At 46.5% G+C, this 120,831-nt stretch overlaps 1 protein-coding gene across 2 annotated transcripts; it reads right to left on the minus strand.

Annotated features, from left to right (window-relative positions):
- Positions 1-14,759: 14,759 nt before the first annotated feature.
- Positions 14,760-73,482, minus strand: LOC146042162 (dual specificity tyrosine-phosphorylation-regulated kinase 1B-like). 2 transcript variants are annotated; one of them, XM_083162084.1, is made up of 11 exons: positions 73,212-73,482; positions 33,378-33,520; positions 33,012-33,131; positions 32,412-32,600; positions 24,958-25,105; positions 23,704-23,990; positions 23,135-23,281; positions 22,801-22,941; positions 21,995-22,298; positions 19,928-20,031; positions 14,760-18,103 (listed from the first exon to the last, which is right to left on the minus strand). In XM_083162084.1, the coding sequence occupies exons 2-11, from the start codon at positions 33,438-33,440 to the stop codon at positions 17,591-17,593; spliced, it is 2,016 nt and encodes a 671-aa protein (XP_083018210.1). In that variant the 5' UTR covers positions 33,441-33,520; positions 73,212-73,482; the 3' UTR covers positions 14,760-17,590. The 2 variants fall into 2 exon arrangements, with proteins under 2 accessions (XP_083018210.1, XP_083018209.1); XM_083162083.1 differs by lacking the exon at positions 73,212-73,482 and adding an exon at positions 53,992-54,910.
- Between the last annotated feature and the right edge of the window lie 47,349 nt (positions 73,483-120,831).

Genomic DNA, 120,831 nt, shown 5'->3' on the forward strand with positions numbered 1-120,831 from the left:
TGATTCGCCGGTAACACAGGAAAACGCTGTGAATGGCTGTTCACACTGAACAGCCAATCACAGCGATCGCCGACGGGGGGGCGGCATCGCAGCCCCCCCTGGGCATGCAGGGACATGTCTGCTGTCAGGGACAGCAGACATCGTCCCTCTGTCCCCGCTTCTATAGACGCGGGGACAGTTTAAAGTCATGACGTATATATACGTCATGTGTCGGGAAGTACATCCCGGCCATGACGTATATATACGTCAAATGTCGGGAAGGGGTTAATAAAGCCCTCCCCAAATCCAAAGGCCCTGAGTACCGCCCATAGGTATTCCCACTCTATTACGTCGAAGGCTTTTTGAGCGTCAAAGGAAGCCAACGCAGCGTTGTTAGCCCGACTATTTATTATCTGAATATAGGAGTGGACTCGCCTTAGGTTTAACGCGGTGGATTTACCGGCCCTAAAGCCCGTTTGGTCAGGATGAACAATGTGATCTAACACTTTACTTAACCGATTGGAAAAAATTTTTGCAAATATTTTTGCATCTGTGGCCAGAACCGATATCGGACGATAAGAGTCCATTTCGAGGGGGTTTTTCCCTACTTTCGGGATCATTGAGATCACGGCCGCTGACATAGACGAGGGGAAAGTACCACTTTCCATCATGGCTCGAAACAAATTAAACAGGGCTGGGGCCAGAATTTTAATATACTTTTGGTAAAACTCAGCGGGCAGCCCATCCAACCCTGGGGCTTTATTTTTAGGTAACCCCTGAATCACCGCCACTATCTCATCTAAACTTATGGGAGCGTCCAGGAGAACTCTTTCATCCTCGGGTAAAATTGGCAAACCTACTGAGCTCAGAAAACCTTCAATGGCGTCTTTGCCCTTCTCCAACCGAGATTGGTAAATATCACTATGGTACGCAGCAAAGGCCGACGCAATTGAAGGGGTATCAGAAACCAATTCCCCGGATAATCCCCTAATACTGGGAATAGTCCTGGAAGGTGAGTCCTGTTTCGCTAATAGCGCCAACCACTTCCCAGAGCGGTCCATGTTGGCACATCTCCGGTGATCCCCCACATTTAGTCTTCGAGACTCGATATTTTGTTTATAGTCCAGCCACTCCTGCTGGGCTGCAAGCCAAGCCGATCTATCCACGTCCAGACCTGTTGTAACATATTTAGCCTCAAGTTCAGAAACACGATTTTCTAGTTCTAGGGACCTAAGCCTGTGAGATCTCTTCAAATGCGCTATTTTGTTGATCAGTAAGCCCCTGGCGTAAGCCTTAAAGGCTTCCCAGACCACAATACCGCTTGAGGTCCCAGTATTTATTTAAAAAAACTCCTCCATCCTGGATACTAAATCCTCCTGTTCATCCATCTGAGCTAACCAGAAGGGTTGCAGCTTCCAATAACTAAACCCCCTGTCAACATCCAGATCAAGCTGTATGACTAACGGGGAATGGTCTGAGATTCCACGGGGCTTGTAGCCAACCTGCCGAATTTTGTTTAGCAGTCCGGGGGAAACCAGCACCAAATCAATTCTTGAGAATACTTTGTACGATGCTGAATAGCACGAGAACTGCTTCTGTTCTGGATTCCTGATTCGCCAGGGGTCACACCATCCTAAATCCCCAATAAAGTCCCTGAATTTACTGTCTTCATTCTTCAAACTCTGGCAGGGTTTCCATCTATCTATCTATCCGGGAGTCAAGGACCTTGTTAAAATCCCCTAAGCACATTATTTGAGCATCGGCAAAGTCTGCCGCAAACTCCGCGGCCTCTCTAATAACCTCATATGAGAAGGGTGGAGGGATATAAACAGAAAGAATACAAAGCCTAGTCTGGTTAATCCGCCCCTCTAGGAAAATATACCTGCCCCCAGGATCTACTCTAATTGTTCCAGGTACAAAGGCGCATGTCTTCCTAATCAAAATGGAAACCCCGCGGGAGGTACTAGTGAAAGGAGCATGAAACAGGGAACCAATCCATGGCCGCCTTAAAGATAACAATTTGTCCCCCACAAGGTGGGTTTCCTGGAGGCAAATAATATCGGCCTCATAGTTCTTGCACTGGTTCAAGACCAAGGCCCTCTTGATTCTCTCGTTCAATCCCCTCACATTCCAACTTAAGCAGCGGATCCCCATCGCGGCCTAGGCATTAACCATGTTTTACTGAGTTGCGTGGATAGCAACCTAAACGAGGTGCGGCCCGCAATCCAATACATACATAAAAAACAACAAACGTCACACATACCCCCGACCTCCCCCCACCCTGTATTGCCTATCCAAGGCATACCTTGAGCCCTCGCCCAGTTAGCCCTCTCTTCTTCTTTTGGGGCTACCAAAACCTAGCCACCTCCCTCCCCCCCTCCCACATCTCCCGGCCTGCTTATACAATTACAGTTAAATACACACCCACTCCTAGTCCCCCACCCCCACTAAAACGTATTAACTCATATGGCAGCAAAAAGAGAAGAATGAACAACAGTATTGGCAAACAATAAATCATTCTGGCATCTTTGCCAAAACTTGACGCTTGCCGGGATACGAATTGTCCAGCCAACTGGCTGCTTCCCCTGGGGACGGGAAAAATTTAGTGGCACCATCTACGACAACCCTCAAGTTGGCTGGATACAGCATCGTGTACTTCAAACCCAGATCACAAAGACGAGTTTTAACTTCCTTAAATCTCGCTCTATCCCGTTGAACCTCTATGGGAAAATCTGGATAAACAGCAATTTTTCTGCTACCATGAAGCAAGTCCCCTTTTTCCCTAGCGAGGCGCAGCAAAGTGTCCCGATCCCTAAAGTTCAGGAATTTAGCAATGAGAGTTCGCGGCATAGCCCCAGGGACAGGTGGACGGGAAGGAATACGATGAGCACGTTCCACCGAAAACTGATCCGAGAAGAACTCTCTTCCGAAAACCTGAGTTACCCAGACCTCCAGAAATTTCTCGGCTTCTTTGCCCTCCACCCGCTCCTCGAACCCCAAAAAACGCACATTATTGCGCCTTAACCTCCCCTCCATATCTGTGAGCTTATGACGCAGTTCCTGTACTTGAGAGGATATAACTTTCACTTGAGTACTGAGGGGAGCAACACTGTCCTCTAAATGGGAAACTCTAGTCTCCACTTCTGTAACTCGTTCCCTTGTTTTTTCAATATCATTCTTGATCGACAAAATGTCAGTCTGTACAATGCCCAACTGTTCGAGTAAACGGGATTCACACTTGTTTACTGCCTCCAACACCTGCTGTAAGGTGACATCTGAGGGCGGCTGTGTATTGCTGCCTTTTGCGGGTGAGGTCGCTGGTGTAGAGGATTGTGAAGTACTGCCAAGCTGGGATTGGTTACGAGCAAATTTCTCCAGCCTAGCTGAGGCTGTATTCTGCCCAGTTTTACCCATACTGATGCGGTCAAAGAGCTATATGTCCGTCTACTGATCCCCCAGAGACTGAGTATGAGGCCCTTCTGGTCGTCAAGCAATAGGTAGAATTTAGGTAGTTAGGTAGGCAGGGTTAGTAACGCTGTATTATCCCTGCAGAACGCAGGTTAACTTGCGAGCTGATTTAATAGCTGATCCAGATGGAGCAGTTCCAGTTAAATGTACCTTACAGTCACGGGGTGGTTGTTAGAAAAGCTGTTCAACTGTCTCAGTCCACTCAAGCCAACAATCCGTTTTACCAGGGTTACAGGGTTTACTCACGCTTACTGGTTGGCATCGGCGTCAGAACCCCTCTTGTCCGGAAAAGAACGCTTAGCAAAGCACCAGCGAATGTTGTCCACCCTTGTACTGCCTTGGTAGGTAGAGTACTTCATCCACAGCGGAGCCCCGCTTGTCCCCGTGAACACTCGACTGCCGCCAGAATCAAACAGAGCGCCTACAGTCTTTACGCGGCAGAGTGACGTCAGACGCCAGGGGGAAGCAGGCAGCAACTGATGAGCCACGAAGCATTCAGCGCGGCGGCGGAGGAAAACCCAGGAATGCCAGCCGGCTACAGTAACACGCCGTCCGCAGGAACGTGAGTGCGCTCCGGGCAGGTCAAGGTAGCGGGGGAGCCGGGAGGGAACAATTTCAGCAGCTCATGCCGGGAGACATGGAGGGGGGAGGGGAGCACGCCACGTTCACGTCCGTGCTGCCGTGGCCCACCCCTTCCTCGTCACACTGGAATAGAATACACAGCTTAGTAAACTTCCCCCATTCTGTTGCAAAGTGGATAATTGAGGCCATAACAATTATCCTGGTGTTAGACATGCATCTAGTATCCACCGTTAGTGCAGTGGGATTTAGACAGTTGATGGACATACTGTGTTCTCGGTACCAAATGCCGACTAGATTCAACTTCACTAGACAATTAAGAAAAGTGTTGTCAGTGTCCTAAAAAAAAAAAAAAAAAAAAGGCACTCAATTTAACCACATACATGTGTACATGTATAAGTGGAACAGGGCATACTAAGGCTTACATGATTACGACAGCCCACTGGGTAGAAGTATTACCTTCCGCAGCAGCAACAGCAGCAGCAGCGACATCTCACAAATGCAAACTTATTCCTAGAGACTGTGGGGGAAATTTACTAAGAATACGAAAATTCGTATTCTTAATACGAAAAATTGTATTCTTAATACGAATGAATACGACTGGTGTAGTCGTATTTTACTTTGTATTCCGGAGGATAATTTACTAATCAGTCGTATTATCCAATGGCGTACTGATTCATATTTTTTCCGATATGAATTTGTATCTTAAATACAAATTTGTATTTTAAAACTCAAATTCATATTGGCAGCCTGCACGGTCAGTCAGATCTGTGCAAGCTTCAGTGCGTGGGGTCACCCCCCACGGCTATATCCAGCACCAGGCTCAAAGAGCCGGGGCTGGTTTTAAAAAATCAGGGAAAATTTTGAGTAGGGCTCCCCTCCAGAACTTACTTGCCCATGTTGAAGCCTGGTGTTGTACCCGGTACCCCTGGGCATCTCCTAAATTTGAGAACTTCTGCTTTATCCTAATGGTCTTTGTGTTCTATCATATGCAGTCATGACTTCTTCTGGCAACTTGACCATGCAGCCTATTTTTCAAATGCCTCCTTATTGTGCATCTTGAAACAACCACACCACTTTTTTTCAGTGTCCTTTATTTCAGCTGAAGTTATTTGTGGATTTTTCTTTGCATCCCAAACAATTTTCCGGGCAGTTGTGGCTGAAATTTTTGTTGGTGTACCTGAACGTGATTTGGTTTCCACAGAATCCCTCATTTTCCACTTCTTAATTAGCGTTTGATCACTGCTGATTGGCATTGCTTGGATATCTTTTTATATCCCTTTCCTGTTTTATACAGTTCAATTACCTTTTCCTGCAGATCCTTTGACAATTATTTTGCTTTCACCATGACTCAGAATCCAGACACGTCAGTGCAGCACTGGATGAAAGATGCAAGAGTCTTTCAGGAGTCCAAAAACTCACTGACCTTTTATATACACACACACACACACACTGATTACAGGCGAACAGATCACAGGTGAGGATGGTTACCTTTAGTAGCCATTCAAACCCACTTGCGTCAACTTGTGTGCATGTTACCAGGCCAAAATCTCCATGGGATGTAAACTTTTGATCATTTGGATAGTTTCTGTTGTCATTTTGATTTAAAAAGAGTAAACACAGTTGTTTGACAATAAATAGCTTCACCCAACCACTAACCATGAGTGACAGAAAAGTGTGTGAGTTATTATTCATATTGTCTGACAAATGGCCAGAAAATCACAAATTCTGCTAGGGTATGTAAACTTATGAGCGCGCGCGTGTGTGTGTGTGTGTGTGTGTGTGTATCTATACACACTCACACACAAAATATTTTTTATTTATTTAAGGTTTTCAATTCCAACATATAGTAATGTGCTCATTAATAAAACTTCAAAGTAACCCATTGGCAAGTGGAAGTGGAAGTAACTTCTGTGTTGATTGGCTTATGGATATAAACTTGTTAGCAATACTTTCTTCTCAGAAGAGATTCCAACGATTTTCAACATGGGTCACATTTATGATATACGGAGATGATGCCATGTTACAGAAACCGGTTTAGATTCGGCACTGCATTTGATGATGACAGGACAGACATTCATGATGAGCAGTGATCCGGACTGCCAAGCACATCCACCACAGGTGACGATTTGTGCTGTACCGAAGGTCTGATTCCGAGGGACAGAAACATTCCATTTAGTGATACTGCAGAGAAGCTGAACAGGACAGTGGAGGACCATGCACACCATTGTGTGCAACTGGAGGGGCAGGTACGTGACAGTCATTTCTTCTATGCAGTTATATACCATGGTGTACAGTTGCAGCAAATAAGGGATGATGTAGATATTTAATCTGTACCAACAACAGCCTACTAGTTATATTTATGCAAGTTACTGTAAATACACTTGAGCAATCAGAGCTCTTGTCCCTTATTAACTGCACTGCCCCTGTAGATTTCACACGACTATAGATGGGAGACGTAACAATGGGGTAGATATACTAACTAATGTGCCCATAACGAAAAAATAACAGGTCCCGCTTCTCCTGCATAAAGAGAAGCTTGCCACCCGTTACAGCCTAATAGAAACATAGAATTTGACGGCAGATAAGAACCACTTAGCCTATCTAGTCTGCCACCTTTTTTTTTTTTTTTTTATGTTTTTATTAAAACACCATTCAGTACCGAAAAACGTAGACGTACAATTCTGAATTCTCAGACAGCACATGACAAGTGAGTACTGAAATATCGGCCATGAGAATGTACAAGGCACCTTGGATCAGTAAAGATGTTGTGTGCTAAATCCTGGGTGTAACTGTTTACATTTGTTCGAACAGTCTGCCCCTTTTTTAAACACGTTACCTCAAACCATATTTGATCCTTATTTTTTTGTAAGGATACCAATATGCCTATCCCAAGCATGTTTAAATTGTACTACTGTATTTGCCTCTACCACCTCTGATGGGAGGATATTCCACTTATCTAGTACTCTTTCTGTGAAGTAATTCTTCCTCACATTTCCCCTGAATCTTTCTCCCTCTAGTGTCAGTGCATGTCCTCGTGTTCTGTTGCTCCTCTTCCTGTGAAGAACGTCTCCCACTTGTACCTTGTTAAAACACTTGATCTATTTGAAATTTTCTATCATGTGCCCCCCCCCCCCCTTCTCTAAAGTATACATATTAAGATCTTCTAGTCTTTCCTGGTACGTTTTGTGATGTAGGCCATGCACCATTTTACTTGCCCTTCTTTGTACAGTCTCTAATGTATTTATATCCTTCTGGAGATATGGCCTCCAGAATTGAACACAGTACTCTAGATGAGGCCGTACCAATGACCTATACAGTGGCATTATTACTTCTTTCTTTCTACTGCTGATACCTCTCCCTATGCAACCAAGCACCTGACTTGCCTTCTTCATTGCTTTGTTATATTGCCTACCTGCCTTTAAGTCTCCTGAAATAGTGACCCCTAGATCCCTCTCTTCCTCAGTAGTTTCCATTATAGTGCCATTTATACTATATTTAGTCTTTGGGTTTTTGCAACCCAATTGCATGATTTTGCATTTTTGGGCATTAAACTGTAGGTGCCATGCTCTTGACCATTCCTCTTATCTACCTAGATCATCCATCATTTGTTTTACCCCTCCTGGTGGGTCTACCCTGTTGCATACCTTTGTGTCATCTGCAAAAAGGCACATTTTACCCTCAATTCTATTTGCAATATCACCAATAAAGATATTAATAATGTATTAATCTCCCCCATAGAGAGAGCAGTTATGTCCTGTGTTGCCGGCTCTTCTTATTAATGAGCCCCGGCAGCACTGCCTATTTAAAAAATAAATAAATAGTACCCCTCTCTCCCCCAACCCCACCCGAGACATGCGCGAGATTTCCCTATTATCGCGAGATCTCAAGCACAGCCCGTAGCAGGGCTAGCATTGTCCCTGCAGTGGAAATGGGGCAGATTAACACTTAGGCTGTTAATACATCGACTCGCACCACTAGTTACTGGGACGAATGAAGGGTTAATCGGAAGGCAGTCCCTAGTGCACGTTAGGTGTGCCAGTAATATTTATTCCACCAGTTAAAGAACATTAAGTGCAGCATATGCCCCAATACGTCTTGTTTTATATCAGTGACAAAGAACACACCTAATTTTCATAACAGGTCACCTTCCTGCTAAAGAAACAAAAAGGATATCAGATTAGTAAACTTTAGGCCAGACATATCCAACCTACGGCCCTACAGCTGTTGTGAGACTACACATCCCAGCATAACCCCCCAGAACCAAAACTCTTTGAGGTAAACATACAGGAGGTCATTCTGATTTATCCTCACCATTGCGAATTGGCAACGGTGAGCAATGTTGATGGACTACTTATCTGCATGTGCAGCCCATCTGTGCGAGCGGATGAGGCAACGCATATAGTTGCCAGCCAGTTCGCACAGATCAGTGCGGGCGGGGGCGTGTGGCCGCAGACTGGAGTCACACCCATTGGTTTCATTGGTGTCTCCATGAACCCCCCCCCCCCCCCCCCCCCTCATCAACTGCAGGACGCTTCCGAGATCCAAGATTGGAAAGCATTGCCTGTCCAACCAATCTTCTCTTAGTCAACGGAAGTGGTGCCCGGTATAATTTTCCGCTGCTGTAATCCATCCACTCTAACTGGTTGGCGAGCTGTGTGTTCAAACATTAGTTACTTTCAAGCTTGAACCTCTAGCAAGTGACCGCTTCCACTATTTTGCTAACATACCTGCCAGCCAATGGATGTTTGCTTTGCTTATTCTACATACACTTGAGTGAAATTTCCATGTAAATAAACAGCTTCACTACTCAAACCACCCCAAATAATCACCAACAATCATTCCATGGACAGAAGGCACTTAAATCACATTTCTTCCCAATTGTGGTATTTCAATTGGAGCAACTGAATCCCTGGACCATGTATGTGAGCCAATATGCTTTTTGCTGCCACAATTGGCTGACTTGGTTTATGTATTAACGGACAAGCCTGCCCTTTCCAGTTGACCCTGGTTGCATATGGAAAAAGTGGTTAATGCCAAGAATAGTGACCTCTGCATACAAAACAAACCATAGGCAGCTCTGCGGTTCATTCTGTTAGGAACCGTTCGGACCAGAGCGGTACTCCTGCAGTTTACCACAGTTCCTAAAACTCAGCCCGTTAGGCTACGAAAATTATTTAAACCCGCCTCATTCTTCCACAGTTGCAATTATACATCCCCATTAAATATGCTCCTAGGAAAAATGCACATACTGGAAAGTTAATAGGTTACTTCAAAATCCAACATGCGACCACTTTACAACCACTACCATAGTTGTTTGCAAGGATGCTATTTTCGCTCTATTTAAATCTCTCCAAAACTAATGTTTGTTAAAATATGCGTTGTTTTCTGTAAGGAACACGCACTATCTCCCCCCTCCCAGGATCTGCCAATACCCTCTTTGGTTGGTTCAAAACATCCATATCACCACACTACACCTATAAAAACTTTCCTGTTCTGACAACACATTTTATTATATTCTAGAAATTTCTTCTTCTGTATCATGGACCTTGAAGCGATAAATGTTGCCAACTTCTATTGGACAAAGCCATGTAGCTAGTAGACCCATCACTCCTGTCATGTAACAGACACACAGGCGGCCAAAGTCTGGCACAGTACAAGTCATTCATATCATCTAGGGTCATTCAGATGAGAGGATATTCTCCATAAAACTTGATTGATCTCAGAATTTTAAAACTTGAAAAACGGTCCAGAAGTTGTGTTTAAGCTTCAGCCAATGCACAAAATGCAGAGAAATGCTCATTCACACCAACAAGTGTCGGTAACGCATAAGGAATAGGTTGCTGCTGCATCACAGACTTTTTACGGTACTTGTTTCCTAGCACGGCCACAAACGCGGGCATCGTGTGCCTTAACTTTAAGGCACACGATGCCCGCGATTTCCCCATAGGCTTCAATGTTAAAATATTTTAACATTGAAGCCTATGCGCATCCGACGCGATGCCCCCGATTTGTCCATAGGCTTCAATGTTAAAATATTTTAACATTGAAGCCTATGCGATGGACCCGATTTGTCCATAGGCTTCAATGTTTAAATATTTTAACATTGAAAATGAGTGCATTTAACATAGGTAAAAATGGGAAATGGCCCAATATGGGCCATTTCTCATTGGGTATGGCCCCGGCATATGTGTGTAAAAAATAATGGCCCCCCATTGTGACCGCCACCCCCACGATTGACACGAACCCGAAGCGTGGCGAGCGGCGGCGGTGCGCATCCTCCAACCTTTTCATTCCCCTACTATCCACGTCGGCGTGGAGTTGAGAATATAAAGTGTGGCGAGCGTAGCGAGCCCGAAGCGTGGCGAGGGGACGCGGATACCTGTCAAGCCCACGAGGGGCGTCTCTCGCGGGCTTGACAGGTATCCTCGTGGGCTTGACAGGTATCCGCTACGCTCGCACACTTTATATTCTCAACTCCACGCCGACGTGGATAGTAGGGGAATGAAAAGGTCGGAGGACGCGCACCGCCACCCCTCGCGGGCTCGCCACGCTTCGGGTTTGCGTCAATCGTGGGGGTGGCCATTATTTTTTGGCCACAATGGGGGGGCCATTATTTTTTCCACACATGCCGGGGCCATAGCCAATGAGAAATGGCCCATATTGGGCCATTTACCTTTTTTTTCTATGTTAAATGTACTCAGTTTCAATGTTAAAATAATTTAACATTGAAGCCTATGGAGACGCGATGGACCCGATTTCTCCATAGGCTTCAATGTTAAATTATTTTAACATTGAAGCCTATGGAGAAATCGGGTACATCGCGTCGGTCGCGTCGTGTGCGTTTTGGTATGCACCCGACGCGACCGACGCGATTTTTTCCGACACGACCACCACGATAGAAATCGTGGTGGCCGTGCTAGGAAACAAGTACCCTTTTTACAAGCCAGGTAACTGAAAGAACATATACTCATGAGATACCAAAATCTTTACAAAGTAAAAAAAGAACTAATTACTCTTAATCCAGCGAAGTCAACGAGTTTCTCAGTCTGGAGTAGCAAACAATACATCTTGCACCCAAGCTGCTTAGCAGATGTCAGTCAGCCACAACAGGCAAATGCGGAAAACAAGAAAGAGAACGTGGAGCGCTTAGTTATATGGTTAGATACTGTAATTATTGAATCAATACTTAGATCAATTGGGTATTACAAGAATAAAAATAAAATTTATTATAAGAATATAAAATATTAAATAAAAGAAAATATACGACATGTAATTGGTGCCTAGGCATTCAATATATATAAAATCACAAAAGCTGTATCACCATTGGTGAATTTTATGAGTTTAGGGAAATAAAGGCAATAAAATGTTGGAATACTTATACCAGTCCCGCTTGTTCTTATAGTGCCTCCATTTGAAGATATATAATCCCCATACGCTTGAGTCCAAGATTAGAAATGCTGGATTTTAAGGGTGTCCATATACCTTACTGGGCGAGGTAGCTTGAATAATTGTAATCTGTTTGTGGAAGAAGGCTGTCCTCTTGAGTATAATCCCAGATGATTGTAGATGGTGGTTTCCCTTACACGTTTGACAAAGTTGTCAGATGACAACGAAACAAGTTAGGAGCACTCCTGCTGACTAGTTTTTGGGAATCTTTGCACCTTGACCCATCTTGAACCAGCCTCCATCTCAACACCAACCCCCAGTCCATTGGCTATCTGGATCAAACCAACCGGGAAACCACCACCTACAATTATCTGGGATTAAACTCAAGAGGACAGTCTTCTTCCCCAAGCGGATTACAATTATTCAAGCTACCTCACCCAGTAAGGTATATGGACACCCTTAAAATCCAGCATTTCTAATCTTGGACTCAAGTGTATGGGGATTATATATCTTCAAATGGAGGCACTATAGGAACAAGCGGGACTGGTTTAAGTATACCAACATTTTATTGCCTTTATTTCCCTAAACTCATAAAATTCACCAATGGTGATACAGCTTTTGTGATTTTATATATATATTGAATGCCTAGGCACCAATTACATGTGTCGTATATTTTTTATTTATTATTTTATATTATGATAATAAAATTTATTTTTATTCTTGTAATACCCAATTGATTAAAGTATTGATTCAATAATTATCTAACCATATAACCAAGCGCTCCACGTTGTCTTTCTTGTTTTTCCTGTGCTCAAGCAAGGTTACTGCTTATATCCTAGACCAGGCATGTCCAAACTATGGACATCCAGCGGTTGTGAAACTACAAGTGCCATCATGCCTTGCCACAATTTTGCTATTAGGGAATGCTAAAACTATGGCAAGACATACTGAGATGTGTAGTTTCACAACAGCTGGAGGGCCACAGCTTGGACATGCCTGTCCTAAACTGTAATTGTAGTTTGTTAAACTGCTGTGTTTATGATGGAGTGAAGACCAGGGGCTCTATGCACGTCCATCAAGTTTTTTCACACTGAAACCTGCAACCCATAGTTTAAATGTCAGGAAAGTAACTCAGCCAAAAATTTGGAAGCACAAAATTGCCAGAAATACAATTGTACGTTGTAGTATTGAGTTTTGTCATATGGCAAAATCAGTGTCCGCTGCTTGGAAGTCCAACGGCAGTGGGATCTGAGGCTTGTAAGTGGCTACTCCACCACTGAAACCTGATCTGCAAAGCCGCTTCCACAGGCAGACAGAATGGTTTCATTTTGTGTTAACTACATCAGTTTCTATGACATCCTACCTTTTTAGCAGAGCTGTTCTCATACGTTTCCAATGAAGATCTTGCTAGGCAAATGGAGTAGTCAAGATTGGAAAGGTGGCATCCTAGGATCTAGCTTCAGGCTGATCCTGTCAAATGCTAATGTTCCAGTATGATGCTGTATGCTTGTTATGCATTCATTAGCTGAGGGGTGGGGTAGTCAAACACTAATTACAAAGGATGTCCACATTCTTTTGTCCATTAAATATTTACAAAGCCATCTCACAAATAAAATCAATTTATGGTATCACAAATTAAATTTTTTTCTCTCCAAACAAGAAATTTGATGACAAATAACTTCTTGGCTCGTCCATTCTGCCCTTTTTTTAACCCCATTTGTTTCTTATAGGTTTTTGTAAGGATATTCTTCTGACTATCCCAAGCATGTTGAAATTGCTCTACTGTCGTAGCCTTTACCACCTCTGATGGGAAGATAATCCACTTGACAAATACCTTCTTTGTGAAGTTATTGTTCCTCAACTTTCCAATGAACCTCCCTCATGTTCTAGCACATTTACTGAGGAGAGTTTCCCTCCTGGACTTTGTTAAAACCAGTGGTACATTTTGAAAGATTCTATGATGACCCCTGCCCCTTTCCTTCTTGCTTTAAACTTACATCTTAAGCTCTTTTCGGGTAAGTTTTGAGACGTAGGCCATGCCCCATTTTTGTTGCCCTTCTTTGTACAGCTCTAATGTATTTATATAATTCTGGAGATATGGCCTCCAGGACTGGACACATTATTCTAGGTAAGGCCATACCAATGATTTATACAGTAGCATTACTAGATATTTCTGCTGCCAATTCCTCTCCCTATGCACCCAACTTGCCTTCCTCATTGCTTTGTTGCATTAAGTTACTGCCTTAAAGTCATCCGAAATCGTGACTCCCAAATTATTTTCATCCTCTGTAGTTACCATTTCGTGCCATTGATATTAAATGTAGCCTTTGGGTTTTGGTGGAGACCCCCAGTGCATGATTTTGCATTGAACTGTAGTTGCCATGCTCTTGTGTATTCTTCTAGTCTACCTTGACCCTCAATCCTTTATTTTACCCCTCCTGGAGTATCTACCTTGTTTCATACTTGTGTCATCTGCACTTTTCCTTCTATACCATTCCACGTGTCACCAAGATAGATATTATAGAGTACTAGTCCAAGTAGAGATGCCTGGGATACCCCACTGGTCCCAACAAGCCCCTGCCGGTATATCCATTCTGTTTGAGATCCTGTAAATTAATGCTTTTGAATAGATTATACATCTTGAACAGTGTTTCCACTATTTTCCCTACAACTGATCTAAGGCTCACTGGTCTTGTCTCTTTTCCAGTCCTTTTGAATGATCCTGTAGCTAGGTAAAAAATTATGTTAAGGGATTTACAAGGACCCCGTTAAGCTTTCAGGATTCTTGGATGTATTAGATTTAAGGCATGGATTTCTCCACTTTGTTTTTAGAGTTAAGTTAGATAAAAATAGGTTAACTGAGGTCCCAAATCATTTTTTGAGTTGACTCCTCCCTTCTCCTGCACCTAGTCTCTATAAAAGTGTCATATCAAATGAATCGAAACAGACTCCAGGACCTGGTGTGCCAAGAGGACACTGTGCCATTTTTCACTTATAAAACATGTAGCATGAAGAAATTACTAAAATGAACATTTCATCTAAGTATTATCAGTCGCTATAAAAGTAGAAACTTAACCTAAGTTATTTTACATATGAAATACTTTAGAAAAGATGTGTTAGTAAATAAGGTCACAAAATCAGTCTTTGTTCTAATATATCTGCTAGCAAGGCATGCTGGGATTTGTAGTTTCAAAACAGCTGGAGGGCCATAGTGTGGACATGCCTGCGGCCTACTGTGTGGCTAAGTGAAGATTGACATTACAGAGAAGGGGGAAACAAAAACATTAGATAACTAGTTCTACACTGAAAACTATAGAAAAAAATAAAAAGGTAACGTGCAAAACTTTGATAGAAAAGATAACTTTATAAGCCTTAAATTTATGTTTAAACATACATTATATACAAATCTGAATACAGTGTCCTTTTAAAACAATCATAGACAAATCCTTACTTGATATTTTATAGTCAGCAGTGTAGTTTTAAGCGGGGAGGAGAGTCCACGTTAATGGTATGCCACTGTGGATAAAAACAGCATCCCTCTACATGGCCAGTTTAGTCGCTGTTAAACGATCTGAATTTCAACATTATTACCATTAAAAATTGCTTTCAAATTAAGCTCAATTCTGCGGCTCAGGGAAAAAATTTGCAGCCTCCGGTAAGGTTCCCATCTACGCAATTTGTACAAAATGGTAATGCCATGACACACTAAAAACTCTTATCAGATATCGGTTTTACAAGCAAAATTCATTTTTGAACACACACCACTAGAATAAGCGTAGCTGCAGAGCGTAAAGTCCAAAGTAGAGCCTCATTTATTGATCTCTTGTGCAGTACAAACCTGCTCTGTACTTTAACAGTAGGGACTTGAGTCACACAGTTGACAGAAAAATAAAAATTAAATAAAAAGCTAAATAAGCAACCAATAGTTTCATACTTTTCACTATGATTTAAGTTCCATACAGCAATTTTCTGACTTTTTTTGTGGCAAACCATAAGAGTTAAATATTTCCATAAAAAGTTACACATCAGTGAAAGTCCTCAGGTGCGTTAAGTTCTACGTCCTTTTACAATCGTAAAAAAACCCTGTTAGAATCGCTGCGTTGTGAACACTCTCCAGGCCTGTCCAAAAGAAACAAAGAGAAAAATGGAGCGCACAAAGGAAATGAAAGGAAAAACTTAAAGCCTACAAAATGCCACTGTTATACATTTTAAATAGGAGGCTTTAAGAAAATTTTTCTTTACTAGAGTAAATGTGCATTTACATTAGTTAACTCTGATATACAAAAAGCAGGAAATAAAACAGCATAGCAAAATGTATGTATAACAAGCATGCCAGACGGTAGTACATAGAATTCCTTGAAGTTTGGCATACATAGGTTTGGAAATGTCAATGTGACATTTAGGATTCTCTACTTGTATAGTTACACCCCAAAAATATGTTAATAAACCATTTTGCTGCCACCGAGGCCTCGAACGCGTTTCGCTGAAAGCACAGCTGGCAGCAAATTGTACTTATAGTTATTAACAGACATGTCTAATTTCTTTTTATTTACCAAAACATTTTTGCATGGTGAAGATATTTTACAGCATGGGTAATGTGATCCTCTTGATGCTTTTTAGAGAGTTTCGAGTTTTTAAGACACAATCAGACTGACCCTGTCGATCTTCTGTAGCTGTCTATTACTTTATTTTTAGGATTCCTCCATATCACCCACAATACTTGAAACAAACATGAATGTGCAAGGCCTTGGAGTCCAACAGCAACTACACATGATTCAGAATTGTAAGCCCAATTAAACACGCAAGAACAGAAAGGAAACATTTAAAAAGACAATCATCTTACATGTCTGATATTTTTTTTGTTTTTTTTAAAGTGATGCCTCAATACCATCTTTGGTACAATAAATAAAAAAAGAATAAAAATAAAAAATAAAATAAAAACAGTACATTACTATCCACAGAGATATGAAAAAAAGGACAGGTTAAAATCTTTACATTTTGATAGCTTTTTTGGAAAAAAAATATATATGAAAAATATAAACCCTACTGTTACAGCACATAGCACTGTAACATTTTAATACTGAAGCAAGGGCTTAGAGTCTTACAATAACCCATGACGGTGTGCCATTACTGGTCACGTTTAAACTTAGAGGCCGAAAAATACTAAGAGGCGGAAAAATGCCGTCAATAAAAAGGTTTTTTTTTTTTTTTTAGTGTTGAAACCGAAATAAAAAGTGTAAAAGCCTATTAAAAAAAAAAAAAAATAATAAAAACTTTAACTCAATTTTAAGATGGTAAACCAAAAATGAAAATAGAAAAAAAAAAAAATGAACACAAGGAAAGGAACCCTCACACATCACTGTACTTATGCATTAATCTGAAAAAAAAAAAAAAAATAAATTTTTGAAAATGGCTCCTAAAAATATCTTTCCTGAAACACCTAAAACCGACCAAGTAAGAAGTCATAAATAAAAGACATGGGAACCTTTAGGTTTTAGAAAGCAAACTGTTAAAAGAGTTTTAGCAGCAATTCCAGTTGAGAGAGTGGAGTTAGCAGCCAAGATTATTCCAGTGAAGTGCATTCTTTTTCTTTTTCATCCTAACAAAGGTTGGTACAAAGTGGGGGGAGGGGGGGGGGCAACAGACTAAACTGTATGAATGGTAAAATGGCAGCGTAGGGCAACTGGCACAGACAGTGTTTTGCAGAGTGACGTTTGGCCTGTAAACGAGTTCACTGACGTGCAAAGTAAGTCTGGATAATCCTGCTTCTTCTGAAGAGGAAATTTATGATAGAAATGGAAGCATTGGAAATGTCTTGAAGTCTTTGCACAGGTTAAAACTTCTACCAGTGTGTCAAAAAGCAATAAAAAAAATAAAATAAAAAAAAATAAAATTAAAAATAAAAGTAGCAGTCCGATTGAAGTCTGTTAAAACTGCTTCTTAATGGGTCAACACACACTTCACACTCCTCTCGTAGTGATTTCTTTTTTTTTTTTCTTTTTTTTTAATAAATAAACAATTCACATTAACAGCTACACCTTGACATTTTTTTTGATGGTTGTGATAAAAGCCAGCTCACCCCTTTTTCCACAACCCCACCCTGCAGCCTGTCAGCCCTCCTCCGAATTCAGTATTTCTATTATTGGTATGGCTTTAATTTTACATGAAAGAATCATCAAGAGCTTGCGGCCGTACTCTGAGGGACACACACGCCTAACATTGCACTCTCTTCAGTTTCCGTCCTGTTTCGGATATGAGGTGGTCCAACCATGCTGGATGTGTTGCTAGAGTAGGGGTAATTCAGAGGCACGCCGGAATCGTTATGCCCGCTGACTGTTCTAGTCCGAAAAGCAGAAACCCCTAAGTGTAAGTTTGAGGAGCCAAACGGAGTGCAGTCTAAGCTAGTGTGGTGTGGGTGCAATGAAGAGGAAGACTGGGGGTGTCTGTGTCCCAAGCTGAGCTCCATGGACTCTGGGATTTGCGGAGAGGAGGAGGTGATGAGCTGCCGGTGGTAGTGTGGTCGGTTGACATGATGATACAGCGGGTGAGGGTGATGTGGTTCGTTTCCATGAAAGTGTTGCGGCTGACTGGGTGTGGGCTTGTGAGGTAAGATCTGAGGGTAGGAATCGCTGTTTGTGATTGGAACATCTCCGCCAGCCCACAGTCTTATCTGCTGCTGAGAATGAGCCTGCATAAAAAGGAACATATATAAAAAATAAATAAAAAAACCCATTACAAATAAAGCAAGGGAGAAAGAAAGGGCTGGATTTGCGCCTCCATGAAGAGACTAAAGATCAGACTAGTACATATTAAACTCGACTAAACACTAATGTGCGTCTGATCAAAGTAACAATTGAATTGCTCCGAATGACGGCCAAGCAGCGGCATACAAAAATCGAATTTGTGCAATGATGCTGCAGAAGTGTTCCTATCATTTATCAGCCACAGATTAGTGTCAATGACTGATGTGGCTTTAAGGACATAAAAAAAAAACAAAAAAAAATCGTTTCCACAGTAAATTATGCTTACCATACTATCCCTTCACACCGGGACACCCAGGCTTGAATTAGGCAGTCCGCAAGAACCGGTGTAATTAGTGTGTAACGGTTTAAAGGGGATAGTATGGCAAGCCTCCAATAAATGGTCACCAATAAGGAAACATTATACTGGGTAATTTGCCGACGTCAATCTCATTACTAGAATTCAGTTTCATACACAATCTACAGCTGCTGCAGAACAGTTACTATATCGGCGGCTTTTAGTGCCGTGTTGATGTCAGGGTTCGCAAATACTCGCTATAGCGAGTATTTTACCCACTTTGGAGCACCAGGGACTCATTTTTTATGAATGGCTGGGTCCCCTGGGACCCGCTCCGCCCATTTTGGCATGCATGCCATGTTAATATGTGTGACAAGGGCGGAGGGATCTGTTTCCCCCTCAGTTGTGATGCGACCATGGAGAAGACACAGCGTGACTTACGGCCGCTTCACACATCTGCTGGGCAAAAAAAAAAAGGGTCCCTGTCACCGCAGAGTCATAGGCAGCAGTACACGGAAGCCGCGTAAGCTGGCTCCTGCACTGTGCCTCAACAACAGATGGCTGGAGCCAACACCAGAAGCAGCTGCTCAGCAGGGGAACAGCACTGCGGCTGGTGTGAGGACGGAGCACGAGGAACTGAAACCAGCATTGGGGGCCAGAACCAGGGAGGTGTGACAGTGAGGACAGAGCAGACCCGGGCATGAAGTAGAGGTAAGAGGGGTGCGTGGTCCATTTAGCAGGCTGCTTGGCTGTGTCATGTAAGGGGATTTATTGCTAGCAGGACTCGGGCTGCAGACTTCCCTCCTCCTCCTCTCCTACCTCGCGGTGCTGCTCTCTTGTGTGTCACTGTCTCCTCCTCCAGGCTCTGAGTGCTGGCTGTTAATGGCCCACTTGTCCTTCCTCCCCTCACTGCACGGCTGGCAGAGAGGCTGCAGCTCACCAATTAACTCTCAACAGGAAGAGCTGCCTGTAGGAGAGGAGCCTATAGACTCTGCTGGGATATCACTAACCCTATCCCTCCTGTTCCTGCTGCCATTACTTTTAATTTTGTTCTAGAAACAATGGACAGGGGCAGAATCCTGATTGGTGCAGCACAGGTGTCTCTATTCATTATGCCTTTTTCTAGTATATGTGTATCTTGCTTTATGTGAGTGCCAATTGATAAACCCCCCCCCACCCACAATAGCCACAGTTTTGGGGTGCCCAAATCTGTTGGCTTACCCCCCAAAAAAATAGTCTCAGGCTGGCCCTTGGCTCAGGGTATATGCCATATGGAAGAGAGGAGGAGGCTTCTGTATGTGCCATGCTGGGGGAGGGGAGGAGGAGGCTTTATTCAGTTGGGACCCAGAAAAGGTCAAGTAGGACCCCGATTTTTGTAAGTGAGGGGTCCCAGGGACCCATAATTTTGGGGGATTTTCGCGATCACTGGATGTCACCAGATGGTGACACAAACTATAAGAAAACGAACACATACCTGTGGACTCTGCATCTCATAATCTGTGTGAGCAACAGCACTGTTGTAGTATCTGTTGCTGTACCGGTAATTGCGGTTATCATTAGAAGAGCCACTTGATCCTCCTGAAGTTAAGCAGAAAACACATTAAAGCAAATATGAAATAACAAACATAGAATGTGACAGCAGATAAGAACCACTTGGCCCATCTAGTCTGCCCCTTTTTTAAACAGGCTAACCATATATGATCCTTATCGCTTTGTAAGGCTACCAATATGTCTATCCCAAGCATGTTTAAATTGCTCTACTGTATTTGACTCTACCGCCTATGATGGCAGGAAATACAGCATAAAGAAGAGTGTTGCAGTGACCTTCCCCTAGTGCAGGAGTAGCCAACTCCAGTCCTCGAGCACTACCAACCGTTAACGTTTTCCAGGTCTCCTCACAGAATCACAAGTGAGGAATTTAGCTCCGCTTGTGGATCTTTTTAGTCAGTAATGAGAGCAACTGTGAGGTGAGCTGGAAAACGTGAACTGAAGATCTAACGGTTGGGCAGTAAAGCAGTTTGTGCCATTTAACAAATCAGACATTCTGCGGTGCACCATAAACTCTTTAGAAGTATCAATGCAGCCCCCAAGTAATGAATAGTTTTAAAACTACACAAACAAACGCTAAAAGTGACAGTTTATTCAAAACTATTTTAGAACATCCCTATTAGCTGCATTATACACACACATTCCACTGGGGCCTGATTCTCCATCAGAAACGCATCTGTAAACAAATCTTCCTTTTTCGAGCCAAAAGCACATTTGTATAACTGCAAAAAAGTGTTTGGGCGTGGCTTAGGCCACGGGAGGGCACATGTGCGCGACAGCTTCTATCAGAGACCCGCATGAAGGTGGTGTTTCTGGGCAGTGATAACGCAGAATCGCTGAGTGGCTATTTCTAATAGGAGGTTCAAGGTAATGCCATGGGCAAGTATGCACATCTCTGCGCTAGAATGGGGCTGGTGTAAGCATCATTACTAATGACCGGTGCATCTGACTCTAGAACAGCAGGTGGGAAAGGATTGAACTTTCATATGCTAAAGCAACAGTCACCCAACAAAGCCACAATCTGTACTTCTGAAAGTACCAAGCCGCAGACAACAGCGATTCAGTGCCATGCCCGTCAGGTACATACAATCCAGGAAGGAACCTATGCTAAGGGGAAAGAACACTAAAGATGGGTAATCACCCGATAAATACACGCTTACCAATTTGACCGTCCGTGTGGTAGCGTAAGTCATAACTGTGCCCGCTTAGTTTATTTACAGTTCCTTACATAGCGCAGCATATTCCATTACACTTTACAATTGAACAGTGATTAAACAAACTGTGTAGAAACAAACCAACAGAGGTAGGAGGGCCCTGCTCACAATCCCACAGTCATAGGCAGAAATAAACAGAGAAGAAAGAAAAGATCCCTTAAAGTGAAATAACCCCACGTGGTGGTGTCTCGCGTCAGTAAATTTACGCCTAAGGGAATGGATTCTTTGTTCTGATCAAGCACTTCTCTTTTATGCAGTGTCCCTCCTGAGGTGGTGATCAGACACGCGGGAAGAGCCAGGCCGTCCCCAGTACTTTAGACAGCGTTAGCTGCTTGATGCCGATAAACTGGGTTCATTCGGGAATCCAAAACCAATTGTATTGTTCTGGCGGGCGGCCACTACTTACAGCACACAAAACACAATTGAATTGCCCCATCGGCATGGAATTGCTACTTCTAATAAAAATTTAAGCTGGCACATTTTTGGATTTTGTGTGACTGCAGAAGAGCCAAATCCACCTGGATGTCCACAACCCAGTATCGCTTTTGAAGAAGGCAGATGCCCTGCATTCCATCTACACTGCCCCATTGAAAAGCCACACGGAACGGTCAAATCAGGAAGCATTCATTACAGATGCCAAGAGCCGCTCTCTGAAGTCTTTAGAGCCCCCCCCCCCAAATTGTTTACTATTCACGGTAAACCCAACCACGTCTGTGTCAAAGTTCACGCCACGATAACTGAACACCTGGACATGTTCTAAAACGTATGTAATCTCTCACCTGAGCTGGACACAGAACTAGTTGTACTGGTTGAGTGACTATGGTCCATTGCGGGGCTAGTAGAATTACTGTTACTTGTATTTGTCCCTTCATCTGTTGTTTTCTTGAAGAAATTGTGCTGGAGAGCATAAAAAGGGGTAATCCTAGTTTTTGGGTCATAATCCAACATTCGTAAAATTAAATCTTTAAATTTGAGATAATCTGATGGTGAATGTCCCTGTTCTCCCGCTCTGCGTCCGCCAGGACCACCAGTTTCCACACCCAGAACTTCATGGAGTCTACGAGTCCCCGGAACTTTGTAATCCTGAAGCAAAACATAGAAAATTTAACTCAAACACCGTGAGACATATCATACTTTCCCTTCTTCTACCACATAAGCTAATGACCTCCACATTCTAACCCCCAAATTATACAAAGGTTTATCTTTAGGGTGGAGTTCACAAATCTAAATCTCCACTAATGGGGCACAAATTCCGACAGGGGAAAAAGCGCCCGCCGCCTATTCAATGCCGCTGTTTCTGAGAACATTGAAGGCGGATTTCGACAAAACAGATTCGACTTTAAAAAGAAGTCGGATTGGTTTTGTTGGAAACACCATTGGGTTATCAAATCCACGGACGTTTCTCGACAATCCACAGTGGGTTTCCGCGACACGCTCCCCCTTTTTGACACTTGCCAGGTGGAGCGTTGAATTCCGCCTGGTGAGAAATGTCAAGGCAGGCGAAAACGGGCCAGGATTCAGACTGTAGGAATCCAAGATCCCCTCCCCAATGTCTTTTTAAGTAGCTTCTGCAACACTAACCAACCTTTTTGATATCTTTATTTTTCTTTACAGTCCATGTTCCTTCAGGAAGCTTGTCAAAGTATTTCCGTGCTTTCGGGGCCTGATCCAACATGTGGTTTGGGGGAGTCCCCAGGACCTCCACTATTTTGTTCATCTGATCCACCTGCGTACAGAGACCGGTGTTAATATGATACACTCAATTTCAGGTCATTAGAGAAAATGCCACACAGCAACAAACCAACGCTGAAGCCGTATGTTGTATAAGCAAAAATGACTGCTACATGAATACATGTTCTAATGAGCACAATTAAGTGATTCACTTGGAGGATTAATGAAGTGACTTGGCATTTTCTTACCTCATTGGATCCACTGAATAAAGGCTCCCCAGTGTGCATTTCCACCAAAATACACCCTAAAGACCACATGTCTATTGCCAGGTCGTACGGCATTCCCAACAACACCTCAGGCGACCGGTAGAATCGGCTTTGAATATACTGGTAGATCTTTAAGACAAGAATAAAATATTATATTTCGGCAGACTACTGAATGATAACTAAGATGCATGTGTGTTATATGATTGTCTCACGATTCCTTAGGACGGGTCGCCAGCAATCATGCCACTGATCAGGGAGATTTCCCTTGGCCCCGGACCAGCGGAGATTGCTAGTACCCACTACACAATGTAAGAAACTTCTTGCTCTGTTCATCAATACACAATATCTCCTGGTTGGAAATGCATCGCAAATCGCATGGATCTCGGAAAAGGCCTTAAATCACACTAGTGCAACAATCATACCAATCATGGGGTCGATTCAATTCAGTGTTCCCTTCAAATTTGATCAAGAACAGTGACATGGTAAAACTGCCGGGTAGGTGCAAATAACTTGAATTACACCTCAACGCAACGTTATTGGGTTAGACTTACCCTTTGTCCAAGTTGACAGGAGCTGCCGAAGTCCACGATTTTGATGGCACTGCGCTTTGGGTTACACAGGAGAATGTTTTCTGGTTTCAGGTCGCAATGAATAATGCTGAGCTCCGGGGTGGCCAGAAAGAGAAGAGCCGTGCAGAGTTGTTGAGCAAACTTTCGGGTCAAGTTCAGAGAAACACCACGGAAGTTCGTGTTCCTTAAAAGGTCGTATAAGTTGTAGGAGAGTAGCTCAAACACCAGGCAAAGATGGTTCCGAAACATGAAGTGCCGCTTTAAATGCACTGCAAGGTAAATAAAAGGAAAACTTCTAGCAGAATATACAGCAAAGCATCTATACATCTGTACATGATGATAACCGGTGATTACCTCCCATGGATGATAGATAAGCAAGAACCATATATTGTTCCTTTCTGGGCACATATAAATAACATGACGAGAGAAATCTTTTAATTAAGTATTCATTTTTAATTAAGTTAAAATTTAACTTTCACCTAAATTAATTTAAAACATAGAATGACTCTGCAATTGTATCATATTTCTACATGGGGGATTCAATTATTTCCCCCAGCATCCATCACTAGTGGGTGCCTGACGGAGCAATTCAATACAACTGTTGCTCCATTCAGGGCACAAGTGTCAGGGAAGAACACATTTCCGCTAGTACAGTACCTGGGGGGGTGGAATGGAGAAATGTTTGATAAGTAAATGTGCGATTCAATGTTTCCATTCACCACCACTAAGGGTACAAAACATCATTTGACTGCTGCCACTTTAGACACCAGTTACCCATGGGAGTGAATTTATTTTCACAGTCCCTGAGGTGCAAGAAGAAATTTTGCAAAGCCGATGGGTTTGGTCGAAAAACTACTATTTTAAATCGGACTTAGCGGCTCTGCACAGCTAAACTTGGAGCTTTTAAGCGCGGTCATTACCAACGGTAGCTCCAAACTGAGAAAGAACTGACTTTCTCTGTTGGACGCCCCTTTGTATAGAGGCTTAGTAGGTGGTGCACGGAACAACTGAATCACCCCTTGAGAGTTTGGGCGACATAACCAGGAGTTTAAACTGGTTTAGCTGCTCATTTGTATTTGGGGGCGACAAGAGCGATTATTCGTGGAAGCCCGGAACAACTGAATTGATTTGTTGGGTCGCCCATTCATTAGCGCTGCCCATAAAACAATCATTCACCCTCCCTTCACAGTTCTACGAGTCATTTGCTTTCTTGTACACAGCTGGCTCGATACCTACCTATATAATACTTCATTTCTGTGTCATGTTTGTTCATAAGCTCAAGTAGTCTCAGCTCTATCTGGGCCTGGTTCAAAAACGCTTTCTTATTTTTAATGATTTTAATGGCTACCCATTCTTGATCATGGTGATCGTACGCCTTCACCACCTGAAACAGAGCAAAAACTGGTTAATAAAAAGGCACAAACATACAATAGCAGCAAAAAAACAATGTGCAATAGGTTCAATTCATCCCACTCGGAAATACCGACCCACTTTCAGCAAGCTATTACTACCCACTCTAGTCCATAAAGAAAAATGAACATTTACAAACTTGAGTTATTAACCATTAGAATCAGATCTATGCATACAAACAAACACAAGGGGTTATATCCGATTAGGTGCGGATAATTATCAAATGTGAATAATCGTGGTATTGGGCATTACAGCGGACAGAATTCGCCTAATAGCACTCACACCTCCATACCTCCATAGGGCTGCGAGCAATTGTAAGCGAATTCAGCCCAGAAAAGGGCGAGAGATCGGCTTAATTCAAGTGCCTTTGCCAGTGTTTCACTGCATTGGAACGGCACCTCGCACCCGTCGGCGCTAAATCAACCCCGATGAGAACATAAAGTTATACAACACCTGCACTCATAGTTTTGATCACTATTTCAAGGCTCCTATTTTAGAGGTTTCAGTTACAAGCTAGTTGGTGATGTAGGATTTTTACATAAAGCCTTCCCTGCTACCAAGCTTACATTGGGAATTGTAGCTTCCCAGCACATCAAGAGAAAACACCCAGTATAGGGTACCATGCTTTGGGTCGGTAACCCTGACAATGCATGTTCTACAGATCTCCTTAATACCACATGGGAAGTACTCACCAGTGGATACACATAACAGGTATATCTGGTCAGTATGGAAGTGCTGTTAAACCTTCAATAGATCGCACTGAAAATAGGATTTTGGGTACCTACCGGTAAATCCTTTTCTCGTAGTCCATATGGGATACTGGGCTTCACTACTATGGGGATTGAGACCTCCGCAGGAGAGACAGGCACATAAAAGAACTTTCAGTGTGGGTGCACTGGCTCCTCCCCTCAATCTCCCTCCACTAGTCAGTTAATGCAAAAACTGTGCCGAAGGAGAGCATGTGAGGAGTATGTGATAATGTATTGTGGTGAGATTCATCCAGCACACCCCACCGAACAACAACATATAAAAGAGGTGAATCCTAACAACTTAAGAGGACACCTGTAACTAGAAACAAGTCTATAGACATATCTATCCTATAGAAAACAAGGCAATAAGCCTAACAATGAAATCTGACAGCAGTAAAAGCCGCACCGAGGTGGGCTCCCAGTATCCCATATGGACTACGAGAAAAGGATTTACCGGTAGGTACCCAAAATCCTATTTTCTCTACCGTCCAATGGGATACTGGGCTTCACTACTATGGGGAGGTCCCAAAGCTACCAGAACGGGTGGGAACGTGCGGATTCTGCTGTAGAACCGCATTCCCGAACTGGGAATCCTCCCTGGCCAGGGTGTCAAACTTGTAGAACTTCACAAATGTGTGTTGCCCTGACCAAGTTGCGGCCCTGCAGAGCTGCATTGCCGACACCCCTCGAGCAGCCGCCCAAGAGGTACCTACAGACCTGGTTGAATGAGCCTTTACTGAAAAAGGAAGCGATAAACCAGCTGATGCATAGGCCTGTTGGATAGTACATCTTATCCACCTGGCAATGGTACGCGTTGAAGCAGGTAACCCCTTCTTCTGCGCATCATAGAGCACAAAAAGGCTGTCCGTCTTCCGGATCCTCGCTGTGCGCTTGACATACCCTTTAAGGGTTAGGACCACATCTAAGGACTCAGGTATATCCGGATGTGCCGCGCTAGAAGGGACCACAATAGGTTGGTTTAGGTGGAACCCTGACACCACCTTTGGAAGGAATTGTGGTCTGGTCCTGAGCTCCGCCCTATCGTTGTGGAACACAAGGTAAGGGCTCCGACATGATAAAGCCCCAAGCTCGGATACCCTCCTGGCCGAAGCCAGAGCCAGCAGAACCACAGTCTTCCAAGTGAGGTGTCGCAGTTCAGACTCCTCCAGTGGAACAAACCGGGCAGATTTTAAGAAAGTGAGAACCACTTCCAAATCCCATGGTGCAGTGGGAGGCACAAAGGGGGGCTGGATCCTCAGAACCCCCTGTAAGAAGGTTTGCACTTCCGGCAAGGCCGCAATCTTTCTCTGGTAAAACACCGACAGCGCGGAGATTTGGACCTTTAAGGAACCCAATCTGAGCCCCTTATCCAAACCAGCCTGTAGGAAGCGTAGCAGGTTGTTTAGACGAAAGCTGGCCGGAGGCAAGTCATTCTTCTCACACCAGGCAATATATCTTCGCCATATGACGTGATAGTGGGAAGCCGTCACCGGTTTCCTGGCCTTGATCATTGTATTGACGACAGAGGGATGTAGACCCTTGTGGACTAGGATCTGCCGCTCAACCTCCAGGCCGTTAAACGTAGCCGCTGTAAGTCCTGAAAGACGAACGGGCCCTGGAGGAGCAGATCTTTTCTTATGGGCAGACGCCACGGGTCTTCCACTAGCATGGCCTGAATGTCCCCGTACCAGGCCCTTCTTGGCCAATCTGGTGCCACCAGAATGGCCTCCGTCCCCTGATGCCGGAGCCGCTTAAGCACCCGAGCTAACAATGGGAGAGGTGGGAACAGGTACACCAATTGGAAATCCCAGGTCCAGGTGAGAGCGTCCACCGCTATCGCCCCTGGGTCCCTGCACAGTACATCGCTACCTTGTGGTTCAGTCGTGAAGCCATCAGGTCGATCTGAGGGAGCCCCCACAGATCCACTATGGCATCGAACACTTGAGTGTGAAGGCCCCACTCTCCCGGGTGAAGGTTGTGACGACTCAGGAAGTCCGCCTCCCAATTGTCGATCCCCGGGATGAAAATGGCAGACAGGGCCTGGACATTCAGTTCCGCCCAAGACAGAATCTTTGATGCTTCTCTCATGCAGGGCATGCTCTTGGTACCACCCTGCCGGTTTATATAGGCCACAGTGGTAGCATTGTCCGACTGGACCTGGATCGCCTTGCCCTGTAACAATGGAGCTGCCTGTACCAGGGCATAGTAGACCGCCCGCAACTCCAGCTTGTTGATGTGCAGGCCTGACTCCAGTGGAGTCCATCGACCCTGGAGGCGGACTCAGTGTGTCACCGCCCCCCAGCCCCTTAGGCTGGCGTCCGTGGTAACCAGAGTCCAGTCCTGGATCTGGAACCGTCTGCCTGCTAACAGATTGGATGAATCTAGCCACCACTGTAGCGAGATCCTGGTCTTTGGTGCAAGTCCAATCCTTCTGCGCATCTGCAGGGGGGAGCCGGACCATTTTGTCAGAATGTCCAATTGAAAAATCCTGGAATGGAAACGGCCAAATTGTATTGCTTCGAATGAAGCCACCATCTTGCCTAGAAGTCGGAGGCAAAGATGGATCTGTACCAGAGGAGACTCTAGAACCTCCCTGACCAGCTGCTGAAGTGCACTGACCTTTTCCATCGGCAGAAAGACTCTTTGTTCCGATGTATCCAGTATCATGCCCAAGAAAACCATCCTCTGGGTCGGAACCAGCGATGATTTGGACATGTTCAGAATCCACCCGTGGTCTCTTAGGACTCGTATGGACAGATTGAGAGCACTCCTCAAAGCCTCTGCCGACCCTGCCTTTATTAGCAGGTCGTCCAGGTATGGCACGACATTCACCCTTTGGAGTCTGAGTAGTGACATCATTTCCGCCATTATCTTTGTAAAAGCCCTCGGGGCAGTCGACAGGCCGAAAGGCAGGGCCCGGAATTGGTAATGGTCGTTCCCCAAGGCAAATCTGAGATAGATTTGGTTAGATTTGGTGTGGGGGCCAGATAGGGATGTGTAAATAGGCGTCCCTGACGTCTATGGAGGCCAAGAACTCCCCTCTCTCTAGGCTGGCGATCACTGAGCGCAAGGACTCCATCCTGAACTTGAACACACGCAGGAAGGGGTTCAGTGATTTTAAGTTCAGGATGGGCCTTACTGAGCCGTCTTGCTTCGGTACCAGGAATAGGTTGGAATAATATCCCTGGCCCCGCTCCGTGCTTGGGACCGGTACAATTACCTGAGACTGAAGCAGCCTGGTAATGGTCCCCTGGAGGCGAACCTGGTCCTCCTGTGATGCTGGAAGAGCCGACCTGAAGTATCTTCTGGGAGGGGGCTTGTCGAATTCCAGCCTGTATCCTAGTGAAATGAGACCCCTGGCCCAGGAATCCAGACCCGAGGCGTCCCACACGTGACTGAAATGCAACAATCGCGCTCCCACCGCGAGAGAGTCTCGTGGCGGGAAAACCCCGTCATGCTGCAGGCTTAGAGGACGCTGCGGCATTTGGACGGTCCTGGGTGCTGGAGGAGTTAGGCTTCCTAAACTTGCCTCTTGTGCCTCTGTTGGCATTAGAGGCGCCCCTGGCCTTGGGGCGAAACCTGTTCCCACGAAAGGACTGCTGGGAAGCACCTGTGAAGGTACGCTTTGCCACCGTGGGAGCTGATGGGAGGAAGGTAGATTTTCCTGCCGTGGCCTTGGAAATCCAACCGTCTAATTCACTCCCAAAAAGCCATTCTCCTGTAAAGGGAATACCCTCCACACTCTTCTTTGAATCTACGTCAGCAGACCACTGACGTAGCCACAAAGCCCGTCTGGCTGAAACCGCCATGGCTGAATTACGCGCGTTTATTGCGCCCAATTCCTTTTGCGCCTCACACAGGATCTTAGCGGTATCCTGAATGTGCCTCAGGCTGTCGCCTATCTGGGCCACAATCATGTCACCCAACAACCCTTCTTGAATCTGGGTTGACCAGGTATGAATGGCCTTAGCATCCAGCAGCTGGCTAAAACTGGGCGTTGGGATGCCCCACTAGCCGTATATATGGACTTGAGGGTAGCTTCCAGCCTCCTGTCCGCCCCGTCTTTAAGGGTGGATACACCTGGGACCGGTAGCAACACCTTCTTAGAAAGGCGGGAGACAGATGAGTCCACTACCGGTGGCTCCTCCCACTTCTTCCTGCCTAAAGGTTCAAAAGGATAGGCATTTGTGAACCTTTTTGAAAGAGTAAACCTTTTATCAGGGTTTTGCCAAGCAGCCCTGAACACAGTTTCTAACTCCGCCTGCTCAGGAAAGTACACTGGCTGTTTCCTCTGAGTCATGAAGAAAGGATCTCCTTCTGCGGATGCCTCCACTGGGAGATCTAAAACATCCCTGATGGCCCTGATAAGCGGTTCAGGCCCATGCACTGCTGCCTCAGGGACTGGTTCCTGCAGAACCTGCTCCTCACCCTCCTCTAGTATGTCCTCATCCTCATCGTCTGAATCAGGGGCCATCGCAGCAGCCGGCCTCTTTTGAGGCTGTGCGGGAGGAGGTACACTAAGAGTATGAAGAATATCCACCCTGGCAGCTAACATGGACAATTCTCTCTGAACCCTCTGCATTTGCTGAGTGTTATTGGAAAGCTGTGAAGCCACAGAATCCAACAGGGTCTTTATGTTGGAGGCCCAAACAGGCTCCTGCTCGTCAGCCTGAGACGGCCCCACAAGCTGTGGGGGCACCCCACTGATCTGAGTGTCAGCACTACTGGGCTGTGGTGACATACAAGCCTCACAAGTAACCTGGGACTGTGATTTTGGCACAAACTTGGTGCTACACACCATACAAGTGAACTTTTTCACCATGATGAGACAGTACTACAATGTCTGCAGTACAACACAACCCCCACGCAGTCACACACGTGCACACCCCACACAGCTGGATGTGAAAAACAGACTATGTGCTTGTTTTATGCTGTGTTAAGTAACTAATCAGTGGGGAAAAAACAGAGCAATTGGGGAGCCAAGTGCACCCTTAACCTGAACTCACAGATCTGGGTGAGCTGGTAACGCTAAACACAGTGATATGAACAAACACAGTGTCTGAGTAAGCCAGATAGCGCAGCAGCGCTAAATCGCTATAAAAAACCTGCTGTCTCTGCCGTGCTGCAAGTACCCGGATCCACCACGCCAGTGAGGAGCCCTCTGTAATGGAGTCTGGCAGCGTGTGAAGAAGCAGGAAGTGACAGCGCGCGCCCAGCAGAGCTTGGTCCCGCTCTGAGTGAAGCCTCGCCCCCTGTACACGGAGCTGGCGCTTCTATATATTTATACTGACATATAATAAAGGTGTAAAATATATATATATATAATACATTATAACCTGAGGGGTGTCCCTGGTGGTCCAGCGGCAGCACCCCTATGCCAGTTACCAGACGCGGTGTTCACGCAGTCCCTGCTGGAGAGCCGCCATTACTAGCCGTCGTCTTGCCGCATCAGAAATGGCTGCGGGGACCCCTTGTGGGACCCCCAGCCTGTACTCACCACTGAAGTCTTCTGACCTGTCAGGGGTGTGCGGCGGCTAGGGAACTTGCTCGCCACAGCGCAATGCTGTGCGGTGACAAGTCCCACGCAGGACCGAATTGTCCTGTAGCAGGGTCAGCTCTGCACCTGAAGAGGTCGGGGACTGACCCTATCCTTGACACCCACGAAGCAGGACAGCTGTGTGGTCACCACAGCGCCCCAAAATAACAAACTTTGAAAATAAATGTAGAAAAACTCTGGAGCATCCAGAAGCACTGCCTCTCCTGAGGCACATTTTTCAAAACTGACTAGTGGAGGGAGATTGAGGGGAGGAGCCAGTGCACCCACACTGAAAGTTCTTTTATGTGCCTGTCTCTCCTGCGGAGGTCTTAATCCCCATAGTAGTGAAGCCCAGTATCCCATTGGACGGTAGAGAAAAAATGTAATATTGCTAAACAGTTGGACTCCCAGATTGGTTCCGATGAGAAAGGTTTTGTGATCACAAGCAAATCACCAAAGCAGAACAACATTTTTACTGCGCAATCAAGTCACAATTTGAACATTTTCTTCCAATACCATCTCTAACAGCAGTCTAAGGGGGCGATTCAATTAACATTACAGTGATGTAAGCTTCAGAGTTAAGTGCCCAGTCCTACTCAATGACTCACTTGGTAAACCCAAAACTAGTGGTTATCTGTGTGAGCAGAAGATTACAGTAACGAATGCTTTGCGGCTAGTTGCAGTGTCACCACATACGGCAACAGCATCTTGCCCAACGTTTAACCTGGAAGATGATGCGACTAAGCCTGGGCATATATGTCCCAACAAGTAATTATTACTAAGACACACATGCGGGAGAGCTGCTAGCGAGGGGCTTTTGGATTTGAGACCACTTTCTTTATAAAGCAATAAAACCTAACTGGGCTCCGGCAGCAGTGCAGGGCTCCTGTATACTATAGGATACATGTGCAATGCATTCACTAGTTTCCTGTGTCAGATAGAACCACATCAGAATAGAAACACACAATTTCTAGATTATTCTACCAACCACTCACCTGCCCAAATGACCCTTTTCCAATAAGAGAATCAATTTCATATCGGTCCATCCACTTCTCTCCATTTTTAACTATATAATCATAGTTGTCATCATCGAAGCCATCGTTGAACACTTTCCTCTCTTTCTTCGTGCTGGAGTCTTCAGGTGGTACTTGCTGAGCACGGCGCTTCTTCTTAGCATAATAAACCTGGGGGATAAAGCCGTTACTTTCCATTTCAGCTCTTTCTACTGTGTATTTCTATCAACATACATTGGTTACCATCCCGTGAAAATGACAGGCCATCATGCCAGTAATGTCTGCTCCAGCGGCTATGTGCTCCTGAATAGCGGCTATGTGCTCCTGAATGGCGCAACACTTTAATTGCTCCAGTTGCCCTCTAATGGCAAAACACTTGATCCCCCCCCCCTCCATCCCATACAGAGCAGTTAGCCTTTTTATTATATAGGCTCTTTGTTGTCTCTACAAAATTACAATGTGGTATGGTCACAACAGGAGCTGGCAGTAACAGGACACATATGTACATATCGCACTTTGTCATCCAATCATCATACTTCATGTCAGCGGCAATCACTGACGTCACACTGAAGGTGAACGAACCTCATTTATGTGCTTGTAAGTCTTTATCAAGTCCACTGAAAGCTTCCGTAGAGGTGCAGCTGCCGAGTCTCGGAAGGTTAACGGAATCCGCCGTTGCAGAATGGTCATATCAGGCAGAACCTGGGGGATCAGGGGGAAAGTTACGGGAAAAGTTATCAATAAGAATCCTCCACACACACACACAACCCTGGCAGCTGCTCTACATCTCTTAACTTAAAGAGCCCCGGCAATAGGAGGCAAGCCCCCAACACTGCCCCCCCCCCTTCATGCTGTCCAAGTACCACAGCACCCTGCCCCAATACTAGGCGGATCACTACGATCCATTCATCTGCTCCCCAGAGCACATGTATATCCAGTAATAGTTACCTGCTGATGATCAGCCATTGATTGGAGGCTGGAGAAGGGAGCGTGGCTGTGCTGGCTCGACATGCTTGCCTCAGTGGGGACAAAGGCAAAAGGGGCAGCCAGACAGAAAGAAGAGGAGGACTTGCATCCTGTACTGCTGCCACCTGTAAGACACAAACAATGATTGAATAATATGAACAACATTAAAAAATGTACTAATCAGATTAACACATTCTGAAAAATGTCCCATCAATAGGGCTCTACTGCTTAAGTCTACACTGCTTTACCTGGCTAAACCCGGTGCTTTAGGGCGGCCAAAACACAATTAAACTGCTCGAAAGCACATTATTGCAGTGCCCAAAACAATTTCATCACCCCTCATTCTTTACAAGTTGCATATGCATAGCAATGGAATAGACGTGGGGACAAACTGCAGCTTCCAAAGCAATCTATACAAGCCCTTTAACATAATACATTAGACAGCGTAGAAATATTTATAGCAAACTATTGTAGAGGGAAAAATGGGTGCAGGGAGTTTGAATCCGCACACAATTGTGGTATCACCCTTTTCATTTCTTTGATCTCTTAGGTTTATTTTTTTTCATATAGGAACAAAGAGCCACCTTTTATCTCAATAATTCGGCGGGGGTGCTATCTGGGCAAATGGGTACAACAGTTGATTAGGGAAAGAGGAAGAGTTTGCGCCATTGTGAAAATTTTCACAATGGCGGAGTGGACCATGACCTGTGATTGCATACAATAGAAAGGAACACAGACACCAACGTCCCCTCTATCTTTTTATTAAAATAAACAAATAAAAGTTCTTTTTTAGAAAAATTCTGAAAACCATCTCTTTTTGGTGTGCATCCATAGTGCAAACTCTTCCTCTTTCCCTAAATCAAATAGAAATATTTATATACTGAGCATGTGATAGCTTAAATAGGGTTCAATTCAAGTCACAGCGCGGTCATGTCGTATACAAAAGATACTTTGCGGGTGTTTAGTCGATGGAACCAATATTTCCAAACTTAAGTGTGTGTAGTCGTCGCCGTCCCCCCCCCCCCCCTTTAATGGTGTCTGCCCGCGCTGACCTAGTTCTGCAGGATTTCTGCTCACACCCCAGGAGGGGTGCGGGCAGAAATCCACTAGGCAGACCTAGCAGCCTGGTGATTACAATAGCTTAGGGGGTTCCCTCTAGGCGCTATTCACAGAGCCTTGCAAATTGTATTAACACCGTAGTATGCATATATCAAATATTAAAACTACCAATAGACGTGCTCTCAAAAAATAGGAACGTTTACACAAAAACAAAGTCTGGAGCATTCAATAAACCAGGGGTTCTCAAACTCAGTCCTCAGGACCCCACACCGTTCATGGTTTCCACGTCACCCGGCCGGTGCATCCATGCAAAACATGCACCGTGTAAGGACCGAGTTTGGGAACCTGTGCAATAAACCATTTTTTTCAAAACCTTAGGCTGGTATGACCTGTGTTTTCTGCTATTAAATAGACAAAAAAAAGGGGGGGGGGGGGGGTGTTAGGACTTTATTACATTGCATTTTGCAAGACTAAAGCACTGCTGTTGCCTGTCAGACTGACCATAGTTGAATTGGTCCCGGACCACCAAACCAAGGCACCCCTGCAAGTGGCTAAAGCACACAATTTGGGAACTCCAGTTCTAAGTAAAGACCAAACTTTCTCGGATCACCCCAGCATTAACTTGATCTAAGTTACAACAGTAAAACGTGACAAATGCTGTAATATCTGAAATTCTGCAAGGAGCAAAAAAAATAATAATAAAAAACACACAAAAAAACCGAACTGTATATTCCAGGAAAATTATTGCAACGTCAAAATAAACATAAGAGTGGATGGAAGAAGCCCTTTATCAGGAGGAGAACAAGCCCAGCAGAGGCTCAGCTGGCACTCCAAATGGCCGGATATCATTAAAGAGTTCCACCTGCAGGATTAGTCCATGTCGGATTAGTATGACAATCATTCACAATTATTTTAACCCAACATTCACAATCTGCCTAATTTGTGCACGTGTTTATCGAGGGCGTTTGAATCTAAGAACACGAGGCAATCCGTAAGTAGACTACATTTGTACAAGCATTAAGAATGGAGAATCCAGATTGTTCTCATTGCTTTTCTGAAATCATATAAACACTGTTATGTTATTAGCAGCTACACGAGCAGGAAGAAAATCTCCCATACGGAATGACAAGGACGGCAGACCTAACGCGCTGCAGTTATTACAGGCAAACCATTCACTATGCATCATTTGTCAATTACGTGTGCGCTTCTAACAATCTTAGCCACACACAAAACACATTGTACAAATGGTTAATAAAGCATGCAATTGTTCACTTCAGCCGCTGGAAGATTGTACTAATTTCCAGCAAGAGCAGCCTTCTCTGCCTTACATAACGCACTCAGCACTCAGGAATGTATGCCTTCTCACCAGGGACTCAGACATGCAGGCCTCTGGTCCAAAAGTAGTCACCGTTTCCTCATCTAATTGGTTCAACTAGCTGTACAGGTATCCAATGAGGGACGGGTATCTATGGGCAGGGTTAGTCAGCTGTGCTGTCTCAGCAGCAGTACCCATAATGCAGCCGCCATGCACACAGCTGACTACACAGCTGCCAGCAACAGCTCATGGTTGGCAGGGAGACCAGAGAGCTGCTCTATAGCAGACGGGAGAGCTGCAGCAGCAGTGAAGGCTTACATGCCACACCGTCTTCAGATGGTTACATGCACAATGCTTCAGAAATAAGAACACAATGGCTGTCTGTTCACACCTACAGAAGCACATCCACTCCAGTCCTTGCTATACTATCAGCCTGAGCATATATACATCGCACTGTGCTATCCACGTCAGCACCCTCCCCCATCCGAACACACCCCCTAAATGCAGTACTATCCACCAAAACACATACCCCCTTGGCTTACTGTCCGCACCAAGCACATCTCCCCTGGGGCTATGCACTTCAGTAGTACAACCCCCCTTCTACTTGTCATACAATAAACCCAGACACACCGCGCCCCCTGCAGAACTCTAACATGCACCCGTACTTCCTGTCTACCATCCAGCCCTTACTGTATTATGCAACTGAACAAATACAACCACTCCCCCCAGAAACGGTATCGACACCATGTACTTCCTGTCATAATATCCACCTTATCCGTACAGTAAAAACCAAACCACATGCATCTGACTGTACTTTAATAGTGTTCCCGCTAGGCTGTTTTAGCGGGGCGCTGCGCCCTGCCCGATTTTTAAAGTGAAAAATGCGCCCTGCCCCTCTGGCAGCGCCCCGCTAAACCAGCCTGCCTTTGTCCCCGCTGTTTTGACCGGGGAAGCCCGGCGCCGCTGTACATAGCGATGCCCGGCACTTCCCCGGCAGTTTACAGCCTTCCGGGTGGCCGGGTCCGCCCCCTGTGCATCAACAGCTTTTTAGAAGATACAGGAAAGTTTACACATAGGTGACTCTGTATATTGTAGTTCCACTCTAAAGAGCCCAAGGAAGCCATTTAATGCAATTCCTAGGCTGCACTTGAGGATACCCTATAATCCACGTGAAGTGGGACTGTGGATTGAGTTCCAAGTGCCGGAAGTGCCAAAACTACAGCGCGCCTGGCACTTGGCACAGAAAAAGCTGTTTAATGCAGCTAATACTGTGCATTAGGGTGTCAGAAAGTGGCTAGCTCAGGGAATAAGATGGCAATTCTATTGGTTGCGCAGAATTGAATAGTTCTGAGAGGAGCTACAATACACAGGATAGGAATCACCTCCGTAGAGCCCTCTTACCACTTATTACAATTATGTTGCACAGTTTAAAATGCAAATCTGTTGGACCTTTATGTTAACCTTAGTACGTACTACATGGTATTTGTGTTTAGTAACTCGCCAGTTCCCCACCACCTAGATAAATCGCTCAGCTGCAAAAACCTTAGCTGCAGCCACAGGCGGCTTAGTTTTCTGCATGCGGTCCCACCTGTGGCACCAATGGGGGCCTATGGCACACACTCCACCTCCCACTAAGCATGATGTACCAGACTAATAATGTAGTAAAGAATCTAACCCATTTTTGGAAATGTGGTATCCAAGTCTTAACTTTTTCCCTTTTATTTATGAATGCTGCACCTTTGAGACACATAAAAAATAGGATTTTGGGTACCTATCCGTAAATCCTTTTCTCATAGTCCATATGGGATACTGGGATCAATACTATGGGGATAGAGGTCCTCCGCAGGAGAGACAGGCACATAAGATCTTTCACTGTAGGTGCACTGGCTCCTCCCCTCTATCACCTCCCTTTCCTCAGTTAATGAAAAACTGTGCCGAAGGATAGGCGACTGTATGAGGAGGTATGTGAATAAGTCAGTGTGGTGAGATTTGCACCAGCACACCACAGTCAAACAAGAAACAGCAGGTGAATACTTTATACAGATGTCACCTAGCAATTGAAAATGGTCAGAATTGACAACAAAACAACAAGCCAACATCACTGAAGTTACAGTATGTTAAGTTTCAGAGGTTAGACCTCACTGGTCCGACTGGACAGCAGAGAATCCGCTGGGTTGCCAGTATCCCATATGGACTACAAGAAAAGGATGTATCAGTAGGTACCCAAAATCCTATTTTCTCTACCGTCCAATGGGATACTGGGTTCAATACTATGGGGAGGTCCCAAAGCTACCAGAACGGACGGGTGGGTGTGTGCAGAGTCTGCTGTAGAACCGCTTGTCCAAACTGGGAATCCTCCCTGGTCAGAGCGTCAAACTCACGCGGTCCTTGCGTGAGGGCCGTCACTACTGCCACCACCAACTTGCCGCACATAAAAGTCGGGGTGCCCGGCAGCTGGGAGGTCTGCTCGCCCCAGCACAATGCTGTGCGGTGACAGAACCTCTCTCAGGACAAAGTCCTGCAGCAGGGCAGCTCTGCGCCTTAAGAGGCCGGCGACTGACCCTTCCCCTGGCATACTCGAAGCAGGACTGCTGCATTGGTCCAAAAGCAGCGCCCCAAAACAATAAACTAAATAAAAGTTTGAAGAAAAATCCTCTGGAGCTTCCAGAAGTGCAACCTCTCCTGAGGCACATTTTTCTAAACTGAGGAAAGAGGGAGGTGATAGAGGGGAGGAGCCAGTGCACCCACAGTGAAAGAGCGTGTGCCTGTCTCACCTGCGGAGGAACTCTATCCCCATAGTATTGATCCCAGTATCCCATTGGACGGTAGAGAAATAGGATTTTAGTTACCTACCGGTAAATCCTTTTCTCGTAGTCCATATGGGATACTGGGGTTCAATACAATGGGGATAGAGGTCCTCCGCAGGAGAGACAGGGCACAGAAGATTCTTCAGTATGGCTGCACTGGACTACGAGAAAAGGATTTACCGGTAGGTAACTAAAATCTTATTTTCTCTAGCATCCATATGGGATACTAGTGTTCAATACAATGGGGAGGTTCCAAAGCTTCCAGAACAGGCGGGAATGCGCGGAGACTACTGCAGCACCGCCTGTCCAAACTAGGAACCCTCTCTGGCCAGGGCGTCAAATTTGTAGACCCTAACAAATGTGTGTTGACCTGACCAAGTTGCAGCTCTGCAAAGCTGTAAGGCTGAGACACCCCAGGCAGCCGCCCAGGAAGTCCCCACCGACCTGGTTGAATGAGCCTTCAACGAGACTGGAATAGTCAATTCTGCCAATCCATATGCCTGTCGTATAGTGGAACAATCCATCAGGCAATGATTTGCTTGGATGCCGGACAACCCTTCTTCTGCGCATCATAAAGCATGAAAAGACCATCCATCTTTCGAAACCTAGATGTACGTCTAACATACACCCTAAGGGTATGTACAACTTCCAGGGAAGCAGGAATTTCCGGATAAGCAGCACTGGACAGAACCACAATGGACTGGTTCAGATGTAAGGATGACACAACCTTAAGCAAGAATTGCGGCTGAGTACGGAGTTCTGCCCGATCCTCATGAAAGACTAGGTACGGGCTCTTACAAGACAGGTCTCCACGTTCAGACACCCGTCTGGCTGAAGCCAGGGCCAACAGGACTACCGTCTTCCACGTAAGGTACTTTAAGTCAGACTGTTCCAAAGGGTCAAACCAGGAAGACTGCAGAAAAGACAAAACCACATCCAGGTCCCATGGTGCCATCTGCGGTACGAAGGGGGGCTGAATCCTCAACACCCTGGAGGAAAGTCTGGACGCCAGTTTCTTTTGAAAGAAGACAGACAGGGCCGAGATCTGGACCTTTAAGGAACCAAGCCTAAGACCCAATTCCAAACCAGCCTGTAAGAACAATAAACTGTCCAGTTTAAACCCGCTGGTGGTAGGTTCTTCCTTTTGCACTAGGAAGAGGATTAGAAGGAATATTTTCTCCATATGAGAGGATAGTGGGATGCAGTCACCGGCTTCCTAGCTTGGGTCATGGTGGAGATGACCGAAGAATGTAGGCTCTTGTGGCTGGCCTAAAATCTGCTGCTCAACCTCCAGGCCATTAAACGTAGCCGCTGTACTTCCTCGTAGACCAGTGGTCGGGGAACTCGGTCCTGATTACCCCACACAGTGCATGTTTTGCTGGTAACCGGTGCACAGGTGTACTAATTACTCAGTCACATTTTATAAGGTCTGCAGGTGGAGTTTATTATTTCACTTGTGATTCTGTGAGGAGACCTGCAAAACATGCACTGCGTGGGGTAATGAGGAACGAGTTCCCTGACCACTGTGGTAGACGAACAGCCCTTGGAGGAGCAGGTCATCTGAGAGGTAGGCGCCAGTGGTCTACCACCCGCATGGCCTAAAGATTCCCGTACCAGGCTCTTTGAGGCCAATCTGGTGGCACCAGTATGGCCTCTGCCTTTTGATTTCTAATAGTCTTTAGGACCCGGGCAAGTAACGGGAGAGGTGGAAACCGGTAATTCCAGGACCAAATCAAGGCATCCATCGCTTCTGCACAAGGATCCCTGGTCCGCGAACAGTACCAGTCGACCTTGTGGTTGAGTCGAGAGGCCATCTGGTTTTTGTACCAGGAAAAGGTTAGAATAAATATCCTCGCCCTTGTTCCTATCGCGGCACTGGCAGAATTACCTTTGTCAGGAGTAGCCTTTGTATTGCTCCTTGAAGTAGCATCCGGTCCTCCTGAGAGGCCAGAAGAGCCGTCCGGAAATATTTTCGGGGAGGTGGTTTGGCAAACTCCAGCTTGTAGCCCCATGAAATAAGACCCGAGACCCAGGAATCTAGGCACGAGGCATCCCAGACGTGGCTGAATTGCACCAGTAGACCGCCCACGTCGATAATTTCTTGGGGCGGGCAGACCCAGTCATGCCGAATGCTTGGGGGTAGATGTAGTGGCACTGCGATCCGGCTATACCGAAGGACCCGCCTTTCTGAATTTTCCTTGCGTGCCCCTATTGGCATTGGAGGCACCTCTGGACTAAAGGTGCCCATACACTAGTAAGATTTATCTTCAGATCTGGCTGGTTGGAACAAAAACCTGGTTATGGATGAGTGAGTTTGTCAGTTTTCCAAGCAAATGGTCAACTGTCATTTGCTCTCATAGATAACCATGTTTTTATTCCAACCAGACAGATCTGCAGATAAATCTGCGTGTGTATGGCCACCTTTAGAGCAGAATCTGGACTGCTGGGTACGACCCGTAAATGGACGCTTCACGTTTGTGGATGCCGACGGGAGGAAAGTGGATTTACCATCCGTGGCCTCCCAAAAAGCCTATCACCTGTGAAGGGAAGACTCTCTGCCTTTGGAGTCCACGTCTGCGAACAACTGACGCAGCCAAAGGGCCCTCCGGGCCTACACCGCCATGGCGGATTTACGCGCATTTATGACGCCTTATTCCTTTTGTGCCTCACAAAGCACCTTGGCCATGTCCTAATTGTGCCACAGATATGTCTTCCAGCAAGCCCTCCTGAATTTGAGAGGCCCAAGTATAAATGGCATTAGCCATCCAACAGCTGGCTAGGACAGGCCGTTAAGATGCCCCACTAGCAATGTACATGGACTGGAGCGTGGCCTCAAGTCTCCTATCGGCTCCGTCCTGAAGAGTGGAAACTCCAGGAACAGGGAGCAGCACCTTCTTTGAGAGGCGGGAGACTGGAGTCCACAACAGGAGGTTCATCCCATATTTTCCTACCTGTGTGATCGAAGGGGAAAGTGGTAACAAACCACTTGAATAACTGAAACCTCTTTTCCGGATTCTTCCACGCAGTTTTTAAAGTGTCCTCTAATTCCACCTGTCCCGGAAAATACAGTCTGTCTTTTCTGAGCCATAAAGAAGGAATCCCTTCAGCAGGTTCCTCTGGAGCAGGCATTCCCAACCACGGTCCTGAAGGCACACCAACAGTGCAGGTTTTAGTGATATCCAGGCTTGAGCACAGGCGACTTACTGTAATTAGTATCTGAGGTATTCTGATTAAACCATCTCTGCTGAAGCCTGGATATCACTAAAACCTGCACTGTTGGTGTGCCTTGAGGACCGTGGTTGGGAATGCCTGCTCTAGAGGAAGGTCTAAAACCTCTCTATTGGCCCTAATTAAAGACTCTGACCCTTGTGACAGAGGATCCTGAAGAGGCTCTAGTTCTTCCTCCTCATCAGTATCAGGAGCAAGTGCAGCAAATCGGTCTCTTCTGAGATTGCCCAGGGAGGGGAGTGAGAACATCCACCCGCGCAGACAAAATGGACAAATCCCTCTGCACTCTCTGGGTTTGCTGGGTATTAGCAGCTAGCTGTGAGGATACTGTGTCCATCAGTGATTTAATACTACTGACCCAAGCAGGCTCTTAAACATCCCCTTGTGACGTTCCACAAATTTGTGGGGGTACACCGCTGACCTGAGGGGCGCTGGGATGCAGTCACATGCACGGTTCACAGGTAACCTGTGACAGATGATGGGATGAATTTGGTGCTGCACACCATGCAGGTCAATTTCTTAACCATTGTGGAGTCTGTAACCTCCCCACAGACACACACAGGTGATCATAGTGTGAAAGGTAGTAATGTAGGCTCTATGTGAGACTATATGTATGTGTCACAATGCTATTAACTAGCAAGTGGGGTAGGACTCAGAGGTATATGAGGACCAGTACACCCTATAACCTGAGCTCCCAGATTGAGGAGCTGGTTAACAATACAGACACTGCTATAATAATATATACATATAAATGTACAGTGCAACAACAGTGAAAGGCGTTTTAACTTGCTGTCTCTGCTGCAGGGAAGCCCCGGATTCACCACACCGCTGAGGAGCTGCCTTGTACAGAGCAATGGCGTTCCACAGCACACATGGAGAAGCAGTAAGCTGTTAAAAGCACGCCCAGTAGAGCCTGGTCGCACTCTGAGTGAAGCCCCACCGCTTTCAACGTTATTTATACTTCCCAAGTTGCTGTCACTGTGTAAAAACAGTGTAATAAGCCCTGGTGGTCCAGCGGCTGCCTACAAGCCAGTCTGTGCATGGGGTTTGCGCGGTCCCTGTTTGAGGTCCGCCGCTGATGCCGTCGCCATTATGCCACACAATAAGCTGGGGTTCCCCCGGTAACACTCACCACTACATCTGCCAGGGGTGTGCGGCCGATGGGGGGTTTGCTCGCGGTGACAAACCCCACACAGGACGGTGGTCCTGCAGCAGGGTCAGCTCTGCGCCTGAAGAGGCCGGGGACTGATCCTTCCCCTGGCTCCCACAAAGTAGGAATGCGGTATTGTCCAGAAACAGCATTCCCAAAATAACAAAAGAAAATAAAACTGAAGAAAAATTCTCTAGAACTCCAGTGAAGTACAGCCTCTCCTGAGGCACATTTTTCTAAACTGACTAGTGGAAGGGAAAAGTAGAGGGGAGGAGACAGTGCCCCCATACTGAAGAATCTTCTGTGCCCTGTCTCTCCTGCGGAGGACCTCTATCCCCATCATATTGAACCCCAGTATCCCATATGGATGCTAGAGAAAATTGATTTTTTTTTTTTTGTTGGATAAAAGCACTTTGTTGCATGAATAGTACAATGTGATTGTACCTGGACAATTCGTTTCCAATACACAACACTAAAAAAGAGCAATTTAAAGCTTCCAGAACTACTGTTGAATGGCCATATTCAGTATTGCTTTTGGTTGCGACAAAGCATGTTTTTCTGGTTCTTAAGCTCAAATTTAACATTTTGAGGGCAACTCAATTGTTGCTCCAATCAGGTGACCATTACTATTGGTACAAGCTCCAAAGCAGCTTAACCAGTGAAGTCCAAGTTAGGGTGCCCAAAGAACTGATCTCACATTATCGCCAATTCCAGATGAGAGAAGAATTGTGTCTCCCACGACTAGAAGATGCTCAATTGTAACGACTAGCAGATGCTCAATCGGAACAGATTAGCTGAGGCGCCTGATAAAACAATTGAACTCTGGGGGGGGGGGGGTTCTATTTTTTTGACAAAGTGAGCTATTAAATTTTTATGCCAATGGGTGCGAGTACCTTGTTCTGCCAGACCCATATTGAGGCAGCAAGCATAAATATGCCCAAAGCAAGCCCGATGGAGCGATTTTCAATTGATGGTGAGTATTGTGCTCAAGGGGGTAACTATTCTCACATTTCAGCTTGGTGCGTCCAGAGTGTGCGAGCCGAAACGGAGGTGCCGGCAGCCATTCACGCTCCAAAAGGAGCTACAACTGAATACCGTCATTATCAAGCTACAAAAAGTGATAAAGTGGAGTGATAAACCACCAGCTCCTACCTGTCATTTTTCAAACCCAGCCTGTAATATGACCGTTAGGAGCTAATTGTCCGCTTATCACTTCACGTTATCACATTTGAAGCTGGATACATCTGGCCCTTTATGTGGCCAAACCTTATGTATTGGTTAGCAATAGGTAACGGACATCCGTAAAGGCCCATACACCCTAAAATATTATTTTTCCAATCTGGCTGGTTGGAATGAAAATTTTTGAGAGCAGATGACAATTGACCATTTGCTCCTAGACATGGAAAACAGACAAAAATTGGTCCTAAAGACAATTTGGTTAAATCAATGTATGCAGATGACTGCTTTTGTCCATTTTCCAGTGTTTGGGAGCAAACACTTTATTGTAATTTGTTCCCAGAAACTTTCAGATTTTCATTCCAACCAGCCAGATTGGAAAGAATCTTCTAGTGTGTATGGGCCTTACTTCCACACACCTAATAATTCAATTTTGCCCAAATGCAGTCCTCAAATGACCCCAATGTTCCAGGTTTTAAGTAACTGCATGCTTGGGCACAGGTGATGTAATTCGTATCTCAGCCAATTTGATTTAGCCATATGTGCTGATCCATGGATATACTTAAAACCTGGACCGTTTGTGTGAATTCAGGACTGTGTTGGGGGTTAGTCAACATGTGGGCAACTTTCTAGCTAGACTTCTGAAAGCTACAGCAGGTAGCAATTACTATGCCATTGCAGACTTTTGGATACAACACTTACGGCACCAGTATTGCCACAATGCTTGGCTGCAACCAAATTCACCAGTTACTTGACGGCTTTTCTATCCTTTTTGCTGGACTTGTGTGATAAACTAAAATGGATTTACAATGCCATATTCACATGTCTGCATTGGCCACAGCAAACTAGGATCTGGGAAAAGTCAGAAGTTTCAGCACTGCACAACATGGACTAATTTCTAGTCAAAATTTTCGTTAAGAAATTCCTATTTTCGTTATATTTTAGTCATAGGGGGAAAAAAACGGTCAAGTTGACAGGTTTACTATTCAACTAAGTTAACATCGCTCTTAAGTCTCCCGTGGGGGACCAGATAGGACTTTCCTATATAGGAATTCCAGGAAGTATTACAGTCAGGTAGTCTTTTTGCACTGCGAAACCCTTTTTAGTTGACAAAAAAAAAAAAAAAGAAGGAAAAAGGTCCGGGGCCAAAAGTAAACATGATTTTTAGTATTTGGCCTGCAAATCAAAAAAAACAAAAAAAAAACACCACACGTCCATGCCTACCTAAATACATTTGCTTTGATCGTTAATTCAATTTAAGTTATATCCCTTAAGAGGTCAAATCAATTAGGGGCAAACTGTGGAAGATGCTAGAGATTAGAGTTATGATTTTTAGGAACATAAAAATTATATAAAAAGTAAATAAGCGCCTGATATTAAAGTGGTGTTTGAATATTTGGAACACTGGCAACTACAACAAATTCCCACTCTGGTTCTAAACTACACATTACTGTTCGCAGCAAAGAGATCTACTGTTCTAATGTTAGGCTAGGAGCAAGCTAGGACATGTCAACAGACCAGAAGTCACGAGCGGCAGATTCAGATGTTCATTTAACATAATTTGCCCTCCGCTGTATCGGCGGCCCCTGTAACAAGTGTATGGGCGGTTGTTGTATTGCTCATGCACACAGCCAGATGTACCACAATATGTCTCAATGACGTCGTTCAGATGTATCGTTTGTACCCACCGATTCGCCCACAATATATCGGCTGTTCGATTGTATAACCGAAATCATTCAGGTAGTGCCCAGGTGAGGTGCCCACTGCATTGCTCCCAACTGAATTGGTCCCATATAATCTACTACATGAAGCACATATCTAAATTGGTGATCCAAAATGTGGTCCTCAGAGGAAGCAATTATTTGGTTATCTTTAAGACCACTTTGAGGTAGATTAATTTAAAAGCAGTGTAAGCCAGCGCCAGGAAGGAGGCCCTCAAGCTAATCAATGGGCTGCTCTATTTAGCCCGACTACAAGATTTCTGCTCCCGCCCTTCATGCGGTCTGAGCAGAAATTCAATCTAAACTAGCGCCGTAATGCAGTTTCAGCCTAAGGGTTTTGCAAACCGTATCAGAGATGCCGCTCCTCGTAACTTAACATCTGACTTAGGTTGTAGGAACTGGCAACCCAACTGAGGATGCGGCAAAGCGAATAGCTACGGGACTTCCGTTTAATTGAATCAACCCCAATGTTTCCACAGCAATAAATATACATAGTAACAGTGTAACGTGCCATGGGTACAGTACAATACAATTTAAAGTGCCATACTAACGCCAACACAGACTAGTGGATTTCTACGCACACCCATCATTGGGTGAGCGCATAAATCCGCCAAAACTAGGGTGCCGATGCTTGTTTTAAGGCCAAGCGCAGTGCAAACAGCATTGCCACGGGGGGCACTTAAGTTGGAAAACGACGGTACTCCCGACTAAACCATCGAGTAGTGCAAGTACCAGCATTCTCCAACTTAGCAGAGCGCTGATTTGAATTCATTGCACGCCATATTGAAAAATCGACCCCATGCATACAGATATGAAAACAAAGTACAAGGAGCACAGGTGGCATAGTTAGTGGTGAAAGGGAACAAGAGAAAAACACACCAGGCTTGTGAACTCAAGTGTGCAATGTGCTGCAGGGCATCACCACAATGCCTTGCTGCGCACATAAGGACCATATATTATTATTAATTTTATTTACAGTTTCTTATATAGTGCAGCAGATTCTGTTGTACTTTACTAATGTTGACACCACTGAAAGAACAAACTGGGTAATAGACCGACTTGGAGGTAATGCTGGCCACACATCAGACTTTCCTCCAACTAGTTGGTTGGTTGGACAGAAAATCTGGTACTGTATGGGGGCAAATGCCAATAAGCAATTTGCTCACAAACTCAGGAGAATGGACAAAAACATTTAGTGAAATTGTTTAAATCAAATAGGTCCAACTACAGTACATTGTCTGAGTGACAGTTTCCTCCTATCCAGTACCATGTTTTTTAATGCCATCCAACCAACTAGCTGGATGGTTGGAGGAAAGTTGGTCTCCATGTGTGGCCAGCATAAGAGGTCCCTGCTGCAAGCTTACAATCTATAGGGAATTAGGAGGGTAACACAAGGACAGGCACCAGTAATAGCATAGCTTGTAGGTCCAGAAGGGAAGAGATATGATACATAAGTGCCTAAGGGTTATTTGTGTGGAACTTATATATGATCGGCTTGCCTGAAGAGGTGAGTTTTCAGGGAAAACTGCAGAATAGACAAGGAGATAGTCCTGTTGTGCATGGGAGGGCATTTCATAGGGTGGGAGCAGCCGACAAAAGTCCTGTAATAGTGAATGGGAGCTAGTGATCCGTGCAGAAGAGACACAAATCTTGTGCGATACACACCCAGGCACTGCGGTAGTGCTGGCATAGCACCAGGGCGAATGCAGAGATTTTGACTATATAGCAAAAGTGGAATCATGATCGCATAGACATTGAATGGAGATTGAACACGTTTTCAAGCGCTCTATCCCGATTCGATGCCGTTCAGCTGAAGTCGAGAAGCCGATAGTGCAGCAATGACTATATAGTGTAGATTGAATGTAGATCGTATGAAATGTATGTAAATAGCACATGAGTTAGCAAAGAGTGCATAGGAATCGAATCTTATGGTGTGTACGTACTGAGATTCCTTTGCTATTCGATTGCTGCGCAATCTTTGCTAACTCTGTACTATTAAAGTACATACAATTCATGCTATCTGCATTAGATTTCCACTATACAGTTATCACTGCCCTGTCTATTTCGCTATTCAAATCTTGCTAAACAGGAGCAGGCATCGAAAGGTTAAAAAATCTGTTCGATCACCATAAAGGTGCGTACACACTGGCTATAAATCGCTGGCAATATGGTCACTGAGCGACCATACTGCCAGCGATTGGAGTGTGCACCAGCGATAAATCGCCGGGTGCGCACTCCCATTTTTAGCAAGCTCCTGCGACCAGCTGATTCCCTCTGCAGAGGTTCAATTTCATCAGTGACCTTCTCTGGTCGCTGATGAAAAGGAGACACTGAGAAATATATTGCCCCCGTGTGTACACCGCTTTAGATGTATATGTGCTCACAATGCGATTTTGACTATATAGCCAAGATCTAAATGTCAAATCTCAGTGTGTACACAGTATTAATCAAACAGAAATCTCACCATGTGTACACATACTCCCGACTGCTTGGAAATGTTGAAAGCAATTTGTTTAATGCTACAATGTTGCAGAGAGTAAAATACATTTCTACTTTTATGCCAAAGAAGGCAACTAAGGACGGAGCACATGGGGATTTAAGCGCTGCTTCACAGTGTATTTATAGCACGTGAACTAAAAATACAAGCTCAAGTTCAGCATGGGACGCACAAGTCAGAAAGACATGTAGTAACATACAAGTTTCTTTCCAATACCTACTGTCGGCAAAAACGGCTGTGACAGGATAAAAGATATACACAGAAAAATATCAAAAACGATCAAGCCACAGCCACTCACATTGCTGCATGATCATAAGGAAAACATTAGGAGACAAATATGGTTTCCTACTTTCAGACATTTGCCAACAAAGTGCATCCCAGGACACTCACATTAGACTGTACACCCCTGTTTTCGATTCTGTGACAAGTTACCCAATAGGTCATCCCCCCATGTCCTGAGACGAGTTCAAATACTAGACAGCTACAGAGAAGGAATATACCATGAGCGGCCAGCATCTGCTTCTGTATAGCAGCTGCAGGATCGCTGCACATTCAATTTTCTTTCACAACAACCTGTTTTGATGAGCCACACACACATCGGTATAGATATGAAAAATCCATACAAGCATATAAAACACACAAGGTAATAAAAGCATAGTAAAGAAAGAAGATGCATCAAGCTACACCTTACAATTACAGGCCCATAAAACTCTCAAATGAAAAAAGGTTACTATTTTCACCAAGTTTTTCTCCGATTTCAAGCAATTAAATCCGTATACCAATCACCTTACATCTCACCCGTGTTCAAATATAACCGTACAGAGTTGCTGGCATAAACACCAAGTGGTAGAACCATTGGCAACATTTATAGAGGGCAATCCCTTTGTATTGGGTGCAGACAGCTCCTGTCTTAGCTATCAGGGACCTAGGGTTTTCAATTGCTTTGAGTTCTCACTCCAAAGTTCCTGAGGTGCCAGCAGAGAACTTTGGTACTTGGGACACATTTTTTGCAGCAAGCCTGGTATTTAATAAAGGAGAAGTAGCTTCACTGAACCAGTCCTGTGCACTTTGGGCGCATGAATGTGGCTTGTGAGACCAGTACAGGGGGGGGCTCAAACAACTGAAGAGCTTGACACTGCACGCAGAGATATAGGTGCCCCCAAGCATAATACTGGATCCTCAGTGATTTCACACATACTAGTGCTGATCTAGTTTGAACCTCTACAATAAATTAGGACAATGCACTATACAATAACAGCTCATTTTGGTTATCCAACATGAGATTGGGCCATCAGTACACAACACATCCACCTCTTGCTCCAGAAACAGTTCTCCATATTGTTATGTAGAGGTGAATACAGACATTGGGTTCGCAGTGAATAGCGTCGGGAGGATCTAATCAGTGCGCTGCTTAGTTAGAGAACGCAGACACTCGCAGGTGTTTAAGTCGGAATTACTGCTTGAACTCCTAGTCTGAGACCGTGATGCGCAGAATAGAATAGCCGCGGGAGCTCCCTCTCGGAGCTGGTCACTGTGCACCATATTGAAGTCACCCCCAATATGGTCAGTAAATGCATACAAAATAAATGCAGTAAATGCATCATGTCCAACGTGTGGGTCACAAGTGCTATATATTCATACAAGTCTCATTCTAACACCATGGCTCTATGAATAACGCTGGCGGGGACAGACAGCAACAATTGAATAACGCCCATAGTGTTCAATCTCGTACCCTGCATCGGTCAAAACCCATGCAGTTCCTCTTCCCTACCTGAGGAGTCACGCTCTGCTGTAGTGCTTCTTACACACTCTGATCTGTATATCAGGGCTGAAATACAGACCAGACCTGTGCTTCTAGCACTACAGCAAAGAGCAATACCCAGCCGCCCGTCGCTGCACCCGCCAGCATTAATCGTTTCTTCCGGTGGGCAGGCAATCGTCTGAACCCACCAGTGGATAAACCCAACCATAAGGAGCGCAGGATGCACAAATAAAACCCTCAATTGAATATTGTCTGCAATCTCCCATCACTTTAGGAGGTTGGGCGCGATTAACAATTTAATATGGACCGATGTAGTATAAGCAACGGAAATAAACCTTCTAGTATCAAAGATTAGGAAACTACTTTTACATTTAAAGAGAAAAAAATAAACACAGGTAAGGAGTATTTAATACCTAGGTTGCGCCTGATCAACACTGGTGCGAACATTTTTATTTTCAGCCTCCAGATACAGTGAGCAGAAATGTGTCCTGTAGCTACTTGCGACTAAAACCTGTCTGCTTGGGTGCACGAACAGAGCAACAATTGAATTGCTCTGATGGGTGACCATAACTTGCATTGTTGGTGGTACAGTAATTCCACCCTCATGGACAGTCTTACACTGTATTATGGCCATTTAACAGTAGGCGTTCTGTGCTTTTAGTCACCCTGTAGCCATGACTCAGAGGAAAAGGCTGAAAAACATCACAAAACAATGCACAAAGTCTAAAAATATAAATGACAATATACAAGAAGCAGGACGCTGCTGTTCCCAAGATTTGCAGTTTGACCAATTAATAGGAAGGGCTCGTGTGTTTCTTAGGCTCAGAGTAGTGCGACTGTGTAAAAAGAAAGAAGTTTAGTCAGTCTCTTAAAGTTACGCCATTCTACTAGGTGACTGATTACAGATTCCGAGCCAAGTGGTCCTTAATTGCCTGGTGATACACTGGGTTCATGTAAGGTCTTAACCAGGCTTGATGCTATGAATAGCTAAAAATAAAACCATCGATAGGAGGATAGTGAAATACGGACCCTTACTGTTTTAACTCTCTGAAACAAGTTTCAGTTTAACTTACCAACTGTACTAAACAAAAAGAAAGCTGCAAAACAACGCAAGATCTGCAGCAAAGATATGGGCCAATTCTATGCGCAACTATGTGGACAGCGCTGGGACAGAACTCCCGGAAATATTCTAAATCAGCATACTGCTAATGCCGAACAATAGATTTCTGCTGGCATTCCTCCTTGTGAGCAGAAATCCAACAAAACTATGGCAGTGATGCGGTTTTGCTTCCTACAGTGGCGCTAACAGCATTGCGGGAGGCACTAAAAACAATTGCCGTCTGAAGAGAACCCTGCAGCCTACGCGATCTAAGAATCGGGCTGAAGTTCGTCTTCACCCATGAAGATTTGACCCACACATCAACTACTTGGTTGTTGCTACTACTAATGCTGCAATAGTCATCCAATCAACTCCTAAAGTTGTGGTAGGTTGGGGGAAAAAGGGTTGTGGTGTGTGTGTGTGTAGAAGATTGTGAGCTTTCTGCATAAAGCTTTATCTCTGCAGTTACAAACGAATAATGACCCATTAAAACACTATTTGGTCAAATCTAGCAAGATGGCCAGCATTAATGACCTCTAGACTGGATCATTAACCCTCTAAATACAAAACCTCCCCATCGCTCAGATTAAGTAACTTGATTGAACTCCATGCAGAGTGATATTATGCACAGGCAATTTATTTACAAAAAATGGCAACACCCTTTGATCTACCACAAAGCATGACAAGATTTACAGGTGCTTGGGAGGCAGAATCATATTGGGAAACACCATTGGTCCTCTGCAGAAGCACTATTACACAATACTGGAGAGGAAAACGTAAACAACTCAGCATCTGGGCAACACAATATTAGTCAACGCGGATATAAACAAAGTCACAGCTGACAAAGCATCTCCCAGTTTGTGCGCAAAACAATCCGACGTTTCAATGTGCGGCGTTTCCTTCCTGCACATTGTACGAGGGGGGAGAGACCCAACAAGGAAAACCACTAGCCCAAATGCACAGCTAGAAACCAAGCTGCTCCTCATTGGATGCTAACACGCAACCAATCGGCAGTCTGCTGTTACTTCCAGAAACGAGTCAAACTTCAGAATGTCATTTACAGTATGTTTCAAGGGTCTGGTGAGAACAAGGCAGAAAGTGCCACATTTCAAAACTGCTATCAGAGGCTGTTCTTTAAAAACATTACAAGTTTCAGCAAACTAATAGGAGCAAGGCGTATTTGGAGCACAAGATTCCAATATAACATCCGGCCTGACTTGTGCAAACTAATAGCTACTGGTCATGTGACCAAACAATCAAAAAGTTGTTGGACGCGTGGAATGAGAGCAGAAGTAGATGACAACCGCGCAGCAACTGTAAAGATAACCAGTTCAGTCATTACGAACACAGCCCCAGGGCGAGCGGCGCATTTTATCCAATATGGCAAATATGAAGCAAACAAAACAATTCAATATCATCTACTGCAATCTTTAATGACAAACCATTGGATGCTATTTATTTATTTTTATACACTTTGTCCTGTGCATCGTATGAAACTCCAGCGCATCTGGATGTCGATGTACTACGGGTTATTAAATAGTAGTAGGGGTGTTGTGCATAGCAACCAATCAAATTCAGTCTATCACTTTCGAGAACACAAGAGCAATGATAGGCAGAATCAGAGTGGCAGGTACACCACAATTTGTACAGAAACAGAGGGCTGGATGTTACCACGATGGCCGTTGATTGGTGTAACGAGTGTGACAGAGACCTAACACATGTTAGATAGGGAATATACTATAAATCGGGCGTATACAATAATCCATTCTACCGGTTATGTGGTGAAACATGCTACAGTGAGGACACAAAAGTATTACAGCACAACCCAGTCGGTCATTTGTACCATCTATGCACAAGTCGCCAACAGCTAGGCCCAACAACCAATGTCTAAAGGGTCCTCCTTAGAGGCTTCAACACCACTTCTAATTGGAATGAAATCATGCCACCACCCAAGTAAACTGCTATCTTAATTCCCACACAATTCATCATTGCTGCAAAGTGCTTCCTACTCATTCTTGTTACACCACCTCTGCACTGGGCATCCTAGGTCAGACTTTAGTACCCCAAAAGCCAGAGATGCCACCATATGTACACATGTAACGGAGCAGGGACCACGGCACATATAGGGTCCTAGTAATTAGTAGGAAATGCAGTATACACCATAGCCCGTTAACTGGTATGATATTAAATTGGGTGGCATGCATGACTTAAAGAAGGGTCCTTGGCATGCACAGGCAGGCCTGGTACATATATGACCTGAATCTAGAGCCATATCACAAACAGATGGAAACTGCAACCTTGGCACATACAGAGGCACCGGTAGTAGGTATGACAGAGTATGGACTATGGCCTACACAGATGGGACTCTTAACTAGTATGATGCATAGCGGGGGTCCATTGCACATCCAGAGGGGCCGGTAAACCAGTATGACAGTCGGGACCATAGAAAATACATAGGGACCTGTAACATGACACAAGGCTAGGTCACGGAGCAGGGACCATGGCACATTCAGAGATGCCTGGTAACAGGTATGACAGAGCACGGGCATGTTAACATGTATAGCACAGAGGGGCCTGGTAACAGGTAGGGCACAGGTGGCCTGGTATCAGGCAGGGCACAGAGAGGCCTGGCCCATGGCACAGAGGGGCCTGGTAAGATGAAGGGCACACACAGAGGGGCCTGGTATCAGGTAGGGCACGGATCCTGGCACACACAGAGGGGCCTGGTAACAAGTAAAGCACAGGCCATGGCACACACAGAAGGGCACGGAGGAATACCAACTTCTGGAAGGCTTCTTGCTGTAGCCCACGCCGGGATCCTTACTGCCCCATTCCGTCTGTAAGGCTGTGAGCATCCTCTGAGGGGCAGCCTCGTCAGTGCTGGATGTGATCACCATGGAGAAACGGGGGGGAGCCGCCTATAGATCCATCGCTGCTACAGGTAGAGTGGGAAGAGTACAGGGTGGAGCAGGAGGACAGAGCCTTATCTCTGGGGCAGCATGCTGCCTGCCGGGAGCGATGACACAAGGCGCGGCGCCGGGGGCCGCTCCGGAGCCCTGGGAGCCGGGTGAAGGTGAACGCGGGTCATGGAAGGTCACGTCCCAGCTAGAGCGGAGATCCCGGCAGGACAGGACGGTCAGCTGCTGCTCCTGGCGGTGGGTGTCCCGGGCAGACGCTCCCTGGCTCTGAACTCTGGGCTCTCCCAAGTCTACGGCTCCACACCCTGGGATGTACCACTGCGGTCACAGGCGGGGGGGGGGGAGGGGGTGCAATAATAACCTGCGCCTTCTTCGGGGTCCCGCCCAGCGGCCCCACACCCCCGCCTCGGCTATGTCCGTGCACCGCGGCCGCTGCTGCTGCTCAGTCCCGGCCGCCTCACCATTTATAGTAACAGAGGCGCTGTGTCAGCCAGGGGCGCGCTCCCGCCGCTATGCGCGCCACCGCCGCTTCCGCCTCAGAACGGGCGGGAAAGGAGGAGCCCCCCCGCCTCTGTGAGTGAGGATGCCGCCGCTACTGCTGGGCGGGCGGCTTATCTGTCTGTCAGGCGGCGGGTGTGAGGCGGCAGGACGCGGCTCGCCATGGTACACCGTGCAGGCTGCGGGGCCGGGATGATGCGGGGGCGGTCAGCAGCGGCTGGGGGAGGAGGGGGCGGGCTCAGCGCTGACTGACAGAGACATGTTTCATTCTGCTGAGTCACCCGCCCGTCTCTGAGGCGCTCGGCGGACGTGTCCAACTGCGGGCGGGGAGGAGGAGGGGGGGATAGCCAGCACTGCCCCAAGCTGCGCCAACGCCTTAGCAACAACACGCCGATTGGCTGGCGCTCGCAGCGGGAACGGGAGAGGGGGGCGCGCCATTGGCTGACGAGCGGGGTCAGGGACGCTGATTGGTTGCTTTCGCAGGGACTCCGTGAAGCAGCTGATAAAGCAGCAAGTGACACAGGCGCAACCATGGGGGAGAGTGACTGAGAGCACAGAGTCTGATGTGCACAGCTCCTGTATCCACTGCCCCAGCCCCTATACGCTGCTCTGTATTATATACACACAATCTTGTATATGCATAGTCACAGCATATACATACACATATGTCCTATATACTGTACACTGCCCTTTGCTAAATATATACTATCCTATATATGCACAGCCCTGTGCTATATATACTGTCTTGTATACACACAACTACTGTATGTACACTCTATACTGTCCTTACAGCTATACTGTATATACACAACCCTGTGCTATATATACTGTCCTGTATACACACACACAGCTCCTATATGCACAGCCCCACCTCATACAAAGCTCTGTGCTATATATAATGTCCTGTATACACACAACTACTGTATGTGCTCTATACTGTCCTTACAGCTATCCCATATATACTGTATGCACAGCCCCAGCTACTATATACACAGCTCTGTGCTATATATGCTGTCCTGTATACACACAGCCCTGTGCTATATATGTCCTGTATACACACACAGCTCCTCTATACACAGCCCCACCTCCTATATACACAGCTCTGTGCTATATATAATGTCCTGTATACACACACAACTACTGTATGTGCTCTCTATACTGTCCTTACAGCTATCCCATATATACTGTGTGCACAGCCCCAGCTCCTATATACACAGCCCTGTGCTATATATGATGTCCTGTATACACACAGCCCTGTGCTATATATACACAGTCCTTACAGCTATCCTGTATATACACAGCTCTGTGCTGTATATGGTGTCCTATATACACACACAGCTCCTCTATACACAGCCCCACCTCCTATATACACAGCTCTGTGCTATATATGATGTCCTGTATACACAAAACTACTGTATGTGCTCTATACTGTCCTTACAGCTATCCCATATATACTGTATGCACAGCCCCAGCTCCTATATACACAGCTCTGTGCTATATATGGTGTCCTGTATACACACAGCTCCTCTATACACAGCCCCACCTCCTATATACACAGCTCTGTGCTATATATACTGTCCTGTATACACACACACACAGCTCCTCTATACACAGCCCCACCTCCTATATACACAGCTCTGTGCTATATATGATGTCCTGTATACACACAACTACTGTATGTGCTCTATACTGTCCTTACAGCTATCCCATATATACTGTATGCACAGCCCCAGCTCCTATATACACAGCCCTGTGCTATATATGATGTCCTGTATACACACAGCCCTGTGCTATATATACACAGTCCTTACAGCTATCCTGTATATACACAGCCCTGTGCTATATATACTGTCCTGTATACACACACAGCTCCTATATACACTGCTCTGTGCTATATATGATGTCCTGTATACACACACACACAACTACTGTATGTGCTCTCTATACTGTCCTTACAGCTATCCTGTATGCACAGCCCCACCTCCTATATCCACAACCCAGTGCTATATATACTGTCCTGTATATATATACACACACACACACACACAACTACTGTATGTGCTCTATACTGTACTTACAGCTATCCTGTATATACACTGTATGCACAGCCCCAGCTACTATATACACAGCTCTGTGCTATATATGATGTCCTGTATACACACAGCTTTGTGCTATATATGATGTCCTGTATACACACACAGCTCCTCTAAACACAGCCCCACCTCCTATATACACAGCTCTGTGCTATATATGATGTCCTGTATACACACAGCTTTGTGCTATATATGATGTCCTGTATATGCACAGCCCTGTGCTATAATATATACTGTCCTGTATACACACACACACAAACTACTGTCCTGTATACATACAAAACTACTAAAGTGAAAAACCCCATGTCAACCTTTTGACTGTCGACCTAAACATTGTCGAACTAACAACCTTTCGACCAGAACCATGTCAACCTTTTCCCATATCAACTTAATGGTGTAGACCAAATGACCGTATACCGAACTTGATGGACCAAAGTCTTTTTTCAACCCTGTACTGTATACTGTCCTGTATGTGCACAGCTCCTATACATACTTCCCCTACAGCTGTCCTATATATACACACAGCCCTGTACTATATACTGTCCTGTATGTGCACAGCTCCTATATACACAGCCCTGTGCTATACATACCGCCCCTACAGCTGTCCCATATATACACAGCCATGTACTATATACTGTCCTGTATGTGCACAGCTCCTATATACACAGCCCTGTGCTATACATACTGCCCCTATAGCTGTTCCATAAATACACATCCCTGTACTATATACTGTCCTGTATGTTCACAGCTCCTATATATACACAGCCCTGTGTTATACATACCGCCCCTACAGCTGTCCCATATATACACATCCATGTACTATATACTGTCCTGTATGTGCACAGCTCCTGTATACTCAACCCTGTGCTATACATACTGCCCCTACAGCTGTCCCATATATACACAGCCATGTACTATATACTGTCCTGTATAGTAGTCCCTATATATACACTGTCCTCTACATGCACAGCTCCTATATACGCAGCCATGTGCTATACATGCGGTCCTGTATATACAGCCCTGAGAGAGAGAGACACACACACACTGTCCAGTATAAGCACAACTCCATTATATGCAGCCTTGTGCTATATATATGCTGTCCGGTGTAAGCACAGCCCCTATATACGCAGCCTTGTGCTATATATGCTGTCCTCTACACGCACAGCTCCTATATACGCAGCCATGTGCTATATATGCGGTCCTGTATACGCAGCCCCGTGATCTAGATAGATATATATGCTGTCCAGTATAAGCACAACTCCATTATACACAGCCTTGTGCTATATATGCTGTCCGGTGTAAGCACAGCCACTATATAAATGCAGCCTTGTGCTATATATGCTGTCCTGTGTACGCACAGCTCCTATATATGCAGCCATGTGCTATATATACTGTTCTGTGTACACATAGCCCCTATATACGCAGCCTTGTGCCATATATGCGGTCCTGTATACGCAGCCCTGTGCTATAGATAGATAGATTATATATATATATATATTATAGGTACTCTTTACCTAGAAGGGCGCCCGTCGCGGGCATCGCGGGTACATTTATGTATGGCCGCGACGCGACCGACGCGATGCCCGCGATTTCCCATTGAAACCAATGTTAAACATGGAAATCGTGTCGGTCGCGTCGCGGCCGGCCAGAAATGTACCCGCGATGCCCGCGACGCGATGCTCCCGATTTCCCATAGGAATCAATGTTAAAAGGCGCGATGGACCCGATTTTACTGTTAAATGGCTCAATCCTCCCGATTTGGCCATAGGAATCAATGTTAAATGGGCCACAGAGCCCATTAACCCTTAAATGTCCCCCCAAATTTTTAACGCCACCCCACGATCCACGCCAACCCGAAGCGTGGCGAGCGCAGCGAGCCCGCGAGGGGCGGCGGTACGCGTCCTCCGACCTTTTCATGCCCTACTATCCACTAGGGCGTGGTGTGAGAATATAATAGTGTGGCGAGCGCAGCGAGCCACCGAGCCCGAAGCGTGCCCCGCGAGGGGACGCGGATACCTTCACAGGTAGACGCGTCCCCTCGCGGGCTTCACAGGTGTCCGCCTCGCCACGGACACCTGTGAAGCCCGCGAGGGGACGCGCATAACTGTGAAGGTATCCGCGTCCGCTCGCCTCGCTGCGCTCGCCACACTATTATATTCTCACACCACGCCCTAGTGGATAGTAGGGCATGAAAAGGTCGGAGGACGCGTACCGCCGCCCCTCGCGGGCTCGCTGCGCTCGCCACGCTTCGGGTTGGCGTGGATCGTGGGGTGGCGTTAAAAATTTGGGGGGACATTTAAGGGTTAATTTGGCCTATTTGGCCCCAAATCGGGTCCATTGAGGCATTTAACAGTAAAATCGCGGTCAATCAGCCGTTTTAACATTGTTCCCTATGGGAAAATCGCGGGCATCGCGGCCATCCCGATTTGCCCGCGATCACCGCGATTTTTACCCCCGACGCCCGCGATTTCAATCGCTGGCGCCGTTCTAGGTAAAGAGTACCATAATATATATATATATATATATATATATATATATATACACACACACACACGCTGTCCAGTATATGCATGGCTCCTATATACGCAGCCCTGTGCGATATATATGCAATCCAGTACACGCACGGCTCCTGTATATGCAGCCATGTGCTATATATACTGTCCAGTACATGCACGGCTCCTATACACACAGCCCTGTGCTATATACAGTATATGCTGTCCAGTATAGTCACAGCTCCTATATACAAAACCCTGTGCTATATGCTGTCCAGTATACGCATGGCTCCTATATACGCAGCCATGTGCTATATAGATATATAGATATCTATATACTGTCCAGTATATGCAGCCCTGTGCACATATATATTTACTGTCCAGTACATGCATGGCTCCTATATATGCTGTCCAGTACACACGCGGCTCATATACATATCCCTGTGCTATATATGCTGTCCAGTACAAACATGGCTCCTATATATGCAGCCCTGTGCTATATATGCTGTCCTGTAGAAGCATGGCTCCTATATATGCAGCCCTGTGCTATATATGCTGTCCAGTACACACATGGCTCCTATATATGCTGCCTCTGTGCTATATATGCTGTCCTGTAGAAGCATGGCTCCTATATATGCAGCCCTGTTCTATATGCTGTCCTGTATACACACCCCTGTGCTAAAAGCTGTCATGTATACGCACAGCTCCTATATACACAGCGTTGTGCGCTGTATATATACTCACCTTACAGCATTCCTGTGTAAACACAGCCACAGCTCCTATATACACATCTATGTGCCATATATGCACAGCCTTGCAGCTGTCCTATATATGCACTACTGCAGGAGTAGCCAACTCCAGTCCTTGGGAGCTACCAACAGCTAAGATTTTCCAGGTCTCCTCACAGAATCACAAGTTAAGTATTTAGCTCCACCCGTGGGTCTTTTAAAATGTACCAGTGAGTAATGAGTGCACCTGTGCGCCTGCCGGGGAATGTGAACTGTTGGTAGCTCTCGAGGACTGGAGTTGGCTACCCCTGCACTAATATATACAGCGGTCCTAAACAGAATAGGATTATACACACACCCATTCACTCTTATACATCAGTCTTACATTACAAACTGAAATTAATACTATGACAGCTTCCCAAATGCCACCATTACTGGCCAGGTTTTAACAATACTCCTGCTTGAGCACAGGTGACTGAATTAATCAGACATGTTAATTTAATGATTGGGACTCAAGCACATATATCATTAAACCCTATCCACTGGTAATAAGAAATGTAGCTGCATACATAGGAGCAGTCACAAGAACGTCAGTGCAGGTTCCACCATAATCCACTGACTTATAAATGTAACAATTCACAGCAGCAGCATCTGAAGCTGGGAACACAGACTATGGGGGTATCCAGCGCATGCCATATTTCCGACAATAGGAATGATCACCACCATTTTCAGCCGCATTGCAGCCGCGTAGATTTGACTCTTTAAAAAAGTTGACTCTGCATTTTTCTAAAACGGTTGTGGAATCCGCTGCCGGAACGTTTCATAGCGTTGGAAGATTGAATACAGACTGTCCAAAATATTCCAACAGTCAGAAACAAAATTGAATAACCCCTCATGGGAACCGGCCCTACGTGTCCCCAGCCATATCAGATCCTGGCTACACACTGGGATGATGTTATGAAGATCGGGGCAACATATTCTTCCTTCCTCAATTATACTGCGGTCGCTAGGTGTTATCATTCGGTTGGGCGTGCAGCAGGACCGACATCGCTAGCGACCATGTGAACCCACATATCGGGCAAACACGTGGCGCAATATTAGTGTTCCCGCTAGGCTGTTTTAGCGGGGCGCTGCGCCTTGCCCGATTTTTAAAGGGCAAAATGCGCCCTGCCCCTCTCGCAGCGCCCTGCTAAAACAGCCTCACGGGGAAGCCCAGCGTCGCCGTAGACGGCGATGCCCGGCAGCATAGTGGCTTCGGAGGGGCCGGTCCCACCCCCTTTGAAGACGCCGGCGGCGGCCCGGGCATGCCCCTTTGATGACGCCGGCGGCCCGGGCACGCCCACAGCTGTGGCCCGGTCCGCCCCCCGGCGCCCTGCCCGGTCTCCATCCTAGAGTGAACACTACAATATGCTGTTCCAAAACAATATATTGGGTCATCAGCCTGGGGTGTACCTGGCTTAGGACACTTCATTTCACAGCACTGTGAATAGCACAGGGAGGGAACTTCCAGAGCTATTGAATCAGTGCGCTGCTGACAGAGTATGACGGTACTCATTTTCCAAAATAAGTCCCTCCCGTGATGTTGTTTGCTCCACAATAGGGCACAAATCAGCATCACTGAGGTAGCTTTGATCTGCCTGCTCCCCCCTAGTCAGACGGAGCAGTGCTCTGGTTACCACAGATCCGGGGGCTCCATCCCAGCGCTAATCACAGCACTCGGAATTGAATCAACCTCTATAAGAGAGAGAGACAATCACTCAAAATAAATAGTATCACGATCAGAGAATAGGACAATCATATTGTAATGTGATACAGCTACATTATATAGCATAAACAAAGAGTACTGTTCTAGAACAAATACTAAACGGATAACAGGGTGCTGAATCAGCAAGAATACACTAGGCACCCTAGGAGAAGGCACAGTACGTCAGTAACACAATACACAGATGGAGGGCCAGATGTATCAAGCTTCAAAAAGTGATAAACAACCAGCTTCTACCTGTCATTGTTCAAACCCAGCCTGTAACATGGCAGGTAGGAGCTGATTGGCTGCCTGTTTATCATTCTCCATTTTATCGCTTTTTGAAGCTTGATACATCTAAACCTAAATGAGCTGCTGAACATGGGGCAAGAACACTCATATCCGGCACCTTCAAAACTAGACTAGGGGAGGGGTGGGGTACTTGTACGCTACGGCCGATGTTCTGGCAAGTGAGCGATTATAGACAGTCTACACATGTGCAGCAATCACGCTGTACATGCGTGTGAAGGTGTCGATTTAGTCCCGCTCGCAGTGAGGATATTATGGGAAAGTGACAGAAGTGACCATTTATGCTGCTTTCACACCGCAAAACCTGCTTTGTCACGGTATTTAAAACGGGTCAAAGTAATGTCCCGCTCATTCCATGCTGGGGGCGGGGACCCGCTCATTAAATATTCACTGCCCTGGATCCCGCTCACTAGATATGCACAGAGCAGGACCAGCTTGTGCTCACTGCTGGCTGGGTCCTAAATACAGTTTCAGACCGGGTCTGAAATGGGTAGGACCCCTGCTTTTTTACCGTTTCCAAATACCGTTTTTTGGAAGCGGTAAATTCACTCTGGACCTTTCAGATAGCACATATTACCATTTTGAAAGTGTAAAAAAAAAAAAAAAAAAAACGGCAAAATACCGGGTAATATGTGCGGCCTGAAAGAGGCATAAGTGGTGTAAATATAGCAATTCTGTAGCCACCCTATATACAGTCACCATGTACACAAAAGCCTAATCATTAAGTACAGCAGCCAAGCACAGCTTGCCTATATAGACCCACACACTGCATAGCAGCCTATACATTGGAAATGGTAACTATATAAGCACCCTAGGTAGAACCATATACAGCCACCCTTTACAGATGTACTGTATATACATTATGTACAGCGTATATGCATCCCACGTTAGTGGACCAACTATAGAATACTGCTGCAATGCTATGTACCCACGTCTGGGGAAGGACAGCACGTTCCCACTGCTCCAGCCTCTATACTACATGCTGCCCCTCCCCCGTAATATACATGTGGACTTTGGGGTAATCTCCTTTATTAATCTGTCACATTCCCATCTCTGAAAAGCCAATTTGGTCTCATCTTGCATCTGATAGCCATTATTTGCACACCTGTTATCTAGCAGGAAATAAAAAGTGCGTCTTCTAACAACTTGTATTGAGCAAAAAGTTATGTATGTATGTATGTATGTATGTATGTATGTATGTATGTATGTATTTTAAAAATAACTGAAACAAGCCATGGAGCAATTGGGAAATACTATTTTTCCCCAGTTTACCAATGATTCGATGACAACCCCAAACTCCAAATTAAATTCACCCCCCATTTATGTGATGATCCGCCTGTCTGAGCCGTTGTACCGACAGCTGACTTCTAACCCACAGGCTAAAGTAAGGATCAGTACCCTTTTTATTTTTAGAAGACCCCAGACATTTGTTATATGGGTGGGAGCAAGGACCACAGACCCCTTTTCTGAGGGTGTTTTTTTTTTTTTTTTTAAATCTTTGTTTTTAACTTGTGCTAAACTTTGAGGGGGGATTCAAATGTTTGTTTGTTGTTTTGATTTAAGAGCTGCTTTAATGAATGGCCAGCAAAAGCTGCAGTTCTATTGCTTTGGGCTTCCTTTATCATACAGAGTTGCCAAACAGGACTGTTAGAAATTCCAATGTGCGCCCAAATCGAGCAGCAATTGAATCTATGGATCTGTAACTTTACGATTGAATTCAATTGGGCTGCCAATGGCTTGCTGCTCATATACAAATACTCTAATGGCTGACAGATGTTTATATATTTACCAGGCAGAATGCTGGAAAGGAAACAAGGCTGTCTGGGAACCAGACTTCAAAGTATTTCTACCTACTACGTGACGCTGAAGGGATACCAGCAAGCCAAACACTCCAGTATGGCTTCAAAATATATAACGTGTCAGCCTTAGGGCTAGTGTTCACTTTCCAGAGTACACAGAAGAAATCTAAATCTAAGCCAATGTTGATTCTGTACACTTAGAAGCTCCAGTTACCTCATACTTCATAATGTTTTACGGAGGCCGATCAACCGCGTCCAGTTCGGCCATTTTGCAGGCTGCAGCGCCAATTATGAGGAGGGAACCCTAAAAAATTGGTAGAAACCAGCGTCCTGGTATCACTATTACTAGTTCCACTGAGAAATTATATATTTCATTTTTTTTGGTCAACTGAACAAATCATTCAACTTGTTTATCAGCACTACCATGAGGAAAGTAATCAATGTAAACATGTCGAATATATGTGTGCTCAACAACCTAATTGTTTGTGGACAGCCCTATTGTCTGTGTGTTTATCTGTGCTACTTGTGAGGAAATCAGTGCAGTTGCTACCACCCAGGTACTTTCTAGGAAGTAACTTCAGCAGTAGTAGTAGGATGATCCGGGAATCCCCCGCTATAAATCTATTTGATGCTCAGTGATTAGAAGCTTCCAACTACTCCTCAGCACCTGGTGTAAGCCTACGGTCCACCTATCACAGCAATTCCTTCTGGACAGGGTTCCTCCCATGCAAGACAGATGAGTTTAGGGTACAACAAACCTGGACATGTTCGCAGGGCTAACGTATCACATAAGCCACCACACTACCAATTACTCCAAACAATAAAAGCGGTTATTTACCAGCCAGAATATCAGTTTGGCTTTGGACGGGGATGCTGCCATTCACTACTCAATGTTACGGAGATTGACGTTTCTCTGTGTGGTCTAGGCCAATTTTCCAGCATTGCAGATCACACTGAGCAGGCGAGGCGTAAGCGCTGCTTTTCCACAAACACGGGTGTACACCACAGCATCAAAGGAACCCAAACCGTTCACAGATCTAGTTGGTGCAAAAGCATATCATTTACTAGCAGACGCATTTTAAAAAGATCCACACACGGTCAAGAAAACATGTACGGTTATGGATCATTCCGGACCGAGCTGGGAAGCCATTGGTGTGCACACTGCTCAATATCACATACAAGCAGAACAATAAAATAAATCACAAATGTATAAGTGAAAGTCACGCGGAACGAGTTCTGCATTTTGACAGTGCTTGTGCCTTTGTTATCTACTGCCAGGCACCCTCTATGAATGGCCCTATTCGGCTAAATTGTTTTTTGGGTGCTCTATATCGGACTGAGCAGGCTGATTCTTGTGCGAAAATGGAATGGACACCAGAAAAACACCTGAGTATCTCCCCATATAATGCGACGGGCAAGGGGGTGCAGCAAATAAGTGTACTGCCCCCAAAGTGGCACTGTGCAGCAGAGTCACACAAACTTCTGTCCGATCACCACTGCCCTTAACCAAATGATATTAGTACCGGCCATCTTGCAGTGCCCTTAGGTTTAGTGGCGCCATTAATTGTGCAACTGACAGCACAAAATTGGGTCGAACGTTTCTAATAAATTCAAGACATTTAACGATTAATGTTAATGCAACGGTCATCACATAAATATGCAATAAAATAAACAAATTCTGCAGTCACAAATGTTACCAATACCAGAAAATAGTTCAATTCAATGTAAGTCTACAAAATAAATCTAGCAACTGCCATTGTTATTCTCATGCATGTTAGTTCCCCACATGACAACAGGCAGGTTTGCCTTCCTTGTTACATAATACACATTGCATTGATTGCTCCTTTCCATACTGGGCAGAATGGAGTGACAACAGCCCGTCAATGTGCACGTATATATGCATGATGTGGTACTAAGGTAATGCACGCATAGTACAACATCCTATATTCGGCCCCTTGTGCTCCTATTTTACAGATATTTGCAGCTGCAGCCATGAATATAAAGCACACCTCTCCACACTGCAGCTATGACATTCTGCCACTGAAATCCACATGACCCGTGTACCTCTATGTCATCACAAACATGTACATGTGCAAAAAGGATGAATCCCAAGGTGTCTGCAGAGTACCTGACAGCCGCAGGACACAAGTCCACTCCGCACTAAAGGGGACAATGCATGTGCTAGGTGTTCTGGCACTGCAGTGGTTAATAACAGAAAGCATTAGCATCCCTCTCCCTGCCACAGCCCACTACCACATCTAATATCACTATAGAAGGATGCAATCTGGGGGTCTCAGTGAGCGCAGGCTACAACCCCCTTCCATTTACCGACAGTACAGAGAATTCTGCAAGTGAAGGTGCCGTGATTTAAAAACAAACACACACAACATGGCAGCCTTCATGTAGTTAGATAGAAGACTTCTATAATTAGATGTGATGAAGGGTGGGGGGGTTCACAATTTTATACATATGCCATGCTAAGTCCATAATATTTTCACATTTAAAATTTTTCCAAGAGGGCTATAATGCTTGTGAATGCAAACTGCTGATCTAAGTGTTATCAATCAGCCTTTTGTAAGTAGCACAGATTCCCCGAGCACTGAACATAAGGGCACAAATGTTCCCGTGCATGCCTCTGCAGACTCACCTCTAACATTTCCTCTGCTATGGCAACAGGCTCCCTATTGGCTCACACAAATGCTACTTCCAGCCAATCCCGGGAGCTGCTCTGCGGCGATGCATGTTGCTAGGTTATATATGATGCAGTGAATGATTATGCCCAAACAAAGAGAGAAACCGGAGCAGTTCAGGCACTCCAAAAATACCCCTCTTTTCAAAGCCACTGCTCCTTCCAGGAACATGCAGATATAAATAACGCACTGCAGTTACCAATCCCGATCCGTAACCAATATCCAAACGAATCAGATGGGCTCCGGGTGTCGGCAGCCAAAAATTTTCCACTGGCACCATGCCATCTTAAACAGACATGTAAAAAAAAAAAAAAAAATGCTTTCAGATCAAATGTCCTCCACCTCTGCCACCCCCCCCAAATTGCCTGAAACCAGGACGAGCACGTGGACTGTAACTTACTGCATGATGCACTGCAACTACATCTATTTCACGCAACAGTCTGCAGCAGCGCTCTCCTCCTTAACGCATTCACTGCCACACTGCACAACACAACGACGGCAATTCCCTAGTAACAGGGATCTAGCGGGACTTCCTCCGGAGCTTCTAACGCAACTTGACAAGTGCTCCCAGCTCCCCCCCTCGTCCGCCACACACACACACACACACACACACACACACACACTACATCCTAACCAAGCAAGTTAAATATGCAGAATTAGCACTTATTGCACCACATAACTAATACATGTATTCATTGCTCTATAGCTGTTCTAAAAGCCTCATTAGCTGCACAATCAACACAAAACACATGGATGGAAATTGGGGGATGGAGAGAGGAAGTGGGGGGTTTGGTGGTTCTAGAAAATAAACCTACAAACAACAAGATCCTATCGGAGAGGTATCTGTGAAGACATACATCCCTAGACTGTACGGCATTTACATGATCAGATGTGCTGGATCCCGGACTGCTTCTATACAAGTCATAAGCAGATGGCATGTTGCATTGCTCCCCCACCCGTTCCTGTATGCAGGGGGAGGTGGCAGTGTGTGTGTGTGTGTGGTGCTCTGATTTGGCCACACTGGCTTAGTCCTTAGGACAGCAAGGCTGGAACCGAACCTGTCTAAGGTCATAGAGGGTTCACTGTCCCCTTGCTTAATTTAATGCAGATAGAAATATTTATCGGGTTTTTATTTAGTACATAAACCGGACGCTGTAGACAGATCTCGGGGACGGTTGGAATAAAGTCTCCACCCAGACGGACAGTTTGTGTGGGAAAGTATCGGAGGAGCTTTGACGTTTCCGATAAGCCCCTAAAAAACACATGAATGGGATTACACACACGCGCAGGAAAGTCTATGAGAGTTTCTCTTAGAAACCACCGGGTACGGGACTGGGCGCCATGATCCTGGATAAGGCGTAAAGGATCAGCTTGCTATGGCATTTAAATAAAAATGCAATGTGGATGTAGCCATAGTGTGCGATAGGTACACATTAAGCAGCATCTACAGAACACTACATCACAAGGAACCGTGGTGCACCCTGGACACAAGTACATTTCAAGGACTAAGCTCACAAATTCCAAAGAAATCATCTGAGGGGAGAGCAGCAGCTCCCGGGCAAATGCCAAACATTCCCCCCAGATGGGTCCCGTGCTCACATGCCTGCATATTCCCGGGACCCTCTGCACTCCGGTCCCTTATAGCATCCTGCTAATTCTGCCATGAGACACGAGTCACAGCTATGCTCCCGGCTAATGCCGCTTTATGGCCCGGGAACAGTTAGAACTTCACATAACTCTGGAACATGAAGGTACACAGATAGGTTATACTTGGTACATCCAGTGGCTGTCATTCCCGGCTGTGGAACCATTAGCCAATTTGATGGTAGTCATTCTCTAGCTCCCAAGTATAAATACAGAGACATGAAAAGAGTGGCTCTGTATTTAATGGGTGATCTGCAAAGTCCAGGGCACCCAGCTGGACACATTCTGAATTAGACAGTAACAGTACTTAATACAGAGCGGCGTGATCATATCCATTACTACAGCAGGATGCGGCTCTAACCCAAGCAGACTAAGGAACATATTGGTGAAACTGATATAATGGCGACGTGCATTAAACTGACCTATTTATTAAGCAGATAAACTTACGGGATGTGGGAGAAGGCATGTGACATCTCACACAGGTGGGACCGCCTTGGGGGAGGGTCTGGGAAATGGCCTGTGTGTGGCACACGCAACTAAACGATAAAGACAGATCAACAGAAATATAGATAGATCGATCTAGTAATAGTTACTTATATAGCACCAACATATTCTGTTGCACTTTATAATGGGGGAACATATGAAAGTAAAAGCTATTTATCATTTTTATTATGTTATTATTTTAAGCGTCACTTTATATTATTGCCCATATGGATGGAACAGTACAATACAGGTTCCACTGTGAAGAGTGCAAATCTTCTATATATAAGGAAAACTAAAATTATATTATATAAAAATAATATCTATATCCCTTAAAATTCTTCAATGTTCTCTGCAACCCTCCCACCAGAAGCAGTGTCTGGCAATGTGTACATGGGACCAGTTGGAAGACAACATGGTCATCATTTGATGTCAGCTAAGCTAGTTGTTCTAGCGGTCACTTTGCACCCTGTGTGAATCCATCAATCTACCGTTTGCATTGTTACCTATAAGAATGCAAGCCATCAGGTTTCTGTACACAAATAATGACAACTTAATAAAAAAAAAAAAAAAAAAAGTTTTGCGGCTTTCTACCACAATGACATGTCTAACAGATTATAAGCCTCAGTCTGACAGCGATAAGTGGAAGATGTCTGTAGTACATTCACAACCAATTATTTGCCAGCTCCAATACTCCTAAATGCCCCGCCAAAACTGGCAATTACAGCATGTGCCGTAACTACACATTGGTTTCACTTGTTCCAGACAGATTATTGTTCATGGGGCATTTGAAAAAGTCAGTATGTAGGGGTTGTGCATCTGTATAGGCAAGTTACTAAAACTGTAAAAAAGAAGAAATTCAAATGGAACACCGCGGTTCTGCGCAAACTAAAAAACAACAATGATTTGAATGGCTGCTGGTTGTAAAGTCCAAACCCCTAGCCGCCTTCCCAATGGCGGTGACTTGACACGAAACAGGTAAGTATCACGAGGATACAGGTGGGGGTTGGTCCTCACTATTAGCGCTCACAATAAAAGATTCTACCACACCTCCCTTAGGACTTAGTGGCGATCCTCTTCTCCAAAATAACGACAGCTTAGAATTAGGAACTCTGGACCATTCTCATACTCCAGGTCAACACACACTCCATCCCCATGGATTTCCACATAGGAAAAGAGGAAAACAACGATTGCGCAATACCACTTTAATTATGTACACACAAATCAGACAAATCAAGGTTAAAAAAATGCACAGATCCAGTAGTAAGGAGAAGGGGTGGAGTTTACCATTTAAGATGGAGAACCAGGTGAAAGGCTCTCTGAATGGGCTTAAGCGGTGACAGATGTTGAGACCCGGGTGGTCATGGCGTCAGTCCACAGAGAGAACACTCCTCCTCCAAAGCTCCCGGTCTGTAGGTGCAGCCTGCTCCGACGCGTTTCGGACACCAATGTGTCCTTTTTCAAGGAGTATCAAGGATACTCCTTGAAAAAGGACACATTTGGAGGAGGAGTGTTCTCTCTGTGGACTGACGCCGTGACCACCCGGGTCTCAACATCTGTCACCGCTTAAGCCCATTCAGAGAGCCTTTCACCTGGTTCTCCATCTTAAATGGTAAACTCCACCCCTTCTCCTTACTACTGGATCTGTGCATTTTTTTAACCTTGATTTGTCTGATTTGTGTGTACATAATTAAAGTGGTATTGCGCAATCGTTGTTTTCCTCTTTTCCTATGTGGAAATCCATGGGGATGGAGTGTGTGTTGACCTGGAGTATGAGAATGGTCCAGAGTTCCTAATTCTAAGCTGTCGTTATTTTGGAGAAGAGGATCGCCACTAAGTCCTAAGGGAGGTGTGGTAGAATCTTTTATTGTGAGCGCTAATAGTGAGGACCGACCCCCACCTGTATCCTCGTGATACTTACCTGTTTCGTGTCAAGTTACTAAAACTATTGGTTTAGATGTCCCAAAACATAAAACTTTCCTGCCATACAGTATATAGGAGTGATAACAGCAAGCTAAAGGAAAGCCAATGTATAGTAAATGCTTCGTATGTACCATTACTTACAAGTGCGCTAACTTTAAAATGTGCCATACCAACTAATATGGCAGCTCCCAACTTTTCTCCTCTGCCTTTTAGCCTGGCTACCAGATATCACTGCGTACTGTCCAATTCTGATCAGACCTCGTCATTAGAATATAAAATGCCAAACAAGTGTATCCCGGCTTCCAAGAATAACATGAACACTTTAGGATGACACAAGAGTATCATAGTGTTCATTCTAGCACCCGCCAACTTTGAAAACCCATGCAGTTCTACTTCCCTGCCTGGGGTGTCACTATCTGCTGTGGTGTTTCTAGTACAGGTTTGGTTTGCATATCAGTGCTGATATACAGACCACACTGTGCTAGAAGCACTACAGCGACACCCCAGGTAGGGAAGAGGAACTGCATGGGTTTTCAAAGTTGGCGAGTGCTAGAATGAACACTATATCAGATATAGAGGACTTGTTCCAAAGGCAAACATTTAAGCACACTTTGTTCAATACACATTTGAAAACTCCTTACACAAGCTTATATAATATTGCATTTGTAATATAAATATCTGCATTTTACAATGACACGTCAAAAGGCTAGGTACACACTGGGCGACCACTGGCACCGCCGATTAACTGTATCTGCGGTGCCACAGGAGTCACAATAGTGCACAGACACTGTCCGATATTGGCACAATAATCGATCAACGACATCACACATCCCCATGCATGCAGTCGTTGACTACAAAGTCAAGCTTGAGCTGCATGCACAGATGACAGGAGGGGGTTTTGTTAATGATAAGTGGTAGCATGCATCGTTAACGATTTGCTCTATACATTGTTAACGATATCGCCCATATCCTTAACGATATATTGCCCAGTGTGTACTCAGCATTGTGCTTGGTTTATAAAGGAAAAAAAACAATATACAGTAGTGTACTATTTGCCTGTCGACCAGAGATAATAAAAAAATACAGATTCTCCCGCAATATATTCTAATGCCGGAACAGTCACACTACTGTCAACCAAATACAGACAAATTTTTTTTTTTTTTTTAAAAAGCAGAACATCTTTATTTATGCTGCATAGTCAGCAAACTGCACTTGTGTCGTTATAGCGTCAATATCATTTGTCAACCGCTACAATAAATTCCACCTTTCCTTCTGCTCATTCTATAAAGAAGCTTTTCCTTTCCCAGAATTTGCTAGAAATAAAGGGGACTTATGCCCTTAAATCTCCTAGTCATTAACTGCACGGTCACTGAGCTACCTATGCAGGGGCTTATCCTAACCCGGCAGGAAAAAGAATTCTTCATGCACAACTCTAGCATAGAAAACATCTTATTGCCTAAAAACACCAGCAGTTCTATCTATTCACCCCAAATGCTCAGGGCAACAGAAATATATTAATGCACTTCATTCCAGAAAGTCAGAACTGAGATGAGACACTGCAAAGTAGATGTATCCCCCCTACACCAATACATTGGGGGCATTGTACTGATACATATCGAGAGCTCTTCCTTCATGTGCCCATACTTATATAGAGACATTAATGAGATATGTGGGGATATACAGCGGGCATGTGCAGCGAGACACCAGGCAGATTGCAGCAAGGCCTTCTCTGCAGATGGGACCAGCTCCTAGCAATGAATGGGTACTGCACCACATCATACCTACACTGCCAGGGAATGGGGGAGACCTCCTGTGATATCCCCTCCTATTCATTATACATGACTCTGCCAGGGTATGGGGGAGATCTCCTGCCATATCCCCCTTCCATTCATTATACATTACAGTGCCAGAGTAGGGGAGATCCCCACCCACCCAGGGGGCACAGGACAGGGTAAAGGAAGCTCAGGAGGCACGGGGTAGGAGGTAGAGACACAGGGGACAGAAAAAGATGAGGGAGGCTGGAGTAGGGGGGAGAGGAATAGGGTAGGGTCGAGGGAAGAAATTCGTGAGGCACGGGGCAGGTGAAGAGGTGCGGGGCACGGGGGAGAGGCACTGGGCAGACAAGAAGCTCAGGGAGGCATGAGGTGAGGCACTGGGTAAATAAGGTCAGGGAGGCATGGGGTCGGGGGGAGAGGCACTGTGCAGGGGAGAAGCATGGGGTAGGCTAGAAGCTCAGGGAGGCAAGGGGTTTTGAGGGATGCACGGGGTAGGGAAGCAGCTCAGGGAGGCACGAGGTATGGAGGGAGGCACGGGGTAGGGAAGCAGCTCAGGGAGGCACGGGGTAGGGGGGGCACGGGGTAGGGAAGCAGCTCAGGGAGGCACGGGGGGCACGGGGTAGGGAAGCAGCCCAGGGAGGCACGGGGTAGGGGGGAGGCACGGGGTAGGCACGGGGTAGGGGGGCACGGTGTAAAGAAGCAGCTCAGGGAGGCAAGGGGTAAGGAAGCAGCTCAGGGAGGCACGGGTATGGGGGAGGCACGGAGCAGGGGATGCAGAGCCCCCTGATGCCGGCAGTGCGGGAGCCCCCTCCGGGCGCCGGGGACGTGTCAGGCGCTCTGGCCGGTGTCGAAGGAGACAGGCCGCACTTGGATCCCCGGCTTCTACCGTCAGCCCGCCCACCGCTCTCTCACCTCAGGCGCAGCAGCAGGCTCTCCTCGGGCGGACGCACATCCTGGCAGGCTCCGGTGCTCTGCAGAGGAGGCCGGATCGGATGGGCCGGCGCTCGCTCCCTTCTCCCCTGGGGTGCGGCCCGGCGCGGGTATCGGGGCCAGCGGGTGAGGGGCAGTGACGGCTCGGCGCCTCCGCCGCGCACTCCGGCTCCGGCTCTCGGCTTTTTTTTTCCCAGTAATGCAACACAAAATGGCTGCGAAAACAAACCGACGCAACAGCCGCTGAGGAGAAATCACGTGAGTGCGCATGCGCAGAGCCCCGCTGTGCTGCCCGAGCCCCACCGCCCCCGCTCTGGGAGCAGCTCCTGCGTCACCGCCCCGCCCCCTGACAACACGCCCCGCCCACTGCTGCTGCTGCAATGCTTGATGCTAGGGTGTAGTAGGGAATGAGGGATCCCTGGCCTGTGCCCCCAAATGCTCACACTGACCTATGCCTCCTAATGTTTACACTGACCTGTGCCCCCAACTGCTGACACTGACCTATGCCTCCTACTGCTCACACTGACATGTGCCTCCTAATGCTCACACTGACCTGTGCCGCCTACTGCTCACACTGACCTGTGCCTCCTAATGCTCACACTGACCTGTGCCTCCTAATGCTCACACTGACCTGTGCCCCCTACTGCTCACACTGACCTGTGCCCCCTACTGCTCACACTGACCTATGCCTCCAACTGCTGACACTGACCTGTGCCTCCTACTGCTCACACTGATATGTGCCTCCTAATGCTCACACTGACCTGTGCCTCCTAATGCTCCCACTGACCTGTGCCCCCTACTGCTCACACTGACCTGTGCATCCTGCTGCTCACACTGACCTATGCCTCCAACTGCTGACACTGACCTGTGCCTCCTACTCCTCAAATTGTACCTTGTATCGCAATTTATTGCATGAAAAAAATAGAACATAGAATTTGACGACAGATAAGAACCACTTTGCCCCTCTAGTCTGCCCCCGTTTTTAAAACATAATACCTCAAACCATATTTGATCCTTATTTTTTATAAGGATATCAATATGCCTACCCCAAGCATGTTTAAATTGTATTTGATTGTACCACCTCTGATGGGAGACTATTCCATTTACCCACTACCCTTTCTATGAAGTAATTCTTCCTCACATTTCCCCTGAATCTTCCTCCCTCTAGTGTCAGTGCATGTCCTCGTGTTCTGCTGCTCCTCTTCCTGTGAAGAATGTCTCCCACCTGTACCTTGTTATAACCCTTGGTATATGTGAAAGTTTCTATCCTTTCCCTTCTCCGCTCTAAACTATACATGCTAAGATCTTTTAGTCTTTCCTGGTACGTTTTGTGATGTAGGCCATGCACCATTTTAGTTGACCTTCTTTGTACAGTCTCTAATGTATTTATATCCTTCTGGAGATATGGCCTCCAGAACTGAACACAGTATTCCAGATGAGGCCATACCAATGACTCTGTTTTCTGTCCTCAGGGCCGGCGCTACCCACTCAGCAGCTCCTGCAAAGCAGGGAGGCGCCATGCTGAAAAGGCGCTTTCTCCCTCCCTGCTCTGCTAAAGCTGCCTCAGCCCTCACTGTCACTGCCTCCTGCACGCCTCCCACAGCGCCTGTCTGACAGTGGGTGGCAGTATGGAGAGGCTGAGTAGCTCCCTGCACTGCGCACACACTGTCCTCCTCCTGCGACCTGCCCCCTCTTCCTCACGGACACTTCCGCAGAGACATGTAGCGCTGTCTGTGAATGCCTCGATGACATGTCATGTCCGGATCTGCCCCCTACCCATTGCTCCCTGCGCCTGTCAGCTGTCAATCAAATGACGAACAGGCAGCAGCGCCGCCTCCCCTTCCTTCCCTCTTCTCAGTGTGCTGTGCCAGTGCCGCTGCCAGTCCTCAACACTCTGCCCCCTCTATCTCCTCCCCTCTTCTTCCATCTCCTCCTTCTCTCCCCTCCTTTCCCCCTCAGTCACAAGTGCTGCACATACTTTTTTTACTGCTTTCGGATCGCATCGCACACACATTGCATGCATGCCGTGCGATGCGATGCGATGTGATCTAGCCCATAACGTGTATGGGCTTGCAGCGTGTATGGGCACCTTTAGTGTGGACACAGCACTGAGATGGTGTATGCATACATGTACATGCACCCAAGATCCTCCATAGGATCGCATGTTGCATACACTCCCACAATCGGGCTGCAGATTGTTGCAATGGCAATGTGAAAGGGCGCAACATGTATGGTTTGCAGGAGGGCGCCGGACACCCTAGCACCGGCCCTGTCTGTCCTGCAACCAAGATCTCATCCATTCAAACCTCTTAGAATCCAATCCCAAGCTTTCAAGTTTATTTAACAGTCTGCGATGTGGGACAGTGTCAAAAGCCTTACTAAAGTCTGGATAAGCTACATCTACAGCCCCACCTTGATCTATTACTTTAGTCACCCAGTCAAAAAAGTCAATAAGATTTGTTTGACATGATCTTCCCCCAGTAAACCCATGCTGTTTTGGATCCTGTAAATTGCTGGTTTTGAGATATTCTACAACTCTTTGTTTTAAGAGTGTTTCCATCAATTTTCCTACTACTGATGTAAGGCTCACTGGTCGATAGTTGCTTACCTCTTCCTTGCTTCCACTTTTGTTCAGTAAGACTACATTCGCTGTTTTTCAGTCCTCTGGGATTACTCCAGTAGCTGGTGACTGGTTGAATAATTCTGTCAATGGTTTTAGCAGCTCCCCTTTAAGCTCTTTTAGTATCCTTGGATGTATCCCATCTGGCCCCATTGATTTATCCACTTTCAGTTTTGTTAGGACTTTCTCCTCTTCAAATGTACTAGTTTCTCCCTCATTTTTCTGACTATACTTGCAACTTAACTGTGGCCCCTTCCCCTCTCTTTCAGCAGTGAATACTGTGCCGAAATAAATATTAATATGATCTGCTATTACATTGTCCCCCTCATGAAGACTTCCACTCTCTGTCTTTGGTCTTATTACTTAACTTTTTGTTTTTCTCCTTTCACTTTTATACCTAGAAAAAAAGTTTCCCCCCTTTACCCACTGATTGGGCCATTTTCTCCTCAGCCTGTGCTTTTGAACATCTGATTACCTTCTTAGCCTCCTTCTGTCTAACAAGTTACACTTCTTTGTCCTCATTATTCTGCTTAAATTTTTTTGCTTTCACAATACTTGCTACTTCTTTGGCAAATCACAATGGCTTCCTTTTCCTTGTGTTTTTCCTAACTTTTTTGACACAAAATTCTGTTGTTTTTAGAATTGCACTTTTTATTTTTTCCCACTTATCCTGCACTCCTTCCAAGTTCCTCCACACTGCCAAAGAATTCAATACAGAGTTTTCCATCCCTACAAACTCAGCCTTCCTAAAATCTAACACCTTTGTTTTTTAGTCGGTCTCTGTCTTTATTTTGAACCATACTGCTTGATGGTCACTGGATCCCAGATTTTCACCCACATTTACATCAGATATTCTGTCACCCGTTGTAAGTATTAGGTCTAATATTGCGTCATTACGAGTGGGCTCCCTCACCAATTGCTGGAGGGATGCTCCTTGCAAGGTATTCAGCATGTCCCTACTTCTGGTGGAACTTGCAACAGGCAGCTCCCAGTTTACATCAGGTAGATTAAAGTCTCCCATGATTTTTACCTCGCATTTTAATGCCATTTTATTGATGTCCTGCAATAGGCTCTTGTGAAGTTCCTCTTCCTGACCTGGTGGTCTGTAGATTACCCCCATATAAAGAATCGCCTTCTCCCCTGTTTTTATGGTCACCCAAAGGGCCTCAGTTTTTTCTTTAAAAAACAAGCAAACTGAGGCATCAAGTGCCAAATCGCATGTAGCCCTCCCGGGAAGCTGCTGGAGAAATTGAAGGGAAATCAGTCTGCCTTGTGCCTCCGACAAGGCCTTAACATTAAGCTGGCCATACACCTAAAGATTTATTGTCCAATGATGCTGGTTAAATTAAAAATCTGGCAATATCTAAATTACCATTTTTGCCAATTTTCCAGCATTTCAAAGCAAATGGTCAACTGACATTTGCTCCCACAAGTTACTGGATCTTTGTTCCAACCAGCCAGATAGGACAATTATCATTTAGGTGTATGGCCAGCTTAAGTCTAAACAGAGTCTACAGTTGGCCATACACCAGACGAATCAGACCATTTCACCTATCGACTTCTTTCTAAATTGTGATGTCAGACGGTGGATAGTGGGGCCAATTCAGCCCTGTGCGTAACTCGTCCCCGATGGTTGGTGTTTCACACTCATCAGTCCGTTCGCTCCATAGTGGGAGGTATGGGGGCAGGCAGGGAGCTGGAGCACAGGAATGCCCAGCATTTTATGGGCATAGAGGGAGAATAGAATAGGTGGCTCGCGTAGCGAGCCACCGTGCCCGCAGCATGGCGAGGGCAGCGAGCCTGCAAAGGGCTTAGTTGCGCTCACCATGCTGTCTGGGTCTGGCCAATCGGGATCCTGATGTTGGGCTAATGACTGTCGGGATCCCAACTGTCGGATCCCTGTACCACACCTCTACTCACCATGCTGCTGACAAGCTCACTCACTGATGTATGGCATGGGTCAGTGGCGGAACTTGTGGATGGTGAGTCAGGCGCAAAAATATAATTTTACCCCAACCCAAGTTCACAATATGCAATACGGCAGTGGGTGACAGGGAGAGGCAGGGAGAGGGTGGCAGGGGGAGGCAGAGGATGTAAGGGAGAGGCAGAGGATAACAGAGGGAGACAGAGTGTGACAGGGAAAGGCAGGGAAGGGAGAGGGTGACAGGGAGAGGCAGAGTGGTGGGGGGGCAGATGATGTAAGGGGGAGGCAGAGGATAACAGGGGGAGGCAGAGTGTGACAGGGAAATGCAGGGGAGGGAGAGGGTGAGACATAGTGTGACAGGGAGAGGCAGAGGGTGATAGGGAGAGTGAGAGGGTGAGAGAAGGAGGTAGAGTGAGACAAGGAGAGGCAGTGTTTGACGGAGAAACGGGGAGGGAGAGTGTGACAAAGAGCGGCAGAGTGTGACAGGGAGAGGCAGGGGGAGGGAGAGTGTGACAAGGAGAGGCAGAGTGTGACAGGGAGAGGGTGAGGCAGAGTGTGACAGGAAGAGTCAGAGGATGACAGGGGGAGGCAGGGAGAGGATGACAGGGGGAGGCACAGTGTGACAGGGGCAGGCAGAGTATGACATGGAGAGGTAGAGGGTGACAGGGGGTCAGAGTGTGACAGGAAGAGGCAGGGGGAGGAATAGTGACACAAAGAAAAATAATGGGTGACAGGAAGAGGGTGACAAGGGCAGCAGTGGGCCCCTTAGTCCTCAGGGTCCCTAAGCACTGCACCTGCTGCACTAATGGTAGTTCCACCTCTGGCATGGGGTAACATGCAAGAAACATAAGGGTGGGATTCAGTGTGTCATACTTATGCAGGAGGAATACAGGGAAGATGGAGCAGGGCAGTTTTGTCAAGAGGTCATAGTTGCAGCATATTGGGCTGTACTGTGGTCACCTTGTATGGAAATAGACACAGCATCACTGATACTGTACTGCTTATGGGTGGTCGTTGTTGGGAGGCTTCCTGGCTGCGCTTACCAAGGGAACTCCACCAATCCCATGTTGATATTGGCAGTCCGACAGTGATGGACTGCCGCAGCCTGCTCTACCTCATCCTCTCACTCCACCACCGCTGCTGACAGCCCTGACAGTGATGGACTGTAGCAGCCTGCTCTACCTCATCGTCTCACTCCACCACCGCTGCTGACAGCCCTGACAGTGATGGATTGCCGCAGCCTGCTCTTCCTCATCCTCTCACTCCACCACCGCTGCTGGCAGCCCTGACAGTGATGGACTGCTGCAGCCTGTTCTACCTCATCCTCTCACTCCACCGCCGCTGCTGACAGCCCCGACAGTGATGCACTGCCGCAGCCTGCTCTTCATCCTCTTACTCCACCACCACTGCTGACAGGGGCAGCCCCAACAGTGATGGACTGCCGCAGCCTGCTCTTCCTCATCCTCTTACTCCACCACTGCTGCTGCTGACAGGGGTAACCCCGACAGTGATGGACTGCCGCAGCCTGCTCTTCCTCATCCTCTCACTCCACCACCGCTGCTGACAGGGGTAACCCCAACAGTGATGGACTGCCGCAGCCTGCTCTACCTCATCCTCTCACTCCATCACCACTGCTGACAGGGGTAACCCCGACAGTGATGGACTGCCGCAGCCTGCTCTACCTCATCCTCTCACTCCACCACCACTGCTGACAGGGGCAGCCCCGACAGTGATGGAGTGTAGGATGGTTGGCCAGTGTTTGTCTACATGTTGGGGGGGAGATTTACTAAGAAGGCCGATTATGGCCGATCCAGTGTACGAACGGGTACGACCGGGATCGGCTGTAATCACCCGGAAATATGAATGGAGAATACAGCTAAACTACAAAGCTGCCGTATTCTCCGCTTGCATATATTTAAGTCATTCATATTTGGCTGCCGAGTTCCCCGTCAGCCAAATACGGACGAGGCTGAAGCATTGCAAGTATCAGTCAGATCTGTGCTGGCTTCTCTGTGTAAAAAAAAAAGAAAAATAATTAAATCATTTAAAAAATCGGCATCAGGTCTCCCCCCCCCCTTGATCATAATCAGCCCTGGGCTCATTGAGCTGGTCTTGGAAGGGGGAAAACGGAATTGGGTCCTCCTGTATTTCTATAACCAGCACCAAGCTCTTAGCCCAGTCCTGGTTCCCAAAATACAGTGGACAAAAGGAATAGGGGTCCCCCATATTTCAGAAACCAGCACTGAGATTAAACAGCCAGCGGTGTCATGCCACAGCATGATCACCCTGGCTGGTCAGCCTGGGCCAGGTCCCTGGGGGAGTGGGGACCCCCCCAATAAAGAGGTCCCCCTCCAGAATTCCGCCAGCTCTGGCTGAAGCCTGGTACTGTCCCTGCCACCCCTGGGCTTTCGGTGGCAGGCTGATGCCAAACAATTGCAAAAAAAAGAATAAAAGTGTTGGGTCCCAGCAGGCCTCCCCCACATACAGGGACTTGGAGAATGACAAGTCCCAGCATACAGGGCATTAATGGGCCCACTGGTTCTTGTAGTTCCACAACAGAACCAATACGGAAATAAAACACAAACACAGAAATAAAGTTTAATACACACCACACACCTCCGTACTCCCCTATAGGGTCCCCGTAGGCCTGTTCTCCATAGGTTACCTGTGAAAAAAATATACTCACCTGCCCTCCAGTGTAGATCACATCCTCTTCCTTCCAGTAGCATCCACGGTAAAAAAAAATAAACCGATGCCAATATTCTGTGGACTGGGAGAACTGCAAGTGTGTTGCATCTTAAAATAATCTGTCCACCAACTGTTGCCTGTTTGAATCAGATAACTAGCCAATTAACGCCTGGATATATCTGAATCTACCCTCACAAGTTATCCTTTCCCCTATGGCTAGGCTGGGGGAATCAGGAATATTAAACATTAATATTAAAAATCCAATTCCCCATTCCTGACTATATTCCTGGATTTTTAAAATGCAGAATTTCCCTAATTCCCCAGCGGAATAGCGGTGTAGTCGGCTCTGGGAATCAGGGTCCTGATTTATGGAAGCCAGTGGTTTAACTGTTATAAAGGCAACAAATAGATACTTTTTCATACAGAAGATACGACTATAAACAGATACATAGAATGATACATATATGCCAACACCTGTCTCACATCTCTCATTTAAACAAAGTAGGAATAATTTTTTTTTATTTATAAATGCTTATGAAAATATATCAATCTAGTTAAAATATTAATACAGAATTAGAGACATATTAAGCCTTAGGCTGGGTACACACGAATATATTATATATATATATAATATTACTGCCCGATGTGAATAAACATCGAAACGTTGCAAACCAGCCGTTTCTCAACCTGTTTTTCATTTCCTGTGTGCCGCACATACATGCACCTATATATATATATATATATATATATATATATATATATATATATATATATATACACACACAACACAAAACTTGATGAATCCGCACACTTGGAAAGGTAGAGGTTGGGGTGCCAGTTCATCAAAAACAAAAAGGGAAGTGGCGCTTTGTTTGATAAAAAGGATAATAAATTTAATAACAATTTAAAAATTGATACATATAAATGAAAAATAAAAAACTTTACATATACATAAGAGTATAAATAAAAAACTGAACCCGTTGAAATACGGAAAGTGCACTAGGCACTGCAGGTGGTGGAATTGGACCAGACTAGGATATGGAATTGAAAAACAGAAGGGGAGTGGGCAAGTTCTGACTCAGCTGATGCTGGAATTTAGCTCTCTGTGGGTTGGAAGGTGGTACCGTTATTGCCCAGGGTGGGCTGATAGTTACCCAACGCCGCTAGAGGATTCCAATCCCTTGGGATAGCATTACAGCAAGCGTCCTCAAAGTTTGTACGGCTATAGGTACACTGGTTCAGTTTGTAATCCAACTGGTAGTTGCTGGTGGCTGGATGTAGATGCCAAATTGTATCTCCTGTGGTTGGAAATTTGGGAGACAGCAACCAAGTATGCAAGGGCGAGAGGCCAGCAGCTGAGAAGGGTCCCAATACACTTGGAGGGATTGTGATAAAAGTCTGGTCCATACACGGATCCTGACGCGTTTCGCTGCTTTAGAGGGTGCAGCTTTATCAAAGGTAGTTGTAGCACCGTCCCCAATGGGGTTTATATACCCATAAGTAGGTGAGCAATGTATAACACCTGTGTTCATTAATCAAACAATTTATACAGTTATATGTTAAAATGTGAATCAACAGAAGGCAAACTGCTAATACTCAAAGAACTAGACACATCCATTTTAAACAAATGGAAAACGATTATTCTAAAATACAAATTTCCCTACATGTTACTAGGCAGGAGGAGAGAGATAGTTGGCAATCAGCCAATGAACACGAGGAGGGTTAAGGTATGCACATTGTATTTGTGTGTGTATCATACATCGCCAAGGTTACAGGCAAATTATCCAATCATTGTGGCAGAAGGTCCGATCACATGGGTCAGTGTGGCGGGCGGAAAATAGGGAGATAATGATTGTGTGCCCGGCGTGCATTCCGGGCCTCGCTCTGGTACAATAGAGTCAGAGCGTGCGCCCAGCAGATATCACAGAGTTGGGGTGCCAGTTCAGACTTAAGGGGTTATTCTGACTCACTCAGAAAGGCACAATCACTCTCTAATGGACAAAACCATGTGCACTGCAGGTGGGGTAGATGTTACTTGCGCAGAGAGGGTTAGATTTGGGTGGGGTTTTACTTCAAACTGATATCTATATTGCAGTGTAAGAATAAAGCAGCCAGTATTTACCCTGCACAGAAACAAAATAACTTACCCAAATCTAATTCTCTCTGCACATGTTACATCTGCCCCCCTGCAGTGCACATGGTTTTGTCAATTTAGAGAGTGATTGTGCCTTTCCATGTGATTCAGAATAACCCCCTTAATCATAAGAAAACGGTATACCCAAGGATATAGACAAGACGTCACTCCTCTTTTAATGTGAATCCATCACAGAAGGTTTTTTAATTTTGTCAAAATACTAAGAATCAGAATGCAAAAAATGCTAATCAGCAAAAAAATGCCATTACTTATTGGGGATCACAAACATATTCACCCGTACTTTATATGGCAAACAGTCGGCAGTGGACTAATCCGTTTCGGCGTAACGTGCCTTTCTCACAGACTGACCCAAAAATACATGCTCATAGGTGTTATATAGCCACCAAATCACCAGTTAATTAGATAACACCTACTGTGTGTAATAGTGTTCCTTCTAGCACCCGCTATCTTTGAAAACCCATACAGTTCCTCTTCCCTACCTGGGGTGTCGTTGTCTGCTGTAGTGCTTCTAGCACAGTGTGGTCTGTATATCAGCACTGATATGCCTACCAGACCTGTGCTAGAAACACCACAGCAGACAGCGACACCCAGGCAGGGAAGAGGAACTGCATGGGTTTTCAAAGATAGCGGGTTCTAGAATGAACACTAGTGTAATGTGTCAGCCAATCTGCAACAGCACCACTGGACACACCTACGTCCCATCACCTTATATAGACTTCCTGGACGTAGGTGTGTCTCATTTAAACAAAGTAGGAAAAAATCTTTTACTAATAAAAAATATCAATCGAGTTAAAATATGAATACAGAATTAGGGACATATTAAGCCTCCTTACATGCTGCCTAATCCATCCTGCGGGACACCAGAACTGGGCGAGTGCATCTCTATGTGCAAATCTAACTCTCTCTGCTCCTGTTACATCTGCCCCATCTGCAGTTCAGCATGGTTTTGCCCATTTTAAGAACAAATTTGTCCTGAGAGCAGGTCTGAATTAGGGGCCTGATTCATGTAGGTTCAGAACGGGGTGAATTCGGCCTGTTCCAATGTTTGGGGGTCTGTCCATGGGAATGTCCAGTGGCATCTCAGGCGCTCGGTAAGCTGCGATGTTCGCAGCTTGCCGAGCCAGCCTGAATGAGGCCCTATGTGTTAGGTAGACTGGTTCTGGGATAACTGGTCGACAATGTCTAGGTTGACAATCACTAGGTTAACCACTATTAGTCGACAGTCAGTAGGTAGACACCTAAGAATGGTCGACACACTAGGTTGTCAGTGAAAGTCGTTCGACAAAATATTGACATGAACATGGTCGATAATGGAAAAGGTCGACACTAGTTTTTGAAGGTTTTTGATCTCTATGTCAACATATGTTGACATGGACACCGTATAAGTGTACTGCGTTCCCTCGCATGCTTCGGGCACGGCGCCTCGCTTATCGCGGGTAATAGGTGCGCACAGTGCCATCTAATTTTCCCCAATACGCCGCCGTGTGTCGCGGCTGATCTGGGCTTTGTCTCACCTGCTTCAGGTGTTCAACGTTCCGCTGAAAACACGGCTGAGCCAAAACTCAAAGGTTTCACTGAACCTGTGCACTTCCACAGCAATATGGGTCAATCGAATAGGAAAGCCTGGTGAAAACATCAGTGAAACATACCAAAATACCAAAAAAATTCTGTTTTCCCTTTCCAATGTTTTACTGGGGGTAATTGCATGCCCCCCATTTCTAGCTGGATTGTTAGTACATCAGCCTGCTTTTATTTTTGGTTTGTTTGGCTGAAGTTCTGCTGAAACGTCATCCCCATCATCCACTTTGCTGTCCATGTAGCAGGTGCTGAAGTCTGACAGAGGAAACATATTTGGGAAAAGAGGGGGGGACTGGACTGCACACCATATTTTTAACCCCTTCCCGACCAGGCCTTTTTTGTTAATTTTTTTTTTTTCCTCCTTGCGTTCAAATAAGCGTAACTTTTTTAATTTTCTGGCTATATAGACACATGAGGGCTTTTTTTTTGCGGGACAAGTTGTACTTTTTAATGGTACCATTTACTATACCATATAATATTCTGGGGAATCAGGAAATAATTCAATGTGGGGTAAAAAAAAAAAAAACGCCATTCCACAATTTTGCGCTGGTTACGGTTTTTTTGGAGTTCATAGTTCGTTTAAAATGATGGGTTATCTTTATTCTATGGGTCGTTACGATTCTGGTGATACCAAACTTATATAGTTTTCGTTATGTTTTACCACTAAAAAAAAAATAGCAACTTTTACGGTTTTTCTAATTTGCGTCGCGTCGCCATGTTCTGCGGCTTATAACTTTTTTATTTTTCCACCTACGGACCTGGGTGAGGGCTCATTTTTTGCGGGCTGAAGTGTACTTTTTAATTAATACCATTATGGGATATGGGCGACTTTCTGATCTCTTTTAGTTATTTTTTTTTGGGTAGGCGATGCGACCAAAAAACGTAGTTTTGGCGTTGGGAATTATTTTCCGTTTACGCCTTTAACCGTGCAGGATAACTAATGTTATATTTTAATAGATCGGACTTTTAGGAACGCGGCGATACCAAATATGTTTATTTTTTTTATTTTTTATTTATTTTAATTTGTGAAATGGGGAAAGGGGGGTGATTTGAACTTTTAATATTTTTTTTTTTTTTTTTTTTAAACTTATTTTTTTTTTTTTTTTTACTTTTACTACAAGGCCCCCTAGTGTACTTGACCACTAGGGGGCGCGATCGCCTGTACTAGGTTCAGCCATAGAGCTCTATGGCTGAACATAGTGATTTTCAGCACTTTCTATTACATCCTGCCTCAGGCAGGATGTAATAGGAATACTGACACGGCCAGCACAGGGGTCTACATTAGACCCCTGGCTACCATGGCAACCGATCGGCACCCTCCGATCTCGCCGCGGGGGGCCCCGATCGGCGCCGGAGGGGGGCGCCCCCCCTCCGATCAGCTATTTAAGCACTGTGGGCGCTTTGCCCGCGGTGCTTAAAGGGTTAAACGGCCACGATCGGCGAACTCGCCGCTCGTGGCCGTGAGAGCAGGTACCTGGCTGTAATATACAGCCATTACCTGCTCTCTTTCAAGCCAGCTCACTCCGTGAGCTGGCTTGATTCCCCCGCAACCGACATATGACGTAAATGTACGTCATATGTCGGGAAGGGGTTAAACATGATGAGAGGTGGCTTCTAATACCATACAGGAAAAAGGAACAACACTGACCCACTCTCTGGGGGCTAACAACACTGATAGTAAAATAATTTGGATGAACTCTTACAATTCACATGGAGTGTAATTGAGGTTCTTAGCACACATTTACGCAAGTATGTGCGCCCATCCCCCGCCTCCAGGGGAACTTCATTAGGAAACACATTTGTCATGTAGGTTTCTGACTATACTAACCTTCTTTTGGGGGTTATTCAGACCTGATCGCTCAGGTCCGAGTTCCCTCCCCAGCCGATGGTGGGGATTTGCACATGCGCTGGTATATGTGCATGTGCAAACCCCCAAGCTAATGCAGGGGACAGGCAGGGGGCGATGAATTGGGACTGCCCAGCATTTTATGAATGTGCCAACAAAAGTACCCAATCATCCGCTGGCAAAGAGGCTGACATCACATGACATCAGTGCCTGGCCCCAATTTGGCAGAAAGAGGCCATCTGAAAAGTGAAGAGCGAAGGTCTTGAGTGGAACAAGGTGGCCCACAGGAGGTAGAACACACTGCAAATATGGGGTATGATAGCGTACACACTAGGAATAAGTCCCTACAGTACACAATGGGTGCAACAATGCACAGATGGAAAAGACAATGATAACAATCCTGTGTACCTGCACTAGGAGAGGGAACCCCCTAGCAGGCTAAGCCTGACCCTCCTGTGCAGGGTACTGCAACAATGCAGAGATGACAATATACAAAATGCAAAAGAGAATTATGCAGGGAATCCCTGACTTATCTGAACACGGACACCCAGCTGGCTTCTGGCAAGGAAACTGTAGCAGGCAAACAGAGACCCAGGACTAGGAGCAGCTGGAACCTGGCTGAAAACACTATAACTGGTGCCTGTCTAAAAGGCTGGACGGATTTTATTCAAATCTGCCGCCTCCCACAGCAGAAGGGACATCGGGTGCGCCCGGCAATGGATTCGCCCTGCTGCAGCGTCTGCGGCGGAAGTTTGATGGCGTTGCCTAGCAACGTCCCTGCCGCTTCTGCCCGGCTTGCCCGGCAATCACCAGAAGAAGATGGCAGCCATCCCTGAGCCTGGAGCGCCGGAGCTGTGTGGCGAGCACAGACGGCGCCTAATAGTACCCCCCATGAGGAGGGGTCCATTGACCCCATGCCCTGGCTTATATAGGAAGTCTCTAAAGAACTTTTATTCCAAAGTAGAGGCGTGAAGCCTATTATTCCTTCCTTCCAATAAACGAGAAACAACAACTGATTGCGAACAATCTTGGAGTCCAGGATCTTTTCCACAATGAATTCCTTATGACCCTGGATCAAAACCGTTGCTGGTCTCCAAAGCTTTGGTTGGAACGCAGGTTTGAGCAAGGAACAGTGAAATGTATTGTAAACCTTCAGAGTCCGAGGAAGCTGAAGTCTAAATGCCACTGGGTAAATTTTGTTGAGGATCTTAAACGGACCAATAAAACGAGGACCCAGCTTCTGTGAAGCCTGACAAAGCATAATGTTTCTGGTAGAAAGCCATACCCAGTCCCCTGTCTTAAAAGAGCATGGTCTCCTATGGTGATCAGAAAAACACTTAGCGGCCGAGGTCACTTTGCGGACTCTACTCCAGACTTTTTTCCTTTCTGAAACCCAAGTGGAATTGCATCTCCCAGAAGACCCTGGCTCAAAAGAGTTCACCCTGGGATGCTAACCAAAATTACAGAAAAACAGACATCTTCGTTGACGCATGCCATGCATTATTGTAGGCGAACTCTGCTAAAGGTAAATTCTCCACCCAGTTATTTGGGCACTTGGAAACATAACAACTTAAGAACTGTTCCAGGGTTTGGTTAACCCTCTCCATCTGCCCATTGGACTGGGGATGGTAACCAGATGAAGGGCTAAGGTTGATACCTAAAGCAGAACAGACCAACTTCCAGAACCTTGCTATAAACTGAACACCCCTCTCCGAGACAATATCCGAGGGAAGACCTTGGAGGTGAAAGATATGAACCAGAAATAATGCAGCTAACCTTCGGGGAGAAGGAAGACTAACCAACGGAATAAAATGGGCCATTTTGCTAAAGCGGTCAACAATCACCCAGATGGTATCGTGACCCAAAGATTAGGGCAGCTCCACAATAAAGTCCATCGAAATATGAGTCCAGGGTTTAGACGGGATCCCTAACGGAAGAAGTTGGCAAGAAGGAGACGTGCGGAGAGTCTTATTTGTGGCACAGACTTCACAAGACAGTACAATATTTTCCACATCTTTGCTCATGTATGGCCACCATACCGATCGGGACAGTAAGTCCAATGTCTTAGAAGTACCAGGTGACCCACGGTCTTGGCTGAGTGAAATAAAAAATTTTTTCACAGAGTCTAGGAGGCACAAACAATCTACCGGCAGGAGTAACCCTGGGAGCATTTGACTGCACAACCAGGACTTTATAAAATAGGCCTTGTGTGACTCCCACACATTACCGGGAAGAAGGAATAATAGGCTCCTGGAAGGAGTTTACTTCCTGGACTGCCAAGAAACTCCTGGACAAGGCATTTGCTTTAATATTCCTAGAACCCTGCCTGAAGGTGATGATAAAGTTAAAATGGACGAAAAATAAGGCCCACCTAGCCTGTCTGGCATTAAGTCTCTTGGCAGATTGTAAATAAGAGAGGTTCTTATGGTCTGAGAAGATGGTAACTTGAAACCTTGCTCCCTCCAACCAATGCCTCCATTCCTCCAGAGTGCATTTTATAGTGAGAATTTCCCTATTACCCACGTGATAATTGCACTCCGCAGAGGAGAATTTCTGTGAGTAAAAGGCACAGGGATGAAGGAGACCATCCTTGGTATCCACTTGAGAAAGCACGGACCCAATCCCGACCTCAGAGTTATCTACCTCCAGAATGAACGTAACGCCCAGATTAGGATGTCAAGGGTACGGGCAGACAGAAATGACCCCTTCAGACTTTTTAAAAGCCCCCTGCACTTCTGTCAACCATGAAGAAGGATCTGCTCCCTTTTTGGTAAGGGCAATAATAGGAGCGACGATGGCAGAAAATGCAGGAGATAGTCGTTTGTGAACCCAAGGAATCTCTAGACAACCTTGAGGTTTGTGGGTTGGACCTTAGCTGGGTCCATTTGAAACCCATCAGGAGAAATAATATATCCTAAAAAGGAAATGCACTGGACGTCAAACTCACACTTCTCGAGTTTGGCACAGAGACTATTCTGCCTTAGTTTCTGAAGAACAGCCTTTACATGCCCCCTGTTCTATTTTAAAGAAGAGGAAAAAAATCAGGATGTCGTCCAAGTAAACAACCAAGATCCCTAAGAAGTAAAGGAGGGCATCATTTATATGATCCTGGAAGACTGCAGGGGCATTGGCCAACCCAAATGGCATGACTAGATATTCATAATGCCCAGTGTGGGTATTGAAAGCAGTCTTCCACTCATCTCCTGCCCTGATTCTTATCAAAGCCCCACAAAGGTCAATATTGGAAAACACTGTGGCGGAGCGGAGCTGGTCAAATAGCACTGAAATCAAGGGCAGGGGGTAAGAAATTTTCACGGTAAGGAGATTTAACTGCCTAAAATCGAAGCAGGGATGTAGAGACCCGTCCTTTTTGGCAACAAAGAAAAATCCCACCCCTACTGGGGATTTAGAAGACCGAATAAATCCCTTCTTAAGATTCTCCTCAATATAGTCCTCCATAGGCTTAGCCTCAGGCAAAGATAAGGAGTAAAGCCGACCCTTAGGTAATTTAGCTTGAGGAAGGAGAGCAATGGCACAATCGTATGGGCAATGGGGCGGTAAGGTATCTGCCTCTTTCTTAGAAAAATTGGTACTTGTTTCCTAGCACGGTGCCCATCGGGTCCCATCGCATACCTTAACTTAAGGTATGCGATGGGACCCGACGGACCCGATATCGGGCTTTTTTTGAGGTTTCCCGACAAATGTAAAATCGGGTCCATCGCATGCCATTATAATGGCATGTGATGCGACCAACGCGACCGACCCGATTTTACATTGTAAGCATTGTATGTAATGTTAAATTCCTATGTAAAATCGGGTCCATCGCATGCCATTATAATGGCATGTGATGCGACCGACCCGATTTTACATTGTAAGCATTGTATGTAATGTTAAATTCCTATGTAAAATCGGGTCCATTGTATGCCATTATAATGGCATACAATGCGACCAATGCGATAGACCCGATTTTACATAGGAACCAATGTTAAATGGCCCCCCATACCCAATTTTTGATTGTATACCCACCCTGATGGGTAATTTCTATGTCAAATGCCCCCCCCCCATTGTTAACGGCACCCCACGTTGAACGCCAACCCGAAGCGTGGCGAACGCAGCGAGCCTGCAAGGGGCGGCGGTACTCGTCCTCCGACCTTTTATTACCCCCACTATGCATGTCGGCGTGGAGTTGATTTTATATAGTGTGGCGAGCCCGAAGCGTGGCGAGCGGACGTGTAATACATCTGAAGTAATGCGCGTCCCCTCGCTGCGCTCGCCACGCTTCAGGCTCGGTGGCTCTCTGCGCTCGCCACACTATCTAAAGTCAACTCCACACCGATGTGGATAGTGGGGGTATGAAAAGGTTGGATGACGCGTACCGCAGCCCTTCGTGGGCTCGCTGTGCTTGCCACGCTTCGGGTTCACGTTGATCGTGGCATGGCATTAACAATGGGGGCATACAATGAAAAATGGGGTCTGGGGGGCATTTAACATTGGTTCCAATGTAAAATATCGTGTCAGTCGCATGGTTTGCATGCGATGCGATTGACCCGATTTTTTAAACCCGATTGCATACAATTAAAATCGGTGGCACCATGCTTGGAAACAAGTACCGAAAAATCTAAAGAAAAAATCGGAGAACGACGAGTATTGAGCAGGAAGGAGTGGATTACAAACCTTGGTTACACGTAAGGGAAGACGAAGACAGAAGGACGCACAACCCTTGCCCAACTGTAATAACTCCCCCATCTGCCAATCAAAGCTAGGGTTATGTCTTCTTAACCAAGGTAACCCTAAAACTACAGGAGCTAAAGGACTATGAATAACGAAAAAATCTAACTTCTCTGAATGAGTTAACCCTATGTTTAGTTCAAGGGGTACAGTGCGAAGGGAAATCAGCCCCTTGGGCAAAAAGATTACCATCCAAACCATGGCCCTTATTCTAGTTAATTCGGATGGATGCGTATTTCGGACAGGAACAGAGTGTTCTTAGCCCCGCCTACCGTACGGATCGCTCACACCGCCCGAATGTGGTAAAACGCCAAGTGAACGGATGTTTCATGTGATCACCTCCCCCATCTTTGGGAACCTCCCCCATCCTCCAATGGTCGCCGACCATCGAATGATGGACTGAGGGGTCAGGCAGCACTGATGCGGACATTTTTCCATATGAAAGCAGGGATATGGGCAGGCAGCTGGCATCCGGCTATGTCAGCTGTCCGCCCCCCACACGTGCGTCACGGCCGCATTACCATACGTATGCCCATCGTTTTCATGGGAACGCATATGGTAATGAGCCGACACATCCCTTCACGCCCTTCTCCACTCCCTGCTTGGATGGTTCCGTACGATCGTGTACTGCACGGAACTCACGCCGTGTTCGGACGTGCGAGGCGTTCGCACATGCACATATACACCTCTGCACATGCGCAAACACCAAACATCGGCCGTCCGGATGCACACGGAGCCATCCGACTCAATCAGAATAAGGGCCCATATACGGACAGTTCAGACAGAAGGGGAACTGGAGGAATGCCAAGATCTCTCACCAACTGAGAGTAAATGAAATTCCCTGCGGCTCCACTATCCACGAATGCTTGGGATTCCCTATACCCCAAGAAGACAATAATAAAGAATTATTGGGAGACAAAAGAGAATGGCCTGAGAGGATTCCTCCCCTCATCTCTAGGCCTTGACGTTTCCCGGATGCTCTGGACAGGTTACACCAGATGTCCCCTTCCTCCTCAAAAAAGACAGAGACCAAGGGAGCATCGATGAGCCCTCTCTTGATTTGACAGGCAAGAAACGCCAATCTGTATTGGTTCCTCACTGTCAAGCACAGGCTCCCCACCAGAATCGAGGAAAGGACTGGACCGTAATTCCCGCTCAGATCGCCTCTCCCGGTTACGTCTGTCTATCCGGATTACCAGCTGCATTAAATCATCCAGAGAAGCTGGTGCCGGATACTGCACAAGGAAGTTCTTGATCTGATCTGCGAGACCAAGTCAAAATTGACTCTGTAGGGCATGATCATTCCAGGCAGAATAATTAGCATAGCGGCAAAATTTGGAGCAGTATGTCTCCGCTGTACGATGACCTTGCTCCAATGCCCTAAGGTGAGCCTCCACAGAAGCCGCTTTATCAGGATAGTCATACAGAACCCCCATAGCTTTGAATAGTCTACCATCTGGAGCTCTGGACTTTCTACCCCTAGACCAAAGGCCCAAGTCTGAGGATCTCCATGGAGCAAAGAGATTACCAGATCAACCTTCTGGGCCTCAGAACCAGAGGCTAATGGACAGAGCCAAAAATAAAGTTTACAACTCTGCCTAAAGTTGTAAAATTGTTTTCCATCCCCAGAAAACCAATTAGGAAAATTCATTTTTGGCTCCATTATCTGAGTGGTACTGGGGGGGCACAACCCTTCTGACCTCCTCCTGCATCTCAATTCGCAGAGAAAGATCCACCATCTGCTGAGTGAGAAGGCGCACCTGGTCAGAAAGAACCTGCGTCGGGTTCCCTGGACTGGGATCCATAATGGATCGAAGGGTACAGGAAGGAAAGAAGAAAAAATTCCTATACACATTACCGGTTCCAGCCTTGTTACCTATATGCATGAACCGTTCCATCCTTGTTACCTATACACATTACTGGTTCCATCCTTGTTACCTATACACATTACCAGTTCCAGTCCTATTACCTATACACATTAACAGTTCTATCCTTGTTACCTGTACGCATTACTGGTTCTGTCCTTGTTACCTATACACATTACTGGTTCTGTCCTTGTTACCTATACACATTACCAGTTCCAGCCCTATTACCTATACACATTACCGGTTCCATCCTTGTTACCTATACACAGTACCAGTTCCAGCCCTATTACCTATACACATTACCTGTTCCATCCTTGTTAGCTATACACATTACCGGTTCCATCCGTGTTACCTATACACATTACCAGCTCCATCCTTGTTACCTATACACATTGCCAGTTCCATCCTTGTTACCTATACACATTACCAGTTCCATCCTTGTTACCTATACACATTACCTGTTCCAGCCCTGTTACCCATACGCATTACCGTTTCCATCCTTGTTACCTATACACATTACCAGTTCCATCCTTGTTACCTATATACATTACCGGTTCCATCCTTGTTTCCTATACACATTACCGGTTCCAGCCCTGTTACCTATACACATTACTGGTTCCATCCTTGTAATGCCCCTTTCAGACCGCACTTAAAAAACGGTATTTTGCCGATTTTTAACCGTTTTAAAACGGTAATCTGTGCGGTCTGAAAGGTGCACAACCACTTTACCGTTTTAAAAAAGCAGGTTTTTTAAAACGGTTAAAATGGAGGGTCCTACCCGTTTCAGACCCGGTATTTTGGCATCAAAATCGGGTCTGAAACGGTATTTGTGACCCAGCGCAGTGAATATTTAATGAGTGCTCATTAAATATTAATGAGTGCTCATTAAATATTCACTGCGCTTCACCCGCGCTCCGCCCCCCCGCGCGCCGGTTAACATTCTTATAAGAAAAGTGACTTTCGGAAAATGGCTGCCCCTATACGAAAGCCAGTTTTTTTAAACGGGCTTTCCTATGGGGCAGCCATTTTCCGAAAGACACTTTTTTTTACAAGTGCAATGCATCCGTCCATACTGCCGGGATCCTCAACGCGTCGCAGGAGGTACCGGCTGCACGGGGGGGGGGTTTCCTTAAAAACATTGGGGGGGTTCCTTTGGGGGGCGGGTTGTGTGTGTGTTAACCCGCGGGGGGTGCCTGGTTGTGTGTGTGTTAACGGGGGGGGGGGGGGGGGGGGCGCGGTTGTGTGTGTGTTAATCCGGGGGGGCACTGAAGACCGCACTGGCTTTGACCCTGTTTTTGGAAAGCTTCCAAAAACAGGTCTGCCAGTGTCAAAAAAACGTTTAAGAGATGTGGTGTGAAAGGGGTTTTACCTGGCAGACCCGTTTTTTGGAAACGTTTTCAAATACAGGGTCAAAGCCAGTCATGCGGTCTGAAAGCAGCATTACCTATACGCATTACCGGTTCCATCCTTGTTACCTATACGCATTACCGGTTCCATCCTTGTTACCTATACGCATTACCGGTTCCATCCTTGTTACCTATACGCATTACCGGTTCCATCCTTGTTACCTATACACATTACCGGTTCCAGCCCTGTTACCTATACACATTACCGGTTCCATCCTTGTTACCTATACACATTACCGGTTCCATCCTTGTTACCTATACACATTACCGGTTCCAGCCCTGTTACCTATACACATTACCGGTTCCATCCTTGTTACCTATACGCATTACTGGTTCTGTTCTTGTTAACTATACGCATTACCGGTTCTGTTCTTGTTATCTATACACATTACCAATTACAAAGGCCTGTATGTGCCTTTACTTCTGTTTTTGAAGTATGAGGACCATCATTCATCTGATATACATTCCATGTTGGAGAGTATATGCTGGAAAATAAATCATTGGTCATTCGCCCATGATATAGAAGGAGGTGGTCCCGGTGGCCATGAGTGTGTGTGCTATACTGTTACTGATTTTTACTACATCTGGTTACATAGTTACATAGTTACATCGTAGGTAAGGCTGAAAAAAGACTTGCTTCCATCTAGTTCAACCTGGTATAGATATCCATTGCTGATTTGGTAGGTTCTGATATTTTACAGACAGATTATGTTTCTTATTTGTACCCATGGATGTTTTTCTCCAGTAAATGTTTGTCCAACTTTGCCTTGAACGCATTTAATGAGCCAGCCGTTACCACCTCTCTGGGAAGAGAGTTCCAGAGTTTGACTGTTCTGACCGTAAAGAAATTCTAGCTAGTCTCCCATCCAGGTACTATACTGTCCCAACACTGCTTGGCCTCCAAGGTCAGAGGAGACTGAGCATGTCCAGTGTGGTATGGTTGTAATGTTCCAGCCCTGTTACCTATACACAATACCAGTTTCATCCTTGTTACCTATAAACATTGTTCTGTCCAAACACTGCTTGGCCTTCAAGGTCAGAGGAAACTGAGCATGTCCAGTGTGGTATGGTTGTAATGTTCACACTGTGTAACTACCCTAAAGGTTCATACACACAGTGTTTTTGCCCAATGTGTACGGACAGTGATGATCACTGCTGTAAAAGGCTTTTCCATAACTATGAAAAGCTGTTCAGTTTGCCTGCCCACGGTGATGCTTGTGCGAGCATCAGCGCGTTTAACGTTCCTTGCCTGCCCATACATACTGGGCAGCATTGGAGCTGGAAGCAGCTCAAACGACAAAACTGAGCGTCTTTCAGCTCCAGAGCTGCCCAGTGTGTATGGGCCTTAACACACACTTCACAGACGCCCATAAAATGCTGGGCTTTCCCCTTCTGCTGCCTCCTAGATGCCCCCAGCCCTCCCTCCCTGCATTCCCGGGTCTGCACATGCGCAAGAGAAACACACCCCCACCATTGTAACGGGGCTGATTTCTGGCCCTAATTTTCTGAGAGGAGAATTTATTCTCTAATACCCCTTTTACACCAAAAATCCCGGATCCGACCCGGCATTTCGAAGAAGGATCCAAGCTGGGTCGGATCCGGGATTTACACGTTTACACTGTGGTGCCCACCCGCAGTGTACACGGAGGTGACGCTTGGAGATGACATCATCTCCAAGTGCCGGGACCGTGGTCATCCCCACTGGGACTGCTGATCACTGTGCTGGGGGCAGCCCAGCACCAAGGTAAGCTGCTGGGCTGCCCCCAGCCCCCGTGCACCCCCCATCCGTCGTTCGGGAGGTGAATGGATGCCGCACACAGGCATCCATTCACTCCTATGCTGCCACCGCTGCTATCTGCAGAGTATAGCAGACAGCAGCGCAGGCCATCTGTGCCCCCCCCCCCATCCAACCTGCGGGCGCTGCGGTCCGCAGGTTGCACGTCCCCCTTGATGTAAATGGGAGCCGGGTTGGATGACCCGGCGTACCCATTTACACCGCCCTCTACCCAGGTCCTAGCTGTGTTCTACCCAGTTCAGGACCTGGGTAGAAGTCCTGTGTAAAGGGACACGGCATGTCCCATTTACACTGCCGCTAACCCAGGTCTGAACCGCTGAAGACCCGTGGTTTTGTGGCGGTGTAAAAGGGGTATAAATTGAAAATGTCTCAGCCCAGGGAGTACAGTTACTTGTTTCATAGAACGGTCAGGTCTGTAACAGATTCAATGATACAAATGTGCTTGAAGAAAGTTGCAAAGCTTCAGAACAAGTGACTGCAGGTGCAGTACAACAGTACAACGTGGAACAGATATTTATATAGCGGATTGTGGCAAAAATAGTAGCATATTGATACAATGGAATGAATACAGACATCACACAGATTGTAAAGGAATAGCTGCTGAGGAATCCATGCATTCAAATAGAAATCTGCATGCAGTCAGAGCCAGATTAAGGTCTAAATGGGCCTGGAGCTGAAAATTATCAAGGGCCTATTATGCCCTATTATAGGGTTGTGGCCAGCACCTACTAATAGGGGGGCATGACCAGTGTTTAAGTGGTCTGCTCATGGGTGTATCTCTATTTGTGTAAATACTTTCAACTAATTATATATGCCTGGAAAATTCCCGGGCTGGCCCCATTTATACCAGACTAGTCCCTGCATTTTCTGGAGTGAGGGGGAGATAACTCCCCTTTTAAACAACCAGCTATATCTTCGGAACCAACTGACCCATTTTCATGTGGGCTTCAAATGATTTTGTTTCTGTGAATCTGGGCCATTTGGTTTCAGAGAAATCTGCCCTCAAACAACATGAACAGCCAAGAAATCACATTTTAGAAATGAAATTTTTTTTTTTTTTTTTAAATCAGTTTACCCGCAATATCTCTAGAACCAATGAACCCATATGGACCAGGCTGGTATCAGATTGAAGGCCCAGCGATTTGAGATCAACCTCAAGCTTCTGTGATGCCAGAGGGGGAACTGGCAGCTGCTGGAACCGGGTGGGGTCGGAATTAACGGGTCCCATGTTATCCTATGGGGAAAATGTTCCAGCTTTGCCTGGTGATATCTCCGGTTCCCGGGAGGCTAGCAACGCGGGGCCAGGGTCGTTGGAAAGCCCTGTCCCTCAGCTACAAAATGGGCCTATTTGGAGAGTGGGCCTGGAGCTGTAGCTCCATCAGGCCCATTGTTAATCCGGCCCTGCATGCAGTAATTTCCGCACAATGCTGGTAGGCTAAGATTGTATACAGGTAACTCTTACTACTTGTAGGTATGCAAAACAAGAGACATACTGTACAATGCTTACAGCGGTATTGTTAGCAGGTGTGTAACGACAATGTGCCAATGATGGCTATCCGCAAACCAGATGCACCCAGGGCCGTCATCAGCAATTTTGTTACCTGGAACTCATTTCCAGCACTTTGGGATTCTGGCATCACTTTGGGATTGTGTGGGGAACTGATCAAATTGCGCAAATGTCTAAGGGGCCGATTCTGGTTCACACGCAGTGACTCAAATTCGGCCCCTGCCCTGATGGTTTGGATTTGCGCAAATATAATTAAATCTCACCTGACTGGTCGGCAACCATCAAATGATTTCTCTTGCTTTGGACACTTGCGAGGGAATGTGTCTTCCTAACACATTCCCTCGCACGGTTGTGGGGGTATTGGGCTGGGCGGCGTCACAGGGACTCAGTAAGCTGCAAGCTTTGCAGCTTTCCAAGTCTATCAGAATGACCCCCTAAGATCGTCTTGGTTTGAGCAGCAACATGAAAACGGCATCTGGGAAGGAGAGCAGGAAAAAGCTGTCCAGCGATTATAGGCAGGGCAGAAGAGAGCCTGGTACTTTTCAGGGGGTGTGGCCTAATCACCGGAGGTGTGGCCATGCACCCTTAGAATAAAATACAGAAAAAAATAGCACTGTAACACCTCCCTGGCCACACTGCAGCCTATCACAACTCTTCTCAAACCATGTACTGGTTTGAGAGGAGTTGCCACCCAGTAGACCAGGGCCCAGGTAATTAGTACCCCCCCCTCCCCCATCTATTGGCAGCACTGGTTATAGGAGCAGATTACAGATTTTTATTCTGAAGGATTATTGACAGTGTACTTCATATGACCATCCCGGTGTAGGGCTCATGTGTGTAGGTGGTCTCCACAGACCTGTTACAAGGTAAATAAACAGCAGCTGGCTCCTGGCCCAAGCAGAAAAGTGTCACCTTCAGCAGTTTTTTTGCTAGAACCTGTTGTTGTTGTCGAACAGAATCCACAAATCTCTCGGCAGGTGGTTGGGTCGTAAATTAGGGACAGACAAGAGGCTGCCTTCCAACTGTTCTTCTGCCCCCTCTGATAGTACTTTCCAAATGGGCCCGACCTATAGATCGGGACCCTGTAAATAATTCACACCTGTAATATGATTTTAAATGATTTACTCTTTGTGTAGGTGTGAATAGTAAGTTCTGCATTACAATTATTGGTAGCCAAAGGCTGATGTTTATATACATGAACGTGCGAAGACAAAATAAAAGTGTCATCTCTTTCTGACACGTGTAAAGGGCGCTTTTGTTGAAACGTGGGATGTTGGATCAGCAGATGGGAAAACACTGGAGAATGTTCCAAAGACATCAGAAAATAAATCATTGGCGGGATGAGCACATTGGGAGCAATGATGGGTTGGATAAAGGAGGATTTGGCATTGATTGTAGAACTGTCTGTAGCCGAAGTCCAGGAGATGTGGTCGAACACACAGTAGTAGCTGAAGAGGGCCGCTCGGGCAGCTGCCCACAGTGGCACGGCGTGCCCCCCCCCGCACCCGCACAATGCCTCCCCCACCAAGAAGCCCCCCAGCCAGGCACGCACATTACACAGTGCAGCCTGCAGAGCGCCAAGCCTACGATACGGAGGGGCTTGACGCTCTGCAGGCTGCACTGTGCATTGTGTGCTCCCGACCGTCCGTGAAGGAGGGAGATGCCGCACCACTGCTGGTTGGTAAGTAATGGTAACTGGGGGGTAGGGGGGAGGCGGGTTGAGCGTGGATGGGCATGCGCGCGTGGGGGGGTGGTGCCGCTGGGGGCCTGAAGGTCAGTCCTGGGCCCCAACAATTCTAGTGGTGGTCCGGTAGCTGATGGGATAATGTCACTAATAAGTAATAAAGTAGCAATTATCAATATTAATCACTTAATGGAATAATCAGTTAGAGTAGGTGTGTACACACTTGTACAATCTGCATGAGATCCAGATGAGATTTTGACTATATAGTCAACATCTCATCTGGATCTCGTGCAGATTGTATGGGTTTTATCCCTTGCGATCCAGATGCGATCTCGATGCGCACTCCTGTATCGCAGCCAGGAAGTTTTGGCTGCATAGACTATATAGTCTAAATTGTATGCAGATAGTCTAAATTGTAATATAGTCTAAATTATACAAGTGTGTACACACCTTAAGACATAGTTCAAAATCAATACATGCTTAGGGGGGAACTAGATATAACTGTGACAGGGAAGGTGGCCCCTCTCAGCTCTGGGCCCCATAGCAGCTGCACCCTCTGCACCTGTGGTAGCTACACCCTGTATATAACACATGTAACTGTGACAGGGAAGGTGGCCCCTCACAGCTCTGGGTCCCATAGCAGCTCCACTCCCTGCACCTATGGTAGTTACACCCCTGTATATAACACATGTAACCATGACAGGGAAGGTGGCCCCTCTCAGCTCTGGGCCCCATAGCAGCTGCACTCCCTGCACCTATGGTAGCTACACCCTGTATATAACACATGTAACCGTGACAGGGAAGGTGGCCCCTCACAGCTCTGGGTCCCATAGCAGCTGCACTCCCTGCACCTATGGTAGTTACACCCCTGTATATAACACATGTAACTGTGACAGGGAAGGTGGCCCCTCTCAGCTCTGGGCCCCATAGCAGCTGCACCCCCTGCACCTATGGTAGCTACACCCTGTATATAACACATGTCACTGTGACAGGGAAGGTGGCCCCTCTCAGCTCTGGGCCCCATAGCAGCTGCAACCCCTGCACCTATGGTAGCTACACCCTGTATATAACACATGTATCTGTGACAGGGAAGGTGGCCCCTCTCAGCTCTGGCCCCATAGCAGCTGCACTCCCTGCACCTATGGTAGCTACACCCTGTATATAACACATGTAACTGTGACAGGGAAGGTGGCCCCTCTCAGCTCTGGGCCCCATAGCAGCTGCAACCCCTGCACCTATGGTAGCTACACCCTGTATATAACACATGTATCTGTGACAGGGAAGGTGGCCCCTCTCAGCTCTGGCCCCATAGCAGCTGCACTCCCTGCACCTATGGTAGCTACACCCTGTATATAACACATGTAACTGTGACAGGGAAGGTGGCCCCTCTCAGCTCTGGGCCCCATAGCAGCTGCACTCCCTGCACCTATGGTAGCTACACCTTTTATATAACACATATAACTGTGACAGGGAAGGTGGCCCCTCTCAGCTCTGGGCCCCATAGCAGCTGCACTCCCTGCACCTATGGTAGCTACACCCCTGTATATAACACATGTAACTGTGACAGGGAAGGTGGCCCCTCTCAGCTCTGGGCCCTATAGCAGCTGCACTCCCTGCACCTATGGTAGCTACACCCCTGTATATAACACATGTAACTGTGACAGGGAAGGTGGCCCCTCTCAGCTCTGGCCCCATAGCAGCTGCACCCCCTGCACCTATGGTAGTTACACCCTGTATATAACACATGTAACTGTGACAGGGAAGGTGGCCCCTCTCAGCTCTGGGCCCCATAGCAGCTGCACTCCCTGCACCTATGGTAGCTACACCCTGTATATAACACATGTAACTGTGACAGGGAAGGTGGCCCCTCTCAGCTCTGGGCCCCATAGCAGCTGCACTACCTGCACCTATGGTAGCTACACCTTTTATATAACACATATAACTGTGACAGGGAAGGTGGCCCCTCTCAGCTCTGGGCCCCATAGCAGCTGCACTCCCTGCACCTATGGTAGCTACACCCCTGTATATAACACATGTAACTGTGACAGGGAAGGTGGCCCCTCTCAGCTCTGGGCCCTATAGCAGCTGCACTCCCTGCACCTATGGTAGCTACACCCCTGTATATAACACATGTAACTGTGACAGGGAAGGTGGCCCCTCTCAGCTCTGGGCCCATAGCAGCTGCACTCCCTGCACCTATGGTAGCTACACCCTGTATATAACACATGTAACTGTGACAGGGAAGGTGGCCCCTCTCAGCTCTGGGCCCCATAGCAGCTGCACTCCCTGCACCTATGGTAGCTACACCCTGTATATAACACATGTAACTGTGACAGGGAAGGTGGCCCCTCTCAGCTCTGGGCCCCATAGCAGCTGCACTCCCTGCACCTATGGTAGCTACACCCCTGTATATAACACATGTAACTGTGACAGGGGAGGTGGCCCCTCTCAGCTCTGGGCCCCATAGTAGCTGCACTCCCTGCACCTATGGTAGCTACACCCTGTATATAACACATGTAACTGTGACAGGGAAGGTGGCCCCTCTTAGCTCTGGGCCCCATAGCAGCTGCACTACCTGCACCTATGGTAGCTACACCCTGTATATAACACATGTAACTGTGACAGGGAAGGTGGCCCCTCTCAGCTCTGGGCCCCATAGCAGCAGCACCCCCTGCACCTATGGTAGCTACACCCTGTATATAACACATGTAACTGTGACAGGGAAGGTGGCCCCTCTCAGCTCTGGGCCCCATAGCAGCAGCACCCCCTGCACCTATGGTAGCTACACCCTGTATATAACACATGTAACTGTGACAGGGAAGGTGGCCCCTCTTAGCTCTGGGCCCCATAGCAGCTGCACTACCTGCACCTATGGTAGCTACACCCTGTATATAACACATGTAACTGTGACAGGGAAGGTGGCCCCTCTCAGCTCTGGGCCCCATAGCAGCAGCACCCCCTGCACCTATGGTAGCTACACCCTATATATAACACATGTAACTGTGACAGGGAAGGTGGCCCCTCTCAGCTCTGGGCCCCATAGCAGCAGCACCCCCTGCACCTATGGTAGCTACACCCTGTATATAACACATGTAACTGTGACAGGGAAGGTGGCCCCTCTCAGCTCTGGGCCCCATAGTAGCTGCACTCCCTGCACCTATGGTAGCTACACCCCTGTATATAACACATGTAACTGTGACAGGGAAGGTGGCCCCTCTCAGCTCTGGGCCCCATAGCAGCTGCACCCCCTGCACCTATGGTAGTTACACCCCTGTATATAACACATGTAACTGTGACAGGGAAGGTGGCCCCTCTCAGCTCTGGGCCCATAGCAGCTGCACCCCCTGCACCTATGGTAGCTACACCCCTGTATATAACACATGTAACTGTGACAGGGAAGGTGGCCCCTCTCAGCTCTGGGCCCCATAGCAGCTGTACTCCCTGCACCTATGGTAGCTACACCCTGTATATAACACATGTAACTGTGACAGGGAAGGTGGCCCCTCTCAGCTCTGGGCCCCATAGCAGCTGCACTCCCTGCACCTATGGTAGCTACACCCCTGTATATAACACATGTAACTGTGACAGGGAAGGTGGCCCCTCTCAGCTCTGTGCCCCATAGTAGCTGCACTCCCTGCACCTATGGTAGCTACACCCTGTATATAACACATGTAACTGTGACAGGGAAGGTGGCCCCTCTCAGCTCTGGGCCCCATAGCAATTGCACTACCTGCACCTATGGTAGCTACACCTTTTATATAACACATATAACTGTGACAGGGAAGGTGGCCCCTCTCAGCTCTGGGCCCCATAGCAGCTGCACTCCCTGCACCTATGGTAGCTACACCCCTGTATATAACACATGTAACTGTGACAGGGAAGGTGGCCCCTCTCAGCTCTGGGCCCTATAGCAGCTGCACTCCCTGCACCTATGGTAGCTACACCCCTGTATATAACACATGTAACTGTGACAGGGAAGGTGGCCCCTCTCAGCTCTGGGCCCATAGCAGCTGCACTCCCTGCACCTATGGTAGCTACACCCTGTATATAACACATGTAACTGTGACAGGGAAGGTGGCCCCTCTCAGCTCTGGGCCCCATAGCAGCTGCACTCCCTGCACCTATGGTAGCTACACCCTGTATATAACACATGTAACTGTGACAGGGAAGGTGGCCCCTCTCAGCTCTGGGCCCCATAGCAGCTACACTCCCTGCACCTATGGTAGCTACACCCCTGTATATAACACATGTAACTGTGACAGGGGAGGTGGCCCCTCTCAGCTCTGGGCCCCATAGTAGCTGCACTCCCTGCACCTATGGTAGCTACACCCTGTATATAACACATGTAACTGTGACAGGGAAGGTGGCCCCTCTTAGCTCTGGGCCCCATAGCAGCTGCACTACCTGCACCTATGGTAGCTACACCCTGTATATAACACATGTAACTGTGACAGGGAAGGTGGCCCCTCTCAGCTCTGGGCCCCATAGCAGCAGCACCCCCTGCACCTATGGTAGCTACACCCTGTATATAACACATGTAACTGTGACAGGGAAGGTGGCCCCTCTCAGCTCTGGGCCCCATAGCAGCTGCACTCCCTGCACCTATGGTAGCTACACCCCTGTATATAACACATGTAACTGTGACAGGGAAGGTGGCCCCTCTCAGCTCTGGCCCCATAGCAGCTGCACCCCCTGCACCTATGGTAGTTACACCCTGTATATAACACATGTAACTGTGACAGGGAAGGTGGCCCCTCTCAGCTCTGGGCCCCATAGCAGCTGCACTCCCTGCACCTATGGTAGCTACACCCCTGTATATAACACATGTAACTGTGACAGGGAAGGTGGCCCCTCTCAGCTCTGTGCCCCATAGTAGCTGCACTCCCTGCACCTATGGTAGCTACACCCTGTATATAACACATGTAACTGTGACAGGGAAGGTGGCCCCTCTCAGCTCTGGGCCCCATAGCAGCTGCACTACCTGCACCTATGGTAGCTACACCTTTTATATAACACATATAACTGTGACAGGGAAGGTGGCCCCTCTCAGCTCTGGGCCCCATAGCAGCTGCACTCCCTGCACCTATGGTAGCTACACCCCTGTATATAACACATGTAACTGTGACAGGGAAGGTGGCCCCTCTCAGCTCTGGGCCCTATAGCAGCTGCACTCCCTGCACCTATGGTAGCTACACCCCTGTATATAACACATGTAACTGTGACAGGGAAGGTGGCCCCTCTCAGCTCTGGGCCCATAGCAGCTGCACTCCCTGCACCTATGGTAGCTACACCCTGTATATAACACATGTAACTGTGACAGGGAAGGTGGCCCCTCTCAGCTCTGGGCCCCATAGCAGCTGCACTCCCTGCACCTATGGTAGCTACACCCTGTATATAACACATGTAACTGTGACAGGGAAGGTGGCCCCTCTCAGCTCTGGGCCCCATAGCAGCTGCACTCCCTGCACCTATGGTAGCTACACCCCTGTATATAACACATGTAACTGTGACAGGGGAGGTGGCCCCTCTCAGCTCTGGGCCCCATAGTAGCTGCACTCCCTGCACCTATGGTAGCTACACCCTGTATATAACACATGTAACTGTGACAGGGAAGGTGGCCCCTCTTAGCTCTGGGCCCCATAGCAGCTGCACTACCTGCACCTATGGTAGCTACACCCTGTATATAACACATGTAACTGTGACAGGGAAGGTGGCCCCTCTCAGCTCTGGGCCCCATAGCAGCAGCACCCCCTGCACCTATGGTAGCTACACCCTGTATATAACACATGTAACTGTGACAGGGAAGGTGGCCCCTCTCAGCTCTAAGCCCCATAGCAGCTGCACTCCCTGCACCTATGGTAGCTACACCCCTGTATATAACACATGTAACTGTGACAGGGAAGGTGGCCCCTCTCAGCTCTGGCCCCATAGCAGCTGCACCCCCTGCACCTATGGTAGCTACACCCCTGTATATAACACATGTAACTGTGACAGGGAAGGTGGCCCCTCTCAGCTCTGGGCCCCATAGCAGCTGCACCCCCTGCACCTATGGTAGTTACACCCTGTATATAACACATGTAACTGTGACAGGGAAGGTGGCCCCTCTCAGCTCTGGGCCCCATAGCAGCAGCACCCCCTGCACCTATGGTAGCTACACCCTGTATATAACACATGTAACTGTGACAGGGAAGGTGGCCCCTCTCAGCTCTAAGCCCCATAGCAGCTGCACTCCCTGCACCTATGGTAGCTACACCCCTGTATATAACACATGTAACTGTGACAGGGAAGGTGGCCCCTCTCAGCTCTGGCCCCATAGCAGCTGCACCCCCTGCACCTATGGTAGCTACACCCCTGTATATAACACATGTAACTGTGACAGGGAAGGTGGCCCCTCTCAGCTCTGGGCCCCATAGCAGCTGCACCCCCTGCACCTATGGTAGTTACACCCTGTATATAACACATGTAACTGTGACAGGGAAGGTGGCCCCTCTCAGCTCTGGGCCCCATAGCAGCTGCACTCCCTTCACCTATGGTAGTTACAACCCTGTATATAACACATGTAACTGTGACAGGGAAGGTGGCCCCTCTCAGCTCTGGGCCCCATAGTAGCTGCACTCCCTCCACCTATGGTAGTTACACCCCAGTATATAACTTGCCATTTTGACTGATTGTATGTAAATTGGGTGTGTTTTAGCATGTTTTAGATCCGATTCCAATCTGATGCGCGGGACGCAGTTTTTGGAGATCCTACCTGCTGCAGTCAGGATTGGTTAAAGATCCCTTCAACTGGGTACAGATCGTGATCAGATCATATGGAGATCATACGCAGATCGTGTGCTCCAACAGATCATGCGACCATCATACGATCGTCTCCCGATCTGCTCACTATCTTGATCGTTCTGGTGTGTGCCATACTGTACGTAAAACTATATCATCAGCATTACTATAGTCACGAGCGTCACTGGGGTCTCTGGCCCCCAATACATTGTAAAAGACTTCATGTGTTCCTCAAAACATTTGGTGTGGCCTTACATAAGGGGCATGGTCTTCTGACCTGACCTCTGTGTGCCCAGAATTCCTGGAGATGCTGGGCTGCCCCCGGAGACTGGTCTGGCTGCACTGTGCATAATGTCACAGAACCTCGGGCCTGTTACTGAGGAGGGACCACCATTTTGGGGTCAGCCCTCGAAGGGTGACATTTGTTGTGGCCCCCTAATGACACCACTGCAATATTATTAGTGTAAGTGGGTGGGAGATAGACACAATCAGGACAGCTGCTGGTTTTTATTGTTACCCTCAGTTCCCTCTTTGCCCCGGGGATCAGCCTCCAGACAGTGGTCGTCAGTCATGAACGAAAAATGATTGGTGCACAAGCACATCAGAGAACAATGCAATTTGCAGGAACAAAAGATGCAAATGATGTTTTCATCCTGACATTGGATAGGTGGGTGCGGTCATCAGCTGGAGGGGTGTGGCTATCCCACAAAGGTTATTGCATAATATTATGCAAATTCAAATTCAAATTTGCGCATTCTCTTTATTGTTATTTGCGCATTCTCTTTATTGTTATTGTTAAATGTGTGTCTGCCTTTATTTCTTTATTAGCGATCACTACAAATTAATAATCATAATACAAAAATATTATTTCTATTTATTTGAATGCTCCTGCTTCTTTCTCCTGATTTAAAGGGTATCCAGTTCCAAGACAAATGGATAAATCAACTAAAATGGGAGTTCGATTGAAGATGGGATGTTGCGCATAGCAACCAATCAGATTACGAGCCAGATGCACTAAGCTTCAAAAGTGATAAAATGGAGAGTGATAAACAGCCAGCCAATCAGCTCCTGTCTGACATTTTTCAAACCAAGTCTGTGACATGACAGGTAGGAGCTGATTGGCTGGCTGTTTATCACTCTCCATTGTATCACTTTTGAAGCAAAGCAAAGCTAAAGCTACCAGGTGTAGCGAAACGCGTAAGGAAACTCCTTGCTACATTCCTCCAACCATCTATTTCTGGATTGCTAAACCCGGACACCTTCACCTTGGATACCCCATCCTTATTTCCAACTTTGGATACAAAACCTTATTGCATTGCTTTACCGGGAGGTCGAGGACGTCACTTCATCCCAGCAGCACGGTGGAAGGAGTTGGTGATTTGTGCCATCTTGGGCCGCTCCTGTCCCCATTTTTCAACACAGTGACCCTCCCCCTGGACACATACTAGGGAAATAAGTTTTTCCCCTTGGACTTCCTTATCCGGGACTCTCCATTACTTCTGAGGTTCATGGTTGGTGAGGAAATTCTAGCAATTTTACTATCCATTAATTTACCCAATTTATGTCTCACCAATTTTTATTAATTTTATTGCTGGTACCTTTTATTGCTTAGTAGATATTAAATATTTGTGATAGATCAACCAATTGACTATCTTTTTACCCTAGTATAGCGCTGCTCATCCCCTTTTTTTTTGTTACTCTGAGATAACCTTAGATGTGCATGAGCATTCAGAAAGAAGTGGGTGATGTGATGTCAGCTGCCCATCACCGGGCGATTTCTATGAACGCCCATGAAACGCTGGTCATTTGCTTGGGCGCGACTATCCGCCAACGCCCCATGCCCACAATGTTGGGTGTGTGCACCCGGCGGACAGTCTGTTTGCCATGGCCGCACGTACCCGGCGATGCATATGCGCAGAAATGCAGCTGCGCATGTACATACACCAAACACCTGAGCCCGTAGGAATATAAGGTCCTTGAGAATGGACCAGAATAACTCCCTAAATCGCATGCGGTCATTTTAGGGCTAATTCTGGTTGGTTTGCAAAAGCAAACTCCTTCTTTAATGGACAAAACCATGTGCACTGCAGGCGGGGCAGATGTAACATGTGCAGAGAGAGTTACATTTGGGTGAGTTATTTTATTTCTGTGCAGAGTAAATGCTGACAGCTTGATTTTTACACTGCAGTTTAGATTTTAGTTTGAACACACCCCACCCAAATCTAACTCTCCACATCTGCCACACCTGGGCCGCACATGGTTTTGTCCATTAAAAAATATGTTTGCTTTTGCAAACCAACCAGAAACCCCACCATGATGCAACCCCACTGCCCTAAAATATGATCTTTCTTTGGTTCAGTAGTGACAATCTGCGGATCCGATCCAATGCTTACGGGACTGCACATCAGATCGGAATCATAAGTAAATGACATCCCATTTGACATCTCACATGATTTATCAGCCCGATGCAGATCGTACTAGTGTATGGCAAAAGGGTATTTATGGAATTATAAGATATGTTTTAGTTATCCTATCTAAAATATATAAAAGTGTTCCCATTCTCAGTCCTCAGTGGTCAATCCAATTATACGCGACGTTCCTACGGTTACTACACATTATGGTTCTATGAACTCGCACAATAGTGTAGGCCCAGAAGGCTTTGAGCAATTTTGTGCAAATTTGGGCTGATTTCAGGGTATGAGAGTTCAAGTGCTGTTGCTGGTGTTACATTTGCATAAAAAACATTTATTAAACTAATTAAAAATTAGCAATAAACGCTAGATATGATAAAAGATGCAGCCTTTACCCTGTGTGTTCCAGCCATGGGCCCTTATTCTGATCGGTGCGGAAATTCCCGCATGCGGACGGACCGCCGATGTTGATCGTCTGCGCATGTGCAGAGGTCACTCTGCGCATGTGCAGGCGATTTCGCCGCACGGATTCTTTATACGCCGCACAGGGGGCGTAGAGGGGCGTGAGGGGCTACTTAGCCTCATTACCCTATGCATACGCCCCCCGTTTCATGGGCGTTCCCATGCAAACGCGGGGCGTATGCATGGTAATGAGGCCGTGACGCGTGTGTACGGGGCGGGCATCTGACATCGCCGGATGTCAGCTGCCCGCCTCTATACATGATTTCACACGGACAAGTGTCCGTGTGGTCTTGTGTTGCGGGACCTGGTGGAGCGTGCGGCCCTGCATTCGATGTTCGGCGACCATCGAATGCAGGGGCTGCTCCCACCATGGAGGAGGCGTATCCCCGTCCAATTTCATGCGGATCGCCACATATTCGCATACGGACGGCAGGTGGCGATCCGTATGGAAGGCGGGGATTCGCCTGCACGGTTGCGGCCGCATATTCTGATCGGGCCGCACCGATCAGAATAAGGGCCATGGAGAGGACATATTTGTTCCACTACAAAGACACTTTATAAAATAATTGTGTCTTATTTAGGTGGAGCTATAAAGAGTTTAAATCTAATATACTCCAGTAATTTAAATGTTATACACATTGGGGCAGATGTACTAACCCCCCCCCCCCTTTGCGCTTCTGAAATAACGAGTCCCGCTTCTCCTGCATAACGACGAGAAGCGGGCACTCGTTATGGGGAGATGTATTAACATCCCCCATGCCGATAAGGAGAGCCGTTATCCCCAGCGTTAACGGCTCTCCTTATCGGCTCCCTCGCCGCCCCGCACATGCGCACTCGCCGTCGCCCCCCCTGCCCGGCTTACTTGGCATGCGCGAGATCTCGCTAAAACCACGAGATCTCCAGTGCAGCCCAAGCCAGACGCAGGGCTAGCTTTGTCCCAATAGTGGGGGATAGGACAACGCTAGCCCTGAGCTGGCGAAGCGGCCGGGGCGAATTAACGCCTTGAAGGCTGTTAATACATCGCCCCGGCCGTTAATCCCTGGGGGGGATTGCAGGGACAGGGGCTGTCACTAGCGCACGTTAGGTGCGCTAGTAATACATAAGCAAAATCGTAACCCCCCCCCCCCAGTTAACCAGCGTTAAGTGCATTTTTGCACTTAACGCTGGTTGATACATCTGCCCCACTATCCTTACCTTCCAACATGACCCATCCAGGATGGACAAAGCGGGTTATTCTGGTTCTCTCTCAAAGGCAAATTCCTTCCCAAATAGACAAAACCATGTGCGCTGCAGGGTGGCAGATGTAACATGTGCAGAGAGAGTTAGATTTGGGTGGGGTGTGTTCTTCAAACTGATATCTATATTGCAGTGTAAAAATAAAGCAGCCAGTGTTTACCCTGCACAGAAACAATATAACACCCATATCTAACTCTCTCTGTACATGTTACATCAGCCCCCCCCCCCTCCAGTGCACATGGTTTTGTCCATTAGAGAGTGAATTTGCCTTTGCAAGTGAACCAGAATAACCCCCAAATCCTCTACCTGGACCTCACTCTTAGGGGGTGGTTCTGGTTCACCCGCAAAGCTGCGAAATTCACAGCTTTGCGAGTCCTCTAAACACCGTTCACATGACAGCCTGCCGCCGCTCGCACGCCGAATATCCCCGCACTCACGCAGCCTTGCAGGCAGGGGCAAAATCATTCAATGGTAGGCTACATCGAATGATTTCTACAGCACTCACAGATCTAAGACACCTCTCTGGTGTACGGGAAGAGGGCGTGCAGCCAGGGCCGGTGCAAGGCACCGGAGCGCCCCAGGCGAGGGGGGGTAGGGCGCCCCGGTGCCTACGACGCTGTGTGATCTGGCGGCGGGGTCCCTGCAGTGATGCGCGCTATCCGGCAGCCAGGCGGCGGCGCGGGAAGCGCTGATGGGTTTGAAAACTCGCAGCACGCTGATTGGCTGAATCTCAGCCAATCAGCATGCGGAATGTTTTCAAACCAAGCAGCGCTTCCCGCGCCGCCGCCTGGCTGCCGGATAGCGCGCATCACTGCAGGGACCCCGCCGCCAGATCCCACAGTGCCGCAGGTACCCGGCACGGACACCCCTGCAGCCTCCATGCGAGAGGCGAGGGGCGAAGTGCCGCCCTCCAGTGGCTGGCGCCCTAGGCAAATGCCTAGATTTGCCTAGTGGTGGCGCCGGCCCTGCGTGCAGCTTACATCCGCTGACATCAGCTACCTGCCTCCCACACCCAAGTCACCGCCGAATTTCCCTGGGAACGCCCAGCTTTTTCATGGGAATGCTCATAAACACTGCCCCGCCCCCCACCCCCGCAGTGCTGTGCGCGAGCGGCCGGCAAATAATCAATTTGCCGCGACCGCTCGCACCAAGCGGCTGCACATGCACATACATTTTGTTATAGAAAAAAGGGGGAGATCAGAGTGCGCTAATAGACCAATAGATGTCACTTAGTAAAAATATATTTAATACAAAATACAAATAAAAAGTACATAAAAATCGTGTACAGTAAAAACCCTTCAATGGGTATCGCCAAATATACAGTAGGTGAACATCAATAATTGCTCAGAGATTTCATAATCATAAACAGAAGGCCCCTGTTTATGGGGCCCCTGTTTATGATTATGAAATCTCTGAGCAATTATTGATGTTCACCTACTGTATATTTGGCGATACCCATTGAAGGGTTTTTACTGTACACGATTTTTATGTACTTTTTATTTGTATTTTGTATTAAATATATTTTTACTAAGTGACATCTATTGGTCTATTAGCGCACTCTGATCTCCCCCTTTTTTCTATGTCTATTTGATTGGGTCTTTGCTAACAGAGGACCCTTCAGAGGTGCTGCTCTTATTCTATCAGCGCAGGAAAGGGTTTTTCCTTTTTTTATCTATACATTTTGTTGTGCAGTCGCTGGGGAGCGATGAGACCAGAATCAGGGCCTCATTTTCCCACAATAATGCCCCACCAGAGAGGTTTCGTGCATTTGGAAATCAGCAGGTAACCACCGGAGAAACGATCCGCATACACATTGTAACACATAAATATTCAGTAAATAATAGAACATATATAGGGGTGATTCAGGTTCACTCACAAAGCACATTTGGGGGCTGATTCAGGTTGGCGCAGCACCTGAGACACCGCCCGAGGCCTGTTTGAATGCTCGCCCCCCCCCCTGCCAACACCGATTCCCTTCACTAACATGCGAGGGGCTGTCTAACGAATGCACATCCCGCTGACCATCGATTAATTTATTTTGCCTTCGCAAATAACATGTGCATAATAGATCATGCGCAGTCCCCAAAACATAGGGACGGGGTGAACTTACATTATTGCGAGCAAATCAGAAGTTGACCAAACTGTGTGCACTGCAGGTGGGGCAGATGTAACATGTGCAGAGAGAGAGTTATGCTTGCCATACATCTGCAGATTGATTGTCAGGGCTGCATGGTAATATCTGAATGACAGTTTGTCGGTTTTCCAGCATTTTGAAGAAAATGGTCAACTGTCATTTGCTCTCCTCCATTACCAGGTTTTTGTTCCAGCCAGCCAGATCTGACAATACATCTGTAGCTGTATGGCCATCTTTAGATTTGGGTGGGGTTTGTACTTCAAACTGATATCTATATAGCAGTGTAAAAACAAAGCAGCCTGATCTCTGGCTGGCATGGCAATCTCTCACCCGTGGCACCGCCGAGCTTGAATCTAGCCTGCACCGGTATTTCTCCACAGTCAGCCAGGGAACCTCGATCCAGCAATCAGCAGGCAGGTGAAATCTTTGAAATCCGTAATTACTCCCGGACTGTACCGAGAAACTTTAAAAAGTCCATATTTTCTCCTTAATGAGACTTATGAGCCGGGATAGCACCAGAAATTCTGTAACGCGTTTCGCTCTGAATTGGATCTTTTTCAAAAAGTTTATAAAATGGGGTTCTTACGGTATTTCCTCTTTAACACATCACAACGTCTATCTTTGTAGCACCCACCTTCATGACAGACCCAACACATCCATGTACAGCAGAAGTTATATGAGAGCAGAATTCAGGGCAATGTTTGGTTTTAATGGCCTGCTCTTGGTGTAGTTGACATTTTTATTGTCTCATCCAGAACTTTTTGCAGCTTAGGTACAACTAATTTTGGAACAAGGGCAGGAAACAGTTTGTAAAAACAATGGCGGGCCTCTTTGGCTTGACCATCGTTGCGAATCCTTTCAATCTTGTTGACATCGAGTGAGCCCAGTCTCTGCAGATGCTGATGCACGAATCCCAAGACAAATCATGAACGAAGTGTAATACGTGTTGACAATGACATCAAAAATATCTTGGCCTTTTCTCGGTTCTGAAGTAGATTGCAAATTACAAATGGTTCAATGAAATCGCCATTATAATCAAACCTGCTGAATGCCAGGAACAGAAGCTTTTCCAGTGACATCAGTTGACTCATCTAAGTGGAAGGCAAAAATATTGACTTCTTAAATGTTGGCTATGACTTAAGTTGTGACTCAGCATCTGCAGACATATCTTGTATATGCCGACTAATAGTGTTATCAGACATGTGGGCAGAAGTACTGAGCCTAGCATAGTGATACAGCCGAGAGAGATCAAGTACCAACCAATCAGCTCCTAACTGTGGACCTTCTTATGGTACACACACAACGCTGTGATATTTGCAGCATTGCGTATGGACTAAACGCCGCCCGCAGTGCCGTCCGCCCCCCCTCGCACCCATGATCCCGCGTACGGCTGCGAATGGATGATTTGCATAATCATCCGTTCGCAGTCTTGGGTGCGGTGGAGAAGTCATTCGATGGTCGGCTACCATCGAATGATTTTTCCAGCGCTCGCAGATCTGAGACACCTCTGTGGTGTCTCTTATCTGCGAGTGCCCTGTGCGGGAAGCGGGCGGGCAGCTGACATCTGCCCGGCCCCAGCACCCGCGTCATTGGGGGAATTTCCATGGGAACACCCAAAATTTTTATAGGAACGCCCATGAAATGCTGGGCCTTCCCATGGGGGAATCCCCCCGCTTTGCATGGGCTCATAGTTGCCGAAGTTTGGAGGGTACATAGTTGCTGGTATGTCGATGCCTGCTTGGGGCTGGCAGCTGACATCAAATGATCACTTGGGGCTGGCAGCTGATATCACATGATGTCAGCGCCCGCTCCGAATTCGGCCATCTGCGAAGGGGAAAAAAAATTAGTTGATGGAGATTGACCATCGAATGATTTTTCTCCCGTGTGTCCGCGTGCGAGCGGACGTATATGCAAATGCATCTGCTAGCATGCTAGTGAGTGGATTCTGGCGGCGGGACACACACATGTGTTCGGCGGCATTTGCCTGCTCGCTAGGCCTAGGGCAACAGTAAGGTATGGGTGAGGTGGGCTATCTTTTAAGGTATGGGTACTTGTTTCCTAGCACGGCGCCCACGATATTCAGTCGTATGGCATCTTATGCATTGTATCGCATCGCATGCCATATGCCCGCATGCGATGCGATTTTAAATTGTATAAGCACCCTAATGGGTTTTTTCAATGCTAAATGGCCCCCCTATACGATTTTTAATTGAATAAGCAACCTAATGGGTGCTTACAATGTTAAATGCACCCCCACGCCAACCCCACTATCAACGCCAACCCGAAGCGGGGCGAGCACAGCAAGCCCGCGCGGGGCGGCGGTACACGTCCTCCGACCTTTTCATACCCCCACTATCCACGTCGGCGTGGAGTTGATCTTATATAGTGTGGCGAGCGCAGCGAGCCACCGAGCCTGAAGTGTGGCGAGCGAAGTGAGTACCGCGAGGGGACGCGTATTACTTTACATATATTCCGCGTCCCCTTGCGGGGCTCGCTATGGTCGCCACACTTCGGGCTCGGTGGCTCGCTACGCTCGCCACACTATGTAACATCATCTCCATGCCGATGTGGATGGTGGGGTTATGAAAAGGTCGGAGGACGCGTACCACCGCCCCTCGCTGGCTCGCTGCACTCGCCACGCTTCGGGTTGGCGTTGATAGTGGGGGTTGCATGGGGGTGCTTTTAACATTGTAAGCACCCATTACGGTGCTTATACAATTAATAATCTTATAGGGGGACCATTTACCATTGAAAACACCCATTAGGGTGCTTATGCAATTTTAAATCGTATACCATTGTATATGGCAGGCCTGGCCAACCTGTGGCTCTCCAGAAGTTGTCAAACTACAAATCCCAGCATGCCTTGCCACAGTTTTGCTGTAAGGGAGTGTTAAAACTTTGGCAAGGCATGCTGGGATTTGTAGTTTCACAACATCTGGAGAGCCACAGGTTGGCCTGTGCTGGTATATGGCATACAATGCGATGGTATACAATTTATAAAAGTGTATAACATCGGCTGCCATCGCGTAACATCGCATTGCATACCATCGTATGCCTTATGGTATGCGATGCGATGGGCGCCGTGCTAGGAAACAAGCACCAAGGTATGCACCGAACATGGGTGCCATCTTGAAATCGGCCATCTTGAATTGAAGTCAGTATTTTCAAACGGAAAGGGGGTCATGTATTATGTCAAAAACATCAGAATTTGCAGAAAAGTTTGTTGCTGCAAACAGATTTGCCCATAGAAACATCCCATCTGAAATCCCACAAATAGCGGAGATAAGAAATTGTAATTAACTGGTCACAGAACCAACAAGTAATAAATATGCCCAACAGAGGGAGCACTACGTCCCATGCTGTATTTATAACTGATCACCTTTGACACAGTTACTAAGTCAGTCTGTTCTGCTGCTATGTTTAACTTACACCTAAACAAACCCATTAATTGACCCTCAGAAGGCTCCCATTCAAGGGAACACATATCCTGCTACTAAGAAAGTCACCCTGACCAGTTTAGACAGTTCGCCCAGCAACATCGGCTGAGTGACTTGTCATGGGCGGAGTCACAGGACGCTTGGACCTCTGCCTATTGGTTCAGCAGAGCACAATCACTCAGCAGCTGTATTTTGGAACCAATTACTGTTACCAATGAGTGTTTGGGATTTTTTCTTTGCCAACTCACTAGGATAGACTGTGATGACACAATCTTAGGCCCGATTCAGGTTGGCTCATCTGAGATATTGCTAGAGTGAACCAGAATACCAAGGCCTGAGATGCGGCCCCCTCCCCACCCCCGCAAAGCGTTTTCATGGGAACGCCCATAAAACACAAATTGGCCCGTTCCGAATGAACATGAATTAGGCCCTTTGTGTAATGATTCCAACCTGATCGCTGCTATTGGTGCACAGAACACTCATTATAAATGTGCCATTGTATCCTCTGCTGATATCTGCTAAGAAAAAGACAAAACCCAGTGATTTGAAATAAGCAATGGTGTTATACGTATTCAGTGTTCCTATTAACGAAACTTTAAATAGTTACGGTATTGCTGAACACCAATGATGCTTCTCACGTGTTCTAGTGTCAATGTTTTCCCATAATTCTCAGAACCTCAGTACCGGTGACATGTCTCACGTTCAGCCAACCTATGTGATTCTGTAGCCTCTGCTGCCCCCTCCTGATAAGACGTACTCCCTGTCCTTACTCTGCTTCAACTCTATTCAAAACATCGGAGGTTCTTCCTTTCTCATGATAGGACCTAAGGGATAGGCACAAAATCCATGAGACCGGTGGTTACAGTATATCTCTTTCTAATAGGATTCGTTATGATCAGGCGCCTGCAGGGCTGAAATCACGCTTATGAGTAGGTTGGCCAATGTAGCATGCACAATACTAAAGTACACAAGATGTGTTATGCCACAGGTGGTCAAACCTGTCCTCAAGATCTACCAACAGTTCATGTGTCTCAGGAACCTGTGGATCTATACTAGGAATGAATGTAACATATTTGAAAATGTGACAGTTAGTAATGACTACACCTGGGCACCAGCTAGGTGGTCTGGGGAATGTTACAGTTAGTAATGACTGCACCTGTGCAGCAGCTAGGTGGTCTGGTAATGTGGCAGTTAGTAATGACTACAGCTGGGCACCAGCTAGGTGGTCTGGGGAATGTATCAGTTAGTAATGACTGCACCTGTGTACCAGCTACATGGTCTGGGAAATGTGACAGTTTGTAATCACTTTCACCCTGCAGCAGATGCAGTTTCTTAGGAGGTTATTCTGGTTGCGGGGGTTGTGGATTCGTCGCCGAGATTTGGCTTTGTTGAACGGCGGTGAAAAGATTTGGATTTTTTTGAAAAATGGTCAAAAACCGTCCAAATCACGTAATGTTTGTGGTATTTTTGTCCCTAGAGTAATATTAACCTCAATAACATTAATTTCCAGCCATTTCCAGACAATTTTTACCACTTTACACCTCACAATATTATTTTTAGGGCAAAAGGTTGCACAGAGGTAGCAGGATAACTATGCTAAGCCACACAAGTGTGTGGCACAAACATGTGGCTCATCTAGGAGTGGCACTACAGCGGCACACAGGATGGCAGTTTGAAAAACTAGGCCCCAAAAAGACCCCTATCTGGCTTGATCGTGTTTACGATGTGCAGCCGAGGAACAGTGGGCGTTTTGTGCAGCATTGACTTGTTCTGCAAGTGTGTATCTGTTTTTTGTCAGTTTAATACCCAATAAGCCCCCTATATATATATATATATAAAAAGAAAAAAAAGAGGTGCAAGATGTAATTGCCACTGGGCCCACCCACAATAAAAGAAGCAATGATCAAAAAAAGGCCAAACAATCACACACCCACCTTCTGAGAGTATATACACAGTACACACAAAGAATGAATAAAGAAAGACAAGAAAAATTAATTAGGATTTTTAAAATTAATTTGTTTTTAATGTGCAGCTTGTATAACACTGTGTGGACGCAGAACAATCACACACCCACCTTCTTAAAGACTCAGTATACTATGGGTGCAACTACACACACAAAGACTGAATAAAGAAGAGAAAATTTGATTTGGATTTTTTAACTTTAATTAATTACATTTGTTTTGAATGCTCAGCGAGCTAACAGCTGCGTAAAGGCTGAACAATCACACACGCAACTTGTGGTGTATACTATTGTGGTGCCGTATACAGCAAAAAAATAAAGAACAGCAAAATTTATTTTTATATTGTATTTCTTTTTTATGGACAGCCCTTGGATAACACTGTGTGGACCGTGGAGGCAGAACAATCACACACTGAACTTGTTCTGCTTCTTCTGACAGTAGTATGGTGTATAGTCTGCACTGCACAGCACCCCTCTGCACACTATGACAACTTAGTACAAGTTCAGTTAAAGTTAAACACCCCAGTGCACAACCCCCCAGAATCCCGCCACCGCCGCGAACAGCAAAGCTGTGCGCAGCAGGAAGCGTGACTGTGAAATGGCGCCAAATTCTTGGGACGCCAAGCTTTGATAGACTCGGCATCTCACAAGAATCCAACTCCAGATTCCCGCATTCAGCCGTGCTCGGGTTTCCGAACAAAGCCGGAAACCCGCGAGTGCGGCTCACGGTCATCGGGCTGGCTGTGTTCGGAGCGATTCGGATTCCATGGAATCTGAACCGCACATCTCTAGATTAAACCAGAATAAGGTCCTTAATCCACGTCTGTGTATGCGACAACAGTCACCAGCGCACATAAGACTGAGCATCTCCATGCATCCGCTAAGCCACCTCCCTGTCACTGCGCAGGAACACACATTAATGATTCAACACAAGTCTCCCTGCGTGCATCGGAAATTGCAACGACAGCATTGCACAGACACAATCTCTAAATCCGACATCACCAGAGTGTACGCCTCTCAATCACACCCCAAGGGCAAGATGCAGCCACAAGTAAAAAATGTCCAAACCTCTGAAAATACAGTTTTCAGATGTTTGTCAATGCATCAATCCCAGAATGTGTGTCACTGCTGGAAGGGATCCAGCCGGATCCCTCCCCGCATCCCCCGTGGCTAGTAAATGCCGATATGCATGCAGAGAGTGGCGGGATGCATTGCTGGCAAAATGTTGCATCCCGCTGGTTGGGTTTGCTAATGGACAGAACCATGCTGCAGTACAGGTGGGGCAGATGTAATATGTGCAGAGAATGTTAGATTTGGGTGGGGTTATTGCAGTGTAAAAACAAAGCAGTCAGTATTTACCCTGCACAGAAACAAAATAACTCACCCAAATTTAACTCTCTCTGCACATGTTACATCTGCCCCACCTGCAGTGCACATGGTTTTGTCCATTTGCAAACCAAGGGCCTTATTGTGGTCTGTTCGCACAGACCAGAATATTTGCAGGGGCTCCGATGGTGGACGTGTGCGCAGGGTCATTTTTGTGCTTGTGTATACGCCGGGTGCGTGCGGCCACAAGGAATAGGGTGTTCTCTGGATGCACACACCCAATTGTGCGGGCGGAGGGTGTGGAGGGGTGTGGAGAGGCCAGGCCACCTGGTAGACTTGCAAAGCTTCGAATTCGCAGCCTTGCGAATGAACCCGAATAACCCCCAAATGTGCGTTGCAAAACCAACCAGAATCACCCCCTTAATGTTTTCCCATAGTTTGGCTGTTGTGACACATTTAATGTTTATCATGTGAAAATAAAGGGTTTTTTTTTTGCCGACATTCAAATGTAGACTTAGATTGATTATACGGGAGCCTTTCTTAATTCCTGCAGAACAGATGTCCCAGTAGGTGTGCTTGCACAAATAGGACAGCACTTTTTTTGCAGGACGTAAATATTTATTAGACGGAGTTTTAGACTCGGCTCTGTAGAAATGCACATTGTGGGCAGGTTCATTCATGCAGGACTGGAACACACTGAGCGACCCTCTATACCTCCAGCGGTAATACATCAAATCACCGCATATATCGTGAGGACTTCCAGCTTTACATCTTTATTTGAAAGGATCCAGAAACCCTCTATTGGTAATGTGCACTTACCCATTTTTCTAAAAACAAGGGAAAAAAAAAAAAATACTCACCCATTTTAGTATTGTTCATTGAGGCGGGGACATTCACCTTTTTAAATCGTTAATTCCAGTTTACTTTTATTACCTACCTTAACCCTTACTGTGTTTTCTTTCATTGTCATATATTATGTAATATTGTGTAACCTTTTTTTAGTAAAAAAAAATTTGTATCTTTTTATACCATTGTGTCTTATTCATTGCTACAAGCGCTGCTTAAACTCGCCTGGTGCGAGTCCCTTTTCTTCATTCATGCACAGGGCCTGGGACAGTAACAGCAATCCCGTCTCTGCTTTTACACAGCACAGGTCAAATTAGGACACAGTCTTAAGGATGTAGGAGGGGCTTCAAGTGTCTCAACAGAGAAGAAGGAGAATGTCGGGTTAACGTTGAACCATGGAATCTGCCTTGGTGGATTTTATCTGGATATTTATATTTTAGTGTTTAGTGTATATTTGAGATATAAAAGGGGTTGACTTCTATAAAAAATGCTTTTCATATTGAGATCCTTGTAGCTTGAACAAGACTTTCAATTAAATGAGTGCTTCAAAATAATGTTGTACATAAAAAAAATAAAAAACAATGTATTTTCCTTTTTTTCCTGATCGCATGGCAGCGAGTTCGCACATCGGGCGATTACCGATACACTTCACATGCGATTGCGTACGGTTCACAGTACACATGGGCGAGGCTGTCCTGTGATTAACTCCTGCAACTAGTTCTGTTCACTGGCCGTTCGCAAAGTGATTGACAGGGAGTGGGCGTGTGGGGGTGGAAACCAGGAAGGGCGGTGCCCCCAGCGTGCCACAGCCTCGGAATGCACCCGTCGGGAGACAATCCCGGCTCCTGAAGGGGCGTCCAATAGGGGGCAGCAGCGGCAAACCAATGAGCGCTTGCTACACTGCCCTTCGTACCACCCCCAGAATCTGACGTCAGATGCTGGAGGGGGATTCAAAGGTCACGGCCTGCGACGGAAGTTGCAATTCGTCGGCAGAGGAGAGAAGAGGGGAGATCGCCGGCGGACGCATTTTGCGGATAGTCTGAGTTGAAAGTGATGGTGGTTGTGGAATCTTGCCAATTACAATGTCCACTAACACTGATTGGTGCTTCCTTCTTCTCCCAGACACCGTGTGCTTTTTTCATGGTTTGTGAGTGCCATGCCAGCGGTTTTTAAGCTGGAGCATTTAATACCGCGTAGAAGATGAAATGCATTTGTTG

The sequence above is a fragment of the Crinia signifera genome, chromosome 19, assembly GCF_055691185.1.
Source record: "Crinia signifera chromosome 19, ASM5569118v1, whole genome shotgun sequence".
NCBI classification, from domain to species: domain Eukaryota; kingdom Metazoa; phylum Chordata; class Amphibia; order Anura; family Myobatrachidae; genus Crinia; species Crinia signifera.

Excerpts from the sequence above, each read along its gene's own strand:
- LOC146042162 (XM_083162083.1), bottom strand. The coding sequence starts at position 54,106 with ATGGTGATCACATCCAGCACTGACGAGGCTGCCCCTCAGAGGATGCTC. Across the intron at positions 32,601-33,011 it reads CTTACAAGCACATAAATGAG|GTTTATTATGCTAAGAAGAA; the intron begins GTTCGTTCACCT and ends TTTATCCCCCAG. Across the intron at positions 23,991-24,957 it reads AGAAATGAAGTATTATATAG|TGCATTTAAAGCGGCACTTC; the intron begins GTAGGTATCGAG and ends TTTACCTTGCAG.